The 144,179-nt window shown below is 40.1% G+C and overlaps 3 protein-coding genes across 3 annotated transcripts in view; 1 reads left to right on the top strand and 2 right to left on the bottom strand.

Moving 5' to 3' along the window:
• LOC129238526 (pancreatic triacylglycerol lipase) overlaps positions 1-766 on the bottom strand; it is a 16,059-nt gene extending 15,293 nt beyond the window's left edge. Inside the window, exon 1 of the mRNA XM_054873578.1 lies at positions 105-766. Coding sequence (XP_054729553.1) covers positions 105-222 — 118 coding nt within the window. The 5' untranslated portion in view covers positions 223-766. The remainder of the gene's footprint in view (positions 1-104) is intronic.
• A 25,194-nt stretch (positions 767-25,960) lies between these two features.
• On the bottom strand, positions 25,961-139,434 carry LOC129237246 (glutamate receptor-interacting protein 2). The gene is made up of 10 exons (XM_054871839.1): positions 139,299-139,434; positions 73,007-73,129; positions 54,224-54,511; positions 46,413-46,603; positions 45,942-46,231; positions 45,582-45,745; positions 31,187-32,510; positions 26,944-27,146; positions 26,426-26,889; positions 25,961-26,348 (listed from the first exon to the last, which is right to left on the bottom strand). Exons 1-10 carry the CDS (start codon positions 139,423-139,425, stop codon positions 26,247-26,249), a joined length of 3,276 nt encoding a protein of 1,091 aa, XP_054727814.1. The 5' UTR covers positions 139,426-139,434; the 3' UTR covers positions 25,961-26,246.
• On the top strand, positions 62,727-63,606 carry LOC129237247 (lectizyme-like). Its single transcript, XM_054871840.1, has one exon. It carries the CDS (start codon positions 62,738-62,740, stop codon positions 63,542-63,544), a length of 807 nt encoding a protein of 268 aa, XP_054727815.1. The 5' UTR covers positions 62,727-62,737; the 3' UTR covers positions 63,545-63,606.
• Positions 139,435-144,179: the final 4,745 nt, after the last annotated feature.

The following is a 144,179-nucleotide window of genomic DNA, read 5'->3' as shown; positions in this document are numbered from 1 at the left end:
ACATTTTTGGCTGTTCGCTATCTGTAGAATTTTCGTATGCCTGCTCTAAGCCATTCGCATGGCGTGCCTAGAGCCACACACCTAAATCATGATCATTCACTTACCACTCTTCTGCGCTGGCGGCAGGTCAACCAACGTATTCACCGCCGCTCTACTGGTCTGGTTGGCCAAATACAGCATCGTCTGCAGCATCAGGCCACCGGTGGAGTTTGATATATACATTTTGTTGTTGTTAATCGCTTTGTTATTTAGAAAAAATATTGCACCAGCAATTAAATTGTCTATATTTTTATTGTAATGTCTTTCTGCAACCTTAACAGTTTCTATTTAATTGTTTATATTTTAACAGTTCTTTCGATAGCAGCAAAGTAATGATGATCACTGCCCAAAAATAGCTTTCGAATTGATATTCAACTCAACGAACAGTTTGCATACATTTTTACTTTTTTTTTCATTTGAACTAAAACATATTGCAATTTAATATTAATGAGAATTCGATCGTTTTTCTTTTATTTGCCAGTAAAGCCAATTTTAGTTTTCACTTTTCTCAATCAGTCAACAAGCGGCAATTTCATTTATTCTCCGATTTTTGCTGCCTTGAATTAAGAAATTTTCAAATACTCAGCTACAATGCACAGTTTACGTTCTTTCAACTTTCGCTTAATTTGCTCTAACTTTTTCGTCCGTCGATCAGCTCAGCTCAGCTCAGCTCTTTAACTGTTCATTTATTATGTTTCATTTGAAAGACACCGCAATACTAAATCGAATCAGCTGCGTTGCGGTAATTTTAATGATATTTGCGTGTACCGTGACGTGCTCAATCTTCCGCAGCCAAGCCAATGCGAGCCGACCGCAGACGAACACAAAAATCAGCCCAGTCAGTTGCTGCTTGTGTTAAACAAAAAAAAAAACAACAAAAAAGGCAATTGTGATAATTGTCTACTCTTCATATTCGGCTTGTTCTTCGGCTTCGACTTTGACTGTGGTGTGGAGTGGTGCAACGAGCGAGGCATTCGTGCTTGATAGCAGCTCTAGCCGAATATGTTTGTTCGTGTGGATGTTGGAATTGCATTGATAGCTTGTGTTGTTGTGCTTGTAACTGATCTTGATTCTTGCGCGTAAAGTCAGATGGCAAGCGATGGAAGTAAAGGTATTGCACATACTTATGTATGTACGTATGTATGTACATATGTATGTATTTATTCATGTGTGTACATATGTATTTACATATGATTGCTGTGTTTACAGGAACTTACATGCTTCATTGCATGCATACAAAGATATTTACACACACTGTGTACATGTGTACATATGTAATATTTATTGAAAATACATCTTTGCGCATTTTATTTTGTTATTACTTTGCCAATATGAGAACATTCGAGAATACCGATGGAGATATCGGAAAACACAAATACATACATGTGTATGTTTGTATACATACATATATGTACATAAAAGCAGTTCCATCTATTTTTCTATATTTAACTACAAATTAGTTGGAAAACGAGCCTATTTCGTGCATTGATGCGAGTCAATAAGAGCCAAAAATTTACCACCAATGGATCTGAAATATTTTAATAATTTTTACTCGTATGAATATGAATGCATTCAAATATTTTGTACTCGCTCGACCGTTGATGAAGCAACGAGTTTTGTGCTCTTGGCCTCCAAGGCGAATTCATGCAAGGTGGTAGCAGAAACACAAATGTGAAATTAACATTTATTGGCATGGTGAAGATTTTTAGAGGCGTGCCCTTTAGCAGACCGTTATTCGGCTCTGAGCGAATTTAACAGAATAAGCTGATGAGCTGACGTCACTTGGGATGTGTTGTTGGGTGATATATGAAAAAAATCTGCCAATGGCACTTCGTTGCCGTCTGAACAACGACTAATTCGACGAGTATGTGAATAAAGGGTGGTAAACTTTCAAGGGCCGGAGTTGATTTAGAATAAAATACAATTTTTTAGGAAATTATTGTCATTCCTCTTCATTATTATAATATTGGTATGGCTCAATTACGTATGGAACAAAATATCGGCCAAATGGCCGCCGTGGTCTCGGTGGCACAACTCCATCCGATGGCCCAAATTTTCGATGACGCTGAGGCATGGTTGAGGTTCTATGACGTTAATGTGCCGAATTATCTCATCCTTTAGCTCTTGAATTGTTGCTGGCTTATCGACGTACACCTTTTCTTTCAAATAACCCCAAAGAAAGAAGTCCAATGGGGTCGTTGACGTTTAGGTGTGGTTCACATTCAACATCGGCCCTTGAAATTTAACCACCCTTTACATGTGAAATGATCGTGCAGAATTCGGCTGTCGAATCACCCCAGTGACGTGGCAGTCAAAATTCCCCTCACAATTTTCTTTTTCACCATAGTTAAAGAGCACACCTGGTAAATCCATTACCTTTGATTAATTGGTAAAATGGTGAAATTGGTAGAATAAGATGTTGAGCTGACGTTATAGTGAAGATTTTTTTCTTTGTATTCTCCTTTCCATTACCTTCCTTGGTCGTATGTATTAACCTAACCCAGCTTTTAATTTTTGTTTACTATTTTTAAGAGATGTACTTTGTTTCCGTGAAAGTATTTCCGGCTGTAATTTAGCAATTGAGCAAACAAGGAGGAGGACAACATAGTACAACAAAAGTAGAGCCCGTCTCATACCGCTATTTCGGTCTCAGTGAATTTGACAGAATAGCTATGCGTTTATTTACGAGGAGGACGCAGCGGAGTCCCAACTTCGTCATTATGGCTCTTTCTCACACGACTAACTTCAAGCATTTCCTCGAGAGGCGATCCGAGCACTGAACTCAGCGTGAGTTACTCCCCCGATGCCATACGTCAAAAGTGGCATCCATCTGTTGCTAGAACCATTGCAGGAGAGAATCTATACGTGGTAACGTGGGATTTAAATCTAGTATCGTCAGTTTTTACCGACATAGGTTTGCTGTTTATGAACTTCGGTGACTTATAAATAGCGAAAATGTTATACATTTTATCAAAGCGCGCCGGCTAAGATGGCTGGGCTGTAAGAATGGTAGGGAGGGCGCAAAAGAAAATTGCAGAAGCCACTTAACACTAAAGCAAGAAGAAGACCGAGAACAAAATGGGCCGACGAACTAGAGGAAGACATCAATAAACTTGGGATAAGGAATTGAAAAAAAGTAGCGAGCAGTCGAGATGTATAGAAGTCCCATGCGCAGCCGGCTAAAGCTCATAAAAAGCTGTAGTTGCAAAAGGTGATGTTGATGATGATGCATTTTTTAGCATTCGCGTCCACGCCTTGCCTGCTCGCTGTACCGGAGTTGCTGCATCATTTCGGCAGCCATATTCTATACCTCTTTCCATGCTCTTCAACATCAGTATAATCTAATAGTTCTCGGGCGTGATGCTGCAACCGAAGCGGGGGCATATTCAACGACTGCAGGTGTGCACTTTTCGCAATACGATGTCCCATCGAGCCCAAAGCTTTATAGATAGACTTATTGTCGAGCCAAGCTTCAAGTCCGGATATAAGGCGATGGGTCCACCTGCCTCTTATAGTACTATTCTATCGCACCTGCCACTGGTCTACATTGCGCTCGTGTGTACACTGATCGCTTTGGTTTTGGGCTGCGCTTCGTCGTTCTCACTTCACACATCTTCTGCACTACCAGACCGAGTGAACATAAGTCAGCTGTGATGGGCGCCACATCTTCTGAGATGCTTCTCGGCAGAATAGACTTTAAGAGCACACAAGCGGTACGTGGAGTTGCTTTGTACATACATATGTTTCGTGCTCGACCAAATTTTTGTGCCATAGAGGAGGAGAGATCTCACCACCCCAGCAGAACCGCGTTTACCTGCCACCTTGGTCCCCTATATTCGACATAATTCTGACAAGGGCTACATTCGCAATCGCTGCTTTGTTTTAGCGTACTCCAAATGATCTCGGAAACTACGCCGATGATCCACCACTACGTCTAAGCACTTCACGAATGGTTTTGATTCCATGATGCCCTCACTAATTCCTGAGCTCCACTTTTTCAACACGTTTACGACTGCTGATGGGTACGGCTTCCGTCTTATGAGTAGCCACCTTTAAACTTCTAGCGCCTAGTCATTCCTGAACCGCTTTTGTAGCTTGTTGCGCAATATTTACAACTTCCCTAAGCGTTTTCGCTGTCACGCTTGGTATATAATGTCACACAGTAATTTCTTCTTCTTCTTCTTCTCCTTGCACTCTTGTTCACATTTTCACATTTCTCTCACACAACTGCACCAGTGGGACGTAATGCCTCTCTGACAAGCGCAATCTTGTATTCTGAAATTCTTTTTCACTCTCTCTATTCTTTCTATCCAAGGATAATAGCTTTACAAGGTTTGACCAATAACTATGGTACAAAAATAAAATCGTGAGGGAGCTTGATTTCACATGTATTCTACCACTCGTCCAATCAGTCGTTGCTTAGTCATGCTCAGATTTTCCTAAACAAACCGCTTCATGATCCCAGTTAGGTCAACCTATCAGCTGATTCTTTCAAATTCGCGGAGAGCAGGATAACGGTATGTTATTGGCCACACCTTCTCAAATCTTTTCACCATACTTTCTACCGAGTATGACCGCCATCGCTTTGCTCACTATTCGCTCTTACTCTCACACATACATATTTGCTATGAGAGGCAAACAAGGCGAGTTCACATAAGGTGGGGTTTAGTGAGCAGAACAGCTTTATTGTTTGTTTTTATAACAATATAACTACTAATTGTAGTCTGCAACGGAAATTCTACAAAAATGTTTAATCCTTTTTTTTATATTGCAAGCATTTCTTCTTCTTGTAAACTAAGACACCCCTAACGAGTTAATGAAATGAAAGGGTTTTAAACAGAAAAAAAATTGTAAAAAAAAATATTTTCACTTGCTATAAAAGTTGCCTTTTTTGTTGTTTTTAGTACCAACAGAAGAAAAATTAGCTTGACTTCATTTAAATGCGCTCCAAAACCAGCCAGAGTTTTTTTTTTTTTTTTTGTTGGTACAACTAGCAAGTACAGCACTCAGACACAATTAAGTCCATTGCACTACCTTTTAATTTTCTTTAAATATACCCGACCTCCGAAGAAATCTGAGTAGATCTCGTGGTGCCAAGGAGCCAAAGTGGTCGCTTCTTAACACTTCAGTGCCAAAGACCTCAAGCCTGATTCGAGCGAAGGCGGAGCAGACGCACAGAAAGTGGTGCGCCGTCTCATTCTCCTCTCCACATGCTGGGAAGAGTGCACTGTCTGAGATGCCTACTTTTTCCATGTCTTTCGCCCATCATCAGTCCAATCAGCTGCCTATAGTCCCGTCTGCTTAATGACGGGAGGATTTGCGACGGTCGATCGGACACGACAGGTAACATCAGTTTTGTTTATCTGCAGCCTCTCTTAGCCTGCCAAGCTCGCTCGTGGGTTAGAGTAACCGTGGCTTTGATGGTTGCAGAAGGCAGTGGCAGAACGGGCTTCGGGCCAAAGAAGTTGGCCTTAGAGCTCATCCTAGCTAAGGAGTCAGAGGTCTTGTTACTCACGATACCCGGGACCCATGTTAGCATCAGGCTATTAGATCTAGCGACATAGTTCAGCCTGGATTTACAGGACTCGACTACCCCTGATGTGGTTGGCTGTCTAAGGCCATGAGTGCAGCCCAGTCAGATATTCGGGCATCAGGGTTATATCTGAAATTAGTCTATATAACATTCAGAACATATTCTCCCAAACTTAATGTAGAGACTTTATCAAAAACAAACTCGAATTGTTGGACCCCCTATTCTCTTTTAAGCAATTCGGCCGCCGTTGCCGAATAGGTTGATGAAGAAAATTAAGAAAAAGTTTTTTCTAATAGCGGTTGCCCCTCAACAGGCAATGACACACCACCGAGTATATTTCTGTCATGAAAAAACTCCTCATAAAAAAAAAACCGTTTGCCATTCGGAGTCGGCTAAATGCTGTTGGTCCATCCATTTGTGGAACAACATCATGACGCTCCCCACAAATAAGAGGAAGTGCTCGGCCAAATATACAAAAAAGGTATTATACTTGTCTTAATACTCTTTCGCCTAGTTTTCTGCTCCTTTGTTTCCTTGGATGTCAAGCAGGAATGTAAGGTACCAATATTTATATATTACATTGGACCAGCTCCTTAAAACTTGATTTCAATTCCGTTCCCTTTCGATTTTTCTTCCTTTTGCGTCAGTTCTTCTGTAGGCTGCCCACTAAATTTCATCTTATTGATTAGTTTTCATCGCTTATCTCTTCCCACTTTTGTCTACGGATTACAGTACACAGTTAGGAGTGATTTTTGCGTAGCTCGGATTTCTAATTTTAGTCGTGTTGGACATTGATCCTATAAAATATATTTCTACTTTGAGTGTCTAGATATGTATGTATGTCGTGTATGTATGTAAAATATATAATAAATGCAAGCCGGAAAAATCCATAGCATTCTACCTATTCATAAAAACATGCATACGTATGAATGTACATTAGGGCGGCTCAAACTCGTTTAAGTTTAGTTTGCAGTTTTGTTCAAACAGAAGGGAAAGAACCCAACAGATGAAAAAAAAGAAGAGGCCTTGGATTAGAGGATGATGACCAACAGTGCCTAATTAAGTTTGTGTTAGCCGCTTCAAGCTACTGATGAGATTCACCACTTAAACCCGCAATTTCCGTAGGTGTAGCAAAAAAGTGAGAGCCCAGATGTTGCCCGCCTAGGGCAGGGCAGCTGAGAAGAAGGTGCTGGGATGATTCCACCTCATCTTCCAGGCACCTTCTGTTGAAAAGACTTGAGGTAATCCCAAGTCTCTCCGCATGGAGACCTAACGGACAATGTGCGGTAAGGAGACCCACCAAATTTGAGAACTGCGGCCTTGTTAGCTTTAGAAGTTCCCTCGAACGCCCCGATCTACCCGTGGATAAAAGTAACTCGCGACGTTACACGTGGCAAGAAGGCAACTAAAAAATTTTATATCAAATTTCTGTAAACTGGGTACACGAACTTCGCTTGATCTATGCTGAGCATAATTTCAAATTTGATGAAATCAGCTGAAAAAACGATACGTTTCATCGATTTAATGGGCATTTTACCCCTGGATTTTTATGATCCGCCGAAGTGCTTTTTTTGTAGAAATGGTAAAGTAGCTTAATGCCGTTTTATCATATTTTGCATATTTTGATGATTGAAAAAAAAACTCTCTCGAATTCCATAAAGACCGTAACCGTTAACTGGCTGTCAGCGACTTTGAAGCAATCAGCTGATTTGCTGACGCAATCGGGGATGTGACAACTATTTGTTTCCAACAGACATCAGCAAAAACCATTGATTTTGTACGAAACTGTTGTGACTGTGTTAGTGATGTATGACAAAAACCAACAAAACCACTGCCCAGGGTACTTATGTGCCGTCTCAACAACGAATGATTTGAAGAGCGTGACTCCACATCTACTTACCACACAGAGGCGTACCTGGAGGACGTAGCGCCCATGACAGTGAAACACTCTCTGAAGGATCTCTCGCAGCTAGTAATGGAAACTGCTATTGTCAGTAGAATTTGAATTGCGACGCGAAGATTCGGGAACACGCTTTCATCTCCGAACTGAACAATGAATTCGAGGAGTGTTTCCAGAGTTGAAATGGTGTTTTTTCGGCTCGTGAGCAACATCCTGCAGTCAAGAAATTCTTCATAAAATTCATTTCCATCAATATCACTCACGTAGAATTGACCTAACTCGTTGCACTTTTTTTTGAGATCGTTTTCTTTTTCCTGATAAATAAGACCTTTGACTTCGAGAAGGAATCCAAATTTTTCATCGATTTCATTCCATACGGTTGAATTCTTGAAATAGTTCATTTCTTGCAATAGTTGATCAACTGTTTCTTTTAAGACCCTTTTCATTTCTTCACACCATCCATATTTTGTTATCTTCTTCGGCGTCTTTCAGTTGCAACGTCACATTTTTCACATAAAATTATCACTTCCTCGAGTGAACTATGAACGATGTCCGCTCTTTCATTTTCGAAATATTTTTGCAGAGCTTTCAAATCTTCAGCAGCATCGTGAAAATTCATCGTGGGATCTGCTAGCCTCTTTTGAACGCGGTCAATGCGGATTAGTACTTTATTCCAAAATCCCAGCAAAATCAAGAAATCAGACTTCAACATTCGGTTGTTTAGGTGCTGGGCATCACTTCTTGTTTCACTTGTTTGATTCTTGTCTTTAGTCATTTCTTCAAAAACTTCCAGAATTTGATCCAAATGATTGTTAACTGGCTTTATTGCTTCTACGCTTGCTCTCCATCTGGTTTTAGATTTGGATTTCATGCCAACTGGTATAGCTTCCTTAAGTTTTTCCCCCAACGTTGTGTTGAACGAGAAAAAAAACTTTGCCGAAGGAACCATACCTCTATAACGAATTCTGATGTCCCCCAATTTGGGTCGAACGAAAAATCCCACTTTGACCGATTTAGAGTGCTCCAATCGAGTGCAAATGTATGACCGACCCCCACTAACTTTGGACGGCCGATCCACCCACGCCAGTGGCATACCACCTGGAACTCCCCTGGGGGGTTCCCCATACAATCATTTCAAAATATCACCATTTTTGGCCTTTACGTGAGAAACGAAACTAAAAAGTTCGACGCAAATTGGGGGGCATCAGAATTCGTTTCAGAGGTATGGTTCCTTCGGCAAAGTTTCTTATTTTGATCCCTAGAAAATGATTTTCACAGAGCAATGAGCGATTTTTTTGCCTCCCCACAAATCGACACGGCCTAATGTACACCAACTAAGTTGAGCCACTTTGCACTCGGAGGTTTGCCATTGCCTGCTGAGGGGCGACCGGCCCCTTTTTTTATCATTTTTCTGTTTCATGCACGGAGATTCGAACCTACGCACTTCGGAATTATAGTGTCACACGAACTCATTCGGTTATGGCGTTGCAAATTTATGACAACAACCTCTATTTTGTCAATGAAACGAACGAACGACTCTCTGATGAAACATCTGTCAGTTGTTTATCTTTTAATTATCTTTCATTATATTCAAGTCATTGTTCGGGGCACTCCACTGTATGCATTGCTTATTGTATTTATGGGTGAAATTCGGAATTCCCAACAGTACTTACGGTGTATAAATAGATATTTAATTGTGCACTATCGCAAATGCAAACATCCGAGAGGTACAAGGAATAATGTGATTGATAGTTGGACTCGTTCCGATTGGCCGTCTACCTTTGCGACTATCGAAAATATTGAAAAGGTTGCGAAAATTCAAATTCTACATGAAGATCATCGTGTGATCGTTAGGGTGATAGCAACCGATATTAGAGTCTGACACGGAACGCTGTGGTCGGTTATGTGCGATATTTATGAGATGAGGCGAGTTGAAGCGCGACTTGTGCCTTGAATGCTGAATTCCATAAAAAAATAGTATGGCAAAGAAATGCTTTCTTTGAGCCAAAATACTATCAAAGACTTCAGTACCCGTGCCGAGACATGTGTCGATGAAATTTATATCGAAAAGAAACAAAGATACATCGGAATGGCGCTACTCAGACTTCAGAGACACACCGCAAAAAACCACGACAAACTCTATCCAAAGCCAATGTTTTAGGTAGACCATAATTGGTATGAAACAGGGAGATCCGCTTTCATCTCTGCTTTTCAACGTCGTTCTACACGCTGTTATAGCTGGTATATATTCCAGAGGCACAATTGTTTGCAAATCTACATAAATTTGTGTCTATGCGGATGACATCATAATTATCGCCGGAAACAAAGAGGCTTTGCAAGAAACATTTGTGCACCAATATTCATCTGCTAGGCTTGTAGGACTTCATCATCAACGAAGAAAAAACTAAATACATATATGGAAGGTGCAGCGCGAAACGCAACACATAACTTACAAGTCGGCAGCTATAGCTTTAAAATGGTCAATGAATTTAAGTATCTTGGAGTTATGCTGAGCGCACAGAGGTAGGATACAGGCGCATACAAAGTTGATGAAGTCGAGATTACTTTCAAGAAACCAGATCCTACGAATTTACAAAACTGTCATAAGACCTACACTCACATATGGGTGCGAAGTCTGGGTTCTTAAGTCCAATAAAACCGATCAGCTAAATTGTTTTCGTAGAGAGATTCTAAGAAAAATAATGTGGACCTGCACGACTTGAAGACGATACTTAGCGCATTCGGTACAACGACGAGTTAGACACATTTATCAGGGGCTTCAAATGTAATCAGGTACATTAAAGTGCAAAGGATTCGATGGTACGATCACATTTTACGAATGAGAAACAATAGAACTTTAAAAAATATCTTCGAAACAAATCCACAAGGCGACAGAAGAAGAGGCTGGCTGAGAAATCGATGGAGAGATGACATAGAAGAGGACTTTGGAGCGATGGGCATATCTGATATCAAACAAAACGCTGTTGACCGAGTGGCGTAGAGGCGAATTGTAACGGAAGCAACTACTAACACCAAACTGTAATGCTATGATAATCATGATGATGGGTATGATGTGGTGTTTGTCCAGTCCAAAGAGTAAGCGCATAAACTTTCTTCTAAAACTTGGAAGGAAAGACGATCGGTTAATGGTCGGTATTATTACAGGACACAGCCCATGGGGTCAGTATATGACCACCACTGGAATCATTGAGGACCCAATGCGCCTGTCTTGCTTGGAGGAGGCGATTAGCACTGAGCACTTTCTCTGTGAGTGTCCTGCCTTTGCTACAGGAAGGCTACGAGTTGTGGTTCCGATGTCGTGAGAATGAGTAATATTCGTTCTCTAAAATTGGAGGATATTTACAGATTTACCAAAGAATCTGGAAAATTCTCACAGGACTAACTATTTCTATCTCTCTCTCTATTCTTTCCTCTAATACTTTTCTCCTTCCCTCCTTGACTATCTACCCTCTTTCCGAAACTCTAAATACAATGGCCTTTTTAGCCTCAGTGTTTTAGGAGCCACCAAATCTCTTGGTGCTCCTTGACTCGACCAATTCAAATTTCAATTTCAAGCGCATAAAACATTTGAGGGAAAAGGTGCGCCGCAAGCGACGGGATTGTTGTGGAGAAACCACTCATGTTTTTTTCTCTACGACAATGCACCGGCGCACTCATCTCATCTTATTTGGCCAGAAGCAACTTCAAAACCATTCTGCAAGCTTCCTGACATAGGCAAGTATTTTCTTCGTACATTTTTTGGAAATATAAGAAACACGGCCGCTGGATACAGGACGACATAGGAATGTATTTCAATTTCGAAAAACTTAATTTTAAAATTCCCATTTATTACTTGAAACACTTATTGAGTATATTTTCAAGAGGTTGTTTGGTTGGGCGATCCATTTGAAGATTTTCGGAATCAATCGATGCGGCCATCGCCCGTTCATAGAGTTCTTCCACTCCTCCTGCCACGTACGAATGCTTCGCTGCTGTGTAGTCTTTCGGTTGGTCAGCTGAGCTGGATCCCTTCGTGTCTGTGAGCGTTATGTACGCTTAGCTGTGTGTGTTTTTGCCAATTTGATTCAGCATAAAAAAGTCAAACTTAAACAATAGAAAACGGAAAGGTATGTAGAGAAAATTTATATATTCATTGTTTTCTATCATCAAATCAAAAAACTACTTCGAAAAATAAACATAAAAAATAAAAAAAAGAGTAAGGTCCCTCTTAGGTGCCAAAAACAGTGGACACTGCTCAGATAGCGATCAGAGAAATAATCGTAGTTGAGCGGCATGTGAGTAGCCGTAGCTTCGCCCAGGAGCTCAAAATCGACCATAAACAGTTTTAAGCCATTTACGCAAAATAAAAAATAAAAAAAATGGATTGCTTTTTTGCCGAACTATATTTTAATGACCAAAATTTCCAAAAAATGAAAAGGTTAAAGTTGAATTTTGTATTTTTTTTGTGAAGCGCCTTAATGCGCACACATGCCATACAAGCCATTATCATCATTACTCGTCTTTTGTAGCGTAAATACTCCAAGAGTTCGGCTTATCATCTGTGGCGTACGCGCTACTGCAGCTCATTTGCCTCCGAAAAATTTCAACAGTCCAAAGTCCAACGAGGAGGACCTTGTTTGCTACCTTACGCTTGGTGGTTGTGTTTTTCAATGCATTGGCATGTAGATGTGTGTATTATTTTTACATGAAATTTTAACAGGATTATAATCGATTGACGTCAATCGACTCAAGTTGCGAGACACATTCTTGTTAACCGCCGTTTGGGCTTATCAGGAGGTAAACAACTGCTGCAACTGCCGCATGGCTTGGACTTTCAGACGGAGCAGAGACATCATTTAATTAATTGCTCAATTCCTCATTAGGGGGTCGCATAGCCCCCGATTAAAATATTTACTTAATTACTTTTGTACTTTTGTTTTTTTTTTTGTGCTTTGTTTATTTACGCACTTGACTTCAAGGCGATTTTGTTTGAAGATCAGCGCAGAGATTTATGCGCCTCGAATGCATAATACCTATTTTTGATAGTGGCGAACTCATTTGCTTGCAGTTGTTTTTGTGTGTAAATATATTTAAGAAATATATGTTGAAAGCATTTTTTTATTATTTTTTGCAACCTTTTCGATTTATTTAATAATTCATTTTTCAAAATCTGTTGAGTGGATTTGATTTCATCCAAAATTTTCAGATGAGAGAATATAAAAAAAACAAAATAAAAGTGTCGCGCTTGTGTTGAAAACCAACGGCCGGTTTGAGGTGCCATAAAATTACAGGGGCTGCCATTTTTAGCCGTGCAACACCAAATACAGGAGAGGCTAACCCTAAAGTTTTCCTGCCGAAAGCTGGTGATGCTGGTGCTGCGTTTCCTTTTAGTTTGTATGATAATTTTATTCGTATAAAGGGTGGTTAAGTTTCAAGGGCCGGTGTTGATTTTGAATAAAATACAATTTTTTTAGGAAATTATTGTCATTTCTCTTTATCATGATAATATTGGTACGGCTCAATTAAGTGTGGAACAAAATATTGGCCTAATGGCCGCCGCGGCCTCGGCGGCACAACTCCATTCGATGGTCAGACCTCCATTCGATGACGCTGAGGCATAATTGAGGATCTATGCCGTTAATGTGCCGAATTATCTCACCCTTTAGCTCTTGAATTGTTGCTGGCTTATCGACGTAAACCTTTTTTTTAAATAACCCCAAATAAAGAAGTCCAACGGTGTCGTTGACGTTTAGGTGTGGTTCACATTCAACATCGGCCCTTGAAATTTAACCACCCTTTATAAGAGCTTTCATAAAATAAAAAAAATAAAAAATAGTTTTATGTGAGGCACTTCATGTTTTTTTTTTAGCCTGACAGTCCCGGGTGGACCTCTGCCTCATATTCCCTGTTGAGAGTCTGTAATCATTGGCCTTTAACTTTTGCGTTGGTCTGCATCGTTGGGTTCGATTATCCATCCCAGGCTGTTGTTGCGGTGAAGCGACAATTACTTTCGCTTAGGAGGTTGTCGGTCTCGAGACCCTAGTCTGTCTCCGATGTTCACCTTGCTTTATTTGCTCCCTTACTCTCCACTGGGATTTTCCATGCGTTGATGGCCTACCCAGTATCGAGTAAAGCTTAAGGGGTTATATACATTTGTAAGGCTGAAAATCACGTTTTTTTTGAGATTTTTTACAAGGAACGATTTTATTTAACAAATACAATTTTTAATTATTCAAATAATGTCTAATTTAATGTTAATTGTAGCACGTAAAGTTAGTGAAAATATTGAAGTGTACGGTTGCTGCAGATGATCTCCCAAGCGTCCTCCAAAAAAAAGCGTTCGGCGGTGGACAATACCTCTATCTCCGGTTTGGATTATCTGAAATCGAAAAGCCAATTAGAATCTTTTTGTAGATGGATAAAGCTAGGTATTAATCGAGGAAAATGTCAAAATTTAAATTTTGGATAAAATGCCGGCTATAGGGGCAAAATCGAATTTTCTACAAAAATTTTCGCGAAAAATTGCGTAACATAAATTGAAAAAATCATCAGAATTCTTATTCCTTCGATTAATACCTAGGCGATTCGGTTTTAGCCGTTTTTGAGAAATCGTGTCCACCGACTTCGAAAACACGGTTTTGAGAAAACGCGTTTAAAGTTTGAAAAGCACTTTACATAGGGTAAAAATTCTCTGAAACGCCTTTTCGAATTTGCGTGTAACTTCGAAAATATTCACCGGAACGATATTAAATTTTCTGTGTACATTCTTGTATATATGTATATTATGAAAATAAAATAAAAACAAAATCGATTTTTTTCAAATTTTAACTGTATATGACCCCTTAACAGCACCACCAACGTGAAGGAAAAACAAGGGTGAGCTGATGGTGAGAGCTGAGCAGCATCATTTCGTAGGATCAGCTATCAAGTTTCACATCTCTACCCTTTCGTGTTGTCTTATGTGCCACACTATTTTCAGCTAATTAAAATCACAACTACTTAGCGTCACGGCTCAAGATCCCTTTGCGCAACCGCCATGTGCTCTCCCGCGTACTAACGCAAGAATTCGTCTTACATGCACACACCTACTCGTACATACATACATACGCGCATTATACTCTATTGAAATTATGTTCGAATAATAAATAATAATATTTTTTTAATTAACTACGTAGGCAGTATAATCCGGGTCAATTGGTTGTTCAACAAATCCAAAGTACACAAATATTGATTTTATTTCTTCACTTCGAAGTACTAATTTACCCATCGTTGACTATTTATGACTCGTGTTGGCTTCTGAAGGCAATGTTTGCTGGAATGGACAAAAACAAAAACATATTTCTTTATAAAAAATTTATTGATGTAAATCAGTTTCTTAAGAAACAACAATGTAAGCATCTTGTTTACACACTTCGTTAATTACTTTGTCGTCAGAGACACCTACATGCGTACATACAAGCACAAATACATATACATATACATACATATGTACATATGGATGCGCTTGCATTGACAGGGCGTAATCTGCTACATTGATTTGACACTATTATTTATAGATCAGTTTCAATATAAAACACAAATCTTTCATGATGGGCGCGAGAGAAACTCAATGCAAATCCCGATGAATTCGGTCCCGATTTCGATCGATGCCGACTTAAAAATGTCCGATCTCAAAACATTTTTTATTCAAAAAAAAAAACCAAATTTGTATTTCCGATCTCGACTTAGAAATTTTCAATTTAAATTTGATTTCTTAAAACCGAGTCAAGTTTTTTTTATTAATAAATTAATAAATTCTACATCAGATGGGGATCCCGATGATTCCGACAAAAAAAATCCAAATGTGTTTCTCCCATCTCGATTTATTTAAATTTTTTATTCAAAACAAACCAATTTTTTTTTGCTTATAAATTCTACCTCAGATATGGATCCCTATCCGATCCCGACTTAAAAATTTCCAATTCAAATGTTTTCTTAAAACCAAACCAAGTTTGTTTGTTAATAAATTCTAGATCAGATCGAGATCCCGATGATGCCAATCCCGATTCCGACTTAAAAATTTTCCAATCTCAAATATTTTTTATTTAAAACAAACCAAGTTTTTTGCTTCAATATAAAATACAAACCTTTTGTGATGGGCGCCGGAGAAATTCAATGCAAATTCCGATGAATCTGATCCCGATCCCGATCCGGTTTCGCCATCAAAAATGTTTAATCTTAAATATTTTTTATTCAGAATAAACCAATTTTTTTTGTTTTCTACATCAGATCTGGAACCCAATAATTCCAATCCCGATCCTGATTTAAAAATTGTCCAATCTTAAATAATTTTTATTCAAAACAAACCAAGTTTTTTTAGTTTTTGAATTCTGCGTCAGATCGGGAGCCCGATGATTCCGATCACAATCCCGATCTGATCCCGACTTAAAAATTACAACACATTAACCTTTTTTATTCAAAACGAACAAAGTTATTTTGTTTATAAATTGTATGAGAAATGAGGAGAAATTCAATCCAAGCCCCGATGTTTCTGATCCCAGTCCAGATCCGATTACGACTTAAAAATTTCTAATCTTAAATAGTTTTTCTGTTTATAAATTCCATATCAGATCGAGATCCCGATGATTTCAATACCGATCGCGATGATTCCGTTACCGACTTAAAATTTTTTTATTCAAAACAAACCAAATTTTTTATTTTTTGAATTTTGCATCAGATCGGGATCCCGATGTTTCTGAACACTGTCCTGATCCCGACTTGACCCTAGAATCATAAGATATGTAAATTTTACGTATATACATACATACAGGGAAGAACTTAAGTCTACTTATACATACAGTAGCATATTTCCTTATTTCCCGGAAGGTTTTCAATAATTGAAAAAACTGTCAGCAGGACACCATACAAAAAGTCTTTCATTTCAGTCACCTGCTTGCCTTTGGCTTAAGTTTGCACGGACACATATTGACAAGGGAAAGGATTTCTGGTCTAAACCTATATTTACTGATGAATCGAAATTGAAATTGTTTATATTTGGAAGTGTTGGCTGGACTAAAAAATGGAGGAGAAGCAATGCGGACATGAAAAAGAAAACTTGTATCCAACTCAAACATGGCGGTGGTAACGTAATGGTTTCGGGAGCTACAGCTGCATCTGGCGTTGGAGAGCTGATGGACAATGAAACTTGTTTATATTCGACAGGGTAATTTCAGAATTAAATTAAAATTTTCTGCAAAACCTCTGCCTCGATTGAATTAGAGTTGTAACTTGTACCATTCATCCCAGGCTCAGCAATTTCTACGAAAAAAGCTATAGAACCAATTGATGCTTTTGGCTTATTTTTGAACGAGGAATTATTGGATGAAGTGTTACTGAGAAGAATCGAAAAGATGGCATAGCTACGAGAAAGGACCGTACGACCAGTCTGATACGAAACTAAGTGAGCTGAAAGCGTTACTTGGATTTATCTTTGTATCTGCAACTTTAAAAAATAATCATCTCTATACAGAAGTTCTGTTTGACCCCCAATTACTTAGGCGGCAGGCACCGACGAGCAACGATGAGCAAACACAGGTTCAACTTCTTGCTTGGTGCTCTCAGAATTTATGCCTCCATAAAAAGAGCGGAACGCAAGAAAGAAACCGTTTTTTCTCCAATTTCTGCTCCTTGCTAGAATGCATCTCACTGGTGCATTGAAGGAAGAAACATCGAAGCCAGAAATTTGACACTGCTATAATTCGAACAAAAAGGCGCTATCGAAACTTTTTATCAAATGATGCAAAATCTATCGTGCAACAGGAAGACCAAACGATGGCTGCTTTGTACATATATTTTGTTTTTAAATATTGTAGCAGTATTATTTATAAATTATGCAGTGAATTAGTTTTTTAAATTTAATTTTCAAGCCTTTCTGTGGATTCACAAAAAGCCACATTAATGAATTCCTTAGGAAATGGGAAGAAAGGAAATTTGCCGCACACTGGCTAAACTGTGCCGGTCAGCGTCAAGCCAACCTATTTCTAAGTTCCAACAAGGGAATATCTGGCAAGCTACTCTCACCAAGCAGAGTAGATCTACGTCTTTTAACATGATATCTTACAGGTCACTGCAGCCTGAGGTATCATCTAAATAATATTGGTCTATCTGAGACCAATGTCTGCCGCTTTTGCGAAATGGACATGGAAAGCTCAGAACATGTGCTTTGTGAATGTCCTGCGTTGGGCAGACAGAGACTTCATCACCTTGGTGGTATCGTAGTATCTCCTTGCAATCTTTGGAGCAAAAAAAATTGTGCTAAAATTTTTAAAAAGCCTAAAACTCGAGGGTTACAAAAATAGGCCTTTCACAATAAATCAGCTCTGGTCGCAGTGCGTAATGGCCTTCTAATAATAATAGTTTTCAATTTCAATTTATATGTAGACTTAAATAAAGATAAAACGTAAAAGTAATTTCATTCCAGCTTTCATAAAAATAGAAATCTAGGAAGGGCGAAATCAGTATTGGCACTATTAAAAATTCTACTAATATCATGGGTGCCTGTAATTCAAATGGAAAGTAAAAATGCAAGACCCTTTGTGGAATATTGAAACTTATTTGCTCCAGTAGATCAGGGCTACTAATGAAACTACATACGATGCCATAGATAAACATCAGTGAGTGTACGGGTTGCCCATATTCGACGGACCCGACGGATTTCGATGACTCTTTGTGCCCATTCCAATCGACGAGGCTTGTCCGCAGGCAACATTCTTTGCGTCAATTGAATCTTATACGGGAATAAATGCAAATCAATGCGGATAAATCGTTGTAAAGTGGTCCGAGCAATGCCCAACTGCTGAGAACGGCGATTTTGGGATGTCCTTGGCAACGCCTTGGTCGGTTTTAATTTGGCCTCTTTGGATTAGAAAGAGCATCACCAGTCGAAAGCCTTTCGTACAAACGTTTAATGGTGTTCTTAGAAGGCGCACTTTTCACATTATTTAATTTTTTATATGCACGTTGAGTTTTCACAATTGACTTCTTTTATTGAATGTAAATTTCAACAATTTGGGAGCGCTCGCGTGGCGTGTAATGTACCATGGTAAAAATCTGCTTGGAGTGACGCTTCCAACGCGGTATGTCATTAAGCGATCTGATGTCTCTGTCAAAAGATACAGAGTTGCCAGATAGGTCCGTCGAATATTGGCAACCCTGTATTATACGCCTTGAGTAAAGTGATTTTAAATTTATTAACATACAACGGGCCCCAAAGACGGGCGTGGCTCGTTAAAAAGAAGAGATTGCAGAGGAAATCGCACAAAGCTGCGTTGAACTCATTTGGTCCTTTGAGAATAAACTGTTCAAATTAGATTACAAATTACTGAGGCATATTCCAGACAGCCGCCGTAGGCGAATGGGTTGGTGCGTGACTACCATTCGGAATTCACAGAGAGAACGTTGGTTCGAATCTCGGTGAAACACCAAAATTAAGAAAAACATTTTTCTAATAGCGGTCGCCCCTCGGCAGGCAATGACAAACTTCCGAGTGTATTTCTGCCATTAAAGCTCCTCATAAAAATATCTGCCGTTCGGAGTCGGCTTGTAGGTCCCTCCATTTGTGGAACAACATCAAGGCGCACACCACAAATACGAGGAGGAGGTCGGCCAAACACCCAAAAAGGGTGTACGCGCCAATTGTATATATATATATATGTATATACATATATATATTCTAACATTGACCTCTTTTGTGAATTATAAAGCGTTTCCCTAAGATAATGAAGATAAGATGTTTAGAATGCGAACAACCCGAAAGGCAGTTGAATTACGCCCTATTGGATGCCGAAGAAGAGGACGGCGCAAGGCGTGGAAGTTCGCCTTGAAAAGTTAAACGTGCGGCCGTGCGGCCGTGCGGCGGTGGAAGGAGGCATCCTTGGTCAAATACAGATGGCGCAAGGTTGTGAATGAATCAATGGTTCACGAAGGATTGTGATGCTAAGAAGAAGAAGAAGAATCGGATTTAGAACTTTAGCGAAGGTCAGGTGGAAACATTTATTGATATTAAACGAAAATGTGCTTCTGTTAGATTGTTTAAATCACTTTGTAGTAACGAAATATGTGTATGAGCTGCTGAAAATTTTCAAATCATCTGCATAGAGCAGAAATAACGCGTGGTTGAAACAGGTACGAATGTCATTGAAGGGGGCAGCTCCTCCAGAGTTTTTTAATAATTTTTTGCGAAAATCTGAGAGTATCTATTATCTTAAAATAAATTAAATATTAATATTCATGCTTAAGTGAATATACAACAATTTTTTTGAAATAAAAAAAACCAAATGGCGGTGCTACAGCAGCTGAAACGTGGTTTCTTTAATTTGCGTCGTGGAGTGTACAGCCTCTTGTAATCCACTGAAATCAGCCAGACACAAATTTTTCATTAAAATAAGTTATTCCGCTTTACACTTACCTATTTTTACGGAAAAAAGGGAAATTTTGAAGTGAAAAAGAAAAACAAAAAATGTTTAAAGCATTGAGAAGTTATTCTTTACATTGTAAATGATTTTTTAAAGCAACAAAGTAAAGAAAAATAAAAAATTTTAAAGATCTGGAGAAGTTGCCTCCCCACGCTTAATAAAAAGAGCAAATAATAACGAACCAAGAATGCTAAGCTGGACATCAGAGGTGGCAACGAAGCGATGTGATTTGATGTTATGAATTTCGACATATGAGATTCGCTTAGAGAGGTGGGATTTTAACCAAGAAAGGAAATTTGAATGGAAAACTGACTTTTCAAGCTTCAACAATAGTTGATGACCAATTTTAAATGAAGATGTGCAAAATTGGGAGAATTGCCACACAGACAAAGCCCTGTTGCGAATCAATTATTTCTTTCACCAAGAAGTACATTTTATCTTTCACCACCTTTCCCAAAAGCTTTGAGCCAGTGGTGATTTTAGGTATAGGTATAGACCTTAATTTCTTAAATCATTATTGGTACCTGAAATTGGAATCTCGTTGGAACAAGAGGGAGACTATACTGAATAATGAAGTGTATTTTAAACCATAAAATTGTGTTTTTCTTATCGAACCGTAAAACTTATTGAACAACCAGTATGTACATACATACATTAAGCCTTTTGAATTATTTGTTAGTGTCTATTTACTACTCCAAAAATGTCGTCTTAACTTTAATTCGTATTACTGATTTCATATTATTATTGATATTTCAAGTCAATTTCTTCACAGAAGGTTTTTCGGTAATTTTTAAATTTTTAATTATCTATGTGTGTATGTATTTTTTTAACTTATCTCAATTGATTGATTTTCGAGTGTATTTTAGGCGCTGTCCTACAGTGGCACTACAATGCGCACTGCATGGCTTTTAAAACTGTTAGTAGGGGTATGCACAATATTCTCTAATGGTGTTAACCTGCGCTGGCAGTCATTATAACAGTGGCTTCCAAACTGTGCTTCATATCCCCTATTAGATTTTATTCCTTAGGCTCTTGTAAATACAATAAAAACCATTGCAGATAACAAGAGTATGTATGTGCGCAACTAAGTTCTCGCTGTTTTTTTTGATGAAAATACAACTTTATTCTGAAAAAATGGTTACAAGTGAATCATTGAAAGTATTGTCTCAACATCCCTTGGTTTTAACTCATAAGGAACCCAAGTCCCCTGTTTCTTAATTTTGGTTCATTTCCAAAGCATGCAATCGCTTGGAAATGGATTGGCGGGTAACTCCTAATATTGAAGCAAGCTCTTCTTGCGTTTGACACGGATCCTCATTGAGCAATGCCTCCAATTCAGCGTCTTCGAAGGTTTTTGGCCTGCCTTCACGTGGACGGTCGTCAACACTAAAATCACCGTCTTTGAAGCGACGGAACGAGTCTCGGCATGTTGTTTCACTTAGAGCAGCATCTCCATAAACTTTTTGTAGCTCTCGATGCGCTTCAGCTGCCGTTTTTTTTTCGAATGAAAGAGAAAAATCAACACTTCCCGCAAATGACGATTATTCGCCACAAAATCAGACATTTTCACAAAACCAAAAGTATGTGACACCAAAACAAAATGACTAATGTGTCGACCAAATATTTCAATAGGCAAAAAGAATACTGTGCTCCGATTAAAATTGTTGAAAGGCATTCAGCCAAAACGAGTGAGCAAAAAGCGAAAATATTTGCTTAACATCTTGAGTAAACCTTTAGCTCAAATGACGGCTACGACGTAATTGAAGCAACAAAAAGTTTGCATGAATGCGATGTTCATATTACTCCTGCTATACGAAAAAAAGTTGGCCAAGAAATCAATAAAATAAAGTTGAAAAAGTCTCACTATTTAATAAATGCTTGAGCTATGCCAATATACTGGAGATTCACGGAAGTTATAGTGATACCCAAGGCTGGAAAATCTCCCAACGAAGTCTCCTCAGTTATGTCAAAATTATTTGAAAATTTACTATTGGCGCGGCTTATGCCACATATCGAAAACAACTACTTGATTCCCTTTCAACAACTTGCTTATAGAAAAAAAAAACACCCAACTATCGACCAAATTCACCGCGTTGTAAACGCCTTCGAAAACGCTTCGGAGGAGAAAAGAGTATATTCCGCCGCTTTTCTTAACGTGTCACAAGCATTTGACAAGGCACTATGTCACATAGAGCTACTCCAAAAGCTGAATTCGATGCTGCCAGCACAATTCTGCGAGATGCTGTCATCATATCTCGATGACAGGTACTTTTGCGTTAAATACGAAAATCCCTATTCTGCATTAAAAACAAAAAGCTGGCGTACCAAAAGGGATTCTTATGTCAAGGGAATCTTGGGTCCTCTGCTGTATCTCCTCTACACACAAGACGTACCATCGGCAAACCAATATGAACTGAAAGGCTGAGCATCAGTGCATCCTTTCGCTTGCCTAATCAGTGTAGTGGCTTTCAGGCCGAAGTTATTGCCATAAGAGAGGGTTCATTGCTCTTAAACTGGCTCTATACTTCTGTAGTTAGACCAATCTTAATGTATGGAAATCTGGTATGGTGGCTATCTGCTCAAAAAGCAACTTACGCTAAAATCATGAGTAAGGTCCAAAGAACAGCTTTTTTATGCATCTCTGACGCTTTAAGGACTACCACAAACAAAGCGCTGGAAGTGCTAATCAATTTACCTGCGCTAAATCAGGTAGGGAAACGCGTGGCCGCCACCTCGGCGCTCAGACTCAAAAATATGGCGCTATGGAAAGACCGGTGGTTTGGCCACGCTTCTATTTTGCACTCTCTGAATAGTCACAAATAAGAAATAGATTATTCTACTCCTAGACTCACCTTTGAAAGGCTCTTCAAGACGAGTATACCGTCAAGAAGGGAGTGGCAGACACCAAGGCCATGGAGAAGGGGGAAACATTTTTTTTATACAGATGGTTCCAAGCTATACGATGAGGTTGGCTATGGAGTTTTCTCGAAGGAATTAGGACTGGAACTATCCGTTCGACTACCAGACCACTGCAGCGTCTATCAGGCAGAGGTACTAGCTATAAAAGAAGTGGCTACATACATATCTAAATACGCCCGCCGTAACAAAAACGACTATAAATATACAGGGTGGCTGATGAAAGCCGCTACCAAAAAAAAATTGAATAACTTTTTTTCTTTTTAAGTTATCTGTTCCATTTTTGTTTTAATTTGCAGATTGATCTTTAAAATTTATTAAAATGGATAACTGGGACATGCAAACAAGAATTTGGATAGTCCGCCGCTATCACGCACTGGAGTCCGTAGTTTTGGTACAGAGAGAGTACAGGCGGATGTTTGGCGGCGATCCCCCGAGCAGATGGACCATAATGAGACTGGTGAATAATTTTGCTGAGCAAGGAACAGTCGCAAGAAGGCCTTATCATCGAAACCAACCAGTTCGGACGGAGGAAACGATCGCTGCTGTAGCTGCAGCTATACAAAGCAATCCAAGGGTTTCAACAAGAAGCTTATCTGCTCAACTTGGTGTCAGCCGACAGTCTTTGCAAACAATAATGCACAAAGATTTAGACTTATTTCCCTACAAAATTCAAATGGTTAACAAACTGAATGCAGCAGACTTGCCGATTCGCTTGGAATTTTGCCAGAAGATCCTGCAAATGGTGGAAGAAGACCAAAACATGTTAAACTGCCTTTTCATGTCTGATTAGACCCATTTCGATTTAAACGGCAATGTGAACAAACAAAATTGTCGAATATGGAGTACTTCTAACCCATAGATACTCCACGAGATGGAATTGCATCCTCTTTGCGAGACAATGTGGTGTCCGGTTTCTTCACGCTGTATTGTCAGGCCTTATTTTTTTGAAGAAAATGGTCACGCCGTTACGGTCACTGGAGACCGTTATTTGAAAATGCTGAAAGAATTTTTCTATCCAGAACTACACCGAAAGAGAATTCCTTTCAACTCTGTGTGGTTTCAACAAGATGGGGCAACGTCTCACATATCCCAGACTGTTATGACAGAGTTGCGACGAAAATTTCCCAATAAACTGATTTCAAGAAACTCCGAATTTCGTTGGCCCCCCAGGTCGCCTGACCTTACTGCACCTGACTTTTTCTTGTGGGGTTTATGTAAACAAGAAGTTTATAAAACAAAGCCAACAAATTTGGATGAACTAAAACAATCCATTCGGGCAACAATTGCGGCTATTTCTGTCGCAACTCTCAAAGCAGCAATGAACAACTTTTTACTAAGATGCCGCACTTGTGTCAACGAGCATGGGGGGCATTTAAATTCAATTATTTTTAAAACTAATTAAGCTACATTTAATAAAATTTAATGACCTTCAACTTGAAAAAAAATAAATGAATTCCATACACTAAAAAAAAAGTTATTTGAGTTTCTTAATGTTGATGTGGACGACCTTTGGTTCCAACAAGACGGCGCTACATGCCATACAGCCAACGCAACAATCGATTTATTGAAGGAAACTTTTGGTGAGCGCATTATCTCGCGCCGTGGACCTGTGGCGTGGCCTCCAAGATCGGGCGTTATAACACCGCTGGACTATTTCTTGTGGGGCTATGTGAAGTCGCTTGTCTACGCAGATAAGCCCGAGACGATTGACGTCTTGGAAGAGAATATTCGGCGCGTTATTGCTGACATACGGCCCCAATTGCTGCAAAAAGTGGTCGAAAATTGGGCCTATCGGCTGGAATTTATTCGAGCCAGCCGCGGCGGCCACTTGCCCGAAATCATTTTTAAAACATAATGGCAAACCCTTATCTTTATAATAAAGCTAAATTCTTGGCCATAACATTTTATTTCATCTTGAAAACCTAACCTCTAAAAAAACACCCTTTACATGCGTAACAGCTAGGCTACTATAGCCGCAAATAAACAAGAAAAGAACAAATGAAATGCTTAGTCTCTCAAGAGACAATATCTCGAAGATCGTGGCTTGTTTAACCGGTCATTGGTTATTTGGCACGCATTCCTCAAGACTAGGAGCTTACTCCCATGAATATTGCAGAAGTTGTAGAGATGCGGATGAAGAAGAAGCAGTTGAGCACTTCCTTTGCAATTGTCCAGCCCTAGCTAAAATCAGAGCAGGTTGTCTAGTTAAATACTTTTTTAATTCTCTTACAGAACTGTCTGACGTGAGGTTGACATCAATACTACGTTTCATAAGAGCCGCAAAATGGTTCCACGAAGGAAGATAATTGAGGTTCCCTTGTAGCAAGTGGTATCACAACGGACCTGTAAGGTTTAAGTGAGTTGGTCGTGCAGACCTAACCTAGTGTCGAGCATGCAGAGAGGGCTGTACGCTGTACTTCAGGCTGAATGTGTCGGATGACAGCCACTCAACCTAACCTAACCTACAAATTGTCGCTTCCTCGGTAATAAAAGTATTCGAGCATTGATCTTACATATAATAACGTTGTATATATTTATTGCATTCAAATGGCATACATACATACATACGCGGGTATGTACTTCGATATCATAGTTCTTAAGTTTATAAATAAATGGAAAATTTACAAAATAAAGTTTTGCAAAATCGTATGACAAACACTACATGCACTCCAGTGCGTATGTATATGTGTGTATGTATATATTGCATATGTATATGTGTGTATGTATGTATAGAGGCATATGTATATAGGTAGTTAAATATGTATGTATGTATGTATGCGTGCATTTAATTATGAAAGTACGTCTGTGTAAATGTAAGCTAATTTAAGTTCCACATACATACATACATGTGCATGTGTGTGTGTGTGTATTTGGGTCACTACAGTTGCATTATTGTCCATTTTTCATTTGTGGTTTTTAAAGCTGGAAGGAAATTCTCTTTTATATAAACATTAAAAAAATTTATATCAAAAGCTTTATTTGAATGTCAATGGCACTGTGGTTTATCGCTAACTTCTATTTTTAATATTTAATATTTAATATTTTTAATATTTTTTTTTAAATTAGTATTTTTGAAAAATTACGTTTTCAAGAAAACATTTTTTTTGTTCTGTTAAATCAGCGCTTAAAACTAAAACTTAACATAAATATTTGTGTTTTTTTTTATTTATTTAAATTAATTTATATTTGGCTTGGGTTCTGCGTTATTTGTTGGTGTGAATCTTGGCATTTACTTTTTTCGCAATTTGGTAAAGATTTAAATAGTTTTTGCGTAAATTTCTTATTCATCTCGAAACAAAAAAAATTGTGTAGAACAGTTAGTCATTTGAAAGAAAAGGAAAAAAAGGCACACGCATTGTCAGTATTTGTATTTGAAGACCAGCTGCTCTGGCAGGCGCCACGATCATTCCGTGCGTTGTATGATCAGCTCGATCTTGTCACCAGCGGCTGCTATCAAAGGCACTGTCAGGCAGCAATCGAAGTCTTGTGTTTTCATTTCATTCACCTGCGCAGAGAAAAAAAGAAATCAATATATAAAAACCCAATAACACAAAATAGGAGAAAAAAACCCTCCTCACTCACCTGCATAATTCTATCGAAAGGCTTTAGTACGCCACTCAAGTCCGCCGGTCCGCCCGAGCGTATGCGATTGATGAACACCCCCCTTTCGTATAGACCATCCGACACCGAAAATCCATAATCATCATAAACTTTATCCTTTTTCAGCGTCACATGGAAAATGCGATGTTTGCCATCTTTACCGCCGGCCGACGATGTACCATCAGCGTTCGAGGAGGGACTGCGTGGCCGACGCTGCACTTTGGCATAAATTGCTTGTGGCTGTGGCATATTGTCGCCATTCAAATGCCCACCCGCCATAATGCTGGATATCTCGTGAGCGCGCAATATCTTCAAGTCAACTGTGTCGCTGAGATTTTGCAAAATGTTTGTCGCATGCGAGAGTGGCATGCCCTGCACCGAATCCTCATTGATGGCCAGCAACTGGTCGCCAACCTGAATTTGGCCATGTTTGTGTGCAATGCCACCTAGAAGAAAAGTGTTTTAGTAGTGCGAGAGTTGCCTAATCGCGTTGCACTCACCTTCCACAAGTCCGCTAATCGATATGGGTTTGCTAATATCCTCGCTACCCGCCAGCGTAATGCCCAACAGACCGCCTTTGGGCTCCAGACGCACGGTGAAGATGATCTGGTGCAGACTGCTGCCGCTGCTTTTGCTACTGGAGCTGGCCGCCGAACCGTAGACCTTATTCTCCATGGGTGGCGGCAGGGCGCTGCAGTCGGCACTGTGTGGAGAAGAAATATATTTTATTAATTTAGTGCTGTCTTTGGTATAGCTCCCTGAATGCGTGGGAAACTAAGTTGAATGAATAAGAAACCGCTGCTCAGGTCACATTGAAATTAACCTAGATTGAACTGTTCGCTTATTGCATGGATATATAATAGTTAAAACAGAAAACCGACTATAGGTTAGGCTTTTTTGATTTTTTGTCGGGACAACTAGCAGGTACAGCACGCAGACAATATTTAATCCATTGTACTACTCTCGGTTTCCATTTTTAATTTTCTTTAAATCCAACCGACCTCCGAAGAAATCAGAGTAGACCTTGTGGTGCCAAGGAGCCAAGGTGGTCGCTTCTTAACACATCAGTGCCAAAAACCTCAAGCCTGTTTCGAGCGAAGGGCGGGCAGACGCACAGAAAGTGGTCCTCCGTCTCATCCTCCTCTCCAAATGCTTGGCAGAGTGCACTGTCTGAGACGCTTACCTTTTCCATGTGCTTTGCCATAGAAAGTGACCGTTATCAGTCCAAACAGCTGCCTGCAGTCTCTTCTGCTTAATGACAGCAGAATCCACGACAGTCGGTCGGAAATGACGGCTAACATCAGTTTTGTCCCTCTGCAGCCTCTGTCAGTCTGCCAAGCTCGGTTTGTGGGTTGAAATACCCGTTTCCCAACTGTGGCTTTAAAGGGAGAAGTCAGTGGCAGAATGTCCTGCGGGCCAAAGAAGTTGGTTTCAGAGTCCATCCTAACTAAAGAGTCAGAGATCTCGTTACCAACGATACCCCTGTGTTCCGGGACCCATGTCAGCATCAAGATATTATATCTACCGACATAGTTCAGCCTAGATTTACAGGATTCAACCACCCTTGAACCGGTTGAAGGGCTGTCTAAGGCCATGAGCGCAGCTTTGCTATCGCTGCAGACACATACAGATCTGCCTCTCCACTCCGCCTGAAACAAGAGTAAAAGGTAGTTTTGTCCTGCTGGATTCCACGTAGACACCAGAGCCGGAACCGTGCTCGTTCCTGGAGCCATCCGTGAAAATACGGAAACAGTGTTTGCCGTTCTCATTTTCAAAGTTTGCCACAACTGAGCCTCTGGCAGCACCACACTGTGTCTCTTGTCAAGCACGACTCCTGATGGCATGGAATCGAGAGGCATGGAGAGAATCGTTGGATCGAAGTCCATGCCTTCTGTATTGTCCAATGCCGGACAGGAGCCGTACCAATTTTCTTACTATGTGAGCCTGCAGATTGCCTTCAATGCCTCTCCTTGGATGAAAACATCAAGTGGTGGTAGATGAACCAGAGCATCTAATGCCGGGTCTGAAGTAGTCGGAATAGGTTAGGCCAGGTTTTTGTGGCAGTTGGTTTAGAATAGCCAACTCGTTTAGCCCATGCAGGTCCATTGTGGTACCACTGTGTCACACGGCAACTTCAGTGTTAATTCCTCATGGAAGCAGTTAGATTCTCTTATAAAGCGAAAGAATAGATTTTATCCCAACGCCGGATAGTTTCGTAAGAGAGTTAAAAGAGTATTTTCCTAACAACTTTGCTCTACCCCTAGCTAAGGCTGGACAATTACAGAGGAAGTGTTCTACTGTTTCTTCTTCTTCCTCGTCGCTACAACTTCTGCTGAATACTCATCAGAAAATACCCCTTCCTAGCTTAGAAGAGGGCCATTTACCGGTGACTTAAGCCACTACCTTCGAGATGTTCTATCTTAAGAGGTTGAGCAATTCTTGTGATTCTGAGCTTTTCTTCTCTTCTCTACCAAATTAGCCTGGTTGTATAAGTGTGCGTAAATCTCGCAGCTTATTCTACTTGAGATGTATGTTCTCTGAAATTCACAACGCATACACTATTTTTGAAATAAAGATCATGCCCACCGAGACTATGATTCGAGTGGATGCACCTGAACCACATTTCAGTCCCTTTATATGCGAGATCCTTGGCTCAAGTTTATATTTTTTGGAAATATTCTCTAACAACAAAGCTATGGAAGTGAGCTTCTGAATGGAGCGGGTTAGGTTATATGGTGGCCTATGAGTGGAGCCTCACTTGGACGAGAAACAAAAATCGTACCTTGCGATACCATTGCACGGCTGAAAGGGAGAAAAGATAAAGAGAGGAAGACAGGATAGAGTAAGTGGGGGTGCAACACCTGAGAATTATTAGTGCACAATATCAGCTCAAACTCATCATGATCGTCATCATCATATTGGCATTACAGTCCAGGGTGGACCATTGCCTCCTCTACAATACGTCTCCATTATTTTCGACATCCCGCTTTTGCTCTATGTTGTGAGATTCTCATCTTACGTATGTCGTCTTCTTCGTCTTGCAACCATCGTCACCTTGGTCGGCATCCCTGCTTACTCCATCAGAATTTGCTTCAAAAACTTTTTTGGTCGCTCTTTCGCTGCTCATTCTAAGGACGTATCCATACCACCGTAATCTTTGCGACTTTATAAACCGCGTTACATTTCGTCCCGCGATTAAATCACTGAGCTTGTGGTTATACCGTATACGGTATGTACCGTCTTCTAATCTTTTGGGCCGAATATTTTTCTGAGAATTTTTCTTTCAAATCGCATCAGTAAATTCACGTCATTAACTTTAAGGACCCATATTTCACAACTATAGATGAGGACCCGTCGTATTATAGTTTTGTAAATCTTTAGCTTTTGTTCCTTTGATAACAGTGAAGACTTCATAAGTTTGACATGGCCAAATTATGCGCTGTAATCTGCTTAAATACGGTCTTGTATCGGTAAGGACGGTCGGAAGTATTTAAACTCTTGAAAGAGCTAAACAATATAGCTTCACATTCAAAGGATCGTGTCATGTATTTCGCCTTCTCTTCATTTATCTGCTCAAACTCAGTACCAGAATTTTGGGCGGACGAAAGCTAACCGAAAAAATCTCAAGATCTACATTTGAAAGATAATGGCAAAGTGCCCAAGGACCACGCGCGAAAAGAGATAACAAATTATAGCAGTCGGTTGCACCTTATTCATACATTTAAACAAACCAAATAAACGCTGGATTGATGAGGTCACAGTCGACTTGTGGAAAATGAGGATCGCAAACTGGAAGTCGTAGCAGATGATCGATCAGAAAGAAGACCCGAAGTTGTGGAAATAATGGTCTGCATAAGTCTGTGCTATTGATGATGATGGTGACGATGACGATGCCTCCTATTCAAAAATCGTGTAGGCAAATCTATCAAATATTGGTTGGCGAAAGACACAACTATCCTCTTTTTCATTCAAGTTCTTTTCTTGATGCAGGCAAATCATACAAAACACTTCAGAAACGATGTATAAGCTATCTATCAGTCCTGAACCTGCTCTTTATGGCTCGCTTTGTACTCGCTGAGTCCTTGAAACGTATGCAACAGTTCTGGTAATGGGTAGCCGTACAAAATGAATATCTCTCTCTTTCAGATTTTTCTCATCCGATTGTGGAGGACGACTCAGTCTCCTAAGTTGTATGGCTCTAAAACCACTTCCTCGCCGTAAGTGTAGGCTTTTCCAATATAGATAGATCTACATCGCTTATAATATCAGCCAAATATCAGCCAACGGAGAATATTTCTCGCCAATACAATGCTACTTCAGACTGTGTAGACGATTGAACAGTTTACTCCGCGCTCGCCAAGCACAAAATGCATATAATCAGTCCCTTACCAAGCTCGTCCTAACATATGACACAGAGACTTGAAATATATTAATGAGAAATAGGCAGGAATCATTCCGCTTGGTAAGCAGTCGCTTCCTTCTATAACTAGAGCTGACCCCCGAGAACATCGAATATTTACTAAAAAGTATTTGAAGTATTTTTCTTTCCTAAACTAGGAAATAGTTGAATAGTTCGGGCGAGTTGACCACCTGGGATGGTGCTTAGGGGACTGATATTAGTCTCTGTTAAAACACGCGCATGTAGAGAACTACCAAAGTCAAAGTGCTTAATGTCAAATTTGCAAAGGAAACAGAAAAATAATGAGGAGAAATACAAGGGTATGCTTTTGTTAGCCAACTCACCTCGCATAACGATCCAGGTCATAGCTGGTGAAGTCTTGATAATTGTTGTCCTCATTGTCCGGCAGTTCGGTAGTCAGACTCTGTGTATTCTGCGCTGCGAACGAACGACCCATCGCGGACGTGTTGGCGCTCCAAGTATTGCAGGGATGTGGATGATGACGCATTTGCACCGACTGTAGGCTACAGCCATCGTCCGTACCGCCAGAGGTATGGAAGAAGTCTGGCTGTGGCGTCGTAGATTTTAACGACAAGCAATCATTGAACTTGGACGTAACATAGGCGGCTGTGCTGTACAAATCATGTTCACTCGGACTGGCCGGGCAATTACTATAGATGGGATTCGGCATTTTTTGCTGCGCATCGAACAGGAAATCCGGCAACATGACACGCTTCACTGTAAGCGTTGTAAAATCAATGGCTGCTGGACTCTCCTTCAGCAATGAGTCCACATTGTAGTGTTGCACCGGGTGATTGTCCACGGCCAATAGTATATCGCCGCCACGTAACGAACCGGTGCGATGTGCTGGACTGCCGGGTTTCACATCGGATATAACAAAACCACCATGACTAGAACCATTCACGCTAATACCCAGTCCCGATTTGCCGGCACGCAACAATTTCACATTATACACACCGCTTGATGGCACCACCGAGTCGGCCATATCGATTTCGATCTCCAACTCCAACCAATTGGCTGCTGGCGATTGTTGTGATTTCTGTGACTGCAGCGTGCGATTCTCACCCAACAACTGGCGCATCGTTTGCACATCCAAATTATACATTTTATTGATGGCCACAATGCGATCGCCCTTCTGTATGGAGCCACTACGATCGGCCACCGAATCGGGCAACACTTGCGCAATTGTGACGGCGCGTCCGCATACAGTCGACGGGCCGAGTACTATGCCGGAACCTTGACTGCAGTCCAGCAGCACCGGAAATGTTTCAGAGCGACAAATACCAATGGCGCTGGGATGATGTAGCGTCGTGCCAATCTGCGCTGCGCTGATGATGCCGCCAACTCCAGCCGAAGAAGCAGCACTGCTATTGACACCGGTGCTGCTGCCGCTGGCGCTACTACCGGCACTAGCACTGCTGGCTGTGCCACTGTTGCTGCCGGTGCTGCCACCGCCATTGCAGCTGTTACTGCCGACGCCGCAGCCTCCGGCGTTCGCACTACCCGCTCCGCCGCCAGCGCTGCCTCCAGCACCACCACCACCATCAAGTGGGAGCGAACTTTTTCGTACGAAACGTTGGCGCTGCCGTGACTTGCGTGACTCCAATGTGCTGAAACCATACTTCGGACTGCCGAGCGTGGTGTGACCTAAAAGCGCAAAAGTGTGGAAAATGTGTGGAGAATTAATACAAAAAAGAACAACAAACAAAAATTGGAAAATAGAAAATTGTTAAGTGAAGATAAGTGGGTGTGTGTGTATGTATTAGTGTGTGTGTGAGTGCGTATGATGGGGGGAGCTATGAATTGTGAGTTTTGTGGCGGTTGAGTGAAAGTTCTGTGCATTTCCAACCAAACTTGCCCCCGTCGCTATTTTTAGCGACCCCATCAATATTGTTTAATGGAAATTAAGTGCTCACTCGCACGCGCACACGTTTACGAGATTTCAAAGATTTGCAGGTCTTTTCATTGTATCTTAGCTTTTTATGCTTTTTTCACTTTCCAACATTTCATCCGTTTCTGATGCCCCATCAACGGGTGAACTGTGCGCGTGCAACAAACACATCGTTTAAGCAGATTCTGAAAGTGAAGCGTTCACTAAATTCGACAACCAATAAATATTTCAATAAAATTCCGAAACACGAAAAAACTATTTTTTTTTTAACATTTAACATTTTTTTCTTTGTGTGCACCAAAATATGTAATGCATTTATGTTCGATGTCGAAGTTGTTCCTACAACTCGATGCTGTTACCCAAAATCCCCACAAGTCAAAGAGTTACGCATGTTTGGTTGGGAGGTGAACGAAGGAGGAGGAGGAGGAGGAGGAGAGCTTTATCGAATGCATCTGCGTGACGCCGTTAAATCGCCCGATTTGTAGGATGTGACCTTTTAGGCAATTTTAAAATGTTTTCCAATATCTGTCTTCTAAACAATTTTTATGTTTGACTTAATTTATTGCTTTGTGAGTGAAAATATACTACCCATTCAAAATAGTTTACAGTGAGTGTCACTGAAAATCGTACAGTTGCGTTAGGCAATATTTACTTTTTTCGTAAATTTCTTTTAAAAATATGGTTTATATGCGCACAAAAACTGTGTGAATAAAACTCAGCAAATTTTTACGTACTGAAAATTCCACAAGTTAAATTTGGCAAAGATTTTAGCATCATACCATTCATCCAATTTCTCTACAGGTGGGTCCAAAATGGCAGAAGGAGCAGAAGCAGCCGTCTTTTGTCCGCAATTTGAACTCAAAAAGTCTTTCAGACTCCCTAATTACTATAGTATATTTCAAGCCAAAATCTATGCTGAAAAAAAGCAGTTCTCCAACCTCCATAGAAATTTGAGTAGATCTTGTGGTGCCAAGGAACCAAGCTGGCCGCTTCTTAACACACCAGTGCCACAGACCTCAAGCCTGATTCGAGCGAAAGCCAGGCAGACGCACAGAAAGTCGTCCGCTGCCTCATCCTCCTCTCCACATGCTGGGCAGAGTGCACTGTCTGAGATGCCCATCTTTTCCATGTGCTTTGCCCATAGAAAGTGGCCCGTCATCAGTCCAAACCGCCAAACTACCGACAGTCCCTTCTGGTTAATTACGGGAGGATTTGCGACAGTCGGTCGGGCATACCAGGTAACATCAGTTTTGCCCATCTGCAGCCTCTGTCAGCCTGCCAAACGCGCTTGTGAGTTGCAGTAACCCGTTTGCTGGCTTTAATGGCTGCAGAAGTCAGTGGCAGAACGTGCTGCGGGCCAAAGAAGTAGGCCTCAGAGCTCATTCTAGCTAAAGAGTCAGAGGTCTCGTTACCCGCAATACCCACGTGTCCCGCGACCCATGTTAGCATCAGGTTATTATGTCTACCGACATAGTTCAGCCCGGATGTACAGGACTCAACTAGACTTGAAGTGATTGGCGGGCTGTCTATGGCCATGAGCGCAGCTTTGCTATCGCTGCAGACACATACATATCTGCCTCTTCACCTGTTTTCCACAACAAAGTTCATTGCTTCTTGAACAGCATAACCACTCTTAATACTGGGACAAACATTTTCATTGCTAACCAAGTTGTTATTAAAGCAATTATGGCTCCTTGGACTAACTCGGAATGTGTTCAACAGTGCAGTTCCGAAATAGATGAACTCTATGGTAATGGGCAGGCTATTATTCACTGGATACCAGGACTTAAAAGAATAGAAAAAAATGAGAGAGCACGTCAGACATGTACCCATCAGTCCCCTTTCTGAAAACAGCACTATTAGATTGGGGAATAAGTTCATAACGTTTTTATATTTCCTTTTACTTTACAACGCTTTGTTTGCTGTTTAGCAAAGGGTAAGTATCCATTCAATAGAACTCTTTCTGCTCTACAAAACTATGTTAATTTTATTTTTGAGTTATTTAATTGTTTATTAGTTTTGAGTCTTAGAAATGAACACCCAGGAGGCAAAAATCAAAATTTTCGACACCTGCTTTACTCTGCTTTCCATCGAAATCAAAAGTAGCCGAAGCAGCACGGGACATTTGCGACGTGTATAGAGAAGGTGTCATAGGCGAGTCTGCAGCACGGAAATGGTTTGCAAAGTTCAAAAATGACGACTTTGACGACGATGATACGTCCCGCAGTGGAAGGTCTTCTGAATTCGATGAAGAACGTCTCAAATCACTTTTGTAGGTGAACTAACGCCAAACCAGTCGTGAATTGGCAGAAAAAAATGACCTACTATCGTAATACGATCCTCAATGTCCTTCATTCAATGGGATTTACCGAAAAATTGAAAAATCTCGAGCTCACCGAAAAAAACAAAGAAAGTCGCCTTCAAATTACTTCTCAGCATCACGCCCACCATCGAGCAACCTGCGGGGTGTAAGCAGCACTTTTTGTACCGAATCGTCACGGGAGATAAGGAATGGCGCAAAAAAGAAGTGGGTGACTCCAGAAGATACGCCAAAGCCGAGAGTCAAGCCGAATCTTCTTCCAAGGAAGGTCACGAAATGTGTTTGGTGGGACTGGGAGGGCATGGTGCACTGGAAAATGCTCAAAAAGAATGCCAAGGTCAACACGGAGGTCTACATTGCCCAGCTACACCACGTGAGTCTGAAAAAACCTGATCGACATAGTCAAACCATGCTCCTTCACGATAACGCCAAGGTCCATGTTGCACATGTCGTCAAAGTCGCACTCCAAGAGCTCTAATGGAAGGTTCTTCAGCGTCCGCTGTATTCTCCGATTACCATCTTTCCCGCTCCCTGTCAAACCATATGAAGGATGTTGCCTTCGATAACAAAGTGGTCTTTAAAAACTGGCTCAACAACTTCTTTGCCACCAGACCAGGCGATTTTTGGCAGAACAACATCAACAAATTGGTCGAGAGTGGGAAGAGGCTGTAAACAGCAACAGCGAATATATAATTTATTCCCTTATTGATGTAATTATGGTTTTTGTTTAAATAAAAGTCGTCGGTAAAAACGCTAAGCTGTTATACCCCAACCTAATACTTGGAATTAATAAATAAGTGTCTTATAAAAGGTGGTTAAGTTTCAAGGGCCGGTGTCGATTTTGAATAAAATACAATTGTTTTAAGAAATTATTGTCACTTCTCTTTATTATGATAATATTGGTACAGCTCAATTACGTATGGAATAATCTATCGGCCAAATGGCTGCCGCGGCCTCGGCGGCACACCTCCATCCGATGGTCAAAATTTTCGACGATGCTGAGGCATAAGTGAGGTTCTATGCCGTTAATGTGCCGAATTATCTCATCCTTTAGCTCTTAAATTGTTGTTGGCTTATCGACGTACACCTCTTCTTTCAAATAACCCCAAAAAAAGAAGTCCAACGGTGTCGTTGACGTTTAAGTGTGGTTCACATTCAACATCGGCCCTTGAAATTTAGCCACCCTTTATACATAAATGTAGTTTCTTGAAGGAAATAAGAATATTTTATGCCTCGAAATATCCATAAGTCGAACATTTCCACTGGTTGTTCAAGTTGTTTTTGCTGTGCGTTGACTTTTTTCTTTTAGATGTTAATTGAAGGGTCCGATTTTTTCTAATTTTGTGTTAATCTTCTTAACTGATTCGTCATAATCGTCAGTAAAATTATTACCAAGCGCTTGGCCGCTTTATACATTTTTGATTTTACGATTTTTCACTACTCCCGGTCAATAAAAAAAACATTTTATTAATGACTGGAAATGTTTTTAAAAAGTAGTGTGCCTTTTAGCTATTCAAAATGTTATACTTGTAATATTCTGAAATAATGTAATTGAATGGGCTCAGCGGGTAGTCCAACATAACGAAAAAGCGATTTCAAATTACCTGTTTAGCATCTGGTATAATTTAAATAATTGAGAAAGGACAGATAGCATTTTTTTGCGTTCGGGAGACCCTCTATGAGTCCTGCCTAAAATCAAATATTATACAACGTCTCTCTCATTACTTAATAGCCACACCTCGTATGTCTGCCAAATAAACATAATTTCCCTAACAAATAATTTTATCTCAAAATACGCAGCGGGTAGAGTTTCGGAAAACATTTGAAATTTCCCACAAACGAGCGGCTAACAAGTTAAAATAGCTTATCGAAATAATAACTATAAATTTTTTCCGCATTTGCATCTTAAATTGCACACGGACAAGTAATAAAACTCAATAAAGTCCCTCTATCCACTGCAACTACTTCGAATGATCAAAAGAAATTTGTGGAAATAAAAAATTAAAAATAGCAAATGACTTTATGCCGCAGTGCCTGCCACATTTGAAGTGTGTCTTCCCGATTTAATGGAGTTCTCGCAAAGAACCAACTTTGAAAACTTAATCTATGGGTTTTTGGCTGTCTGTGCAACCTCCCACACCTCGATAGTGCGTGACCAACCATTCACTTTACTTTCGTCATAAGGTAATTTTTTATACGCATCTTAAATGTATAAGTGTATGAGAATGTGCGTGTATGTGCGTGTGGTTGTATTATTTTATGATCAGCAAATGTCACAAACTTCTATTGACATAAGTCAAATTGTGCGGCTGACTGCGGCCTCGCCATGCCAACTCTTAAGTTTGCAGGCGATGATCGTTTTGATGTGGGCGCCGTTGCTGAGTTGTCTATTTTTTGTTCTAATGGGTGCGTGAATTGTGCTCTAAACCAGCGAAATAGTATTAGACTTTGTTTGTGCGCGGAATATTGAGAAATCATTGAGTTCGATCCGCACTACGGCCGGGTATGTAACATCAAAGTAGCAAAAATTGGCGATCGTCATGCAATTAAAAGCTTTTTTGTTTTGGTTTCGAAAAATTAAATGCTTACTAACTAACAATTGTTATTTGTGTTAATGGCTATGTATGACGGCATATGGCGTGCCCCAGCCTTTGATTTTCTAATACAAATCAATTTGAACTGGCAATTTTCAAAGCAGTTTTCTTGGCATGAAATTTCTCAGAATAATTCGCACTCACATTTTTTCCATTCCTTATTAATACCCTGCGCACTTAGCCGGCTCTATGCGGCCTAATCTCGATAATCTGTGGATTTGTCGTGGACGGTGACGACATTCTTCTAAATACAAATATTTTGAGGGAAAATAAAAATCGAGCCAAAATACTCGATACTAACCGCATGTAGACACTTTCTATATTGTAGATTGGGTAAAAAAATATTTTTTCTCAGAAACTTTTTATCTCCATTGAGTAAAAATTGAATAAATCATAGTAGTAATCAATAATTTATAGGGAGCTTCTTTTCTTCGCTAGCAGCATTTGTCACTATTTGTCATAAACTGTGTTTTTGATTTTGTTTTTTGGAATTAAACTACCATTATTATTTGAAAAAAGTTAATAGTGACTGAAAAATCTTAACTTAAGTAGTCAATTCTGAGTGATAAACAGCCATTCGCGGCCAGAAGTCTTCGGAAAATTGAGCAAAACCAACCGCCCAAGGCTAAGACAGTGCGAGCTGTTGTTGTTGTTGTAGCAGTAAGAGAAGTCCCGTCAGTGTAGAGTATACCACCGGTTGTCTTCGTCTCATCTAAAGGTAGGCCCATGAAACCTGCCGTTTCGACAGGTTGGGTCAGAGGGAGAGGGGTGTTAGATGAGTGGGTTTTAAAGGGCATGTGAAAAAGTGGTTAGTGTCGTGCGGGGGGCCTACACATGCCGGAGATAAGTTTGGTATGTCGGGGTCAATTCTGGATAAGTAGGAGTTTAACCTGCTACAGTACCCAGAACGTAATTGTGCCAGGGTTACACGTGTCTCACGAGGAAGCTGGAGCTCTTCATCTGCAATGGATGGTGGTTGGACGGCATTCACTGGACGGGAGCTTATGAAGATGGTAACAGTCTCCCGGTAAATGTCGTTTAATGTCTGTCTACACACTGTTTGGTCCAGTAGGTGTGTGTTTGTTTTGTCCAGGATCTCGTCGGCGTAGTGTAGTTGATGTCTCCTGACGTGCCGGGAGGCGGCTCAGGCTCAAGCAGGTGTCTGCAAGGGTGAAGCCTGCAGTAGCACCCTAGTAGAAACTTTCTGCTGAGCAGTTTGTTGTGCTATTTTACTGAAAGCAGCTGTACCTCGTTGTGAAGGTGTTGTATTGGAGGAGGCAGCCCGTCGCTGTCCGAATGGCAGTGTTTTGGCATGTCTGGAGGTTTATCCACTGCGTGTCACTAGTTCCAGGCGACCAGACAGGCGCAACATAGTTTAGAACTAGCCGGCCAATTGCCTTAAATGTCGATAGCAACATTTCTGTGTCATTTTGGACTTTAGTGGCAATTGCGGTTGTGTGCGCAGAGAAGGAGAGCAATTGTCGAAGGTTACAACCAAAATTTTGGGATTGTTAACAGTCGGAATTGGTGTGCCATCGACTTTTACCTTGAGTTGCAGTTTCACCTCTTTTGCCCAGGTGGTAAAGAGGGTCGCCGTGCATTTAGTGGGGGAAAGTTGTAGATTCCTCGCAGTGAAAACGCGAGAAAGGTCGGTGAGGTAGTTGTTCACTTTGGAGCACCAGCCATCGATGTCATTGCCCGATGCCATTATCGTGCAGTCGTCAGCGTATGTGACCAGGGAGACTCCCTCTGGTGGCTGGGGGAGTTTCGAAATGTAGAAGTTCCCATTGGCAGCCGGTTTTACGTTACCGGAATGACTCGGGTTTTTCCCGACCAAAGGCTGCCGCCTTAGTAAACTAGCCTTGTCCAGTGAACAGTCTATTTAAACAGTGCGAGCTCTCGCTTATCAGCTACCACAAGAGAGTTTTTGAACACTCAAAAGATCGAATTATTGGGTCATGTTCAAGTTTCAAACTTTTTGCTAATTAAAAAAAAATAAAAAAATTCAACAAATTTTCATAAAAATATTAAATCAGAATTTGTAGAAAAATTTCAAACTTAAAGGGGCTTAAAAACCGCGTTAACATGACATTTGTGTTTTTTTTTTGCAGACGGTGTTGAGTGTATTATTTCACATAAGAATTAAAAATTGTTAAAAAAATTAAATAAATTAAATTTCGAGCATTCATTGCCGTAATTGCACAATGGTAATGGACTAAAATTTCCACACTGTCACACACATTTTTTTTTTTTTTTTCAAAAAATGAAACATTAAAAATAAAATAAATAAAAATACGTGTTAAAGAGCGAAACACTGCAGAGAGCATTTGTTCGTTATGGCGCAAAATTAATTACTCTATCAGAAGATTTATAATTTTGACTACTTACGTCACTCATAGTCGACTTACGACTCTCGGAGGTTTGCCACTGCCTGTCAAGAGGCGGCCGGCATTGGAAAAAAAGGTTTTTTATCACTTATTTTATTTACATTTTTTTATTGCAATTTATTTATTATTTTTGCATATTTTTATATGAGTTGCAGTTTTGAAAGTATTCACCAAAAAGGGGAGGAAGATAATTGATTTTGAAGAACCGAAAAGCAAATTTCGTAATTTGCACAGGTTTTCCCTTAAATAATGATTTTAGAGTATAAATTTAGCAATCTTGGAAAAAAAAATAAAACTACCTGCCATGTACATCTTGTTTGAATGTGGCCCATAGCTGAGCTATTTGTTCATTAAATGAGGCTCGATGGAGACTTTGTTTTCACGAGCCTCCTTAGTTCGAATGAGTAATATTTTCATTGGCTATTCAAAAACAAACGAGAAACACAATTTTTAAAAAATGAAGCGGAGTGCGAAATGTAAATAAACGTCAGCTCGACAGCTGGTTCTGTCAATTTCACTTACAGCTCAGTAGCGGGCCGCATATACCCAATCTTCTGTATTCCTTCAACCATGGCAAATAATTAATAAATATTAAATGTTTCTAGTTTCGGCGCTTTCACACCGAAAGAACTGTTGGAAGTTTTATTTCCAAACAAACTGAGCAGCTGGTATCGAACCGGCCTTCGCCAAATTTTTTTGGCAAGACTGTCACTGTAAAAAAAGCTTCGAGCCATGTTATAGTCCTTCGATAAAATTTAAATTTTCATTATCACGATCAATAAGTTCGGGTTAGAATGTTTACACTCTGAGGAGCTGAGGAGAGAGGTGTGTTTGTGCGCTTTTATCTTTTAGTCCTATCCTGATTTATTTATTAAAAGCTGAGACTCCAGAATGTACCTATCTGGGCCTGACCCGAGATGCTGCTGAAAGGCAGTTTTAATTACCAAGGCTATCCACCGTCGCTTGGACTACCAGGTAGATCTCAGTAGGGCCCCCAGATAATATGCCAGCACACAGTAAGTCAAAAGCCAGCTGAGAGTTGTAAGTATTAAGACGGGCTTAATGGCAAAGTTAGGGGCTAAATGTCATTTAATGAACAAATATGTAGTAAGAAGAGTTGCTCAGGGCTCAAGCCGTCGTGAGTGTTATAGTTGCTATGGAGCTGACTTGAATGAGAAGCCGCAGCTACCATCGGTAAAAGGCTGACTGTAGTAAGCAAGCCGCGTGTGATTTCAGCTGTTGACGATGCAAAATCAGTTGAAAACTAGGATAGGTTAGGTTAGCCAGGTTACTTGTCTAAGATAAGACACTCGGTAGCCTTAAGGCCCATTGTGATACCTGCATTAACTAAGTTGCTTAAACCACTTAGATATTTTCACGAAGGTAACTAGTCCCTCCAAGGAGAGTTGAAAACTGAAGATGACATTTTAAATTTTATTATTTATACAATTTATTGAAAAAAATATTTGTAATATGAAGAAAATTTTCAATTTTGCTCTAAAATCTGAAAGGTTAAGCATGACATAAAATTAAAAAAAATATATTTATGAAAATAAACACCGCCGTTTAACTAACTTCCCTCCTCTTCTTGACAAAATAATGAATTCAATTTTACCCAATCTTTGAAAAAACTACGCATATTACAAAAACACACACATACTTATAAACATATGTTTTCCCTGATATGCCTGCCTTTAGGCGCCAAACAATGCCCGTTACCGCAAAATGTTGTTAGCAGTCGTGCAACATCGCGCCAGCAACATGACAACGCCATTGTTAAGTGCCACACAGCGCACAAATGTCGCATAAATCAAAAACTTGCAACTTTTTGGTTTTCAGAAAAGAGAGAACTGAGTGAAAATCGTATCGTATGTAAATTTTGGAATCATTTCCAGCCACAGAACTATGGTAGAATGCGACAGTATATACAGTGGCGGTCAAAATAATAGACGCGAGTCATGTTGCAGGATTTTGATTATTTATTTACTTTTTATAATTTGTTTTTTACTTTTTTATATATATTTATACTTTTTACCACAACATATTTCATGGCAAGAGTACTACGGGGGCACTGCAATTAATTGATACTCATAGTGTAGACCACGACCTGCGAAAAATTTCAAAAACTTAAAGGAAGAAAACCCATCTACAGCTATCCGGTGCTGTTGATGTAGTGGATAATAGAAACGAGATCTAGGTTGGAGAACTGTCTCAGGCTATACCCAAAAGGCACACTAAGAAACCTAAAGCGCCTAGTCGCCAAACCCGGACATTTGCAAAAAAAGTGTTCGACAGTCAATTTCTCAGCCGATTCCCTACAGCTTCTGCAGTGGAAGTTGTACGGAAGCTCAAGCTTCCCCGCATGAGTTCCGACCATCAATGACCCGTGACCACCACCGCTATGAGTTTGGAACGTGAATGGCGTAGGACCCCTAGCACTTTAAGCGTCCTAGTTCTGTCGTACTGAGGCCAAAGTGTTTTGAGATATGTAGTACACGATAAGATAGAACTCCAACTGTCTAGCGCTTTTTTAAGAAAGAAATTGTGCAGGTTCCCTTTAACAACGGTTAAGCGACAACGATTTCTGAGATGGGGAAAAATAAAACCGGTTCTGTTGACATCGACAATTTCATATGCCTATGCTCCTATGCCCTGGAACCCCGATAAGAAGAATTTTTCCTGCACATTCGAGGAGTTTGATTTCCTCCTTACAGGAGTTGACCAGAAGAGAGCTGCAACATGGCGACGACAGGCCTTGATCGCAACCGATAGTCAAGGAAAAGATACGAGGGCGGTTCAATAAGCACCCATCATGGATGACAGAGTGCGTACCTGACGGAAATTGAAGACAGCATCGTGTGCTGACATCTATCAAACGACAGCAAAACAAATTTCAAACTGATTGATGGGTTATTTTGGATTTGGCAGCTATTCGAGTAAGACGTGTTTCGTGGTTTTCACTAAGATGGAAAAAGAGCAGTATCGTTCTGTAATTCGCTTTTTGTTTTTGGATGGGAAAAAATGCGAGGAGATAAAAGCAAAGTTGGATGCTGTCTATAGGGACGCTGCACCATCTATGACCACAGTTAGATATAGTTCAACGAATTTAAATGTGGGTGAACATCCATTTTTGATGAGCAGCAACCAAGGCGGCCGGCAGACGTGGTTACCGAGGAAATCATTCAAAAAGTCCACGATATGATTCTCGCTGATCGACGAACGAAAGTGCGCGAAGTAACAAAGGCCATAGGTGTGTCGACCGAAACGGCGATTAATATTTTGCATGATAAGTGGACGATGGGAACATTGTCGGCCCGATAGGTGGCGCGATTGCTCATAAGAAACAACAAGCAAATGCGGTTGTTATCTTCGAATCAGTGTTTGAAGCAATTTAAGTGAGATCCGAAGGAATTTTGGCGTCGAGTTGACACAGTTGTTGAAACCTGCATTCATCATTACACACCAGAAACAATGAAATTCTCCCCGTGAATCTGCTCCAAAGAAGGCGAAGACAGTCCCATCGGCTGGAAAGGTCATGGCGACGATTGTTTAGGATGCGCACGTCGTCCTCCTCATGGATTTTTTTAGAAAAGGGAAGAACGATAACTGGACAATAATGCAGCGAGTTATTGAACCGCTTTAAGAAAAAATTGAAGAAGACTCGTCCGCATTTGGTGAAAAAGAAGGTGCTGTTTCGCCACGATAATGCACCAGCACATCCGTATGGAGTTATCGTCGCCAAACTGCATGAATTGCGTTATGAATTGTTGCCGCACCCCCCATATTCACCCCATGCTCTGGCTCCCTGCGACTTTTTCTTGTTACCTAACATGAAGAAATGGCTCGCGGAAAAAAATTTCGTTCAAACGAGGAAGTCATCGGCGAGTCAGACGAATGTATTTTGGAGAGTTCAACAAATCCTATTTTTTGGAGAGGTTAAAAAAATGGCCGGAGCGTTGGGAGTAGTGTATCTTTCTAAGAAGGGACTATGTTGAAAAAAAAAAAAAAAATTAAAAAATGTTGCCTTCATTTCTAACACGGGCACTTATTGAACCCCCCTCGTATGTCTCCCTCCCAACAGCGTTCCCTAAGTATTTTGCTGAAGAGTCGCGATGATCTCTGTTGAAAAACCTACTAGTGTTCAGCAGTTTAAAGGAGACTGAAATGTACAAACTTTGTACAAAATTCCCATTTCAGTGTTCCCAGGTAGGTATTAACGGGTTTGGCAATGTGAGGCCGAGCATGTCATGCAGTAAAATCACTTTTTCATGTCTTTTTGCGTATTGCGGCCACTTTTCGTGCAGTGCTCTGTTCAATCGCATCAATTGACGTCGATACCGATCCCCAGTGATGGTTTCGCTTGGTTTTAACAGTTCATAATAAATAACACGAACTTGGCCCCACCAAATACATAGCATACCCTTCGCAGCGTGAATATTCGGCCGAGCCGACGACGTAGAAGCATGACCGGGCAGTCCCCATGACTTTATTTTCTTTGGATTGCTGTAAAGAATCCATTTTTCAGCACCCGTCACGATGCGATGAAGAAAACCCTTCCTCCCTTCCTTTTTTGCCGCTGGAGCAGTTGTTCACAGGCGAAAAAACGACGTTCAACATCCCTTGGTTTTAACTCATAAAGACCCCAAGTCCCCTGTTTCTGAATCATTCCCAAAGTATGCAATCGCTTGGAAATGGATTGATGGATTGGCGGGTAACTTCTAATACTGAAGCAAGCTCGGATCCTCATTGAGCAATGCCTCCAATTCAGCGTCTTCGAAGGTTTTTGACCTTCCTTCACGCGGACGGGCGGACGGTCGTCAACATTAAAATCACCGTATTTGAAGCGACGGAATCAATCTCGTTACATTGTTTCACTTAAAGCAGCATCTCCATAAACTTTTTGTGTAGATGCGCTTCAGCTGCCGTTTTTCGTTTTTTTCGAATGAAAGAGGGAAATCAACACTTCCCGCAAATAACGATTATTCGGCACAAAATCAGACATTTTCACAAAACCAAATGTGTTTGATACCAAAAGAAAATCACTAATGTGTCGAAGAATTGGTTTACCATAGGGCTAAGCTTGGTTTATTACGTTTCGGTTATGTTAGCATCGATTAGCACACTCTGCTGGCGGCATCTATTGACAAACAGTGGGAACTTAGTTGCGCACCTAATAAATGATTGGTACTATGCATTTTCTTCCAAGCATTTAAAAAATATTTCACACATCCACTTAATAACCGAAAATTCATATAAAAAAAAATAAGTAGTCAAATCAATTATTTTGACCGCCACTGTATATATATGTATGAATAAATATAAAAAAAGCAACAACAACATAATCGTACATCAACAAATCGTCTGCACGCAGCTGTCAACGCAACGCTGACAAACAACAGCATAAAAAAAATCAAAAACTAAACTAAAGCGCCAAGTAAAAGTCAAATTGTAGACGAGAGAAATTACACAAGCAACAAATACATTGCGCTCGCCCTACACCCCACATCCGCCCCCAGCGAGACGTACCTCGTCGCGACAACGCGTGTGCCGGCATAATTTGCATTTGCGTGTAGCCGCGGCCTGTGTTCGCATCCAACATTGTCATCACTTCGTCCGGACTGTAGGCTGAGTTCTCGATTAGGGTGTCGTCGATGGAGAGCACTTGATCACCCACTGACAAGGCGCCACATCTACAATGAAGAAAATGAAGCACAAAATTTCATTTACACACACAAGAAAGACGTTAGAGAAAATGTTTTAAATTACATACATACACACACATGCACATACATATGTACATACATACGTACATATGCGCAAATGTACACGCGCAAAAACTGAAATGCTTATTCTATGGAACTTATTTTCGTCACGAGCATCTCTCACCTGTCTGCGATGCTGGCTGGCATTATGCTCGCTATGTAAATGCCCGCAGCGCTAACCTCGTCGATTTTCGTGTGATCCATATGACTGGCCGCCGGATAGTTGCACAACACCAAGCCCAATTTATCATTCATGGGTCGCTCGATTTCAATCAATAGTGGGCCCATTGAGAACTCAACACTCTGCACCACGGACACGTCATATTCGACAGTGAGATTTGTGTAACCGGAAACGTGTCCGCCGCATTTAATGATCTGTTGCGCCTCTGCCAAAGTTTTGCCAATGAGCGATAGCTTAAAATAAATTAAAAACAAAAACAACAAATCACAGAAAAACAAATATTTGTAAGTAGGAACTTTCATGAAACCAGCTGCGCATTGTCAAATGTGCCATTGAGGACACGCGCACATCCGCACATTCGCTTTCATTCTCTGTTGCTCACTCATCAACACTTTTTTTCTATGGAATACTCACATTATCCACACGCAGCAGCCGATCGCCCGGCTTGATGCGTCCGGTCTTGTAGACGGGTCCATGTGGCCGTACGTGCGTAACGATCAATGGGAAATCGCCACCGCCCCTTAAAGTTAAACCCAAGCAGCCGCTTTCGCGTTCCACGGTGATTTGCGCCAATTTCGATGTGACACACAAACTATTCTGGGAGACTGTAGCGAGTTGGCAGCGATGACGAAAGACAGCAGAGATATGCAGGAGTGTAGCGCATTTGCAATGCATTCCGTATTAAATCCATGTAAACAATGGATTATAGCCAGCGCAACAACAACAAGTGTGCGTTGAGATTCCATTCAATGGGCCAATCAGAAATGTTGGCACATCGATTGGCGTGCCGTTGATGTTTTTGTCGATGGATGGATCGACAGTTGGTAAGATGCATCGGAAATTCCATTTAGGTCAGGTGATGACGGGCAGACATAAAACCAAGTGGCGAAAAGTGTTGGCGTTAATTGTTGAGAAATTTGCGTAGAATCAAAGAACATAGACCGTGAAAGGAAAAAAAATTGTAAGTTAAAATATTTCCATATCGGATTTTATTGAACGATTATTCACTTGTGAAATATGTACGCACACCCAGCAACATAAGTCTGCGAACAGGGAGTGATTAGTGCTACAAAATTCACAATGATTTTTGTGTCAAAATTTTTTCGCAATTTTTTATAAAATATAAAATAATAGAATGTAAATCAAGGTTTAAAACTTTCAAAAAAATACCAGAAAATTCAACGAATTATTGGGTTGGGAATAAGTTCATAACGTTTTTATACGAGGTGTGTTCAAAAAGTGTCGAGAATTTTGTGTATTTTTTTAAATTATTTATTTATTCATTAATATCTAAAGGGTGATATTTTAAGAGCTATAGGAAAGTTTTTCAAAAAACACACGTAAAATTCAGAAAAATGCATGAAATTTTTATTTAAATCGATAGTAAAGTCCATATAATTTAATGTTTGAAGATAATTTCATGCAAATGTTGACCGCGACTGCGCTTCAAATGGTCCATCCGCTTAGTCAAATTTTGGCATACTCTTTCCAATGTTTCGGCCGGTATCTCACATATAAATGCTTTAATGTTGTCTTCCGATGCGTTAATTGAAGCAGGATTATCTGAATAGACATGAGCTTTAAGATAGCCCCACAAAAAATAATCTAAAGGCGTTATATCGCACGATCTGGGTGGCCAATTGATAGGTCTCGAACGTGAAATAAAATATTCACCGAACTCGCCTCTCAAAAAGTCCATTGTTACGCGTGCTGTGTGGCATGTGGCACCGTCTTGCTGAAACCACATGTCATGTTAGTCAAGCTCTTGCATTTTGGGCAAAAAAAAGTTGGATATCATTTCACGGTAGCGCTCACCATTCACAGTTACGTTACAATTCGCAGCATCTCTGAAAAAGTGCGGTCCAATGATACCTCCAGCCAATAAGCAGCACCAAGCTGTGACCTTTTCTGGATACATTGGTAGCTCTTGCAATTCTTCTGGCTGATCTTCACTCCAAAATCTACAATTCTGCTTATTTACGTACCCATTGATCCAAAAATGAGCTTCGTCGCTGAACACAAGTAATTCGATAAAAAAGTGGATCTTAAACTTTCTCAACAGAACACGCATTTTTATAATAAAATTCAATGATTTGCAAGCGTTGTTCGCTTGTAAGACGACTCATGGTTAAATTATAGACCAAACTGAAGATGTTTGACAGTGAAACAAAACACGAAAAGTGCGTCAGCTGTATAAACCAACTAAAGATAATAGCTAAAAAATCACCCTTTATTTGGTCCCCTTCAAAGTAATCCCCAGGAGATATTATGCACTTGTGCACTTGGAACGTTTTTTCCAATCTTCGAAGCACTTCAAAAAGTCATTTTTTTTATTCTGTTCAGCTCCTCCTTCAATGCCGTCTTTGTCTCGTCAATCGTAGCATAGCGTCGTCCTTTCATGGGCCTCTTCAGTTTCGGGAACAAGAAAAAGTCACAAGGGGCCAGATCTGTGGAATAAGGTGGCTGTGGCATCATTAGTGAGTTGCTTTTGGCCATAAAGTAGCGCACAAGCAACGATGTGTGAGCAGGGGTGTTATCGTGATGCAAGAGCTAATTTTTGTTCTTCCTGAAGTCCGGGCGTTTCTGGCGGGTTGCTTCGAGCAAATTGAGCAGGTAATATTCCTTATTGACCATTTCACCCTGTGGCAAGAACTCATGACGCACAACCCCCCTGCAATCGAAGAAAACGGCAAGCAAAACTTTTACATTCGACCGAACTTGACGCGCTTTTTTCGGTCTTGGTTCTTGCGTCAGCTTCCATTGAGATGACTGAGCTTTGGTTTCCACGTCATAACCACAAACCCACGATTCGTCACCAGTTATGATCCTCTGGAGCAGGGGACAGAGTCCAACATCTCATTAGCAATGTTCATGCGCTGCTGCTTTTAGTCGAAATTGAGCAGTTTTGGTACGAATTTTGCGGCGACCCGTCTCATGCCCAAATCATTGAAAAAATCGAATGGCACGAGCCAATCGATATGTCTAGGTCGTCAACAATTTCTCTAATGGTTATTCGACGATTGGCCAATACCCTTTTCTTCACTTCATCAATTTTTTCGTCTGTTGTTGAAGTGCTCGGGTGTTCGATCGCCTTTTCGTCGTTCACATCTTCTCGGCCTTCTGAGAACATTTTGCGTCGCTTTGGTCCAAAGTAGCTTCTCCGTATGATACCGCACTGAGTCGACATTCGGAATGCATCCGCGCACTTAATTTCGTTTTTCACACAAAATTTTATACAAGTTCTTTGGTCCATCTTTTTGAATAGGTAAAAATCAAAGACGAGCCGAAACACGTGCAAGCAAAGCAGCTATCAACAATTAACTAAACATTCAAAATGGTCGAACTGGTCGGCATGAGTGAGAGACATGAGTACCAACATATCGCCACAAAGAAAGCGAAATTCGAATATACGTAACCTGCGAAAATTTAAAATTAGCGATTCTTTTTGAACACATTTCGTATTTCCTTTTACTTTACAACGATTTGCTAGCTTGTTGGGCAAAGGGTAAGTTTTCATTCAATAGAACTCTTTCTGCTCTACAAAACTATGTTCTTTGTATTTTTGAGTTATTTAATTATTTATTAGTTTTGAGTCTTAGAAATGGAACACCCAGTAGGCAAAAATCAAAATTTTCGACACCTGCTCTTCTTTGCTTTTCATCGAAATCAAGAAGCTGCCGAAGCAGCACGAGACATTTGCGACGTGTATAGAGACGTGTCATAGGCGAGTCTGCAGTACGGAAATGGTTTGCAAAGTTCAAAAATGGCGAATGGCGACTTTGGCGTCGATGACACGTCCCGCAGCGGAAGGCCTTCCGAATTCGATGAAGAACGTAAACGGTCACTTTTGAAGGTAAACGGTCGCCAAACCAGTCGTAAATTGTCGAAAAAAATGAACTGCGATCATAAAACGATTCACAATCACCCTCAATCAATGGGATTCACCGAAAAATTGGAGACTGGGTGCCTCTCGAGCTCAACGAAAATAAACAAAGAAAGTCGCCTTCAAATTGCTTCTCAGCATCTCGCCCGCCATCGAGCAGTCCGCGGTCATAAACAGCGCTTTTTATACCGAATCGTCACGGGAGATGAGAAATGGTGCCTATACATTAATATGAAGCAAAGAAAGGAGTGGTGGCTCCAGGTGATATGCCAAAGCTGAGAGTCAAGCTGTATCTCCATCCAAAGAAAATCATGACATGTATTTGATGGGACCGGGAGGGCATGGAGCACTGGAAAATGCTCGAAAAGAATGCCAACACGAAGCTCTACATTGCCCAGCTACACCGCGTGAATGAGGCTGAAGAAACCTGATCGACATAGTTAAACCATACTCCTTCACGTGACCCATTCAACGCCAGGCCCACGTTAAACAAGTCGTCAAAGCCGCACTCCAAGAGCTTGAATGGGAGGTTTTTCAGCAGCCGCTGTATTCTCCGATTACCATCTTTTCCGCTCCCTGTCAAACCATATGAAGGGGGTGAATTGTTACCTTCGATAACAAAGAGGTCCTTAAAAACCAGCTCAACAATTTCTCTGACACCCCACCAGGGGATCTTTTGTGAAACGGCATCAACAAATTAGTTCAGATGTGAGAAGAGGTTGTAAACAGCAACGATGAATTAAAAAAAAAACGCTGCGAAGTTACTTCCGAACCCAATACAAAATTGTCTGCCAAAATTTTAAATTTTTTCATCCGAATTTTTAAAAGATCATTTAATTTCAATTAAATAAATTGCAAGAGTGAAGTGGCTCAAAATTCAAGATGATTTTTGGTATTTTTTTTCGCTAAATGTCTTGCCCATTTTTTCCCAACATACAAGGTGGCGCAAAATTAAACGTGAATTTTGTTTTTGAATAACTTTTTCACTAAATAAATAAAAACAAAATGTTTTTAAGTGATGGAAATCTTTATTTCGACCTTTACGCGCTCCTTTGCTGATCTGTTATTGTCTACTGCAGCTGTCGAGTTGACAAGTGTCAAATATGACTGACGTACGAAGCCATTTGCAAAAATAAAGAAAATCTTCCGAAAGGGTGATTAATTTTGCGCCACCTTGTGCATACATTAAAGGTGTCCAAATTTTTATTTGCTATTCGATTGACGTTAATTTTTTTATTCTTAAGCAATTTACACTGGGTGATTAATTTTGCGCCACCTTGTAAAAACCATTCCTTGTATGCGAAAAAAATCCACAAATCATAGGCTAACAACCATTACATCCTCCTAAACTGGCTGTTTGTGTAGTTTCCCATCAGATGGAATCATCGGCCTCTACTTCTTCAAAAATAAAGTAGGCGACACCATCTCTGCCAAAGGAGAGCTATGTATATAAGTGGATCGACAGATAAGCAACTTTTTATGGCCAAAATTTAGCGTAATTGATTTGAGCAACATCTGGTTTTAACTAGACGGATCTACGCGCCACATAGCAGACGAAACAATCAAAAAAAGTTGGCGGTTCCATTATTTAAAAAATTCGTGATATTAAATAGCCGCCAGTTGAGTTGTGATTTAATACCATTGGACTACTACTAGTAGAGCTTTTTGAATTCATTGGTCTATATGAATAAACCAATACTTTCTGGATGCCTTAAAAGTCGCTTTTAGGCGCGTTAAACAAACAAACGACCGGATTTAGTTTGAAAAAGTGCACGAAAATTGGTTTCATCGAACCTGTAATACGAGGGTCATCCTTGCAAAGTCAGAGGGATGGCACTACTGGCACGTATCGAGGTTATGTTTAGTTAGTAGCATCTTTTGGAAGAACACACAGCAAGCTTCAACCAGATCGGTAAATTTCTTTGTGTTTGGCATTCGTTTGAATCGAAGAAGTCGAGTGATTTTCAAGCAGAAGAAAAGCAGTAAGACAATAACCAAAAAAGTGGAAATAGGAAGAAGGGGATTTGTATTACAACGTGACGAATAACAGTAGCTAATTACGTTCCAATTAGCCGCTTCAAACTACTGATGAATTTCATCACGTGAGTGATATTTAAACTCGCAATAATATCAGCAGGTGTAGCAAAAAAGTGAGAGCCCAAATGTCTAAATCTTTGCCCTACGAGAGCAAGGCAGCTGAGATGATTCCACCTCCTCCTCCAGATAGCGTCTGCAAAAAGGACGTGAAGCAATCTCAAGTCTTACCTTATGGACACCTTGCGGACAATGTCCGGTAAGGATACCTACCAAATTCGAGAGCTGCAGCTTTGTTAGCCTTAGAAGTTCCCTCGAGCGCCTCCGATCTACCCGCGGCCAGAAGAATCTCGCGACTTTGCACTATTGCGCACTAGCCCAGCGCTCGCTCAGTTGACGCGAGGCCCATCTTATCAGGAGTAGACAACAGGTTCTCAACCGCACCCCAATCTTCTCGTTTTGCGATGAAACCATCTCCAGGAGACGAGATCATATTCCACCAATGATTGTTATAAAAGGAATATTTGCTCCTCCTATAAAGTCATAATACTACAATGAAATTCTGGGATCAACAAAGCTGCTTTCCAATTTGGTGGGCGTCTTTTCTAAACAACGCGCGTTAGGTATCCACGCTGTGAAACTTGGTTTATTTCGGTTCTTTCTGCAGCTTCAGTCTGAAGGATGAGGTGGAATCATCTCATCACCTGCTTCTCAGCTGTTCTGCTCCCGCTGGACTGAGCTTAAGGCATCTTAGCTCTCACTTGACTCGCTCCGCACTCACGGATTTAGTAGGCTTAGATATTGCCCAGCTAATGAATTTCATCAGCGGTATAAAGCAGTTAACACAGCTACAGAAGTAGTCGTTGTTCCGTCTTCTCCATAACCTTCGAAGCCAGCCTTCCTTCCTTCCTTCTCCAATCTTATCTTTTCTGTCATTCTACTTTCTATCTCTGAAATGGTTCCATAAGAGATGAATTTTTGTTTTTTCATCGAAGTGAGCCTTCTCATGGGCAGCCATGTAACCTAACCTAATGGTGATTACATTCTCAGGACAATATACCCTATTATCCGGTATCTGGCCAAGAACTATCACTTTAGCAGCTTTTTGAAAATTGTATAGCAAATAGTAAATGTTATTACAATAACACTACAGGGTTCCCAATATTCGACGGACCCATCTGGCAACCCTGTATCTTTTGACAGAGAAGTCAGATCGCTTAATGACATACCGCGTTGGAAGCGTCAGTCCAAGCAGATTTTTACCATGGAACAGTACACGCCACGTGAGCGCTCCCAAATTGTTGAAATTTACATTCAACAAAAGAAGTCAATTGTGAAAACTCAACGTGCGTATAAAAAATTAAATAATGTGAAAAGTGCGCCTTCTAAGAACACCATTAAACGTTTGTACGAAAGGTTTTCGATTGGTGATGCTCTTTCTAATCCAAAGAGGCCAAATCAAAACCGTCCAAAGTGTCACCAAGGACATCCCAAAATTGCCGTTCTCAGCAGTTGGGCATTGCTCGGACCACTTTACAACGAATTATCCGCATTGATTTGCATTTATTCCCGTATAAGATTCAATTGACGCAAAGATTGTTGCCTGCGGACAAGCCTCGTCGATTGGAACGGGCCCAAAGAGTCATCGAAATCCGTCGGGTCCGTCGAATATGGGCAACCACTATTTACGGCGATCAAAGTGAAAGATTATCTCTTTCGCCCCTTCAAACTAGTTTTCTCAGCCAAAACTAATTTATGAGGTCTTTTCGGTTGATTAGAGAACCAGAATTCACACGGAGCTAAATGAGGCGAATATTGAAGTACGTAGTAGCAATATGGGTCGAGATTTAGTCCGAATGGTAACCAAGAAGAAATGCATTTTAAGGCGTAGGATTATCGTGACGCAATATCGTATATAATTGCAGTATTAACGGCGCCAAAAAAAAGCACGAAAAACAATTTTCGAATAAATAAACATATGTACATATATATGGATTTACAAACTTCTAGTTGGAAAGAATTTAAAGTTAATCACAAAAAAATATTTTTCATTCCCTTATTTTACTTTTTTAAACCAAGCTTGTTTCCAGATCACCCTTTTCTTTTGTGAAATAGTAAGCCACCATCATTTCCCTAATCAATTTGTAACTACAAATACAGTGCATGCTAAACTGCTTACTAGCAACATTTGTGAAACACGCCAGCAGCATGCTGCCGAATGCGCGTATGTTTATAAACATTTTGTTGCTCACTTAAACAATTGAATTTAATATACGTGTGTATGTATGTATGTAGCTTGCATACTCACTGTATTCGGGCAATGAATATTCGATTTCTACAACAGCAGGCACACAGCGAGCATCGCCCGCATCAACACCACCACCACCACCAGTAGAGCCAGTCGAAGAGCCATTCCCAGCAGCTGCTGAGCCATCGCAGGCACCGCACAGCATGCTCATGACGTGTTGATTACTCAACCCAATTGTTGAGATGCCGTCAATTTGATGAATACGATCGCCAGGCGCTAGAAAATCCGCAGCATGACCCAGTGGACTCAGCGCGCCAATAACAGGTGGATACGATAGGTCGTTGCGTTCTATCGATATGTGAATGCAATTTATGTCGAGGCGGCGTCGGTGAATGGGTCGACATCATCGGCATCGTCGTAGTGGTTAAGCGTGCAATGAAAGAAAAAAAAAGAAGAAAAATAGAATAAATAAATAAATAAACAAAATTGCCAATTAGACGCTGAAGCCGTAAAGCAGCCTTAAAATTTGTGGTAGAATCATTAGAAGCGCACCGATTGAGGCGAATTGTGGGTTGTCGATTGCACTTAAGAGAAATGAACGAACATACTATACATGCATACATGCATACATACATACACACATATGCAAGTGCACATGTATGTATGTGTGTATGTATGCATGGGTGTATGCATAAATTGTTGCAAAGTTGGCTTGCATTGGATGTTTGAATTTCTGTTTATTTACTTAACAGACAAGTGTTGTTTGTAGTTTTATTATTACTTGTATGTTTGTATATATATATATGTATGTGTGTATAAGTACAACTGCATATGTTTCAAGCACAAAAAGCGCACGAAAAGTGGCTGCTGCAGCAGGAAAGTCCAAATGTTGTTAAAGCGAATTGTTGGCAATAAAATTGCTGTGTGCCTTGTTGTTGCTACGTTGGCCGCCTTTAATGAATGCATTGAAGTGTTCAATAAATGTGTAAAAGTTTCCTCCACCTTTATACAGACACACATACCAGTGTTAAGTACTATGTAAAGGGTGGTTAAATTTCAAGGGCCGATGTTGAATGTGAACCACACCTAAACGTCAACGACACCGTTGGACTTCTTTCTTTGGGGTTATTTGAAAGAAAAAGTGTACATCGATAAACCAGCAACAATTCAAGAGCTAAAGGATGAGATAATTCGGCACATTAACGGTATAGAACCTCAATTATGCCTCAGCGTCATCGAAAATTTGGACTATCGGATGGAGGTGTGACACCGAGGCCGCGGCGGCTATTTCGCCGATATTTTGTTCTATTTGTAATTGAACTATACCAATATTATCATAATAAAGAGAAATGACAATAACTTCCTACAAAAATTGCATTTTATTCAAAATCAACACCGGCCCTTAAAACTTAACCACCCTTTATATGCATACTATGTTCAAGTGTGTTAATATGCACGCAGGTAGGGCAAGTATGTCTGGTCCTCTAGCATATAATTCATGCATTTATGTGCCTAAAATGATGTTAAATATGTATGACACCTATGGCTGCGTGGCTGTGAAATTTGATTATGTTTGTACGTTGCCAAATAAATTTTCATTTCCTCCTGCCACCAATCAAGTCATTCATGCGACCGAGACGACGTAGCGAAATGGCCGAGTGCCAAAATGTCGGCCAGAAAAACACGTACGTACGTTTGAAAAAAAAGAAACGCACACATAAAAATGAGGAAAAAAACGGTGAAAATAAATTTGCATGCATACATTTTCGACAGTTTTTATAAATCCTCAGTCACAATTGCAATTGTTAAGAAAACATTTCATATGTATCCCGTGTCGCCTTTCAAATGTAATATTTTTCATACAAAAATTTGAAAAGCTGGTACCCAGAGTCTTTGAAAATAAAAACCACAATCAAGGTTATTCCGCTAAAGCGATTTATTGACCTACGGACTCAAGGCAACTGTTTAGCCACAAAATGGCAGGGTTGGGCATTTTACACTTTAACTAAATTGAACTACCCGTAAAATTTTTGTGGTACTTAAAATAAGGGTTTTATTATCACTCAACCTAAAAGGGATAAACGCTAGCGAAACGGTTCAAGTCAGTTTATTAAAAGTTGTTGCATATTATAAAGTAACATTTCAAGAATATTTGATAAAATTTTCATGTAAAAATATTGCAAAATGAGCGAATGAGAGCACATTTACGTAGACGTCTTTTCAAAAATACATTTTGCAGTAGTCAGCATATCTCAGCGTAGAATCATCTGAAATCAAAAAAATCGAATAATTTAGTTAAAGTATGAGTTAAACTTCCCCCAACGTTTATTTTGACGATTTATTTTCATTTTCAGCCATTTGGTAGTTGTTTGAAGTAAAAAGTGATTTTTGACGAAAAAATGCCGCCATTTTGTAGGTGTAAAACCACCTTAATATAAAAAAAATGGCGAAAAAAAAACGTTGGCGGGAGGTTTTTTATATGTAAAATATGTGTGCAAAATTTCAAAAGGATCGGTTGAGTAGTTTTCAAATGCCAATGACTACGCACTTTAAAAAAAAAGGTTCGAGAAAACCGCGTTTAAAGTTTTAAGTTATCTCGGCAGATGTTTGAGGCGGCTCGGCTTTATGCTCTATAACTTAAAAAGTTTTGCTCGGATTGACTTAAAATTTTAACACGGTATTTTTGAAATGTTTTACTACAATAACATGCAAAAAAAAAAAATCGATTTTTATCCCTTACCCCCCCTTAATTTTCTTTAAATCTTCCCGATCTCCGAAGAAATTTGAGTAGATCTTGTGGTGCCAAGGAGCCAAGGTGGTCGCTTCTTAACACATCAGTGCCAAGCCTGATTCGAGCGAAGGCGGGGCAGACACACAGGAAGTGGTCCGCCGTCTCATCCTCCTCTTCACAAGCTGGGCAGAGTACACTGTCTGAGATGCCCAACCTTTCCATGTGCTTCGCCCACAGAAAATGGGCCATCATCAGTCCAACCAGCCGTCTGCACTCCCCTCTGGTTAATGACAGAAGGGTTTGCGACAGTCGATCGGACATGACAGGTAGCATCAGTTTAGTCCATCTGCAGCCTCTCTCAGCCTGCCAAGCTCGCTTGTGGGTGGTAGTTACCCATTTGCTAACCGTGGCTGTGATGGCCGCAGAAGGGAGTGGCAAAACGGGCTCTGGGCCAAAGAAGTTGACCTCAGAACCCATCTTAGCAAAGGAGTCAGAGGTCTCGTTACCCACGATACCCACGTGTCCCGGGACCCATGTTAGCATCAAGCTATTATGTCTACCGACATAGATCAGCCTGGATTTTCAGGACTTGACTACCCCAGATGTGGTTGGAGGGCTATCTAAGGCCATAAGCGCAGCTTTACTGTCGCTGCAGACACATATATGTAGATCTGCCTCTTCATCGCTTTTCCACAACAAAGTTCATCGCTTCTTGAACTACATACATCTCCGCTTGAAACACAGATGCATGCATTCCAAGAGCAAAGTGCAGTTTTGTCCCTCTGGATTCCACGTAGACCCCAGACCCAGAGCCATGCTCGGTCCTGGAGCCATCCGTAAAAATGCGGAAACAGTGTTTTCCGGGCTCATTTTCTGAGTCTTCCCACAACTGAGCCTCTGGTAGCACTACACTGTATCTCTTTTCAAATACGACTCTTGATGGCATGGAGTCAAGGGGCATGGAGAGAATCGTTGGACCGACATCCATGCCTTCTCTGTGTTCCAATGCCGAACAGGGGCCGTACCAGTTCCCATTGTGTTTCAGCCTGCAGATGGCCTTCAAAGCCTCTCCTTCGATGAAAGCATCAAGTGGTGGTAAAAAAAAAAACAGTACAGCAACAACTTAACATAAAAAGCTTTACACAACATAACGCACCATAACATTTTATTTTCTTATAAAAACTTAACTTAATGTACCATATCATAACATAGCATAACTCGACTTAACATAACAAACATTACGTAACATAGCGTACCATAACATTTTATTTGATTACAAACACTTTACATAAAAAGCATAGCACAACTTAACTTAACAAACTTTACACCACATGTCGTACAATAGCACTTTATTTTATTATTGAAACTTAACATAATAAAGCTAACACAGCATAGCATAATAGAACTTAACATAACAAACTTTACACAACATAACATTCCATATTTTATTATAAAAACTTAACTTAATGTACCATAACATAGCATAGCATATCACAACTTAACATAACAAACTTGACGCAACATAACGGTGCATAGCATTTTATTTTATTATAAAAACTTAACATAATAAAGCATAACAGTACATAGCATAGCACAACTTAACACAAGAATCTTTACACAACACAACATAACATACCATAATATTTCATTTTATTATAAAAACGTAACTTAACAAAACATAACATAACATAACACAACTTAACATAACAAATTTTACGCAAAATTCCGGTCCATACGATTTTATTTTATTATATTATAAAAACTTAACATAATAAAGCACAACACAACACAACATAGCATAGCACAACTTAACATAAAAAACTTATAAGAACAAATACTCAAATGATGTGGCTTATGTGCATACATACATATATGTACATATATGTATACTTATACACGCATATACTTATATATACTTATATGTATGTATGTATGATTCATTTTCTACATATTATTTCTATGTAGTGGAACTTGCCGAATTTTTTAAATTTTTTCCAATTCGTACGCTTCGCCTTGCTGAATTATTTTTATTATCCTACTTTCTGGGGAAAAATAAAAAAATACAAAACGCCGCAGTGTTAGCCAAAATTTCAGTGGTTCGGTTGCGGCTGCTGCCGACTATTGCTGCCGCTACTGTTTCCCCGCCGTATCATTTACTTTTGTTAAAAAATCAACATACAAACATATGTTAATATGTGTATGTGTCGCAGCAATAATAATAATAACAATAAACAAAAAAAATAACAACAACATTTGAAACTAGTCCAAAGTTGTCATTGTCGCATGGCAGGAAATTTGGCTCTACGCCGCCTTCATTCTGGTGCACGCCGTGCCTTGTGGCCTTCTTCATTACATTTAGTCAAACATATGCAAATGGTCGCATTTTCCTCTTATTGTTGTTAATGTTATTTTTCGCTGTTTTGCCTTATTTCTTTCTGTTTTCTTTTGTTTTTGTTTCGCTTTATTTTAGTCCGTTTTGCCGGTGGCGACAGTGATTTCTCATCCAACTATCTGCCATGTGGCGATTTCAGCAATAATGTGGACATGCATGGATACGTCGCGTCGCGCTGTGAATGTCTAGACATGCGGTCAATAGCAAGAAGACAAACAGGCAGCAAAACAAAAACAATACACAAAAAACATTCAAATAACTAAATTTAACTTAAAAAAATATGCATACTCGTAGTTGTCAAATGGATTTCTCAGCGCCGCCCAACAGAATCTTCTGCACCCGGTTGATTCATGCCAACTGGGCATTGTCAGCGATTATCGGCAAAACCCTCGCCGCCTGCAAAGCCACAGTCAAAGCTGTGTGCGAGAGCAATGATGATGTTATGTATGTATGTGTAGGTACATGCTTATCGGTAACATACACAGTAGCAGCGGCGTCATATGGCGTCTGCCGTTGGGCGTTCAGTGGATATTCTCCTCAGCGCCTTTGCGAGATTAGAAATCTCTTTCAATATGATTTATTTAAGCATCCCGCTTAATTTATGATATTTCTTAATCAGTTATAAGCTAAATTGTATTTTATGTACGCGTCTTCGTCTTTAAAATTGTGGAGCGCATGCAGACAAAGGCAAAAGGAATTCAATTACATCATATGATTTGATCACTTCGAAAGATTTTGAATGGATTGGAGCATAATTTTATTAGTTATAGGGCATACATATAAATGCACAGTGGGTCACAGCTAAAATGATGCAGCAATCATTTATGGCAATATTAGGTTAACATCGTGGAAACAGATTTTGCCCAAAATTTTTGTTTGCTATTATTATAATATCGGTCAGTTCATAAGTTCGTGCGTATTTTACCGATAATTTCACTTTTGTACGATTTTTGCATACAAAAATTATTCGCGGAATATAAGGGAACTATTTATATTTTCTTTGATATATTGTGCATTCAACAAGTGATTTTAATCGCGGATGGAAGCACGTGTTGTTAAAAAATAAAATGGAATCTTCGAACGCGTATAAGAGGCATATTTTGTATTTTTTTATAAAAGTGGAGAGCATACCGTGAGTATAAGAACTGCGCAAAAGTGGTTTTCAAAATTCCGAAGTGGTAACTGCGACAGAGGATGCTCCGCGCGCTGGTCGTCCTGAAGTCTTTAACTGCGACGCCTTGCTCGAAGTCGTGGAGGCTGAGCCAAATTTGACAGTCGATATGATAGCTCAGAGGTTAAATTCATCGCATGGAACAGTTCACAGTTCACAGACACCTGGTTCAGTTGGGAAATCGACCGTCTTTAGTGAATGGGCGCAAAATTTTGTTTCACCACGACAACGCAAGGCCTCATACCACAAGGCAAACATTCGACAAGCTGAACAAGCGCGGATGGGAGCTAAGGCCGCATCCACCATACTCTCCGGCTATTGCACCTTGTGATTATCACCTTCTCCGTGGACTTCAATCCCATATGAGTAACAAGAACTGCTCCTCAAAAGAAGCAATAAAAAGGGATATCGGAGCGTATTTTGGCTCCAAGGACAACAAATTTTTTGAGCAGGGAATTAGAAATTTGCCTAAACGTTGGGAAGACATTGCAAATAATGAAGGAAAATATATTAATGATTAATAAATACTTTACACACCTTTTTATTAATTTTAAAACCACCTTTAAAAAACGCACGAACTTATGGACTGACCTGATATTTAATTTGATATACAGGGTTTCATTGAAAAGTAATGAGCCTTCCCGGGCGGAGCGTCTGCCAAGCGATCAACCGAATCGGCTGGTAGAGGAAAATGATCGTTGGACCTTCGCCTTCCACTAGAAACCGGTCCCAGTTCGCTGGCAACAGCGGTGCAGTCAACATCGCTCCGCGCGTGAAAAGTGTGTTAGGATTTTGCAGTGGCGAAAATGCAGCGATCGTTGGAGCAACGTTGCTCGATCAAATTTTGCGTAAAGTTAAACAAAACGAGTACATTTGTACCTCCAGGAAGAACTGTAAACGCGGCATTTTACAAAGAAGTGATCCCTCGGCTGATAAACCGCGTCGCCCGGGTTCGGTTCGACCTCGTCAACAATTGGACCTTTCATCACGACAATACGCCGGCGCACACCGCCTTCCTCTGCACCTCTGCATTGGCCAAGATGGGGGTTCCGAAACGCATCATACTTCTAAAACGTAAGGCTTACATAGTTTCCTATGTCAATTTCTCAAAAGAATGTGAAAAAGGGTTAAAACTTTCACTCTGCCTAAAACAAAATTCAATGACAAAAGTTTCTAATCGCTGATACATGTACATATGTATGTATTTTTTACTTTGTTTTTGCTCCTCTACCATATATCAGAATTCATTTGCGGAACTTTGATATTCTTTTTTTATTTTTGTGGTATATTTTGTGTAAATATTGTCCTTAGGTATGAACGAACGCTTTTCTAAGGAAAGTATCAACCGTGTAAAAAAATAGTTGGTTGTACATCTGTATGTATTTAAAAGCGAAAATATTTAATGCTCAAAAAGTCTGCAAGAAATTATATTTCAGAGACTTAACAAAATAAATATTAAATACAAATACACTTGCATTTCCTTGTATCGGCACATCTCCGTGTGCCTTGCATCTCCGGCCACGTCTTTCCTTTTCGTTAGTTAGAGGTTAATACTTGACAAAGTGCACACCTCATAACGAATCTAATACTTAACTCGATAAATTTGACTATAAAACTGTATCGTAATTGGCTGCCAAGGATATTTTATTCTATATTCTTCTCACACTATCACAGAAAACCATCCCAAAATAAATGTGATTGAGGGCAAATTTAAAATGTTTTTGCACTTCACTCTAATTCAACTCTTTTTTGTGAATACTCTGCTAATTTAAATTTTTTTTTTTTTCAAATATTTATTCCCCCGCCTGAGAAATGAAATCTCTCAGAGGTTTGCCATTACCTGCTCGAGGAGTGACCATCATTGAAAACAGTTTTTTTATATTTTTTTATTTGATTCGAATCGATCCACTCGATTTCGACTGAGCTGCTACTTGTTTAAAAAAAACAAAAGCAATAACTATGTTTATCAATAGCAAATGTTCTTAAGATTAACTTTGACAATGTAACTCATAACTTACTTACATTGATTTACTACTGGAAAAAACGTTATTCGCCAATGAGCCCCAGTGCAAATGTTCGAAAACTTGCAATGGCCTACTTATGCATGGCTGTCTGGCAGTTATTGGCTCATTAATCAATTATTATGATGGTGAGCACTTACTTCTGATAAGTAGATAAGACTGAATGATAGGTGCTTCATGTAAACCTAACGGCAAATCCGTATAAATACCGCAACAAACTCAGCCAGAGAACACACCAAAAACAAGCTTTCAATCAATAATGAAGACTTTCATTGTATTCGCTTTAGCAATTGCCACCGTGAGTGCGGCCAATCTGGACGTTGCCTTACAACCCGCTTTTGCCTCAGGACGTATCATCAACGGCTATGAGGCTCAAAAGGGTGAGGCCCCGTACATCGTTTCGCTAAAGTCGATTTCCCACTTCTGTGCTGGCTCCATCATCGATGAGAACTGGGTACTCACTGCTGCCCACTGTTTGATCTACGACAGTTTCAGCGTTGTCGCTGGTCTGCACTCCCGCAACGACGAATCGAATGTACAAATACGTAAGGTCACCAGTAAATCTCAGTACGTCGTACATGAGGACTATGGTGGTGGTGTTGGACCCAATGATGTGGGTCTTATCTACATTCCTGAAGGCTTCGACTTGAACGCTCTTAACCGTGATGGTGTGGCATCTGTTGGTAAGGTTTCATTGCCATCTGGCAAATACGAAAGTACTGGCGACGGCAAGCTTTTCGGCTGGGGACGTGACAATTCCGGTGCTTTGCCCAATGTGCTCCAAACATTAGATGCCAAAATCATCGGTTACTCCGAGTGCAAAGCTGCTCTACCCCTCTTCGCGCCCATCAAGGATGTAAACATATGCTCATACAATGCTGGTACGACCGATGGCGCCTGCAATGGAGATTCCGGCGGCCCACTGGTTATCAACACCGATGCTGGTGTCGAACAAGTTGGTATTGTGTCATGGGGCTACACTCCATGCGCCATCACCAAATACCCGTCGGTCTACACAAGTGTTAGCGCTTACCAAAAATGGATCACGGAGAAGATCCGTAACTGAATATTGTCTTTGAAGCATTACCAAAATATGTACTTTTTCAATAAAACTTAAATTCTTTCAAATGTTGGAGCAATAATTTCAGTGATTATTTAGAGAAGAGCGCCGAGTGATCGGTACTCATGCGGAGAAGCTGGAACTTCCGCACAACTCTCATTTCAGAAGCTGTGGGATCCGGCAGAGAAAGAAACTGTTGGCCAATTTCCCTGCAAATGTCCGGGTTTGGAGAATTGGCGCTTGAGGTTCCTTAGTGTATCTTTTGGAGCAGTTCTCCAACCTATACCCCTTTTCTTTCCTCCAGTACATCAACAGCACTGGATGGTTGTAGACGGGTTTTCCTCCTTTAAGTGTTGTATTTTTTCGCAAGTAGTGATTGACTTTCGAAATCTAGTGACTATCATTTGGAGTGCACAGATTCGAAACCCCAAACAAAGACAAAGTTTTGTCTAATAGCAGTCACCCCTTGACAGAGAATGTCAAATCTTCCATGAAAAAGCTCATCATAGAAGCCAGCTGCCGTTCAGAGGTGACATGAAACTGTAGATCCCTCCATTTGTGAAAGACATTTAGACGCACAGCACAAATAGGAGGAGGAGCTCGGCAAAATACTAAAGGTTACCAAGGTTACCATAGTGTATCTACTTTACCACTCTTCATTGGGGTGTAGAAGGGCCCACTTAGGTCTGGGCTTAGGCTCAGGTTTAATGTGGATGATTGCGGATTCTAGATCTGCCAGACATCCAAGGGAGTAGGTTAGGTTAGGTAAGGGTGGTAGTCGGTCTGTACGATCACCTCACTGAGGTCCGTTGTGATACCACTGTGTGACAAGAGAAGCTCATTTATTTTGTAAGGAGTAAGAGTTTAGAGAGCGATGTCGCATTCTGACAAGAGCGCGTCAACGACACATGAAGTGTTCAAAGCTGCAGTAGAAGTCATTTTTTTTTGTTGTTTTTTTGTTTTGGCGGTGAGGTTGGGTTAAAAATGTCTTCGCATCGTATAGAAATCGCCGCTACTATGTGTGGTTTGATTCGCAGAATCAGCGAAAATTTTTAATGGGCTCGACGAACTCGATTATTTTATACGAATGCGGGCAGATTCGCTAAGGGTGCAACGCCGGCGAAAAACTTTGCAATTTGTGCAACGCACCTGCGCTCTCAGAGTAGCTTCTTCAAACAGAACAGAATCTGACGCAGCGATTTTAGTTATAGATATCCTACTCATAGGTCCCAAATAGGCAGTGCCCGGTGATGATACCAAATACTGCACTAATGCAAGGCCGGTCTAGGAACATAGAACCTGTTTGGTATTCCTTCCTTCTAGGCCAGACCTATCTAGTTATCTCACAAGTATGCTCCGTGGTCCATCTACTATTGGCCTGGGCAATGTAAACGGACTTGAATCAGAGCTTGCTTGACAACAAAGATGCGATCAGTTCCCCTCATAACCAATTCCTTCACGATGCAATTTCCAGGAATGTCGTCGTGTCCAGCGACCAAGACAATGTTCGTGGTGCACCGCTTAGCCAGCTCATTTGGAATAGCTGTACATTCATTCAATAACTCCACTCTCAAGTAACTTTTCTGCCTCTAGCGAGCAGTCGCAGCAATGGCAGGGTAATTTTTATGATTTTTTCTTATTATTGTTGGGCTTGGTTGTCAAATACTGGCAATTCCTTCACGTTTTGCATGGCCACATCCGTAAAAGCCTCAGTTGCGTTATGTCGCCTCTTCTTGTTCAAGTTGACTCTTCAATAGTTGACACAATAGCGAGGTGGACTAACAGTAAACTTGTTTTTTTTTTCAAAATATTTTTTACCGCCTGAATTAGCTGTGGACGCTCTTAATGAAAACATTAACATATGGAATATGACACACAATTAACAGCGCGCGAGTGTGGCGAATTCAAAATATTTATGCGAACAATAAATCATTGCAGAGTTAAATGAAATTAATTTATTTATGTCAACGTTTTCTGTGGAAATCTTAAATTCTTCTGAGTACGCCTAATTAAGCGATATACTTTTCATTATTTTTTATATCATTTTTTACGCTATTTTGAGCTCAAAGATATTCAGTGAATGTTAATTATTTTGAGATGCAAAAAGATTTAGGAGAACGTCTTATGGAACCATTTTATTTAATGGCGTTGAATTTACGTGGTATGACTAGCAAGTTACAAGACTGGCGTTACTATATAAGAGACGGGACATAGCTATATACAGAAGCCAGCTGACGAGAAGCTTTCTCTTTTGATTGCAGGCCCTCTCGCTTCTGTAAATAGATTTGTACAGCCATAACCTCTAATGCGCCCACTTATTCCTCGTTGTATGCAAAGACATCATTCATAATACCACCCAACTCACATAGCGGAATTGTGCCTTTCGTTTTTTACCTGCTTCCCCAAATGAAACATTTCCTTACGCTAAAAGGAAGCAATTTGAGACGGTTGAGGCTGTGAGGAAGAGACACAACACAACCCAAATCCAGAAGCAGGGCAATATCTACAGCCAGCCAGAACTGTTGATGTAATGGAGAAGGTTGATGGGGTTAAGTTGGAGCATTGCCCCAGGCTACCGAAGAAAGAAGCAACCAGTGACCTTAATCATCTGGCTGCCAAGGCCGGACATTAACAGAAAAAGTGCTCAACAGTCTCCTTCTCATTCAACTTATAATCTCAAAGGATAAGATGGCTCGGACACGTGTTTAGAATGCCCAAGGAGAGAACAACTCGAAAGACAGACATCCTGTTGGATGCCGAAGAAGAGAACGGCCCAGAAAGAGATGGCACAAGGACATGGAATTTGAGCTTGAAAACCTAAACGTGTGGCGGTGGAAGGAGGTATCCTTAGTCAAAGGCAAATGGCATGAGGTTGTGAAATAAGCAATGGTTCACCAAGTACTGTGATTCTATAAAGAAGAAGAAGTCTACTTCTCTGAAAGATCCCCACAACTTCTGCAATGAGGATTAAATGGCAAACCTAGCCTTTCTGCGTGTGTGCCGATGAGTTCAATAACCGGTAAGCACAGCTACGAGATTGGAAATTTAATGGCGTGGAGTCCCCAGAACATTGCGGGAAACTGCGAAGCGGACGAGCTGGCCAGACAAGGGACCTGTGAGGTATTGTCCCCACGAAAGAGAGAATCGGATACCCTTCGCCGCAACTCAGCGAGCGTTGCGCAAGTGCACAAGCGTGTTAAGTCGCGAAAACCTTCTGGCCACGGGTGGATCGGAGGTGGTTGACAAAATCTCAGCTCTCAGATTTCGTGGGCGTCTTCATGGGGCACTACCCCCAGGGTATACATTTGGTTAGACCCGGAATTACTGCGAGTCCTTTTTGTGGCCGCTGTATGCAGAATGAGGTGAAATCCCCGCTCTCGTGGGACTAAGATTTACGCATCTTGACTCTCACTTTTTTCCTACGCCTGCTGACATAGATCTCACAAAAATCTGATGAACTTTATCAGCAGCATAAAGCGGCTAACACAACCACACATTAGTCACGGTTCATAATCCCCAAATACCTCCTCTCTAGAACTTTCTGAGTCCTCCTTATATTGTACTTGGACCACAGGGTTTTCGAAATAGCGCATGAAGAAGTGGAGCTCCATCTTTTCTGCTCTTTCTTGAGAAATAAGTTGTGCAACTCCCCTTTAACAATAGTCACGTTTATGCCAGGTAGGATGTCTCAGCGACCAATTCAGTGCCCTTCCTTATAAGCTCATCAGCAATTTCATTTCCGTCTATGTTCCTATGTCCTGGAACCCAGATCAGAGAAATGTTACCTGCACTTCCAAGATATTTGATATCCTGCTTACAGGAGTTGATCAGCTTGGATCTGCACCATGGCGTCGTCAAAGCCTTGATCGCAGCTTGACTATTGGAAAAAATGTTGATATCTCCCTTGGTCCCACATTTTTTAAACATTTTGCATGCCTGCAGAATTGCAAAGACTTCTGTCTGAAAAACACTAGCAGTATTCGGCAGTTTAAAGGAGATAGATAAATTGACTGATTTAGAGAAAACCCCTGCTCCGACTCCCAATTCCATCTTGGAGCCATCGGTGAAGACAGAGGTAACAGACTAGGTACAGATTTTCCCCTCGTTCCAATCCTGCCTACTTGAAAAGATTGCCCTCGCACAACCTTCAACCTGCAGTTTAAGGGTAGAGAGATCTGTACGAAGTTCAGAGAAATACAGTGTTAACTGCCTGAAAATGCTTCCATGTCCCTTGAGAGATTGCCTCCAGAGGCCAACCTCCTTTAATCTGATTGCAATTTGAGCAGCGATCGAAATAACGTGAAAGTCGTTGGGAAGTTAGTGCAAAATGACATTCAGGGCAGCACTGGACAGCAAGTTCTACTTGCTCCGGTGATGCCAATACAAGCAGTCCTTTACACCCTCCCCAGTTTAGTGATATTTTAGCCCTTCCGAAGAGCTTCCGACCAAACCGTTGTACATTCATAGAACAACCTGTAGTTTGAGTCCTAATTTTTTGCGAATATAGATTTGCTGAAGGAGAAAGCAATGCTGGCCTTCATTACTCGATTTTCAATGTGGAACTTCCAATGGAGTTTGGAGTCAAGTATCACTTCTAGATACTTAACTTGCTCTGAAAGCGGGAGAACATTTTATTTTATCTAGGAAGTTTAAAGTGTGAAGGTTTATATTTTCTGGTAAATAGCACCAACTCCGTTTTGTCAGAGTTGACCTTGACACCACAATTGGCAGCTCAGCGACTGAGGCAACCAATGACCTTTCCAAAATTTCAGCCATGGGTGAGGGAAGCGGTCCCGATACCATTAGGACCTAGTCATTGGTGTATGCTATTACCTTAACCCCACCCTTATTTAACTTAATCAGAACTTCGTCAATAGCAACTAGCCAAAGAAGAGGCGAAAGGACACTACGCTGGCGGCATCCTCCTGTACATAAATCTAGTGATTTTAGCCTCTCCTGCTACCCCATTAACTTCCCTACAGCCAGCAGGTACGAGATCCAGAGACAGATAGGTCTTTCCACCTCTAGTCTATCCAACGCAGAGACAATTGGCTCTCTCCTAACGTTATTAAAAGCACCATCTATATCGATAAAGGCCGCCAAAGTGAACTGTTTGCCCTCCAAAGATTTTTCGACAGTCACTACCATCTCATGTAAGGGTGGATTTCCCATTCAAGTAAGCATGACGAGCTGGAGATAATTTGGATTCAATGTGCCCCCAGATGTGAGAATCGATCAAGCTCTCAAATAGCTTTAGGATAAATGAGGTAAGTCTTATAGGCCTGAAGACTTTGGCCAAGGCGCGACCCCTACTCCTTGCCTTGGGTATGAAAACAACCTTCGTTTTCTTCCAGTTGGCGGGGACGTAATTAAGAGCGAGACGCGCGATGTACATTCCTTGCAGGACCGGAACCGCCAGAGTTCTTGTTTTCTGAAGCATGCCAGGCTTGATAGAGTCAAAACCAGGAGATTTGAAGGAGCAAAAACTATTGATTGCCCAGGTAATTCTGTCAACAGACAGGAAAGATTTCGGTGGATGGTGTCGACAATCTCACATGGAGTAATAGAATTTTCAGGAAAGTGAGTGTTTACATGGATGTTCAAGGATTCTTCCGCAGATTCAACCCACTCCCTATCTTCCCTCTTTACGGCTTAAATTTTTATAAAAAAAAATAAAAATTAAATAAATAGTCAAAATTTTGCGAAATGTTGCTATGCTATTGTTTTAATATTGAAATATGAAGCGAACTTTTTTCGTAGATGAGAACAAGTAAAAATGTATAAAGTCTATATAAAATATTTTAAAGCATCAGTCTCGATATTTTAGAGCCCTGCCGGGTAGAGATCACGCCATGTTACAAAAAGTGAAGGTATTTAGTTGGAGAACGCAGCACAACTTGTCGTTTCGGGAGGTTAAAAAAATATCAACCCCTAAATTCTTCTCAAATTATCACTACTTACTCAATTCTGAATCTGATTTAGGACTATCAGCTAGGCGTGGGAGAAGCGATAATGCATAGTTTAAAGAATCCTTTGCTTGTCAATGGAAAACCTCTCGAAATTGGTTAAGATTCTCGGACAAACAAACAGGAAGACAAATAACTGGAAACGCCCGTTTTAATTTAGGAAATGTACGGATTTCCACATTTCGATATGAATGTTGAATATATTAATTTTCTGAAAAAAAATTTCGTAATCAAATTTGTTTTCTTGGGCCAAAAAATGTGGGCATTCCTGTTGAAAGAATTTTATGGTTTGAGTTTTTTTTTAATTTTTCCTTCACATCCTCAATGTATTTGAATAATTACAGAAATACATGAAAAATGCGTGTTTCTTGTGTTTCAATATTCATATAAATACTCAGTAATTGCTTTCGAAAGTCGAAGAGCAACCGGAAATACATCAGCGGCTTTCAACATCAACGAATGGAAAGGAAAAAAAATGCTTCGAAGAATTTCGTTTCAAAAATAATTATTCAATTTTCTGTCGTTCTTTATATATCCAATGTTGCATTTTCACCAATGTATGTATGTACGAATGCACCCTGCAGGAAAATCCACTGTTGCCCAACTGGTGCACTTCTCGTGAATGCGAAACCAAACAAGCAACTAATGAATTTTAAAAGGCGATAAGCTGCCTGATCCGATTATACGAAACTGATACTAAATTTCACTTTTATAGTTCCGAATCGTGTGTATGCGAGACATAATGGGATTACTCAATACAGGAAATGAGCCGAAAAAGTTATCGGTACATTCCATTAGGCGCCGCCGTGGCTGAATGGGTTGGTGCGTGACTACCATTCGGAATGCAGAGGGAGAGAACGTCGGTTCGAATCTCGGTGAAAGATCAAAAATTAAGAAAAACATTTTTCTAATAGCGGTCGCCCCTCGGCAGACAATGGGAAACCTCCGAGTGTATTTCTGCCAGCTCTTTATAAAAATTATCTGCCGTTCGGAGTCGGCTTGAAACTGTAGGTCCCTCCATTTGTGGAACAACATCAAGACGCACGCCACAAATAGGAGGAGGAGCTCGGCCAAACACCCAAAAAGGGTGTACGCGCCAATTATATATACAATATATACATTACATATAATTCTCTCCGACTCCAAATTGGATATTCAACAATATTCGACATATTTTTCATGTTAAATTAAAATTTTAATAAATTTCAAAAAATTACTAAGAACTTTGACTTTCCTTTTGACATTTCCAAAAATCTTCTGGATTTACAGTTTTATAGCAAATTAGATTAGGTTAGGTTGATCTGGTTAGTGGAAAGCCATAACATAGACCTCAGGTCTACCAGGTGGAGCTTGACCCTTACGTTTCCTTGTAGTAGGTTTCCTGTAATAAGTCTGCGTCTTTTGCGAATCTAAGTAAGCTCTTAAGCTCTAACCCCGAGAGACATTCTAACCTCTCATTTTGTAGAGCTCCTAAACATTTCATTCGGGTTCTAGCTAATGCAAGGCATGAACATAGAAGGTGTTCAAGAGTTTCCCTCTCTTCTAGTTCATTGCGAAATATGCAGCTCTCATTGTTTGCGTTTCCCATCTTGTATGCGTGTGCCGCTAACAAATTGTGGCCTGTCAGCATACCTGCGATTGTTTTGATTTCCTTTCTAGACTGGGCTAGTACGAATTTGGCGTATTTGTCGGCATTCTGTGTACGCTTAATTTAGTGGTTTTGCAAGTGGCTGGATTATTCCACCTCCTATCGATCCGTGTTTTCATGTTCGCAGCGATGTCATTGTAGATCGTGCCTAAGGGTATTATCACCCGTTGTGTTAAGCTTTGCCTCAGATCTGGTTGCTAGGCCTTCTGCCGCAATGTCAATCGGTGGTTGGTTGAGTATTCTTTCTAGTGCTGCTGTAGGAGTAGTTTTGATTGCCTCTGTCGTGCAGAGTGCACTAAGACGTTGAATACCTTCCACAGGTGTTGTGTGTGTCGTTTATAGAAAATTAAATTTTAGTGTTTTAAAGTTAAAGTTTCTCCATCTGGTATCGCTAGGGACCAAAAGGTCTGTGCGCGGCTTATTGCCAACCAGGCTAACCTAACCTAACCTAAAGTTAAAGTTTAAAGTCATCCAAAAAATACGTAGATTTTTTACAAATTTCGTATGCAAAGGATGTTGATAATTTTGTTTGCATATAAAAGACTTCCGAACATTTGTTGAGTGATTGGCCAAGCTCCGGTTTTTATGAGGAGCTTCTTCTTGACAGACATCGGAGACTCTCAGGGGTTTGCTATTGCCTGCCGAAGGGCAACTGCTCTTAGAAAGAGATTTTATTTTTGTTTTTTTTTTCGTATATCACCAACACAATCTCACTTTTTTTTTGTAAACACATCCCAAGTGAAAGCAATCCATCAGCTGATTTTGTCAAACTTGCTCAGAGCCTAACTCGCTCAGAGCCACACCTCTAAAAATTATTCACCGCCATTGGTAAAATCGTTCTAGTTCTGCACTTGAAACTTGATTCACCAGCTCAAATTTTTCCTGCAGGGAACATTCGTATGAACAAATGTAAATTTACAGCAATTTTTCATTGTTAAAACTTCAACACGCGGGCCAAGAGCCTACGAATCTCAATCCACTTAAATGACTTATTTATTGAACTTAAACAAACTGTCATATTTGATAATTAAACGCACATCCATTTTGATGGAATAATTTGCAACCCCGCTTAGGCAGGAATCAAATAATCTGCTTGCCGATTATGTCGTCAGTCAATCAATCACACAACCAATCAATCAAATAAACTGAGGCAATGCATGTCGTGAATGTTTCGAGGACACGCGTTTGCTTTTAGAGATTTGAAATGTCAAATTTCTTAGAATGAAAATTGAAACTTGCGCGCATTGCAAAATTATTTAGCCGACCACGTATGCACATGTGTGTGTGTGTGTGTTGCGTGACAAGGCACACAAACATGCACGAAAATCGGCACGCAGGAAACCCTTCACTGCCGCACGGCAAAGTGGATGCCGAGGGAGATGAGATTTGGAAATCATTTCAAAACAAATTTGTATGTATGTATGTATGTTTGAGTGTATGTATGTTTGTGTGTATGTATGTACGAATGTTTGTATGTATGCCTGCCTGTACTTCAATCTTAATTTAGGAAATGTGGTACTAATTGTTGTGGGTTAAATAGGGGTAAAAGGGGTATTTAGTGAGCGCGCGACAGCACGAGTGCCCACAAGCAGACATGCATACATATACACACACAGATATACAGACATACATAAATAATTGGTAACAAACACATTTGATTTTATATAATTTGTGGCAAACAACTACAATTTGTTCTGCAGGAAGGGGAAATTTCGATTAAAAACACATTTGATTTTATATATATTAATTTGTGGCAAACAACAACAATTTGTTCTGCAGGAAGGGGAAATTTCGATTAAAAACAAAAAATCAAATGTGAAGGGTTACTCGCAAGGTTATTGCCTTCGGACTCACCTGCGAATGTGATGCCCATATTGAGAGCGCTGTCCCGTGGCAATGTTATTGTTGCATACGTGGTGCCGCGGTCGGGTGCCAAACCCGAATCCTCCGATTGTGCCGGACTCATGGCGCGATCCACTGTAAATATAAGAAGGGAAAACAAGATGAAAATTGGTAAATATTATTGTAGCTTCCGATTTTTTTATTTATAATTTTTTTAATTTTTTTTAATTTTTTTTTTAGTTTTTTTTTTATTTTATTGCTTTGTGCAATCATTTAATGTAAACACTTTGTCAGAACAATGAACACAACGAATGGGAAAAAGCCAAAAATTAAATAAACTTGAGTTCAATGGTTAAGCGAAAACACAAAAAAACACACACACACACACACACAGAGTATTCTATAATTTTGCTTACACGAAATTACATTTTTCGGCTGCTGATCGGACGTGCGCTCACTCCCAGCCTTATTTATTGCTTTACCAAAGCAGGAAATTGTAAATAATTTTTACAGTTATATGAAAAAAATTTAACAAAAACAAATTCACAAAAGAAAAATTTTACAAAAAAAAATTTACACAAAAAAGTTTTACAAAAAACAAAAGTTTGCAAAAAAAATATAATATGAAAGACCAAAAATGGTGAACTTAAGAGAAAGCAATTTTTACAGTAATATGAAAACAATTAAAAAAAAAAAAATTCCAAAAATCAAAAATTTACAAAAAAAATTTAAATATGCAAAACCAAAAATGGTGAACGAAAGAAAAAAATATATAATATGCAAAATGGTGGACGTAAGAGAAACCAATTTTACAGTAATATGAAAAAAATTTACAAAAAAAATTATAATATGCAAGACCAAAAATGGTGAACGTAAGAGAAAATAATTTTTACAGTAATATGAAAAAAATTTACAAAAAAAAATATTTTACAAAAAAAAAATTTACAAAAAAAATGGTGAACTTAAGAGAAAACAATTTTTACAGTAATATGAAAAAAATTTACAAAACAAAAGTTTACATAAAACAAAAATTTTCAAAAAAACATTTTACAAAAAAAAATTTACAAAAAAATTAAAATATGAAAGACCAAAAATGGTGAACTTAAGAGAAAACAATTTTTACAGTAATATGAAAAAAATTTACAAAAAAAAAATTTTACAAAAAAAAAATTTACAAAAAAAATTATAATATGCAAAACCAAAAATGGTGAACTTAAGAGAAAACAATTTTTACAGTAATATGAAAAAAATTTACAAAACAAAAGTTTACATAAAACAAAAATTTTCAAAAAAACATTTTACAAAAAAATTAAAATATGAAAGACCAAAAATGGTGAACTTAAGAGAAAACAATTTTTACAGTAATATGAAAACAATTTATAAAAAAAAATTAAAATATGAAAGACCAAAAATGGTGAACATAAGAGAAAGCAAGTTTTACAGTAATATGAAAAAAGTTTACAAACAAAAAGTTTACAAAAAAAAGTTTACAAAAAACAAAAGTTTGCAAAAAAAATATAATATGAAAGACCAAAAATGGTGAACTTAAGAGAAAGCAATTTTTACAGTAATATGAAAACAATTAATATAAAAAAAAAAATTTACAAAAAAAAATTTTACAAAACAAAAAATTTCCAAAAAAATTGTACAGAAAAAAAAATTACAAAAAAACATTATAAAACAAAAAGTTAACACAAAACAAAAAATTTACAAAAAAAAAAAATTCTGGAAAAATTAATATATGAAAGACCAAATATAGTGAACGTAAGAGAAACCAATTTTTACAATAAAAGGAAAAAATTTACAAAACAAAATTTTACAAAAACAAAAAATTACAAAAAAAACATCATAAAAGACAAAATTAACAAAAAAAAAAATTCCTGAAAAAAATTATAATATGAAAGACCAAAAATGCTGAACTTAAAAGACAACTGTAAAAACACACAGCACACAACAAGGGCAAAAAATTGCAAAAACGCAATTTTCTTTCTTTTCCTCACTTCACGTCCTTCCTGCCCTTTGCTACTCAAGCGAAATTGCTTACAGCTTCCTGGTGGTCCCATTGTTGCCCCGCTCGTTAACACATTTAACATTGCATTTTATGCTCTTTTTATCGATATTCCCCTTCCTTTTCCTTTTTGGTAATTTTCCTTCTTGCAGCGAGCAGTTTACGATCATCAGCATTGTTGTAAAATGTGTTAAAGCCATTTTATTGTGTGAAATTCAGACGTGCCGTGCAGTGTTGTTGTTATTGTTGTTGGCTGTTGTGTTTTTTTTTGTTTTCGCTGCTGCTGTGGCGTAAATCTCATCAATCATTGAAGTTGTTAATGGCTGCGTCAGTATTGCTGACCGCCTTCCCCGTGCTCGTTTTGCAAGTGATCTGGGTGATCATTACGATCGAGTAGCATTGCATCTTCTATGTATTTGTATACGTGCATATATATGTATGTAGGTATGCATGTATGTGTACATATGTAGGTGGTTCGTAAATGCATGAAGTTTGGTTTTAGTAAGATTCGCAATCTACGTGCATATGTACATACATACATACATATAAGAGTACAACTCTGATTGGACTCGTAGCTATTTTATTATGACATATCAAATGCGATCTGGTTCATTACTTTGGGTTTTGACAGCATTGATCGGCAAAAATAGCATCAATAAGTAAAGAAACTAAAGTTTGAATGTCAAAATACGAGGGAGGTTCAATAAGTACCCGTCGGCAGCAATTCATAACGCAGTTCATGCAGTTTGGCGGCGAAACCTCCGGTTGAATGTACTGGTGCGTTATCGTGATGAAGCAGCAACTTCTTCTTCGCCAAATGCGGCCATGTCTTCTTCAATTTATTGGGAAAGCGGTCCAATAACCAATTGTAGTATTCAGTCCAGTGACCGTTTCTCCTTTTTCTAAAAATTCCATGAGGCTGATGACATTTGCATCCAAAACCAAACCTTGCCCATAACCTTTGCGGCCGTTGGGACTGTCTTCGTCTTCTTTGGAGCAGTTTCACCGGGAGAAATCCATTGTTTTGATTGCTGCTTAGTTTCTGATGTGTAATGATGAATTCATGTTCCATCAACGGTAACAACTCGATGCAAAAATGTCTTCGGATCTTACTTAAACTGCTCCAAACACTGTTTAGTCCACTGTGAGCAATCGCGGCACCCATCGGCCCGACAATTTTTTCATCACCATCTTATCATCTCAAATATTAATTGCTCCTCCGGTCGACACACCTATGGGCTCTGTTACTTCGCGCACTTTCGTTCGTCGATCAGCGAGAATCATGTCGTGGACTTTTTGAATGATTTCCTCGGTAACCACGTCTGCCGGGCGTCTTGATCGCTCCTCATCAAAAACGGAAGATCGCCCACATTGAAATTCGTTGCACCAATAACTAACTGTGGTCATAGATGGCGAAGCATCCCCATAGACAACATCCAACTTTGTTTTTATCTCCTCTCATTATTTCCCATCCAAAAACAAAAAGCGAATTACCGAACGATGCTGCTCCTTTTCCATCTTAATGAAAATCACGAATCACGTATTACTCGAATTGCTGCCAAATCCAAACTAACCTATCCATCAGCCTAAAATTTGTTTTGCCGTCGTTTGATAGATGGCAGCACACGATGGTAATACCTACTTCCCTCACGAACGCTCTGTCATCAAACACGGATACTTATTGAACCACCCTCGAATACTCTTCCCCATGCGTTTATATTAGAGAACGCAGGTTAGGTTTGGCGGAGAACAGCAGATCAGATAATGTAGGTATGAGATGGATGTAGTCCTCTTTACTCTTTTCATACTCATTACACAATGGACCATTTACCTTCGGTCGACTTTTACTGCCCAGAAATCTGCTGGCCCACTATCTCGGTGGCTGATCGAAGCCAGTGGAACACCCAGATTACCAGAGGTGCTTAGAGGTGTGAACATATGGTTTTTAAGCACAGATTCAGACAGCAATTTGTTGGAGCACTTGGGGAAAGAACAAAGAAAGTTGTTGCCAACTTTTAAAACAATTGATCGGCTGATGCTGAATTACGCAGCGCCCATGTAGTCTCCTGGCACTAGTGAAACGCAGTGCAAGAAGCTCGAAACCTGCTAAAATACTGCAAACAGGGCAGCGACGTAATGTCTCCTGATTACTCCTTTACAGCATCTTCACAGCGAGGCTACTGCGCATAGTAAGCTGCTCAGCAAGCAACTCCTGCTGAGTTGCTACCGCAGGAGCTACCCCTGCGGACACTTGTTGGAGGCTGAGCCACCTCCCAGGCACATCAGGAGGCATCCCATTGACTACACTGACGAGATCTAAGACTATATTTACCTACTGGACCCAACAGTTTAAACTTCCACCCACCGAATGCCGTCCTCACAGTCCAGCCATCATCCATCTCAGACAAGAAATTCAGCTGCCTCGTGAGATCCGCGTCATCTTGGCACAATTGCGTGCTGGATATTGTAGTAGGTTAAACTCCTTCTCAAGATGCTTCGCATGACACTAACCACCTATTCGCTTATCCCCTAAAACTTTCTTACTAAATCCCTGAAGAAACAGCATATTTCTTAAGCCTCCCATTAGATGAGATTGACGATGTCGACCGATGACTACACCACAGCGGCAGTTTTAATGAACTGCTAGTCTAATGATAGTTATATTACGGTTAATTACCAACTATTAATTTAAAAAGTAAGCTCGGTGATTCCAGCTCTGCTTGGTTTTTAGTGGCTAAGGGGTTCATTTGAATGAAACAACCGAACTGATAATTCAACTTTCCAATTAATTATTTCATAAATCGGCTGAGAATCGCAGAATTGCTAGGCAAATGAAATAATAACAACTACATGCTGCTAAATGTTTATGGCGAATTGGTCTATGTTTTTATTTGGATGGTAGTAATTTCTTGCATGTCAAATTTCTCATGACAACTAGTGACTTGAGGCGGTCGCTGTAGCCGAATGAATTGGTGCGTGAGTACCATTCGGTTCAGCCCGGGTTCGAAATCCCGTGTATGAAACACCAAATGATGGAAAAAAGTATTTTTTTATAGTGGTCGCCCCTTGGAAGGCAATGACCAACTACTTAATGTATTTCTGCCAGGAAAAAGCTTCTCATAAAAACCATCGACGTCATCAATTTGTAGAAAAACATCAATACACACACCACGAGTAGGAGGAGGAGCTTCGGCCAAACCAAAAAAAAGAGGAACTCAGCGATAGACCTAATTCTTACTTTTATTCTTCCAGCGATTTGAGAATAAAATTCTTCTCTTCTTAATTGGCGCTATAACCGCTTACGCGATTTTGGCCGAGTTTAACAAAGCGCGCCAGTCGTTTCTTTCTCGTGCTAACCGGCGCCAGTTGGACACACCAAGTGAAGCCAAGTCCTTCTCCACCTGATCTTTCCAACGCAGTGGAGGCCGCCCTCTTCCTCTGCTACCACCAGCTGGTACCGCATCGAATACTTTCAAAGCCGGAGCGTTTGTATCCATTCGGACGACATGACCCAGCCAACGTAGCCGCTGGATCTTTATTCGCTGCGCTATGTCTATGTCGTCGTAAAGCTCATACAGCTCATCGTTCCATCGTCTGCGATATTCGCCGTTGCCAACGTGCAAAGGTCCAAAAATCTTACGCAGAATCTTTCTCTCGAACACTCCAAGCGTCGCTTCATCGGATGTTGTCATCGTCCAAGCTTCTGCGCCATACGTTAGGACGGGCATGATGAGAGTCTTGTAGAGTGTTAGTTTTGTTCGTCGAGAGAGGACTTTACAACTCAATTGCCTACTTAGTCCAAAGTAGCACTTGTTGGCAAGAGAGATTCTACGTTGGATTTCAAGGCTGACATTGTTATCGGTGTTAATGCTGGTTCCTAAATAGACGAAGTCTTTTACAACCTCGAAATTATAACTGTCTACAGTGACGTGGGTGCCGATACGCGAGTGCGCCGACTGTTTGTTTGAAGACAGGAGGTACTTCGTTTTGTCCTCGTTCACCACCAGACCCATTCGCTTTGCCTCTTTATCCAGTTTGGAGAAGGCAGAACTAACAGCGCGGTTGTTAAGGCCGATGATGTCAATATCATCGGCATACGCCAGCAATTGTACGCTCTTATAAAAAATTGTGCCCGAGCGATTAAGTTCTGCGGCTCGTACGATGCTCTCCAACATCAGGTTAAAGAAGTCACACGACAGCGAGTCACCCTGTCTGAAACCTCGTTTGGTATCAAACGGCTCGGAGAGGTCCTTCCCAATTCTGACGGCGCTACTGGTGTTGAGCAACGTCATCTTACATAGCCGTATTAGTTTTGCGGGGATACCAAATTCAGACATCGCGGCATACAGGTAACTCCTTTCCGTACTGTCGAATGCAGCTTTGAAGTCGACGAAAAGATGGTGTGTGTCGATTCTCCTTTCATGGGTCTTTTCCAAGATTTGGCGTATTGAGAATATTTGGTCGATGGTAGACTTTCCAGGTCTGAAGCCACACTGATAAGGTCCAATCAGTTGGTTGACGCTGGGCTTCAGCCTTTCACACAATACGCTCGCTAGAACCTTATAGGCGATATTTAGAAGACTAATCCCGCGGTAATTGGCACAAATTGCAGGATCGCCCTTCTTATGGATTGGGCAGAGCACACTTAAATTCCAATCGGCAGGCATGCTTTCATCCGACCATATTTTGCATAGGAGCTGATGCATGCACCTTACCAGCTCCTCGCCGCCATGTTTGAATAGCTCAGCCGGCAGTCCATCGGCGCCCGCGGCTTTGTTGTTCTTTAGCCGCGTTATCGCTATTCTCACCTCGTCATGATCGGGTAGCGGAACGACAATTCCGTCGTCAACGATTGGGGTATCGGGATCTTCACTTTCTCGGTGACATGCGCAGCTGTCACTGTTTAATAGGTTCGAGAAGTGTTCCCTCCATAATCTAAGATTGCTCTGTACGTCAGTCACCAGTTCGCCGTCTTTGTTCTTACAGGAAAACGCCCCGGTCTTGAAACCTTCTGTAAGCCGCCGAACTTTCTGGTAGAATTTTCGGGCGTTGTTCCTGTTGGCCAGCATCTCAAGCTCTTCGCACTCACGTATTTCGGCCTCTCGTTTCTTCTTTCGGATAATACGTCTCTCTTCCTTTTTCAGCTCTCTGTAGCGATCCCACATGGCTCGCGTTGCGCCCGATCGCAGCGTGGCTCTATAGGCGGCATCCTTTCTTTCTGCGGCAGCATGACATTCCTCGTCGTACCAGTTGTTTTTTCGGGCTCGCCGGAATCCGATTTCTTCTTCGGCGGCGGTACGTAGAGAACGAGAAATGTTGCTCCATTGTTCGTGGATGCCGGTTTGTTGGGCAGTACTCTCTGAGAGCAGGAGTGAGAGTCGAGTGGCGAATCTTCTGGCTGTCTGTTGTGATTGCAGCTTTTCGATGCCGAACATTCTTTGCGTAGGTAGATGCACGTTTTTTGCTGCACAGAGACGTATGCGCAGTTTGGCTGCAACAAGGTAGTGATCCGAGTCAATGTTGGGTCCTCGGATCGTACGTACATCTAATACACTAGAAGCGTGTCTTCCATCTATCACAACATGATCGATCTGGTTTCGTGTTTTTCGATCAGGAGACAGCCAGGTGGCTTGGTGAATCTTCTTATGCTGGAATCTGGTGCTGCAGACTACCATGTTTCGGGCCCCGGCGAAGTCGATCAGCCTCTGTCCGTACCGGATGTTTCGTTGTGCAGGCTGAATTTTCCGACTGTTGGACCAAAAATTCCCTCCTTGCCCACCCTGGCGTTGAAGTCGCCAAGCACGATTTTTATGTCGTGGCGGGGGCAGCGCTCATAGGAACGTTCTAGGCGCTCATAGAAGGAATCTTTGGTCGCATCGTCCTTCTCTTCCGTCGGGGCGTGGGCGCAAATTAGCGATATGTTGAAAAATCTGGCTTTGATGCGGATTGTTGCGAGACGCTCGTCCACCGGAGTGAACGACAGTACTTGGCGACGAAGTCTCTCTCCCACAACAAATCCGACACCGAATTTGCGCTCCTTTACATGGCAGCTGTAGTAGACGTCGCAAGGTCCTATGGTTTTCTTTCCTTGCCCCGTCCATCGCATCTCTTGGATGGCAGTGATGTCAGCCTTTACTCTCACGAGGACATCAACCAGCCGGGCAGAGGCACCTTCCCCATTAAGGGACCGGACATTCCAGGTGCATGCCCTCAAATCGTATTCCTTAGTTCGTTTGCAGGGGTCGTCATCAGTATAGGGAGGTCTCATCCGAGGCTTTTTTAAAGTTTTCATTGGGGGGGATTTTTAAGTGGCGGGTCCCAAACCCAACGCACAACCAGCTATCCTGGAGTGTTTCGCCTTCTCACTTTAGCTCACTCCCGAACGGGTGTTCGGAAGCTACCCAGAGGATACGTGGGCTAATCCCGGCCGTTGTGAGCTGCTTGAACCATATGCAGAAGAATCGTCCTGGCCATTCCCAAGTGAATGGCGATCAGTAACTTTCCCCACTTGCGTGGACTTCTACACATGGAACCATCCTCCAGAATAAAATTACAAATTAAATTTTTGTGTGTCAAAATCTTTAAAGAAAACTGTTGCCCATCAAGTTTTTTTGTGGTCTCTCTGAAAGTAGATCCCAAGATAGATTTTAAAAATCAACAATCAACAAATTTTATGCTCTTTTCATGTTGATCCTAAGCTTCGAGTTCAACAAATCCTTTCGATGTACTTTCCGTTTTGAGAGACTTGTCGCTCATTTAATTTGTTTGCTTATTTGGTGGCGCGCAAGTACTTGCATGAATTTATGTAGTTTTTTCGTTGAGTGTTTGGTAAAAAATGACAGCTCTGACAACATAACGTCCATTTTGCGAATTAATCGAAGCGTCGCTACCTTTATTATAAAGTTCGCTGTAGGTATTTAAATATAACTCGGAAAGCTAACCCACTATGAGACTTTCAAGGGTTATTTGGCATAGTCTCAGCTATGAATGAAAAAAAGTAAGAATATAATATGAAAAAAAAATTGTTTTCCCCAAAAAAAAATGTATACAAAAATTTAAAGAATTGTATCTTAAAAACTTAAAAACAGAAGCAAAATTAAAAAAAATGTTAAAAAGGACCGACGATATTAAATTAAAACTATATACCAAAATTTGCAAGACTGAATAAATCTAAAAATAATACACTTTTTTTTCAAAAATGCTTCTTATTATTTCTTCTCAAGCCTACAAATAAACCAGTTTTCAGAAAAATTTAAGACAATGTCCAAAATACTTTCATCACTAGATATGGAATCGCTCAAGTATTTCCTCAAAAGAGGTGACAGAAACCAATAGGATAAAAGGAGAGAGAGGAGAGGGCTGGGGGAAGGAGGAGCGGTTGAGTATTTGTGGATTACGAAAGGTGACTGACTAGCGGTTGTCTCAACCGCTTTAAGCTGATGAAGTTCATATCAAGTCCTGCTATATCAGCAGGCGTAGGAAAGAAGTGAGAACCAAGGTGCCCAAATGTTAGTCCTGCGAGAGCGGGCCAGCTAAGTAGAAGGAGCTCAGATAACTCGCCCTCATCGTCCATACAGCTGACGCAAAAAGGACTCGAACTAATTCCCAGTCTCACGGCATGCTTACCCCGCTCACAATGACCTGTGCGGACATCCACGAAGTTTGATAGCTGAGATGTCAGAAAATCCGCGACCTTTCAAGCTTGTGTACTTTTCCCGTGGTCGCTGAGTTAATACGAAGCCCATCATTCCAGGAGTAGAGCGCAGGTTTTCAAGATGATCCCATCCACTCCTTTCGCGAGGAAACTACCTCACAGGTCTCTTGTCTAGCCAACTCATCCGTTTCGCAGTTTCTCGCAATGTTGCTATGACCAGGTACCCAAATGCGTCTTATATCAAAGTGTTCAGATGCGATCGAAAGTGAAGCCAGGCATTCCCTGACCAGTTTCGAATGCACTGTAATTGAGCCCAGGGTCCTAATTACCGCTTGGCTATCGGAGTACATAAACATTTACTTTCGTAACAGTTACAACGCAAGCGAGTAGCCAATCAGCTGCTTCTTTGATTGCGGCTGCCTCTGATCCGGTAACCTGAATTCGAGTCTGATGGGGAGCTCTTCGCAGCATACTCCTCCGCCAACACTTTCGTCTAACTGCGAGCCATCCGTGAACAAGGCCACCAAGCCCTGTCTTCAAGCGTTGCACGTTGGTGAAATGTGAATTGAAAGCAATTCCTTGGTCCCTATTTGTATATCGCTCCAAAATTGTTGCGCGCTTGTGAAAGAGTGACATATACGAAATTCTTAGGTATTCACCTACTTTCAAGTGCTCATTTTGTAAAAGAATACTGCGCACTCTTATGTTTCCACGAATTTGAAAACATTAATAAAAAATCTAGAAAAAACGGTCCAGTTTACTACACTTTATGTCGAAGTGCACAAATTGAAAGCACATTTACTGCGTTTGTTAGCTTTTTGAACTCGCATACAAAGCATTCGACATTCGGCACACGGCATAAAAATATCAAAGACCTCGTTTGCCCATACCTAGAAAAAACATTGCAATATTTTCTTAATTTATTCGTCACCAGCAGCGTTAAGAGATCAAAGACGCACCCAATTTGCATGCAGAAGCGCAGAACCGTTGCGGTGAACGGCTGGTGGTTGGTTGGTCGGCTAGTCGAACGGTCGTTTTGATTGGCTTTTGGAAGAGTTGCAGTCACCCACCGGTCGTTATGACAACAAAAAATGCAACACAACGCATGACCAATGCAATAATTCACAGGAAGATAGCCAAATCGAATTGTAATGCTGCGGGTGGATGAATGGCGCGCGATCGACGCTTGCCACTTGGCTGTTGAAAGTATCTGGGCTTCTGCGCATTCGGTTGCTTTGAAGCTGCCAGTGGCTGCCGTTGGCGAACTATTAGTGGAATAATTTGTGGTGCAGGCTAAGTTTGCTCAAAGAAAATATGGAGCACTCACTGCAGAACTATTTAAACCATGACTTATAATGCGCCTGCTTTGGCCGTATGAGTCAAATGCAAAATGCCAGCGACTGCCAAACGAAATAAGGCGGCAACTAAACTGTGATTCTTAAATTCCGTGGCATTTTAAGAAATTCTCAACTTTGATATTTCTGGTGATTGCCTATCGATGGTGACTATTATCGATTTTTGAGAATTTTTTTTTCTTGATTTCTTAAATTCCGTAGGATTTTAAGAAATTCTCAACTTTGATATTTGTGGTGATTGCCTATCGTTGGTGACCAATATCGATTTTTGAGAATTTTTTTTTCTTGATGTGCATTTTTTTCCATGTAACGAACCTCGACTTTTTTTTAATTTTTGTCTTGAAGAGCAGAGGGCTCACTTGCACGAGAATGTAATAATTCTAATTTTTCCTCTTTAGACAGATTTGAGAATAGGCAGCGATAAAATTAGTATTTACTTATTTTCTTAACTTCGAAACAAAAGCAGCAGAAAATAACCGAAGTCGGATTTTCAGAAATTTGTTGTATCATCGAGTTCTGGCTTCGACGGTATAGAAGTGATAATTTTAAGACCGCCGACAGGGAATGTACTAGGTTTGGTAGTGCTGGCTGATCTGCAAAAAAGATCTCACTTAGACCCTAAGGTCCATTGTGTCGCCAGTGCTTTGTATCTGTAGTGGAAGATATAAATGGGAAAGGAATGGCCGAACTAAGCAAGAAAGTTCGCAAAGTTCACGAAGTTTTGGAGGCATTACACAGTTCAGATTATTATGAAAGGAGGGAAAAGCTTAACTGAAATATGACTCAGCATTACGAAAAGGTTTCTATAGCCCTTTATGTGTGTGAAAGACCCAGTTAGCAAAATATTAAAACTAAATTTCAGCATCTGGCGCTGGTCTTCTAAGCAATTGTGAGGCCTGTTTATATCGCCTAATATTAATTCGAAGACAGTAAAAGAATGTATCGACGTTTTGACAGAAGTATCACAGTACTTTGTCATAAACTTGCTCTCGGTACCGGGTCATAGAGACATAGCAGGCAACAGCAAAGCAGATGAACTGGCGAGATTGGGTACCACATTACCGATCCAATCAGGCAAACCGAACATATCTAGACCTTTAGCAACTTGTAAGATACTTATTGACAAACACACTATCAGAGCTGTCAACAAGTAGAATGAAACATGGAAAAACATGAGAAATCTTCTCGGGGTCCTAGCAGAGCATTGTCTGATTGGCAGGCATGCCAGTAGACTCGGATCACCCTATAACGACTATTACAGAAGCTGTAACGGCATCGAAGAAGAAGAGACTATAGAACACTTTCTATGCGGGTGCATTGCTCTGGATAAAAGAAGGTTCAATATTTTAGGAAAAAGCTCCCTGAGTAACTTGGCACAAGTAGCCAATATAAAAATAACAAGTCTTGTTAGATATATTAAAGCCACAGGTTGGTTCAATGAGGACAATGTAGAGTGAGCAGAGAGAACAGCCCTGGTGCTATCACAATGGGCCTACAGCAGGCTTAGGTGTGTCAACCGGCTACCACTATTCCTACCTACCTAGTACTTTCAGGGCGTCAGATGATAACATTCCCCATTCTCCGTTTCTTAGGTTAAAGGCTGGGGTTAGGTTGAAATTGAAATTTGAAATAGACGACCCAAGAAGCAACGAGAGAATGGTAACTCAGGCTAAAAACTCCATTGTATTCGAAGCTCTGAAAAGTAAAAAGGTTAATGGTCAAGGAGGAAAGGAGAGAAGTAACAGAAAGAAAAAGATAGGATGGAATAGAGAAATAGAGGTAGCTAGGCCTGTGAGAATTGTCCATATTCTTTGGTAAATCTGAATATATCCTCCAATTTGAGAACATGAATTTTACTCTTTCTCCTGACATCGGAACTTAAAATTCATAGCCTTAATCTAGCAAAGGCAGGACACTCACAGAGAATAGAGTAAGGTTACGCTAGTTGCCGCTCTCTATGAGGATGTAGATGGCCCACTTATGCCTGGAGACCAATTGTGCTACCACTTGTTTGGATTTAAGTTTCAGCATCTAATTCCCAATGTAGTGAAACTGCTATTTTCATCTATTCTGGACCAGACTTGTCTAGTTATCTTGCAAGTAGACTCCGTGGTCCCATGTCGGTAGTTGTCAAATAAAGACGGAGGTGCGCTTTCTATGGAATTTAAGAATTGCAAGATGTGGAAAGCTCATACAGAATATTGGTAATGAACTAATAAGCGCTGCTGCAAGAGATTTACGAATTGTATATGTACAATTTTCGATCGATACCGTTGGTCCTAGGACTAGAATGATGACAATGAATGTTAAAGAATAATTTCCAGAGTTTACAAACTGCGATCACCTGCTGAGCCTAAGCAAGCAAAAGTTGTTTCTAAAGAAAAAACACGTAAAATGATATCAGAAAACAGCGAGAAGCTATTCAATCCCAATAAATTGAGTTCTCAATATTTCTAAATTCTACTTTAAATTAAGAATGAGTTTAAAAAATGTATTTTCTCGTTCCTAAGATCCTAAGATTCGGATACGCAGAGGAGCGAGATGTAGTATTAGAAAAGGACGAATGGCGGAAGGGACAACTTTCAACACGGCACAACTTTAACATATATACAGACGGTTCGAAAATGGGAGAGAGTATTGGAGTCACAGTATTCTGTTCGAAATTAAGCTATAAACAGTCATAATAATTACCAAACTACTGCAGTGTGTGCCAAGCTGAGATCTAAGCAGCAACGAAAGCAGCAAGCTTAACCATAGGGAACTCTCCTCCGAACTCTCAAAGAAACTTTTACATTCACAGCCAAGTAGCCCTCAAAACAATAGCAGCTGTAAAGGCAAACTCACACTGTGTACAGCAATGACGGAACAGGATGGATGAGCTAAGAACTGAGAAACAAGTCACCATCTAATGAGTTTCAGGACAAAAGGGAATTGAAGGAAAGGAGATAGTGCATATACCAGCCAAAGCAGGTGCAAAACTTTCTGTAACTAGCCGGTATACAACCACCTCCCTGCAAACAACGACTGGATATAGATGAAGGATGGATTCAAAAAGCGAACTCAAGGAAATAAGGAGCTCATGCAGGGTCGCGAAAATCATGCTACGTAGACACAATGTCAGGTCTACAAACTATTTCTTATCTCTTCCCTGGAAAGAGTGTAAACTTGTAGTGGGCATACTGGCGGGGCACTGCTCACTTCATAGTACGCGGCCAAATTAAAGCTGGAGTAGAAAGATACTTGCACAATTTGTAACGAAGTCAACGCGAGAGGAACTCGGGAGCACCTACTCTGCCACTGCCCTGCACTTAGCAAAACACGAATAAACTGCTTAGGTTCTGCATCATTTTCAACATTAAAGATTGATGTTGTTCCACAAATGAAGGATCCTACAGTTTTATATAGTCTCCGAACGGCAGATGGTTTTTTATGAGAAGCTTTTTCATGGCAGAAATACACTCGCAGGTTTGCCATTGTCTGCCGAGGGACGATCTCTATTAGAAACCAGACTTACTTACTTCAAATGTCATGGCTGTGCAGGTAACATTTCTTTGATCGAGGTTCCAGGACATAAGAACATAGACGAAAATGAAATTGTTGATGAGTTGTCGAATAGGGGACTGAATTGATCTCAGATAGCTCTTACCCGATTATCGACATCGCTCTGACTGTTGTTAAAGGAGAATAGCACAACTTTGTATTTCTCAGGAAAGCGCAGAAGAGATAGAACTCCATTTTTTCATGTGCTATTTCGAGAACTCATTGGTCGCGATATAATAAATAGGAAACTCTCAAAGTGCCGGGGACTTCACGCCATTCAACTTCCAAACTCGTAGCGGTGTTTACTGTTCATTGGAACAATGAATGCCCTATTGCAAAAGTTATGGGGGCTTTTCAGAGAAGAAGACTGAGCACTTTCTCTATAAATGTCCGGGTTGGGCAACCAAACGATTAAGGTCACTGGGTGTTCCCTCCTTCGGCAGCCTGGGGCAGTGCGCCCACCTAAATCCCATCAATATTCTCCATTATATCAACAGGTCTGGTTGGCTGTAGATATCGGCCTGTTGGAAGTCTCAAAATAGTTTAAAAACAGCGCTTTAGTGCTACTTGGGGAGTGTCAGACTGGTACTTCAACCATTTCACCTACCTACCTTAAATATCCAATAAATTTTGTTCTCAATATTTCTAAATTTTACTCTAAATCAAAGAATAAGTTCAATAACTTTATTTTCCGGTGTGCGTCTTGATGTTAATCTACAAATGGAGGGACCTACAGATTTACGCAGCCTTCGATCGCCAGATGGTTTTTTTGAGCACTTTTTTCGTGACAGGAATACTTGCATACTCGGAGGCTTGCCATTGCCTGCTGAAGGGCGACCACTATTAAAAACAAGCCTTTTTCCATCATTTCGGGGTCCATGCCCGGCGGCTTCGAGTCTGGACAGTACCGAATGGTAGTTACGGATCGCCCAGTTCGGCTACGGTGGCCGCCCAGATTTATTTACGTAGTTTTTTTTATATATCAATAGAAGTTCAAGCTTAGTTCTTTTGTCCATACACTCGCCCAACTTTTTTCCAAAGTGGTTAAGTATCCACTTTACATTTATCCGGAGCCTCTTCACTGAAACGGAAACGATACGGAGTACAAAGTGCTCGCACTCCAAGTGATAATGAACTTTGGGATTATTTCCGCACACCTTAGCACTTGGAAAAGTAATTAAAGAAAGTAAAATTTCGCTATAACATTTACTGTTAAGTCTTCTCGTATCGGGTACTTTATAGTTTTGGGGAAATGAATGATGGAACATTGCAACTCAAGTGGTTACCGATAAGTGGGAAATCTAGGGGAGAAATACACAACCACAACATCAAACATCCCAATCCAAAGTAAGAGCAAATGGGGAATGGAGGTAGGGAGATACAAATGCATATATGCACACTTGCACACATACATATGCTCGTATGAATGCCGGCACTTTTGTTGCCGCTGCGAGAGCGTGGAAAAAAAGAGCGGATGTGCAAATGATGCGCAACGTACGCAATTTGGTGGTCGCACGTAATTATTTCTGTTTTTGCTGTTGTTACTTGCAGTTATGTAGTGAAGATGAGTATTACACAGAGTACAACACCGACCGCCTGCAATCACATGCGCAGGCATTTGTGCATGCAAACTATTGCGCGCTCGTTTGCGGGAAGAACGGCATAACTAAAAAAACCCCTTTTAAACATAAAAATATTTTGGTGTGCAGCAAAGGCTTGAAGTTCTGCTTTTATGCTGTGTAAAATATTCTTGATCATAGAAACTCTTTTAATGAAAATCTGCCTTTTCTTTTGATTGAAAAGACATAGTAAATCGAAAATCGGAGCCGCTTTTCTGGAATTTTTGACTTTTTGCGTTACGACGTTCTTCTAGCAAAAAGAGCGTTGTGTATGTATGTTTGTGCTGAAGTCTATGAAGAAGTTACATTTCGTGCTTAGAAGTGCAGAAGTACCTATGTAGGTGGCATACTTGTGTGTATGTATGTATGTATACTTTCACGCTACATTAGGTGCATAGACGTGTGTACATACAGTTATAGTTAGAAAAATACGTATAAGTGTATATATAAGTAAATATGTATATTTTTCAAGAATGGAAAAGAATTAAAAATTTACTTAACCACAAAAATAACAAAAAATGTAATAAAAATAAAAATTAAATAAAACAAAACAAATACAGAAGTGTGTGTGGGTGAAATCGAACTTTGTATACCCGACACATACTTACATACGAGGTGGGTTCAAAAAGTAAGGTGACCTTTTATTTTTCACGAAAAATGTTTGTTTCATAAATTTCTATTTTGTTCTCTTCAAAGTAGTCCCTCTTCAGATGTTAAGGGTGGTTAAACTTTAAGGGCCGATGTTCAATGTGAACCACACCTAAACGTCAAGCTTTTTTCTGCATTTCATTTGACATTTTTCAATTTCAGACTAACTCAATTCGAATCATGGAAAGATACATAATCGAGCAACGTGTTAAAGTTATTCAGGCTAATTATGAAAACGGGCGTTCAAATCAAAATGCACATCGCGCACTTCGTGATTTTTTTCGGTCAATATAATCGTTCAAATGTGCGTACAATCGGAAAAATTGTGCAAAAGTTTGAGCAAACCGGGTCTGCAGGAGATGTGAAAACACCAGTGCATGCTCGTACAGCTCGTACTGCAGAAAATATTGCTGCTGTTCGCGATAGTGTGGTTGAAGAGCCGTCCACCTCAACTCGTCGTGCCCAACAATTGCATCTCTCACGCTCGTCGTTGATGAACATTATGCATAAAGAATTGCATTTACACGCTTACAAGGTGCAATTGACTCGAGAACTAAAGCCTCTTGACCATTTCAAGCGTCGTCAATGGTCAGAATGGTGGCAGAAAATGGCAACAGTGAATGACCAATTTTCGAAGAAAATCATCTTCAGTGATGAGGCACATTTTCACCTCAGTGGATTCGTCAGTAAGCAGAATTGCCGCATTTGGGTGAATTATAATCCAAGAGTGATTGCCGAAAAACCAATGCACCCACAAAGAGTGACTGTTTGGTGCCGTTTATGGGCCGGTGGCATCATTGGGCCGTATTTTCCCCCAAAATGAGGCCGGTCAGGCAGTTACTGTGAATAGTGTTCGCTATCGTGAGATGATAACGAACTTTTTATCGCCCGAATTGGAAGATATGGATGTGGACGATATGTGGTTTCAAGAGGACGGTGCCATTTGTCACACAGCTAACGAAACAATGGCTCTTTTGCGCGAAAAATTTGATGGCCGAATAATCTCACGTCGCGGCGATGTCAATTGGCCGCCAAGATCATGTGATTTGACACCATTGGACTTCTTTCTTTGGGGTTATTTGAAAGAAAAGGTGTAGCAGCAATAATTCAAGAGCTAAAGGATGAGATAATTCGGCACATTAACGGCATAGAACCTCAGTTATGCCCCAGCGTCATCGAAAATTTGGACGATCAAATGGAGGTGTGCCTCCGAGGCCGGCATTTGGCCGATAATTTGTTCTATACGTAATTGAGCTATACCAATATTATCATAATAAAGAGAAATTACAATAATTTCTTAAAAAATTTTGATTTGACTCAAAATCAACACTGGCCCTTGAAACTTAACCACCCTTTATTACACTTGCGCCAATGCTTTTTTCAATCTTTAAACCACATTTGATCTAATACAATCAAGAAACCATGGACGAGATTTCCTGAAGAAATAATTATCATCAAAAATTCTTGGAGCTCCAGTGTGGAACATAGACCCCAACAAATTTCTTCTATTTGGGTCTATTTTTCGGCAATCTCTTAACTTCATTCCAGGTCAAATGTAGACGAAGGTCAGAGAAGGATCGTTTACTTTGCCCTGCCTGCCGTTTAAGCTTAACAGGAGATCCCCGAAAAGACAACCTCGAAGCTCCCGGAAAACTAAGGGAGGACTCCATACTGGTACTGGCTACTTTATTCAGTACCACTAAATTAGGTACCGCAGAAGGTTCCACCTGCGGACCGCTACTTAACATAAGCGGGTTCCCGCTTGTAACCCGCAGGTTCGTGCTGGAAGTCGATTCCACCCTTGTGTACAACCTTTCTAGTCGATTCCGAAACTTTGCTGCTACTAAGAACTTCAGCCCTCGGGGCTAGCCCCTTTTATCACAGGAGTCTTCTTAACCGCACCTACAACGCCAACCCAATGGCGACGTACTCCGACGCCTGCTAAAGTTTTAACGGGATGGGGGCGGTCGCGGCATCAGCCCACCATTGAGAAATTTTGCATATTTCCGGTGCTTACACGCATGACTTTGGTTTTCTGGATATTGATCTCCAGCCCGGCTTTCGCACCTGCTTCTCGCACTGCTTGAATTTTCGCTGCCATGTCAAGATAGTTGTGGGGCAGAAGGCAGATGTTATCTGCATAGTCAAGAACCGCTAGGCGCCCTTGTAGTCCCAGATGACGAAGTTTTTTCATGTCATCGTCCAACACGATACCTGATAATATTTTGATTGTGTCACCCGCTTCCGTCCGTGTAAAGCGCCTCGACAAGTTAAATCAATTTCGATAGGACCGCTTTGCACTCGAGGGCGTTATGAATAGCGCCGTGATTAAAGTATCGAACACTTTTTGGAAGTCTATAAAGATGAGATAGACTGATTGTTCAACGATAACTCAGAGACTGTTGATGTGGTCGATGCCTGAACGGTTCGCTCTGTAGCACACCTGTTCCTGTCTGAGTTCTGGTTGCAGCACCGCTGAAAATTTTTTGTTTATGATGAAGAAGTTTAAGAAATAAGGTTACTTTCTATTTTTCTCACAAAAAAAAATAATCAATACCTATTTTGCTCATTTTTTTGTCGCATGGAGTTAAGTTCAGTGAATGTGGTGTCTGAGACGATATTGTTTTTGCCCAAAAAGTCGCAATTCTTTGATCTCTTTTCTTCGATAGTAAAAAGCGAAGAACATATCACAACTCTCCAAATCTTTGTGTCTGTCAAAAATAGTCAAAATATGCCAAAAAGTTGAAACTATAAATGATTTCTCGAAATGCGCAATGTGGCATTTTGTTTCTTGACAAGTCCATCCAGTGCGAAAGGGGCTTTATCGCTAAAGATGATGCGTGAAAACCCAACATCATTTTCAAGGAACCAATTACCGAAATTGTTGCGTTGTTGATGATCTCTTGGCTTCAATTCTGGTTTTAGTTGAATTTTTTAAGGATCCAAATAGAAATTCTTTCGTAAAATCCGTCAAAGAGTCGATTTCTCAATGCCTAATTGTTAAGAACGTCGAGAAGGCTGTTCAGCAGCACTTTGCGCTAAGGCGGCAATACTCTCAATAGAATGTCCAGTTTTTGCTCTGCCAGTCCATTTTCTACCCTCGACAGAACCAGTTTCTTCAAATTTGTTCGCCTACTTTTGAATTGTCAACTCATCCGGACGATGCTTCTTTTTAATGGCGCGATAACCGCTTACGCGTCTTTGGCCGTGTATAACCAAGCGCGTCAGTCGTTACTTTCTCGTCAGTTTTCTTTCTCGGGCAAGGAGGATGATTCCATGTGTAGAAGTCCACGCAAGTGGGGAAAGTCCCTTATTGCCATCAATTTGGAAGTGGAAAGGACGATTCTTCTGCATATGGCTCAAGCAGCTCACAGCTTCCGGGCCTCGTCCAAGTATCCTCTGGGTAACTTTCGCACATCCGTTTAATAGCAAGCGAATGGGAGAAGGCGAAACAATCCAGGATATCTGGTTGTGCGCTGGACTTAAGATCCGCTACGTAAAAATCTTCTCCAAAGAAAAACATACGGACGATTATTTTCATAAAAAATATCACAAATTTTGCGATATGTTGTTCTTCAATGTCGACCGATTTCATAATAAGTTTTAATAATTTTAAGGCGTTGTTCTTTCGAGTAAAATTGCACATCTGTCTACTTAACAAATGCCAAAGATGACAGAGAAAAAAGTACCGTATAGGAATCATTCACTACTGATATCTTGGCGTCACTTCTGAGAGAGCCTTTATATATTGGTCTCAATTCCTTTGAGTTTGTAACAAAGAACCGTTATGTGCGCCAAGTTTTAGTACCCTAGTGCCAACTATAAAATAGTATAGTCATAAAAAATAGATTTACAAAACAACAACACCAAAAAACACTACCAAAATATGGAAGACGCTTTGCATCATCGTAATGCTGCTTCTCCACTTAAGTATCCATCCCATAGGCACCATCGATTTGGGCACGCCAAAAACCAAAAATAACCTTCGCCCCTTCCGTGGTTGCCTCAACAAGGCTGGCAAATTTAGATCGTTTCAATGCTGTTCTCTGCTCCATATGCCGCTACTTTGGCATTCCCTCTTTACCGCTTCGTATCGCACCTCTGCTTTGTCTTGTCTGTTTTTTTTTTCTTTCAGAAGGTAAATATTTAAGTGGCTGCGTCTATGCTCCATTGTTGTTGTTATGTACACATATGTTCTTATGTATGTTTCGGTGCTTGCTTCCGCACGCCTGTTTTTATGCTTCATCGAACGAATAAATTTGTTTGTTTACATTTTGTTGGGTGCGTGGCGTAAGCACGCAAGTTCTGCTGATAAATACCCTGGCTCGCTGGCTGACCAGGCGTAACGTATGCAGAGTACAAAGGTATTTAAGAAATATCCGCCTACTAGAAATTTACGTATTTACATACAAACTTTGAGTGCTTTTAAAAACATATTTCTGCAGAATATTCACTTAAGTTTCTTTTTTTTGGTTGTTTTTTTCTGGTTCTTTGTGTGGCTTTTTAGCCCAAATGAACTCACTGAATATTGACTTGGGAAATCGCTGGCCATTGACTTTTCAATTAGCGCAAATTTATGATGTTTCTCTTTATTTTATAGCCAAAATAATAAGTATTTCCAGTTTGGCCATGCAAATACGTGCAGATGATTGCTTTTCGTAATATCTTTGGTTTTGTCCGAGTATCTGTTTATTTTTACTTTATTTACTCTTAAGGAGGACAAGCGAAATGTACTGAAATGTTTGATAGAGATTAGTGGCTGATTTTCTGGTTGGCTGCTTCTGTTTTTGAGAAAAATTTATTGATAAATGAAGGTCAAATTTTGGGAAGGAATATTAGAAGTTTTGCGCATTTAGATTACTTAATTAGAGGCGCATTTATTTAATGCATACTGTACATAAATACACTCATACATCGCATGTACATACAAATATGAATATTTGATTATTTTTAGTTCATCCGAATGCAATGAAAGTTTGGTGAATTTTTGCAAGCACTCCTGGCAACCCAGCCAGCGTTGGCGTCGTTATACTTATATAAAAGGTCTTTCAGAAGTGACACCCAGATATCGGTAGAACTGTTTTGCAAACCGAAATTTTTGCCATCCTGAAAGAAGCTGAATGGATAATCGAGAGGAGATGGAGGAGCGCGAAACAGATTGGAGTTTTCAGTGACCGTCAGACGACCCTTAAGGCCCTGGAGAACGCGAAGCAAACCTCAAAGATTGTTCAAGAATATAAGAAGAAGCTTGAATCTGTCGCAAGACGGTACAGGCTTGTACTTATATGGGTTCCAGGACACTCCGGTGTTCAAGGAAACAAAATTGCCGATGAATTGGCCAACCGTGGAACAGCGGTTCCCCCACAAGGACCAGAGCCAGTAATCGGAATCAGTTCCGCAGAAATCATAAATTGGATCAGCGATTATATAGGCAATCTACATACAGGGTTTAATTGAAAAGTAATGAGCCTTCCTGCGTGGAGCGTCTGCCAAGAAAATGATCGTTGGACCTTCCCCTTCCACTAGAAACCGGTCCCAGTTCGCTGGGAACAGCGGTGCAGTCAACATCGCTCCGCGTGTGAAAGCTGCTTTAAAAGTGTGTTAGGATTTTGCAGGTGCGAAAATGCAGTGATCGTTGGAGCAACGTTACTCGATCAAATTTTGCGTAAAGCCAAACAAGACGAGTACCGAAACCATTGGGCTACTCAAGGAGGCTTACGGGGACCAATCTCTGTCCAGTGCCCAGGTAAAACAGTGGCACAAGTCGTTCAAGGAAGGCCGGGAGGACGTCGAAGACGAACAGCGATCTGGAAGGCCTTCGACGACAGACGAAGATGTGAACCGGGTTCGAGAATTTTTGAACATTGACCGTCGTGCTAGTCTACGTGAGATCAGTGAAGAGTTAAATTTAACTTACTACAATGTACGGGAAATCGTGACCGGAAAACTTGAAATGCGCAAAGTGTGTGCCAAGTTGGACCTTTCATCACGACAATGCGCTGGCGCACATCGCCTTCCTCTGCACCTCTGCATTGGCCAAGATGGGAGTTCCGGTGCTTCCCCATCCTACAGCCCAGACCTGTCCCCTCCGGACTTCTTCATGTTTCGGCGCCTGAAAAGAAAGCTGAAGGGGAGGCGTTTCGACTCCATCGAGGCGATCCAAAAAACTGTGACAGTCGAATTGAACGCGATTCCGGCGGATGAGTTTAAAAAATGTTTCCTGCAGTGGAAGGACCGCTACCAGCGGTGTATTGACGCTCAAGGGTCCTATTTTGAAGAATATTAGTTGTATAAGCCAAAAGGTTTTATAAAACTGCTTAAAAAAATAAGGCTCATTACTTTTCAATCAAACCCTGTAAAGAGCGATGGTCCGGTCTAGAACGCTGCAGAACTGCAAAGTGTTCTGTACCAAGTCCGAACAGAAAACTGTCAAACTTTCTACTAAAATTTGGAAGGAAAGACGTTCGGTTGATGGTCGGTATCATTACAGAACACAATCCATGGGGCCAGCATATAACCACCATTAGAACTCAATGACTCCGATTTGCCTGTCTTGCTTAGAGGAGGTGGATAGCACTGAGCACTTTTTCTGTGAGTGTCTTGCCTTTACTAGAGGAAGGCTACAAGTTTTGGGTTCCTATGTCATGAGAATGAGTAATATTCGTTCTCTAAAACTGGAGGATATTTAGAGATTTACCAAAGAATCTGGAAAGTTCTCACAGGACTAACTACCATTGTCTCTGTCTCTGTTCTGTCCTATCTCTTTCTATGATACTTTTCTCTTTCCTCCTTGACTATCTACCCTTTTTCCAGAGCTTTAAATACAATAGGCTTTTTAGCCTGAGTGTTTTAGGAGCCACCAAATCTCTTGGTGCTCATTGGCTCGACCTATTCAAATTGAATAAATCCTAGCTGGTTCATTTTTTTAGACTGAGACTTTTCCAGGCTGGAGAAAAAAGCAACAAAAGCAAAAGAATAGGTCTGTTGGTGAACGAGGACAAAACGAAGTACCTCCTGTCATCAAACAAACAGTCGGCGCTCTCGTCCTATCTCGACGAACAAAACTTACACTCTAAACTACAAGGCTCTCGTCATGCCCGTCCTATCGTATGACAATATCCGATGAAGCGTCCTTTAGAGTGTTTGAGAGAAAGATTCTGCGGAAGATTTTTGAAACTTTGCACGTTGGCAACGACGAATTTGTAGGCGAAGGAACAATGAGAGCAGTGAATAAAGTCCAGCTGCTACGTTGGCTGGTCCGAATGGCACGAAGTATTTGATGCGATACCAGCTGGTGGTAGCAGAGGAAGAGGAAGTCCTTCTTTGCGTTGGAAAGATCAGGTAGATAAGGACTTGACTTCAATTGGTATGTCCAACTAGCTGGTTAGCACTAGAAAGATATGACTGACGCACTTTGTTCAACTCGGTCAGAATCGCGTATGCGGTTATCGCGCTAATCAAGAAAAAGAATCTAGCACTATAAGAAGTCCAGTACTGGTAATTTCAAAGTGTCGGTAAGTCGAGAGTAGAATGAAATAGAAATGTTTAAAAAGGAAATTTAAAAAAGTTCAGTCCATTTGTTTTTTTTTTTTTGAACATATCAAAGCGCTGGGCAATCATCATTGAGCGACAATCTTGTTTATCCCACAAATACACTCTTCACACACAAACACTTCCCATAAACCGAAAACATGCAAACAAACTTCCATTAACTTTCTCAACATTAAAGATGCCAAAACAACTTGAAAATCTAAACATGTCACGTCGCGATTTGATGAGTGGGGGGAAAAAATGACAATGAGGTGCACTTTTTGATACCATCCAGACTAAGGCATTAAGAAGCCAATGTGGCTGAAAGCATCAATCGACCGCAGCATTCGTGCGGCATAACTCAGAATAAGTGAAACATAAAAGGCGTAACAACTCACAGCTTCAACGCTGCGAAATTCAAATGTTTATACCAGCAGATCAGGGCATAGGTGGGACCCTAGGCTAGGATGAGGAGGGCGAAGAGGGCGGAGAGATGTGTAAGACCTTTTTAAAATTTCTCGTAAAAATGGAAGGGGGAAAATCACAAAGCAATCAGGGGCTTTTAGCGCATTTTGCCTTTTCGAGTGCGAAAATTTGTTAGACTCAGACGTTTGTTAGTCTCCATGAAAGTGATCTTCCACCGTATATGTTTACATAAATACTTATGTACATATTTACAGATGTATGTGTAACCGTTTGAGTGCGTGCGTCTGCGACAAGTGATCTGTTTAATTACAACAAACGAGTCAAGTGAAGTGTAGGCACAGGAAGCGCGAATCTGGTTGATCCGTCTTTGTGTTTTGTTGCACTTTCACTCAGCATTTCGAAGCAGATATTTGTATATGTACACTCACAGGCACACATGCACACACATACATAAAAAACACACACACATACACATGCATGTAGATCCGCCTAATGCACTCCGTTTATTGTAAAACATTTCCGAATTCAAAATAAAATTCAAATAGAATTTGCCGCTGTGAAATGCGCAACTGTTGCAGATAAATTAGCGGCAAATGGCATTGCAATTTCAATGAAACGCAGCGAACGATGCCTACCCGAACGACTTTGGTGCAATTGAGCCCTGCAAATGGAAAAAGGCACGCGATGTTGCTTATGGAATGGTGATATGGCATGTGATAAATGCACATTTCCATGCTTGTATGTATGTAAGCATATGTTAATGTGTGTGTGTGTGTGTGTAGAAGCTCCTACAATATGCCAGCTCCCATGAATTAGTAAAAGAAGCGAAGATTGCATAGAAAAACGCAAAGCAAAGAAAGATAGATCTGAAATTCTTTTGTTGCTCAATTGCCGCTTTTTTATTGTATCTCGTTAAGTATTGCTGCCAAATTTTGATGAGCTGTCATCAATTAATGTTGCTAATCAAAATTAATTTGTGGTAAATTGAGCCCTCACGCGATTCCTAAAGAAAATTATTAAATCTGCAAAAGCTGTGGTTCGGTTAGGCTGCCTCGCTTTTAATAAAAAATAGTTCGGAGAAGTATCTAATATGTATTAAATAGGTATCGGGTGTTTTTAAGAGTTTCAGAACTTAAAATGATAAAAAACGAAATATTGCTGGAATGATTTTTTTTTATTAAAATCTGGTAGACAATTTCATGGCATTTATTTTTTGAAAATGATATACACACAAGCAACAAAACCATTGATCCTTTACGGGAAAAGTTTCCGGACCGTGTTATCTCTCGAAGAGGTGTTCACAATTGGCCACCGGGATCTTGTGATTTAACACCTTGTGACTTTTTTCTTTGGGGCCACGTCGATTGGGGTCGATTCAAGACCTCAAAGATGGAATTCGTGAGCCTATCGAGGACATAAGGCAGCCACTTTGCAATTCGGTTATGGAAAATTTCATGAAAAGGATATTGTCCTGTGATCATTTGCCTGATGTTATTTTCCACTATTAACGGCATACCTTCCACTTTATAATGAAATAAACATCCGATCATTTATATTAAAAAATAGCATTTTTCTTAGAATATCAAAACAACACCTCGTATTGGAAAATCCTTTAGTTGGAAAACAGTCAATTCTTAGTGGTACGCAACCATTTGTTTGACGTTTTCGGAAAATTAAGGAAACTCATGCACCGAAGACGAATTAACCTTCACAAAGGCAATGCGAGCTCTCACGTTTCAGCTCACACCAGAGAGTTTTTGAGCGCTCAAAAGAGGGGATTAAATGGCCATCCGCCTTTCAGCACTGATTTAAAACCGGATTATTTTTGTTTTTGTTCTCGAACATTAAAAATAAAATGCGAGGTTAACGTTTTTCAACGCCTGAAGAAGCTGTTGAGTTCATTAAACGGCTCGTTTTGTACGCGTCCACTTCTGAGTCGCAAAAGTGCTGTGAAAATGGATTCAAGAAGAGTATTCACTGCCAAGGAGCATATTTTGAAAAAACAATAAAGCCAGTTTTATTATTATTTTACTGTGTTTTTATTATTTGGTGGCAGATATTGACCGTCCTAACGCACGACGCAGAAGCCTGGACGATGGTAACATCCGATAAAGCGACGCTTGGAGTGTTTGAGGGAAACATTCTGCGGAAGTTTTTTGGACCTCTGCACGTTGGCAATGGCGAATATCGCAGGCGATGAAACGATGAGCTGTATGAGCTTTACGACGACACAGACATAGCACAGGGAATAAAGATCCAGCGGCTACGTAGGCTGGGTCATGTCGTCCGAATGGATAGAAACGCTCCGGCTCTGAAAGTATTCCGAATTCGATGTGGTACCAGCTGATGGTAGCAGTGAAAGAGGAAGACCTCCTCTTCGTTGGAAATATAATATCAGGTGGAGAAGGACTTGACTTCACTTGGTGTGTCCAACTGGCGCCGGTTAGTACGAGAAAGAAACTCTGCCTAAATCGCGTAAGCGGTTATCGCGCCAATTAAGAAGAAGAAGATTTTAAAGGCAACCCTTGTAAATGAAAGTTGTTGCATTAAGTCGTCATAGCCACTCGAGTAAGACGTGTTTTTGCGGTACTCAAATATTTGCAGTTTTCCTCGTAAATATTTCGAAATAACAATGCAATGCAAGAAAGAGAAAAAAGAAGTTATTGGAAAATCCATAACACTGCGAGAGCTCCAGACTTGGAGATAAGCACACACGCCTCCCTGTTCTCTTTGTTACTGCAGCTACAATCTTAAAAGGGTATGAGTTAATGACAATGAATGACATGAATTGAAACCAAATCTAACTATTGCGGGGATGTAAGAAATATTTTTCTGGATGTAAATTTTCCCTACTGATTTTTGGTGGGAATCTTGATAATATTGACGCAATGAATAGCCAATTTAATAATTTTTCCCAAAGAACCGTTGTAAAAATCCAGTTTTTTCGAAGACATATTTCAGTCAAAACCTAATAAAGTTCATATTTGAATGATTGTTTTCAAAAAACTGACTGCAGCAACGCCCTTAATGTGATTGTTTGACAAATTAAAAGGGTCATCAACATTTTGTTACACTGAACCCTTACACATCGCCAGCGATTTGCATTGTAATTTCTAGTAAATGAGTGCAATTGACTGATTGTAATGAGAGAATATTCAAAATAAGAGGACGTGAAACATTTGGGGGAGTTGCACATACACATGCCCATACTCGTATGTATATGTGTGTCCGTATGTTTGCATCTTTCATATCAGCAAATTATAGACATTTGTCTGTTCCCTCTTTCGTTTACTGCTCAGGACTGATGTGAGAAATTATTGATGGGGGGTAAAATACGATATCAATGAAATGAAAAATTTGTAAGTCAAAATCCCAGTGTTTGCTATGCGTAGGTACGCGGTAGCCGATGCAATTAGGGTGTGACAAAGTGGTTTTGAATTTCTCGCCTCACCGCGATTTTGTGTGGAAGAATTTGAATTTTTCTTCTTTTTTTAATGAGAAGGTTACGCAGCATTGCACAGTTCATTGCAACTCTATGCTTGATTACACTTTGTGGATTGATTTTTTTGTTTTCTGTTGTTTTCATGCCTGCATTTCTGCTGCTGGTTTTAATGCCCGCGCGCACTTGTTCCCAAGGGTATTATAACTAATTTTTTTTTTCAGATAAAGTTTTTAAAAATGTAACTGCATAAAGGAGTCGGGATAGACGTGTATATAAGTACATAGGAAGGTAAAATAGGTTGGTGAAATGGTTGAAGTGCTAATCTGACACTCCCCAAGTAACTTTAAAGCGTCGTTTTGTAACCATTTTGAAACCTCCAATGGCAGATACCTACAGCCAACCAGAGTTATTGATGTAATGGAGAAGACTGATGGGATGCCGAAGAAAGGAGCACCCAGTAACCTTAAACGTCTAGCTGTTAAGCCCGTATATTTGCTCAACAGTTCCTTTCTCCTTCAACTTATAAAATCTCAGAGGTTTAGATGGCTCGGACACGAGATAGATGGCGCAAAGTTGAGAATGAAGCAAGAACTGTAAGGCTAAGAAGAAGAAGAAGAAATCTCCTTCTCTGAAAGGTCCCACAGCTTCTGCAATGACGATAAAATGGTAAACCTAGCTTTCCCCGCGTATGCCGATCATCCAATGACTGGTAAACACAGCTACGAGTTTGGAAATTGAATGGCGTGAGTCTCCAGAAATATCTGAGTCCTCCATCTATTGTACGGGGGCCAGAGGATTTTCAAAATAGCATATGCAGATATATAGCTCCTCCTCTCCTGCGCTTTCCTGAGATATAAGTTATACAATTCTTCCTTAACAAGAGTCAAGAGAATGCCGATGTCTGGGTAGGAGACCTCTGAGACCAGTCGACCCCTTCCTGGCAAGCTCATCAGCCATCTTGTTTCCCTCTATATTCCTATGTTCTGTAACTCAGATCAGAGAAATACTTTCTGTATGTATCAAAATTCCCAGAATACTGTGAGGAATCGATTTAGTAATGTTCTTCTGTCCATCTGTGCGCACGAAACCTTGGTCGAAATTAAATATATTTTAATGAAACTTGGCACCCTCCCGCGTACCTGAACCGTGACGATGTTGGTTGGGGTTGCGTGCATCTGCGAAAGGCTGGGCTATGCCAACGGAGTGCTTAGGTAGTCCAGAAGGGTCACCCATGTTGGAGATACTCGCCTAAAGATGTCACACAAAGACAGGTCCGTCTGTGTTTTTAAACCAGAAGTTTTGTTTCAATCGCTGAGCAACTTACTTAGAAATGTTTGTCTCATAGTGAGCCGCTCCCTGGTCTGCGTCTGATCCCAGCTGGGCGGAAGTTTTATCGACAACTAGCAGTAAGTATAAAATGCAACCTATCATGCACCAAGGCCCCCTTCCTTGTCTAGTGATGGATCAGCCCGGCCCTCCGTACTCGGTTAGAGAGGGTTCTAAAATCTCCGGAGATCCAGTCGTTCGTGTTCAGGAATCAGGCATGAGCAATGGTCATGCTACTGAAGCTCCAGTTCTTCAGATGGTTACCACGGGCCTGGACATCGGCAAACTACTGGGGAAAAACAACCTGTCCTAAGGCGGGCCAAAATTACGAGTGGTTCCGCAAGCAATCGATCGGGCCGAACAGTGGTCGGCAAAGTGGTCTATACTACGGACGAAGTGGACATCTCTTGGGTATCCGTAACGTTCAAGGCCCAAACTTCAAGGTCTCTCACTAAACTAAAAACCAAATCGGATGATAATCCATCAAAGAGGCCTGCGGTGAACAAATCCCGGAAACAAAAGATGAACCCGATTACAAAAGCTGGTTCAAGTTTCTTGAGAAGCTGAGCCTACGTGACCCAAATTCTCTTTCCACACGAAATAAAGCGCTGAGGAAGAAGCACGCGTACTACGTCCGAAAATATGAGAAACAGCATGCTTTGAGTACGACGGTAGCTGAACGCGAGGTTTCCAATCACGCCATCATTGAAGACCTGGGAAATTTGCAAAGTGTCTAACTGGAGAGGGTTTCACTCTTCTTAAAAAGATCTAAGTGGTTCAAACAACTCAGTTAGGGGATGGAAATCAAAGCCGAAAAAGTCGTTGAAAGTAAACTTTTAAAAATGTTAGGTACCACTGCCACTTGTGAGAAAATCTAATGAGATGTAACTCAAGAGCTATAGCGACTTAATAGAACACGCCCAAGCTTGGTCAAAGTATTGCTTCCCAACTCTTTTCGATCCGACATACATACATCCCTATGATCAGAAAGTATCGGGAATATTTAAATTAAACAAAACAGAGTTAAATTTCAGGCAAATTTATTTTATCTCCTTCAAAATATGACCCGTCTGAAATAACACACATGTGCCAACGTTTAACCCAGTCCTCCATGCAGGCCGACGAAGAGATGGCCTTTAGCTCCTTCATCGGATTCTCTTTGATCTCCTCTATCAACTGAAATCTCATTCCACGAAGTGGTAACTTCAACTTGGGAAACAAAACGAAGTCGAACGGGGCCATATCAGGTGAATACGGAGCTTGCACGATGGTATTTACTTGGTGTTTGGTCAAATAATCCAGCACAATTTGGGCTCGGTGCGATGGCGCGTTATCATCATGCAAAATCCAAGAAATGTTTGCCCACATTTCCGGCCGATTACGACGTACAGCATCCCTCAAACGCTTCAAAACGGATAAATAATATTCTTTATTGACTGTCTGGGCCGATGGAAGGAACTCATGGTGCACTACTAGATCGGATAAAATTGAAATACACGCCCACTCTTTGTATGTTAGATATAAATTTTCGTCTATTACCCTGATGTTACATGCCATAATTTTCATTGTCTGTGAGTTTGTTTGATTCAAAAATTTTAACAGCCACCCAGAATTGAATTTTATTAAAATCTGCGCGGGATACAAAGTTCGATTCGGGCCGAATTTACTCTTTTCTTTTGATTTCTGCCCATCTTATTTGGTAAATTTTTTCGTTTTCTAATGCCCCCAGCTCACATTCCTCTAAGAAATGCGTCATTCCCGTTTCCACGCTTGCATTGACGTCATCGTTTCATAGCTTTGAAGGCAGCCAAACTCTTTGCTTTTAAGACTTTTTTTCATTGTTGGCTGCTTTAATTTTCCTCTGACTTTGTACTCCTTATCTTGCACTGCGATATACTTATTATCGCCCCTCTTTATATTCTAAGTAAGCCGCCACTCAAACACACAAACATTGCAGCATTCATTGCCGCCTTTGTCGCTCAGTGAGTTTTTTTACAGGCACTGCTGGTTGCTTCCTTGGTTTAGTGCGGCAATTCACTTCGAGTCGCTTGGCCTTCCAGCAAACAGCTTTTTTGTCTTGTAAGTGTCCATCCTCTTGCTCCGCTTCTTCTTCTGCTTGCGCTCGCCTCATTGCCACCGCGCAGCGTTCGCTTACAATTCTGCTCAACTAAAATTGCAATAAATCAATTTCACAAAGAGCTTCAGTGAGTTTCCTCCCAGTACGCCGCGCTGTGCGCGCCGCAGGATGAGCTGGCAGCGCGAGTTGAGCGCATTTCTGAATGAGGGAAAATTGTGACGATTCGCCGCAAGCGCACACAATAAAAACAACCACATTTCTTGGATCACCCGCTCGTCTGCTCGTCTACTTTGTCGTAAAAAATTGGCGCTGCCGTCGTTGACGCGCCTCTTCTGCTTTTTTATTTGCTTTTCTGATGTTTCGAATTTTTGCGCTTTTCACGTTCGACTTTTTAACTTAAGTCCAACTTCGTTGTTTGTTTTTCTTTGTGATGCTTTTTTCGTTTTGCATTGCAACATCAACAAAAATGTGTGCCTCAACTTTTGTGGTCGCATGCGGCGGTGCCGCGTAACACGAGGAGCAGTAGCCGCATTCACCAGTGGCTTGACTTGGTTGAGTGTCGGCATCGGCTTTCGCCAAAACACTTTCGACTTGCCTTCATAATTCATTATTGCGTTTTGCGCACTTCTGACACTCTTCCCCCACTCCCACTCCCACTCCTTTGCACTGCGCATTCTTTGCTACTGGATGAATGACTTTGTTCGGTTCTTTTTAGAAGTTGTGTGTTGCATTGCAAATTGCACTTACACTTATGCAGACACATTTGAGTGCGTGTGTGTGTGTGTGTTTTGCCCTTTATCAGATGATGACATTTTTGCGGAACCACACTTGAATTAATTTAATTGGTTTTTCTTGTAATGGGCTGGTTTTGGTTGGTGTCCTGGGTTTTACGCTGTCGATGCTTCTGTGTGTGTGTGTTCCTTTCATATGCGACGGTTGGTTGTGTTTAGCGTCACTTAGAACCACCGCCAACGCTCAGCTGTTGTGTGTGCGATCTGACCTAAAGGCTCAGGCCATCTCGTGCAATCTACGATACTCCAAATTGAAGTGCTTCTCTGACATATTTTCACATAATGTCTTACAATTAAATTCCTCTTGATGAAATGAATGAATGAATGAAGACTACGTGAGAATGCAGTTGGTTGGCTTTTAATTTAGAAATTGCAGTTTTATGTTCATAAACCGCAACACAATGAAAAGAAGTAAGCAGGGAGAGAGAGCGAGAAAGTGAGAGAGAGACGATTTTTTGAAAGAGCATGAAAAACGTGAAGATACTTGAAGTTCTATATTAATAATCATCGATTTAAGGCATCAAAGTGGCACTCAATTTGCATTCACTGAGAGGCGGAATGTTGACCCATTAACTAAAACCGAAAACATAATTAGATTTCTCTTGCTATTAATTTCTAACCCTTTTAGCTATTCTTTCAGTCTATAAGCAAACCCGATTGACTACTAAGAAAGAAATCAGAATCCTGGTAACGGACGTACAGAGCATGCTGCCGATATGGAGGAGTCACTTCTCAAAACTACTAAATGGTGATGACGTGAACACCTCCACCAATGGAGAAGTTGATCCGTGTAGTGCAGTTCCTGATGACGGCGTCGACGCTTCACCGCCCGACTAAGACGAGGTCTTGAGAAGTATTCTTCTTCTTCTTAATTGGCGCGATAATCGCTTACCCGATTTTAGGCAAGTTTAACAAAGCGCCACATTCGTTTCTTTCTCATGCTAACCAGCGCCAGTTGGACAAACCAAGTGAAGCCAAGTCCTTCTCCACCTGACCTTTCCAACGAAGAGGAGGCCGTCCTCATCCTTTACTACCACCAGCTGGTACCTCATCAAATACTTTCAGAGCCGGAGCGTTTGTATCCATTCGGACGACATGACCCAGCCAGGTTAGCCGCTGGATGTTTATTCGCTGCGCTGGTCTATGTCGTCGTAATGCTCATACAGCTCATCATACAGCACTCATCTTACGCAGAATCTTTCTCTCAATCACTCCAAGCGCCGCTTCATCGGATATTGTCATCGTCCACGCTTCTGCGCCATACGTTATAGTGTTAGAGTGTTGGTTTTGTTCGTCGAGAGAGGACTTTACTACTCGTACATTCTCAGTACGAGAAACCACACAATACTTCTGTATTGCACGGTTTAAGAACAACACAGCTGCGGGTGCGGATGACCTGCTGGCAGAACTCTTCAAGGCCGGAGGTGATGAGCTAACGACAAGCTTGCAAGAACTCATAGGCAAAATATGGTCGGATGAAAGCATGCCCAACGATTGGCACCTCAGCGTTCTCCGTCCAATCCACAAGAATGCTGACCCCACAAACTACGCCCACTACCGTGGGAGAAGCCGTCTCCGTATCGCATGCAAGGTCATATCAAGCGTACTTTGTGAAAGGCTGAAACCCCTCTTCAACAAACTGATTGGGCCTTATCAGTGTGGTTTCAGACCTGATGGTAAATCTACCATCGAACAGATTTTCACATTATGCTAAATCCTGGAGAAGACCGAAGAGAAGCAGATCGACACCCACCATCTTTTCGTCGATTACAAAGCTGCATTCGACAGTACGATATCTGAATTACTCTTTCTCGCAAAGCTCATGCGGCTTTCCAGGAAGACTAAGCAACTTTCTCCAGTCTTGAAAAATAATCCCTTCGAATGGGTCTTGCGGTAAACGAGGGCACGACAAAGTACCTTGTGTCAACAACCAAAAAGTCTATGTGTATCGGACAGCATTTTGCGATTGACAATTACGATTTCGGCGTAGTGAAGAACTTTGTCTACCTATAATTCAGCATTAACACCAACTACAGCGTGAGCCAAGAGATCCGGCAAAGAATAACTCTTACCAATAGGTGCTACTCTGGGCTGGGTTATCAATTGAAAAGTAGAGCCCTCTCTCGATGCACGAACAAAAAACTCTATCAATGAATCATCCTCCCGGTCTTACTGTATGGCGTTGACTCCTGGACATTGACGAACACCGATGGGCGGTTATTAGGAGCTTTCGAGAGAAAAACTCTTCGCAAGATCTATGACCCGATTTGCGTGAATGATGCATATCTTATAAGATGGAACCACGAGCTGTACCCCGCCATCGTCGTAGTGAAGCGCATTAAAATTCAGCGGCTGCGCTGGCTAGGTGACATTGAGCGAGTGGGCAATAACGCTCCAGCAATGAAGGTGCTCTTTTCGAAATGCACTAGTGGAACTCGCAAAAAAGGATGTCCCCATCTACATTGAAAAGATCACGTCGACGACGGCCTGATGCCCTTGGAGTTTCTAACTGGCGATAACGCGCGAAATGCACCGGCGATTGGCGCAGCATTTTTGTAGCGACCAGTACCGACCATCGGTTTAAGCTGCCAGCTAAGAAGAATAATATTATTCAATGGGGTTTCGTGCAACTATAAGGAAATTAAGAGGTCACCTTCATCGAAATATTTCCCACTCAAATCTGTGTATATTAACTATGAATAGCACTCTATGAACGAAGGACGCGGAAACTAATGAAGTCTCAGAAGCGAGTCTTCTGACTTCTCAGGGGAACTGAAGCTTTGATTATACGATCACCCGGCTTAACCTTTTCATGGGCATTTTTTGGTAACTGAGAGATTTGATTTATACTTCGACTCATGAGGAATCCCAAATCGGAAATGGAAGCTACATTTATTTAAATGAAGAATGGCAAACGCGCTACAGATGTCCAAGGTACTGTATCTTGGAGGACTTTTAAAGCTGATCAGATTAGAAGCAGTTTTTCCAATAGGGTTTTTTTAACAGATCACGCGTGACTAATGTTAAACTAAATACATACATAATTTTATTCAGTATTCATAGACATTTCTTCATGTAAAGATCTACGCCTCAACATTTGCAAATCGCAAAATTATATTACAAAAATCGACGCTCTCCGAAAAGTGTTCATCGCGCGCTCAGGCCAACTTATGGTGTTTAGCGAGAGGCCCATTTTTGGCTTAATGGCTACGTCAATAAGCAAAAATGCCATATTTAGACTGAAGATCAACCCGATGCCATTCGAGAACAGCCATTACATCCATTGAAAACAACCGTTTGGAGCGGCCTTTGAGATGGTGGAGTCATCGGCCCATATTTCTGCCAAGTCGAAGCTGTTGCCAATGTAACAGGGAATGGAATGAATGAAATGCTATCACGCCATGATAAACGACTTTTTGATGCCGGAAATTGAAGCTCGTGATCTCCACAACATTTGGTTCGAACAAGACAGCGCTACTTGTCTTACAGCCCTTGAAACGATTTACCTCTCGTCTCAGACCAGTGGATTGGCCACCAAAATCATGTGATATCACATCTTTGGAGTTTTATTTGTGGAGCTATGTAAAGTGTAAGTGCTTTGTGGATAAACGAGCTTCGCTTGAGGTGTTGGAAGACAACATTACTAAAGTTATTCGCCAGACCGAAGGACGAAGTCCTCCAGCGAGTCATTCGAAATTGGTGTTTACGCAAAGGCGAATTATACGCAGTTGCGGCCCATATTTGAAAGGGGATGCTTTCCATTTCAATTCAACCGGGCTATTCGGGTCATGTTCTTCGATTTCGATGTAACTCAAATATGTTGCTCTCTGGTCAAAATAATGAGACACGTATTTTTTTGTTCGCCCCTGACAGTCAACCACCATAGTTAATGGTTAGGGCCGCTGTAACCGCAGATGAACGCTCTCTAATCGTTTTCATCGAGCCTGGCGTGAAGGTAAATCCGAAAAATTATCGGAAAGAATTCTGGAGGTTACTTTGAAGCCGTGGCCAGACAAACATTTCGATGGCAGACCATGGACGTTTCAACAGGACTCGGCACCGTGTCACGAAGCTCGAGTAAACGAAGAATGGCTTAAAAACAACGCTTCGAGCTTGATAACGTCCACACAATGGCTCTCAAATTCACCAGCCGCGAATCCAATGGATTATTCTCTTTGGGCCATTTTGGAGAGCAAGGTCCGAAGGTGCTGAAAAAAGCCATTCATTGTACGCGAGTGGGCCAAAATACCTGCAAGTCACATTTAGGTAGCTTGCGATTCGTTTCTGGACCGTCTCAAGGCCATAGTCAAGGCAAAAGGTGGTCATATCGAGCAAAAGTAAATTGATTCTGAATTTTGTATTATTTTCACACATTTTTTACTTGCAATTGAAAAAAAGTAATTTTCCAAACTAGATTTATGACATTTTTATTGGTTACACTTCGATTGCCGGACCATGTAAATGCGTGTATATTTCCTTTAGTACAAAACATCAGCTGTTTGCCTCAGCTCTGTCCTGGTAGAAACGCTTGATTTTTCTGAAATTTAACAGAGCTTTTGAATGTCGTTGGCAGAAAGAGGCTGTACAACTAATTGAATTTTATATATTCCAATAATCTCAAGAGATTTCTCGAATTAGCACACTCAGAGTAGCTGATACAAGCATAAACACATATGTTTGCACACACACACACATATATACGTATAAACCTTGCAACCTTCAAATTATTGTCTACGCAACACTCGTAAACTTTGGAATATGTCAACATTCAGCACAAAAATCTACAAAAATCCACTAATGAAGCGCATCGGACATGTTGAAATGCCTTTGCACCGGATTTGTGACAATCTGCCAGTTTGTCTGTTCGCCATTCATTAGTTGATTTGGTGGCGACGATAACTACCACATAAATTTTTATTAGAATCCCTTAAGCGAACATTTTAACGCTCCAATATAGCAACGCAGATTTAGAAATCGTCTACGCATTGCAACAAAAAAACAAACAAAAACAAAAAAAAAAAACAAGAGTGGATGCCAAGAGCAGTTGGAGTTGGAGTCTAAACGACAATCTTGGCAGAAGTAAGTACTCTTGGCGGCCAAAGACATTGAGTAAGAGAAATCGCTAATAGCGGTTAACCCGCGCCTCAACTACAATTTATCTGGCAGCAAATCCATTCAATTGCGCCAGTCGCAGAGCATCGGGCGCAAGTAGGTGCGGTGCACATTGAATGAAAGGGCGGCCAAGAGTACGCAGTCTATAGTCAGCAGCCACGCTTTGCAATTTGGTTGAGCTGCAATCGGCTGCGCAGTAGCGGCGTCGGCGTCGTCGTTCTACTCGTATGTCTGCTTCCTCAATCGCAAATGCATTACTTTTCGGATGGCAGCAGTGCAGCGTCTGCTGAGTGCACTTGGATGAATACATCACATACACATACATATCCATATGTATCTAGTAGCTGCATGTAAGTGCGTGTGTGCCTGTGTGCAAAGTGCATTTGATGAATTTATGGTATTGCACGCGTAATTTAGAATTTAATTAAATTTCATTTCAATTATTTTGCTACTTCCATGTATGTATATGTGTGTGTATGTATGTGTGTATGTGTGTGTAATTAAATATGAAATTATGTACATTTGTATGCACTATTCAGAGGACAGTGGTGGGTCAGCTTAGCTGGATTGTCTGCTGGAGGTCAGAAGAGATTCTCACGCATGGAAGATAATCGCTGGCATTGCTGCAGCTTACGAACTCACGTCAGTTTGCCAATTCTTGTAATTATTATTACTTTAAGGGTTATTTCAGAAGGGTTGAAATTTGCATTGATATTCAAGTATATTCCTGCTCTTTATACTCAGTTGCATTTTTATATTCAGTTGCATGCTGACTTAATAAATTAATTGTGAAATGGTTATACCTACATAGCTTTCTTGTGGGATAGGTCAAAATTTTAATCGTTCGATACTCAGCCGCTAAAGCCGAATGTGTTTGTGCGTAACTATAATTCGGTGGAGCTCTGATTCGGAACTCACTGTGTGCATGAAACATATGAAATGATAGAAAAGGTTTTCTCTGATAGCAATCATCCCTCGGCAGGTAAATGCGAATCTGCGATTTTACTACGTTGTTCAATAAGTTTTGTGGTTCCATAAGAAAACACACAATTTTATGATTTAAAGTACACTTTATTACTCAGTATAGTCTCCCTGCCGTAGCCGAATGCGTTGGTATGTGACTACCATTCGGAATTCACAGAGAGAACATAGGTTCGAATCTCGGTGAAACACCAAAATTAAGAAAAACATTTTTCTAATAGCGGTTGCCCCTCGGCAGGCAATGGCAAACCTCTGAGTGTATTTCTGCCATGAAAAAGCTCCTCATAAAAATATCTGCCGTTCGGAGTCGGCTTGAAACTGTAGGTCCCTCCATTTGTGGAACAACATCAAGGCGCCCACCACAAATAGGAGGAGGAGCTCGGCCAAACACCCAAAAAGGGTGTACGCGCCAATTGTATATATACCTAAATACATATTCTTAGACTCACTTTCGACAGACTCTTCAAGACGAGCATAGGTCAAGAAGAGAGTAGCAAACACCAAGAGTACGGAGAAGGCGGAATTAAATTTCTATACAGAGGGTCCCAAGCTAGACAATAGTGTTGGCTATGGAGTATTTTCGAAAGAATTATGACTGGAACTATACGTTCCACTACCATACTACTGAAGCGTTTATCAGGCAAAAGCTCTAACTATAAAAAAAGTGGCTACGTGGCTACGTAAATACGCTTGACGTAACAAAAAGTACAATGAATATACAAAGTGATGTCCAAAATAAACAAGACTAGCGTCATAAAAATATTTTTGATGGCGCCATCTTTTTAATGAGAGTGCGTTCGGAGTTACATCGCTAGTTGGCTTCCAGTGAAAGTTTGGTGGCGTTTGGTTCAGTGAAAGCGAAGTTATTGCGTCTAAAGTGTCAGTATGTTTGTGCAATCGGTACAAAAATGAGTTTCGAACAAAGAGCTAATATCAAATTTTGTTTCGAAATCGGTAAAACGTTTACCGAAACATTTGAATTGATGAAAAAACTTTATGACGATGATTGTCTATCTCGTGCCAGAGTTCATGAGTGGTTTACACGTACAATGAACGTACGGGCCGCCCAAAAACAGTAATCACCGAAAACTCCATCGAAATTGTTCGTAAATTTATCAATAATGAACCGAAATCATCGTAGAAATTCATGGAATCGGTGTTGGATATCTTCAAAACATCGATTTATCGCATTTTAACTGATTATTTGGGCTTACGAAAGGTCTGTGCTCGTTTCATTCCGCACGAGTTGACTGAGGACCAAAAATTGCTCAGAGGCGAGAAAAGACATGAACTTCCAAGACTGTAACTGGTGATGAAACGTTATATTTCTAAGATGAACCTGAAGCTAAGCGTCAAAGTGCCGAATGGAAGGCCCCAGACGCGCCACCACCCAAAAAATCGCGTTTGGGGAAATCAAAAATCAAGTCTATGCTCATTTGTTTTTACGATTCCAAGGGAATTGTCCACAAGGAGTTCGCGCCAACGGGCCAAACCATCACTGCAATTTTCTATCTTGGCATTTTGAAGCATTTGTTGCGTCGCATTCGTCGAATTCGCCCTGAATACCGCGAAGGCGGAAGCTGGCGTTTATTGTATGATAAGGCGCCAACTCATCGATCCACTCTTGTGACTGATTTTTCGACTGGAAATCGCATTTTAACCATCAATCACTCACCGTATTCGCCTGACATGGCTCCCTGTGACTTCAACCTATTCGGAAAATTGCATTTGGCCATGAAAGTAAAACGTTTTGCGTCCGTAAAGGCCATCCAAACGGTTTGTACCGATATCCTGAGGAACAATCCGGTCATTGACCTGAAACACTCTTTCGAAAAGCTTTAAGATCGCGCAAAACAGTGTATCGAGACCAGAGGCGACTATTTTGAATAAATAAACTCGAAATTATCAGAACAAATCTCCTGTCGTTTCTATTTTAGCTCAGTCTTGTTTATTTTGGACTTCACCTTGTATTTTAATATTCAGTGACTTAAGGCATCAAAGAAGCACTCAATTGCCATTCGCCGAAAGCAAGAATGTTGACCGATTAACTAAAATTGCAAACATAGTTAAATTTCTCTTATTCAATTGCTTTTAATTTCTAACCCTTTAGTTATTCTTTCAGTCTATAACCAAACCCGACTTGAGTACTAAGACAGCGACTAATTATATTATTATCATCCTCAGAGACGAAATACGAAGAAGTCACTCCGCAAAACTACTAAAGAGTTTTCCGGTTTTCCAATAACAGGTGTTATTTGGATTTGGATTGCGCTAGCGAGAGATGATTAACGATTTTTTATGGCCGGAATTGGATGGTATTGATCTAGACAACATTTATTTTCAACAAGACGGCGCTACGTGCCCCACAAGTAACGAGACCATTGATCTTTTACGGGAAAAGCTTCCGGATCTCTCGAAGAGGTGATCACAATTGGCCACCGAAATCTTGTGATTTAAGACCTTGTGACTTTTTTCTTTGGGGCCACGTGAAAGAGAAGGTCTACGCTAACAGTCCAGGGTCGATTCAAGACCTTAAAGATGAAATTCGTGAGGCTAACGAGGACATACCACAGCCACTTTGCAATTCGGTTATGGAAAATTTCATGGAAAGGTTATTGTCCTGTAAGCCTGGTCGTGGTGATCATTTGCCTGATGTTATTTTCCACTATTAATGGCATACCTTCCTCTTTATAATGAAACAAACATCCGATCATTTATACAGGGTGGGCCATATAGCGTTTGCTTTTTGAACCACCCATTTTTTTTGAGAATGGTAACACAAATGACATGTCAAATGTGTTCATAATTTACTTAAAGGTTTGACATTTATGAAATGGGACGCTATACGCTTGAAAAAAATTGGGAAATATTGAAAACCTATTTCCAAAGTGGCAAGTCTTCTTCTTCTTTTCTGATGAAGCTCATTTTCACATTGGTGGCTACGCCAGTAAGCAAAATTGTCGGATTTGGGGCTCAGAAAATCCGCACGTTACTGTAGAGAAGCAAATGCATCCACAACGAATCACCGTTTGGTGCGGTTTTTGGTCTGGCGGCATCATCGGGCCATTTTTTTTCGAAAATGAGCGAGGAGCCGCGGTTACAGTAAATGGCGAGCGTTACCGTGACATGCTCAACGAGTTGTTTCCAAAAATTGAAGAGAATGACATGGACGACATTTGGTTTCAACAGGGCGGTCCAATTTGTCACACTGCCAAAGTTACTCTCGAACTTTTGGCTACCGTTTTTGAAAACTGAATAATCAGCCGAAATTCCGATATCAATTGGCCGCCTCGGAGCTGTGATATAAGCCCGTTGGACTATTTTTTGTGGGGAGCCGTTAAGGACAAATGCTATGCGAACCATCCAGAGACGATTGATGCTTTAACACGAAATCGAAGTTGCCATTCATGAAATAGGAGCCCAAACAATCGAAAATGTGCTTAAAAATTGGGTTGATCGAATGGCCCACTGTAAAGCCAGTCGTGGCAGTCATTTGAACGATATTATTTTTCATTCATAAATGGCTATGTTCAATCTTCAAAATAAAAAAAAAAAGTTTTAAAAAATATTGATTAGTTTTTTTTATAGCCGATTCAAAAAGCAAATTTTACATGGCCCACCCTATATTAAAAAACAGCATTTTTCTTTGAATATCAAAATAACACCTCTTATTGGAAAACCCTTTAGTTCTTCAGCCGCCATAGCAGCTTCCAAAATATCGATTTGGGCCCTTTGTTAATTGTTGAATAACTCGAAAAGTATTTTTCGGATTCACTTCAAATTTTCACATAATATTTCTAAGATTTTATACTTTAAGAAAATGTAACTATCGAAAATTCTGACTACCCCTAACCCTTTAGGCTGGCATAATGAAATTTGAGTAAAGTTTCGCTGATTCAAACAAATATTGGATATTACGAGGCTTATCAGAACTCTTAAATGTTTTCTATCGAATGTAATTCGCAACATAAAAACCTAGTTTAATTTCTTATTTTATTTACTCAATATGGCATTTACCACATTACAACGACGAAAGGCGATAAAAATCCTTACACCTTTTATTATTTGGCCACATTTTACATTACGAGCCTAGAGATTTATACAAACCTTTGCTGACAATTTCACACATCATAAAAATAAATGTAAATGAAGACTCGTTTTTGTTGTTTTAAACATCAGGGTTTAAGCTATAGTTTTCACAAACACACACACACAAATGAAATCAAACGGGAGAAATATTGTATGCTTTGGCATGCGGGTGAGAAAAAGTCCTTTGGGAAGAAATAATATAAGTACACCAACAACAACAAACAAACAACACTCTCAGACTCATATCAAATTCATCAACACGAGAAAACAATAATGATTGTAGGAGCAACGACAACAACAAGGCAAACAAAAACAATAACAACAAACAATGAAAGTGGCATTAACAACAACGATGATATACTTATAGATTTGTGTACACGCACACATATCAACACATGCGTTGTATGTATGTATGTATGCATGAAATTGAAAAAGGGGGTCTGCCTGAATGCTTGAAACGAGTTGGCAACATGCGGCGGCTGCAACAAACAATAAAAATCAAATAAACACTTTGCGCCCCTAGTGCACAAACACGCATACAAACCGACTACTAGTGCGTGTGTATACAGTGCACACATACACATATCGAGCAGCAACAAAACATCAGCACGGCAGCAACAACTGCAACTGCAACTGCAGCAGCAACTTCAACTAGAAGAGCTGCAATAACAACAACTTGAGTGTCATAACAAGCAGCAGTGAAATGACATTCGACGGCGGCTGTTCCTGTGTGTGTGTGTGTGTGGCAATCATTACGACGCTGTGGCATATGGTTGCATGCGGGACTTTGTTCACTCCTAAACAGCAGCCCTTGTGGGAAATCCTGATGGACTTGCACTTTTTTTGGCGAAGTTTAACGCTTTATTCATTCGATTCTTTGGCTGGTTGCTTAACATTTTTGATTTCCTTCCTTATGTTGTTGTTATTTTTGTAGGAGCAATACTAAACCCTGTTAGTGTAGTGTAAATCTCCGGTCGTCTTCGTCTAACTGATCTAGGAGGTCCAGGAAATCTGCTGTTTCGACAGGTTGGGTCCAGAGGGAAAGGGGTATTAGATGAGTAGGTTTGATGGGCATGTGAAAAGGTGGTTAGTGTCGTGCGAAGTGCCTTCACATGCCGGACATACGTTTAGTATGCCGGGGTCAATTCTGGATAAGTAGAAGTTTAACCTGCTACAGTATTCAGAACGTAATTGTGCCAAGATTACGCGGGTCTCTTGGGGTAGCTGAAACTCTCCATTGCTGTAGGTAGGCTTCGATTACGGCATTCGGGGGTCGGGATCTTAAGAAGATGGTAAGTGCCCCCCGATGAATGTCGTTTATTGTCTGTCTAAACACTATCCGGTTCAGTAGTTTTCTGTTCGTTTTGTCCTGGATCTCGGCGGCGTAATTGAAGAAGTGCCTCCTGACGTGCCTGGGACGCGGCTCGGGGCTCAAGCAGGTGTTTGCATGGCTGAAACCTGCGGTAGAAACCTAGCAGAAACTGTTTGCTGTGCAGTTTGTTGTGCTCCTTTACTAAAAGCAGCTGTGCGTCGTTGTGAAGGTGTTGAAGAGGGGGCATCAGGAGGCAACCCATCGCTGTCTGCATTGCAGCTTTATCTACTGCGTTCACTAGTTCCAGGCGACCAGACAAGTGCAGCGTAGTTTAGAAACAGCCAGCTAATTGCCTTACATGTCGATATCAATAGTGGAATAGCGTGGAATGACTGAAAGTATCGAAAGTATTATTCAAGCCCAACGCTACTAGGACAGTCCTCTCGCACGAGCAGTTTTGGTTAAGCAGTTTATCTGGGTGCTTATGACGGTGAGTGCTGTGATGGTCCTTCTTTACCTCCTTATCAGATTCGTTTGTAATTATGGGCGCTCCTAAAGGCTCCGCATGTCTTCTATCTCGAGGTCTCTGTTTCTACATAGTTTGTTTTTAGAAATTTTTTGCGGTCAAGGGAACCTTTCGGGTAGTTCGATAACCTTAAAATAATCTTTAATGCATTCGAGTTGCAGGCCGGCTATTCTTTCACTAATATTGGCAAGGCAACCTTCAGAAAATCCATATATTTGTGGTGCAAAATTAAATATCCAATTTTGTTTTTTGATTACCTTTTGTACTAAATAAAACAGATGTTTTTCAGTGATGGAAATCTTTCCTTTGACCTTTACACGCTCCATTACTCTTCCGATTTTATGGTTTAGCTCTCTGCTTAAAATTTTTGCAAAAAAAAATCGTTAACGTTATATGTAAATTTTCCGATAGGGTGATTAATTTTTCTCCTCCACAAATGGAGGGATCTACAGTTTTAAGCCGACTCCGAACGACAAATGGTTTTTTGTGAGGAGCTTTTTCCTTTCCGGAGGCTTGTCATTGCCTGCCGAGGGGCGTCGCTCTTAGAAAAAACTTATGATGGCCGTTTCATGCACGAAGATTCGTGTTATTATCTTGCATGAAAAGCCACCGAAGTGGCATATTTTCCTCAGCAAACAATAGCATCACTTCTTGAAATATCCTTATAAATAAATTCACTCATTTTATTAGTTGTGAGTTGAATAAGACCTACTCTGTACCAAAAGAAGCATCCCTAAATCATTTTGTTGCCGCCACCGTTCTTGACTGACATTTTGCGCAGCATCATTTCCAAATAAAATTTAATTTTGTTTCATCGCTCCGAGATATCTTATACCATTCTTTCATACCCTCTGGTCCACACCACAACTTGCCCTCTTGAGCAAAACTTTTCATCTTCCTTAAATTAGCTTGTTTCAACATAGGAACTTTACGAGCTATGTTGCCTGGGAGGTTCACGCTGTACAATCGATGCCGTACAGTTGTCCCTGATACTACGTTGTTGATTTCAGCTGAAATGGGCTTTGATGGTTTAAAAGAATTCCTCTTGGAAAGAGTCACAATTAAACTATCAGTAGTCGAAGACGTTTTCAACAAGCATGCAATCGCTTGGAAATGGATTGGCGGGTAACTCCTAATACTGAAGCAAGCTCTTTTTGCGTTTGACGTGGATCCTCATTGAGCAATGCCTCCAATTCAGTGTCTTCGAAGGTTTTTGGCCTTCCTTCATGCGGACGGTCGTCAACATTAAAATCACCGTCTTTGAAGCGACGGAACCAATCTCGGCACGTTGTTTCACTTAAAGCAGCATCTCCATAAACTTTTTGTAGCTCTCGATGCGCATCAGCCCCCGTTTTTGCGAATGAAAGAGGAAAATCAACACTTCCCGCAAATGACGATTATTCGGCACAAAATGAGACATTTTCACAAAACCAAAAATATTTGACACCAAAACAAAATCACTAATGTGTCGAAGCAGTTTGTTTACCAGATGTCTAAGCTTGGTTTATGACGTTTAGGTTATGTTAGAATAACCTAGCACAAACTGCTGGCGGCATCTATTGACAAACAGCGTGAACTTAGTTGCACACCTAATAGTTTAAAGAAAACTACCGAGCAGTATGATTTCAACAATTTCGTGGGCTTTTTATGAAGAGAGTTTTAAAATCTCTTCTTTACATTAACTACCAATAAGATCATATGTTTTTTTTTCGCTGGAGTCGTCGGGTTAGGCCTGCGGTGCATTAGAGCTCAGGTCATTGACCGGAAACTAATAAAAATTTAACATTTTTTTCATCTCCGTATACGGGTTAGTATTTTTAAAGGTAATGGGCAAAAAATATAGTGTTGAGAAAATTGTTATTCGCGGTTGTCAAGGCGAAGTAAAAAATTAACGCGACTTTGCTGAAAACAGTTTTACAAGCGAAAATTTGTTGGCTTCCCACGTAAACCGGCGTGCCTTAATAGCTGTGTTCACCTACACATTTAAATTCTCCTTGATTTACTACGGGGCCCAGCTGCACCTACAGCGACAGCAATGAAAATGCTAGACTACTCCCAAGCGCACAGCAAAGAAAGGAAAAACGTCAAAAGTCTCACCGCCTGTGAATTGCCCGTAAATACTCTCTTTGCAAGAAAGAAAAAGTTATGGCATTTTTGATGGTGATGATGAGTCTGCTGATGCTGCTGATAGGGTGGCTCAAACGGCGAATTCCATAATTTCAATATTCGCTAAAAATAACGTCAAGCTCCAAGCAGCTAACAGTTGAATGTGCCACATAAAATATATAGATGTGGACGTATATACTTGCATGTATATTAGGTACAGGGTGGTTCATCTAGTAGATATTTGAATTAAATTTTTTTTATTTGAAATTTAGTTTAAATTAGATATTTACGAAATTAGTCGATTCTTGCTGGATAAAGTTTGACCACTGGACCAAAGAACGTCTGATTGAAGGTCTGCATTTTTACCAAAACGAAAATTTTTCAGATGAAACTCATTTTAACCTCAGCGTAATGAGGAAGAAGACGTTGCATTCAAAACGAGTGACGATTTGGAGCAGATTTTGCACAGGCGGCATCAATCAACCTTGTTTTTCGCTTGTTTTTTGTTTTTTTGGGAATGAAAAAGAGGCCACCGCTTCTCAAAATTGAAGATGACTTCTACCACATTTGGTTTCAAGAGGAAGACGCAACGTCCAGCACTTCCAACCTCACATTCAATAACTTAACATTTAACCTACAATTCAACTAGCATCGGAAACCGAATAATCAGCCGAAATGGCGATGCCAACTGAGCACCTAAAAGGTGCGATTTAACTTCATTAGACAATTTTTTGTGCGGCGTCGTTAAGGATAAATGTTTATGCGAATATTCCGAGATAATTGAAGAATTCAAACGTGAAATCGAAGTTGCCGAAACTCGTAAGGAAGTACTCTAAAATAGATTAAATAGGCTACCCCAGAGACAGCCGTGAAAGAAATTTGAATGAAGCTGTGCGCCAAGGTGCACTCCTTCTGGTTGGTTGGTTAGTTAAAGTGGTGATTCTTCCAGAATCCAACTAGCGCTTCCGCACCATTTTGTTGCCACATCCTCGTTACCAATTTGTTTAACAGTTATTTACAGCATGGCTATATCCAGTCTGTGCGGTTTAAGAACCTTATTAGGTTGTTGACGTCTAAGCCGGACAGTTGTTCGAGATTCTCGAATGGCGGGTGGTCCAGGGTTAACATTCGGTCCTTCCATAGGGCAGGGCATTCACAGAGGAAATGGAACATTGTTTCCTTTTTTTCTCCGGTTGTTTACAACTGTGACAGTAAGTATTGCGAGGGATACCCATTTTGGCTGCCTGTTCTCCGATAGAGGAAAAACCAATTATGGCTACCGTGAATCTTCAGACGCCTCGTCGTTTCATGTTTATCAATATCGACGTTTGTTTGAGGTGGTAGCTGAGCCATAACGTTTTGCTATTTTTGCAAGTCGTCTTCATCTACGATCCGCGATTCGAAGATATTTTAAGAAAATTTTATTATTGATTCCACCCACCGATTCTGCAAGAATATTATTCATGACAGATCCTCCTCTTGCCAGTTTATCTGCTTTTTCGTTACCTTCAATGTTCCGATGCCCCGGGACCCAGCTTAAGGTAACTTTATGGTTTTCACTCAAGGTGGTGAGGCTATTCCTACTTTCTCCCACCACTTTAGAGGTTGTAATAAGGAATATTTATTTTATCCATTCTTTTTTTTCTTCTCTGTTCTATTTTTTTATGTTATTTTCTTTATTTTTTTAATCCTTTTTATCTTTTCTTTTCTTTTATTTTATATTCTATTCTATTCTATTCTATTCTATTCTATTCTATTCTATTCTATTCTATTCTATTCTATTCTATTCTATTCTATTCTATTCTATTCTATTCTATTCTATTCTATTCTATTCTATTCTATTCTATTCTATTCTATTCTATTCTATTCTATTCTATTCTATTCTATTCTATTCTATTCTATTCTATTCTATTCTATTCTATTCTATTCTATTCTATTCTATTCTATTCTATTCTATTCTATTCTATTCTATTCTATTCTATTCTATTCTATTCTATTCTATTCTATTCTATTCTATTCTATTCTATTCTATTCTATTCTATTCTATTCTATTCTATTCTATTCTATTCTATTCTATTCTATTCTATTCTATTCTATTCTATTCTATTCTATTCTATTCTATTCTATTCTATTCTATTCTATTCTATTCTATTCTATTCTATTCTATTCTATTCTATTCTATTCTATTCTATTCTATTCTATTCTATTCTATTCTATTCTATTCTATTCTATTCTATTCTATTCTATTCTATTCTATTCTATTCTATTCTATTCTATTCTATTCTATTCTATTCTATTCTATTCTATTCTATTCTATTCTATTCTATTCTATTCTATTCTATTCTATTCTATTCTATTCTATTCTATTCTATTCTATTCTATTCTTTCTTCTTGTTTTTCCGTTATTGTTTTTCTAAAGAACTAAAGCTATTTCCAAAGTTTAGATGGGCCACCCTGTATATGTAAATATATGTATATAAATATACTTATAAAGGAATGCTGAATTTATACATAATTTGTTGGATTAATTTGCGATGTAACGCATCGTCACACACAACAACAGCGCCATTCCCTTCTCTTCGCATACCTCAGCAGTGTAATCGAGTGCGATTAAATTAGAAAAAAAAAATATTTTACAGATAACATGAAATTCAAATGCTAGAACATAGATATGCTCTTCCTAACATACAATACATATGTACATACACACATATTTTATACTACATACACACACATGCATGTATGTTTTCTTTCTGACGCGCCTATAATGCACTTTTAGGAGCATTCAAATCTCAGCACAGTTAGCTGCATTCATATGCTTATATGTATGTACGTAGCAACAAAAAGCATCCCGACACTCTCTCTTTGGCACAACCACCCCACCTCCTCACCACCGCCCAGACCTTGTTGGCCCACCATAGCGCCTTCGCGTCAAATTGTTTTGTTTTGTTTTGTCTTTATGATTCCTTCGAACAAATTTGAATTGTGGACACGTGTTAATTAACGCGAATGCAGACGATGATGGCGAAGACTGCGACAGCGCCACGCCACGAGCAACGAACGATCACAACGACGATGACACGATTGTGCATTGAACCCGCGAAGTGCATTGCGATGCGCGTTGACAGTGGCAGTGGTAACAGCGGCGACGGCTGCGGCGACAACGACAACTGTAACAACAAAAACGACTACAGGAGCAGCAGCAACAAGCGAGTGTACTTGCATTGCGTCTTCAATTGTGGCATCCCCAGTGCCATAAATTGTAAATTGTGCCGTTGTGCCAGAATTTCACCTCGATACTAAATGACAAGCCTAATTAGTTGAGTTTTAATTGCAAATCGAATTTTAATAAATTGCAACATAACTGTGGAATGGAATAAGCGAATGAATAATTGAATAGAGAATTAATGGAGGTATGAATGCCTTCACAACCACATATTTAACTATGCATGCATATGTATGTATGAGTATGTGTGTGTGTATGAATATTGTACGAACATGCAGTCATCGTCATTGCAGGGAAAATATTTTTACATGCTTTGCTTGCACAGGCAAAATAAGAGAAACAAATTTATTGTATTAAATTCATTGAAATTATTTGTATATATTAGGCAAAAAGAGAGTAAACAAATATAACTGTTGCAAAATTATAAACGCCCTTTGGTATTATTTTTAAATACTTAGTCCTGCCATACGTTCTGTTACAAGTTACGCCCGTTATAGATATGAAATTAAAATTTTTTTTAGATGATGTTAGTTTTATTTAGTCTCGTAAATATTAAAGAAAAAAATTTTTAATTTTCAATCGAAGTGGTCACCATTTGGTTTTACACCAGCCTTCAAACGATTAGGTCATTCAGCTCTTGCACCACGCACAGTTTCCATGGATATTGACGTCGCTACTCGAACAAAAGATTGTTTGAGACTCTCCAAATTTCTGTGAGGTCTTGGACAGGCTATATTTTTTTGCCTTACGGACTGGAGCGGTATCTTGCTGGAAGCTCCAACACTCTCCATTGAAGCGAGTACTGCTCTACTGTCTCACCATGCCTTCTAAGGCATCCTACTCATCCTCTTGGTACACTTTTGTCCCGCTCTTAATTTCTTTTTCGCAGAAATGAAGAGATGTAACGCCTTTATGAGACACTTCCAACCAAGCCATTACGGAGGCTGGATGGTGACAACACCAAACTACGCTTGGAACAACATTTTTTGCGTCTTTAGAAGTTTCAGAATAGATTTTGTCGTTCTTCAACAGTGAACACTTTCTCACCTGCGAAAAGAATATTTTCATAGCCGTTGACGGCATGCCACCGATGAAGCTGCTTGCATCTGTCGAGTCTAGTTTTCTTCAAGTGCGTTGTCAAAAGATCACCAGTTGAGCGACGCGAAAGGCGAAGGCTTTCATCATCTCTAATTAGTCTTGACATGGATCTGGTGGGTACATTCATTTCCCTGGGCATGATTTTCTGCTTTCTAAGTGGACTTTTGCGAATTCTTTCTCGAACGGCTTTTATGGCTGCATTGGTTCGAATCACGCGAGGACGAGCACTTGTTTTTCTGTCTGTCATTTCAGAGGTTTGGGAAAAAGGAAAAGCAAACACTCTCGAAATATTAAGATTTTTCAGCATTTCGTAAATCTCGCTTACGCTTTTGCCACACTTTTGTAATGCAATCACTGCAATGCGATTTTCCTTAGCTCCCCACTCCATTTTTTACAAGCGAAATTTGCCACGAAACCCAGTTTAATTTATGAGTGGACAATTTCTTACGAACCAAAGCAAAAATAACACAACATTTTCTGTGAATTTTTCTCGCCGTATGCTTTGTAAAATTTGTCACAGAATTTATGGCAAGACTAAGTAATACCCATTCTGACGTATGGTGCAGAGCCACGAGCTCAAAACGAAAACTCGTTTAATTTGCGTTCGAAATGAAGCAATGAGGAAGGAACAGAAGGCTACTGACATTGATAAACTTGTGAGGACTACAAGACGAGCTTGGAATGGCCCTATAACAATGGCACCCAGTGATCGCATAATAAGGATTGCTGGAGATTAAATTTGCATCAGGTCGAAGTGCAAACATCATAAGGAATCTAGAGATTCTAAACCCCTTCCCGTTACAAGGAAGACCTCTAAAACCGTGAAAGGAGAGCTGAATATCTACGTCAATTGAAGACACAGCGGAAAGAAAAAAAACAAATCAGCTGATTTGCCGATACCACCTTTAATAGATTCACTTTGATTGGATTTTATGTTTACTGGTGAATGAAATGTAATTTAAAATATATTTCGTGAAGAAAACAGGAATGACGCCTATAATAAAAGACAAAGAAGAAGAAAATGAAATCGTCGTTGAAAATCTTTGAAATGGTACTGGTACTAAGGAATCGTCATATCGGCCATACTTTAACCGATTCTTTAAACACGAATCCATATTCAGATCTAGTTTTCGTAAGCAGAAGTTCAGATTCGTGCTACTCGACCTGACAGGTGTATATCATCGGTCAGGAGTTGTGAAATAATTTCTGATAAAAAGGGAAATATTCAATTCTAACTTCTTAAGTGAATTGTGAAAGAATTTCTGACAAAAGGGGAAATATTCACTTCTAAGTTTTAATTTTTTTGGTATTACAACGGACGAATTTTGAATATTTGTCCAAGTGCGAGGAGGGGAAGAGCAGCCATTTACCCTAACTTAAGTTCTTATTTCGCTAAAGAATAACAAAGCCGCGGGCGCCGACGCACTGCCGGCTGAGCTTTTCAAACATTCCGGCGAGGAGCAAAATATGGTCGGATGAAAGCATGCCTGCCGATTGGAATTTAAGTGTACTCTGCCCAATCCCTAAGAAGGGTTACCCTACAATCTGTGCCAATTGCCGCGGGATTAGTCTTCTAAATATCGCCTATAAGGTTCTAGCGAGCGTATTGTGTGAAAGGCTGAAGCCCACCATCAACCAACAGCATTAACCCCACTGACAATGTCAGTCTTGAAATCCAACGTAGAATCTCTCTTGCCAACAAGTGATACTCTTGAATAACTAGGCAACTGAGTAGTAAAGTCTTCTCTCGACAAGCAAAACAGACACTTAATTAGGCTCTCAGCATATCCGTCCTAACGTATGGCGCAGAAGCGTGGACGATGATAATATCCAATGAGAAGTGTTTGAGAGAGAGATTCTTCTTGGCGACGGCGAACATCGCAGACGATGGAACAATGAACTGTGTGAGCTTTACGGCGACATAGACCTAGTCTAGCGATTAAAGATCCAGCGGCTTATCGTTCGAATGGGTACAAACGCTCCGGCTTTGAAAGTGTTCAGTATTCAATACGGTACCAGCTGGTAGTAGCAGAGGAAGAGGAACGCCTCCTCTATGTTAAAAGGATCAGGTGGAGAAGGACTTGGCTTCACTTGATGTGTCTAAATGACGTCGGTTAGCACGAAAAAGAAACGACTGGTGCGCTCTGTTAAACTCTGTTAAAAGAAGAAGTTCTTATTTCCTGGTCAGCTACTTCTTAATCATATTCCATGATTGCCTTCATACGTCTTTTTAGTACTGAATTCAGTGACTCGTATAAAATTACTTTTGCTTCAATCGCTCGCTCTGAACTTAAATATGCAATATTTGTGGTAAATGGAAGCCTTATTACGATTACGATAGATTTAACTTTAGCGCAGGGACTTACTGACAAGTCTTTACAATTTATTTGCTTCCTATTTAATTTTACCAATCTTTCCATGAAAATATAGTTTATTTTTTTACACAATCTATTGTTTATAAATCCAAATTTCAAACTTTAATCGAATTTAGAAAAAATCATGAAATTTTCATTGGATTGTGAATAAGCCTATTTTTTTCCTCAAATAAATAAATAAAATATTTCAGTCATAGAGATCATCTTCCATATAAATATCGCCGTAGTAATAAAACACATGACCGAATAAAAGTTCTTGGAAAAAGAGTTGTACAGCCATTCAAGTATTTCCCACAATTATTTCATAAAATTTGTTTTATTCGCTTTTAAATGGGCGACAATCGCAGATAACCGCATAGCCAAATGGAAGCAACCATAGAACGAAATTGACGACATTTACCAGATACAAATCGAAGGCGTAGGCGGCAAACCATTTGCAATTAAGCTACTGCCATCATCAATGGCAAAACGGAATGACTGGCTCAGCGGGCGGCGTATTGGAAGAGCAGGGAGACATACAGACGATCGCCTCATATGCCGGCCATAAGTTATTGGGGAAAATCGAATATTAGCTCAATCGAACGGAACAGAAAGAACGATGCGATCACTCCAATCTGACTTTCAATGTTTCAATTTTTTAGCAGAACAATGGAAAACAAAAACAAAAAAGGGTTGATAAAAAAGCTTTCGAAAAATACGACGCAGTTACATAAGTGACTAAATAATGGGGCATACATAAATTACATACACATAACTGTGTACAAAGATATGTATATATATTTATATAAAATAAATGTGTATTAGGGTGCTTCACTCTCCATTAAAAAAAAAAGTGCGTGTAGCGTATTACACATAACAGAAGTGAAACTTTCAAGGCAGCCACAGAAAGAGGGAGAGCCGAGAGAGAGAAAGAAAGAGAGAGAGAGAGAGAGAGAAATAATATATATCTAAATAAATTCACAACATTTGCAGAGAGTACAAATAGACAAAATTTACAAAAAACTGAGAAGGGTCGTCCGGTGTAGGTAAACGCCAGAGGCAAACCGTGCCAACAGCGCACCCTACTCCGAGCATTTATCATCCGCACAAACGCAGCGATTCCAGGACCGCAGCAACGGCACAAATTACCGCAAGGCAATACCAATAAATGCGATGCCGGAATGGATAGCACTTAAAAGGAGCACAAGCACTAGCCAGGAAAAGGAAATAAGCACGAAAAAGTAGACACCAAAAAAAGGCCAAAAAAATTGGGACCGAAAAATGCCCCAAACAGTAGGCACCAACAAAAAACCCAAAAAAATTGGGACCAAAAACAAAAACGCCAAAAACATTGGGACCAAAAAACGCCCCAAGCAGTAGGCACCAAGGAAATATAACGTCAAAAAGTAGGCACCAAAAATATATTTCCTACAAGTTTGCACCAACAAACAAGCGCCAAAAAGTAGGCTGTGTTATTTCTCACTAGAAATTAGCAACCACAAGGAAAAACTCAGGAAAAATAGCCAAAGTGTATCTCAGATATAGATAAGGTATAGTTCTCTCTCTCCTTTTCCTCTACGTTATATCTTTTTTCTCTCTCGCGGAACGAAAATGCCCAAAACGTTGCGTGGCCTTTAAATTTTACTCTCCATTCTCGCTCGTCCATCGACGCCTAAGAAGTTTCACTTAAAAAAATTGGTTTCCCTTTTTTTAGAAAAATATTAAAATTTACGTGAGCTGGACTGATTTGAAAGTAGTTTTTTTTATAATTAAAATTAGTTTTAAAAAAGAGGTTGTCTGTAAAGTCGGTTTACTGACGATAGTTTAACGTGATAACGTCATAAGAAAATACTGATTGAATGGTTGCATTTTTCAAAAGAAAATTTTAATTTTATTTGTTTGATAGATATTTTGTATGGATATAGAGAATGAGTTAACATTAACATAACATAATATACTTTAACATAACATAACATAACATAACACAACATAACATAACATAACACAACATAACATAACATAACATAACATAACATAACATAACATAACATAACATAACATAACATAACATAACTTAACATAACATAACATAACATAACATAACATAACATAACATAACATAACATAACATAACATAACATAACATAACATAACATAACATAACATAACATAACATAACATAACATAACATAACATAACATAACATAACATAACATAACATAACATAACATAACATAACATAACATAACATAACATAACATAACATAACATAACATAACATAACATAACATAACATAACATAACATAACATAACATAACATAACATAACATAACATAACATAACATAACATAACATAACATAACATAACATAACATAACATAACATAACATAACATAACATAACATAACATAACATAACATAACATAACATAACATAACATAACATAACATTACATAACATAACATAACATAACATAACATAACATAACATAACATAACATAACATAACACAACATAACATAACAAATTACCCCGTATTAAAGCACTTATCAACAGCTTTCATTTGATACCCATATTGTACATACACAACCAAAGGTTACCCGGGTCCACGTTTTGACCTATATCTCGAGACCCCAGTCACGGAGCGGCATGAAAAATATTCTGTACTAAAGCATTCACCAACAGCTTTCATTTGATACCCATATTGTACATACACGTCCGAAGGTTACACGGGTCCACGTTTTGACCTATATCTTGAGACCCTATCTACCAATAGGTATTCAAACTATACGGAAATCATCTTCAATACCTACTTAACAATGTGTGTAAGTTTGGTTTAATTCGGTTCAAAGTCACGGTGGGTCCACGTTTTGGCATATATTTCGAGACCCTAGTCATCAATAGGTATGAAAATTACCCCGTATTAAAGCACTTATCAACAGCTTTCATTTGATATCCATATTGTACAAACACATTCTAGGGTCCACGTTTTGGTCTCTATCTCGAGACCATAGTCACGGAGCGGATGGAAATACTCTGAACTAAAGCATTCACCAACAGCTTCCATTTGATACCCATATTGTACATACACATCCGAAGGTTACCCGGGTCCACGTTTTGACCTATATCTCGAGACCCTATCTACCAATAGGTACCCAAACTATACGGAAACCATCTTCAATACCTCCTTAACAATGTGTGGAAGTTTGGTTTAATTCGGTGCAAAGACACGGCGGGTCCACGTTTTGGCATATATTTCCAGACCCTAGTCATCAATAGGTATGAAAATTACCCCGTATTAAAGCACTTATCAACAGCTTTCATTTGATACCCATATTGTACATACACATCCGAAGGTTACCCGGGTCCACGCTTTGACCTATATCTCGAGCCCTATTTCCAAAATAAAATATAATCCATGTTACTCGTGATGTAGCTTTCGAATGGTGAAAGAATTTTTAAAATCGGTCCAGTAGTTTTTGAGCCTATTCATTACAACCAAACAAACAAAGTTTTCCTCTTTATATATTAATTAGTATAGATATGGTAAATATTACCATACATTTTTCCTTCATATATAATAAAAAAATTGATAATAATAACATTAAAACAACAGGTATTATTAACAAACTTGGTTTTATTTTAAATTCTTCAAGTAAATCAAATTAATAATAATCAATAAGAAGGCATATGCAAATACAAATACGTGAATTTATATATGTACATATGCGCATATACATACATATATACGCTCACTTAAGTAGGGGAGAGCAAGATGTCGAACGTTGCCGTTCGTTTGCTTTGTTTGCTTTGTCGTTCCTTCCGCGCTTTCGCTTGCAGTTCATTCAATGCAATGAGCAAGGTAACTACATATGAGCAAGGTAACACTAAAATGAGCAAGGTAACACTAATATGAGCAAGGTAACACTAATATGAGCAAGGTAACACTAATGAGCAAGGTAACACTAATGAGCAAGGTAATACTAAAGAGCAAGGTAACACTAATATGAGCAAGGTAACACTAATATGAGCAAGGTAACACAAATATGAGCAAGGTAACACTAATATGAGCAAGGTAACACTAATATGAGCAAGGTAACACTAATATGAGCAAGGTAACACTAATGAGCAAGGTAATACTAAAGAGCAAGGTAACACTAATATGAGCAAGGTAACACTAATATGAGCAAGGTAACACTAATATGAGCAAGGTAACACTAATATGAGCAAGGTAACACTAATGAGCAAGGTAACACTAATGAGCAAGGTAATACTAAAGAGCAAGGTAACACTAATATGAGCAAGGTAACACTAATATGAGCAAGGTAACACTAATGAGCAAGGTAACACTAATGAGCAAGGTAATACTAAAGAGCAAGGTAACACTAATATGAGCAAGGTAACACTAATATGAGCAAGGTAACTACATATGAACAGTAATGAGCAAGGTAACGACACATTTTTTCGTGCGTGCAGCCTGTTAAATCGAATTATAAGACGTTATCACGTCAAAACTATTTTTTTCCAAAAAATCACCTCAAATGTTAGGAAAGTTTAAGTCTTTTAAGCTTAAACATTAAAATGTGTACAAAATTTAACTACAGAATGATGATAATATTTTAGCCAAATGATTGGGAGATTGGGAGGTAAATGGAAGTAATAAAAGGGATGAGAAAATACTTTCTCAGCGATGCCTTAGAAGTGTAAATCGGTTAAGATTCATCTGAGCTATTCAGGTTTTCTTTAAACCTATTTTTCAAAATGCAAAAAAATCAAAAATAAAATCGAGAATCTCCTTATTTTGATTACTTTCAAAAATACAGGGTGCGCCATCTTTCATGTCGAAAATAGTCCTTCTATTGTTCTAACTCAACGCGCATATCGCAAAAAGTATCGCGGCAAACAGGCACCGTCTGACAATATTATTCGTCGTTTGGTGTCGAATGTTTTTAAGCACGAGACAGTAGGGTATCGTCAACATGCCGTTCATCAACGACCAAGACGATCCAAAGAACTTGTTGAAGCAGTGAGGGGGAGCGTTGCCCCGGAGCCAATAGTGTCGTATTTTCGTCGCGCCCAGCATTTTGGCGTCGGTGAAACCACAATGCGGCGCATTTTAAAGATGATTTAAATTTGGTTTCATATAAAATGCAATTGACACAAAGAATATTGCCGACAGACCATTCACGTCGCTTAGAATACGGCCAAACAGTCGCTCGAATGGTTGACACTGAACCGAATTTTTGGAAGTAAATTTTACTAACTGACGAGGCACATTTTAACCTCTCTGACATCGTGAATAAAGAAAATTGCCGCATTTGGGGAACTGAGAATCCACACGAGATCCATGAAAGGTCATTGCATGACCGGAAAGTAACTGTTTGGGCCGGCATTTGCAACGAAACCATCATTGGGTCATTCGAAAAAACGAAACAGTCGATGGAAACCGATATCGATGGATGTTGGCTCATTATGTCTGCCCGCAAATGCGTGAGAAAGGTTTAGACGGTTACTGGTTTCAACAAGATGCAGCACTGGGAATGCAACAATTGAATTTCTGCAACGAAAATTCCCGGAACGTTTAGTGTCAAAAAGAAGCGACATCGACTGGCCCCCCAGATAACCTGACTTAACCCCCCGGACTTCTTTTTGTGGGGTTATCTGAAAAGTAAGATTTACGCCAACAAGCCGCTGACGATTGACCAGCTTAAGGTAGACATTCGTGCCGAAAGCGACGCTGTAAAACCTGAAATGCTTGACAAGGTGATGACAAACGCAGAAAAAAGATCGCAGTTTGTAATTGCTAATAAAGGTGGCCACTTGATTGATATTGGATTCAAAAAATAGTTTTGACAAATTGTAAATAACCAAACCAAATGCCTCACTGACACAAATAAGTTTTTTTTTTCAAAGTTATTCAATGTTTTCATACCGACATAAAAGATGGCGCACCCTGTATGTAAATATTTTTATATAGGCATTTTAGGCTTAAACTCTTTTTTTATTTCATGTTATTTTTTTTGGAAAATATTTTGACGCAAATCTAAATGTATAATAAATTTTACAATTCCTCAACTGTTTTTGGTCAAGCGCCCTAATGCGTATGCACACACACACACACAGGCACGCAATGAAATCGCAACTGAAGCGGAAAGCATCATAGTGCACTCAAAGTAAGCGATCGATTTAACTTCTAAGTACAATAAATAGCAACAATGCAGAGTCAAAGCCGAATGCGATCTCGTTTACAGCGGAAAATATCGCATGCGATAAAAAAGTATATTCGGGCACATAACTGGTAGATAAGGACGCAGAAGAGAGCAAATGAGCGCGTGAGTGATAATAGTTATTGAAATGGTTAGTGGAAAAGGCCAGATGTCACTTGTTTACATATGCCACTCGATGAATGACAACTGTGAACTCAAATAAGCGACAACTATGGCAAGGACAGGCACACATAGTTACATAGCGGGAAGTGGCATAATTTGAAGTGCAACAAAAATGCATAATTACATTACACACGCGCGCACTTTCTCCCGTGTGTGTGTGTGCCTGTACGTACATATGTAAATACACATGCCACTCAAAACTATGCTTCTGGGGGCGTCAGTGAAATTTTACCCGCTCGCAGTCAAATCAAAACAAATAAACGAAAGCCGTTGAAAGGTGTGTGATGTGTGTGCGTGTATTAGGCTGGGTGGATTTTGATTTATGATTACATTCTACGCTCACTATTGACAAAGGGTTTTTGAGTTGTGCACTTCCACACATATGTACGTGTGTATGTGTGTTGTACATATTGCGATCAATGTGCATTTAGTTTCTGGTATTGGATTACAAACTGACTTGTTGAGGGGGAGTAAAATTCAAAAAAAAAAAAAAAACAATTTTTTTTAAAGGCGCTAGAGCGTGAATTTGTTCTGACCAGGTTCAATGTACTTTAAAAAGAGGCAGTTACACATTTGTCATTTTCGCCGACTTAACAAAACATTGTATTTGTAATTACAAGATAAATTAAATCTCTACACCATTCACCATTGCGATTGAAAATCGCTGAAGTCACAATGGCACGAAAAGGTTATCTTAAGTTGAAGAGTTGCTTATATCGATTTAAATGCCCCTTGTGAGTGCAAACTTTGTGAGTACAAAAGACTCTCTAATCGATTAGGAACACTGGCGGCGAAGGTGCAGGTGTGCATTTACCATGTCAAGGGATCCAAGTATTTTGCACGTTGTCGTACATTTTTATGAAAATTTGTTTATTTGTAAACTTGAGCATAATAAAAAGGAAACTGAAGGATTTGGGAAAAAATGTTATATTATAATTTTGAGATTTATTCAATGGGAGAGAGAGTTTTGGTAATTTTTTTTTTTTTTATGAAATATCTTCGGTTCTTTACAACACATTAATGATCACTTTTTTTGTTTTGGTTTTTTAACAAAAGCATAAAATTTAAGGAATTTTTTTTTCTGAAAAATAAAATTTTGGAAAATTTTTTTTTTCTGAAAAATGAAATTCTTTTGGAAAAAATTTTTTTTCTGAAAAATTTAATTTTTTTTTTGGAAAAATTTTTTTTCTGAAAAATTAAATTCTTTTGGAAAAATTTTACAGGCAAAAAAATTGGATAAAACTTATAATTTTCTTAAGGGGGGAGCCTGGTTTATAAGGTCAAAAAAGTAAATTTTTTTTTCGTTTTAAGCGATTCATAATATATTTCAGAATATTCACACAAAGTTACAGAGCCTAATTCTCAATATTTCCGTAGATACAAGGCCAAAGATAGGCGAGCGTTAGGTAGTTACGCTGTGACCGGACAGCTATAGCACAAACTTTATCTTCTTTTCTCGACTTTTCGTTTTTATGATTTCTTTGAATTGGCGTACATGAATGAAAAAAAACTTGCTTGTTGCCTTCAGTATTAAATTCTCTTCTATTTGAACTAACAAAATAGATATATTAAAAAAAAATTTTCAAGATTTTTATACTAAGTTGAAGTGAATTTTTTTTTATAGAAAGGCATTTTTTTCTTTAAAACCTCCAAAAAGTTGAAATTTTGGAATTTCTCTCAGTTTTCTTAGTTCATCTAGAATAATAAATCATGATAATTAGAAATCCATTTGAATTTTTTGCTTTAGATAATAATTACGAGCTGTATCTTGTACGCCAGTTGGAAACTCCAGCGTTGCAGCGCTCTACTAATTTCTATGTTAAACATTTTTTTCAACTTATTTTAACCAGTACACAAATTTTTTGTACTTTTTAAATGTTCATTAAAAGATAGAAAAAACTTTGCAGTGCTAAATTAATTTTTTCCTTAAAAAAAAATCGCAAAGAGATGCAATTTTTAGACCTCATAAACCAGGCTCCCCCCTAAAAATTGTTTTTTAAAACATAAAATTTATATTTTTCTTAAAAAACTAAAAAAAAATGAATTACCATAAAAATGTTATAAAGAGCTGAAGATATTTCATTTTAAAAACAAATTTTTTAAAAATTAAATTTTTCAATTCAAAATTTATAGGTAAAACATTTCTTTCTGTCATTTGTGAAAAACGCCTCTCTCTCAGAGTTTTTTATTTTTCAGTGCAAAATGGTGCTCTAATCAAGCGCCAGCATCCGCACTCGGCTATTATGACATTTTGCAAATTGGTCGAAGCGTCGCTATACTTAGTCCTGCCACAAGTTCTGTTACAAGTTAAGTCCGTTATAGGTATGAAATTATAATACTTTTTGTAATGAAGTCAGTTTTATTTAATGGTAAATATTAAAGAAAAATTTTTTTGAAGAATTCGAAATGGTCATCATTTGCTTCTACACCACTCTTCAAACGATTAGGCCATTCAGTTATTGCGCTACGCACGGTTTCCATGGATATTAACGTCGCTGCTCGAACCAAAGATTGTTTGAGGCTCTCCAAATTTCTGTGAGCTCTTCGACTGTTCCTGGTCTCCACTTCTGACCCCAAATGGTAGTCCAATGGATTCCGATCTGGACTTCCAGTCGTCCAATCTTCTACGGCTAAGAAGCCAGGAATATTGTTTTTTAGTTACTGCTATGTGGTTTTTGCTTTAGGGGCTGGAGCGGAATCTTGCTGGAAGATCCAACGCTCTCCATTGAAGAGAATACTACTCAACCTCTTCACCACGCCTTCTAAGACATCCTACTCATCCTCGTTGTAAATTTTTCTCCCGATCTTACCCCTATTTCGCGTGAAATGAAGGGATGTAACGCCTTTTTGAGACACTCTCCACCAAATCATTACGGAGGTTGGATGAAACAACATTTTTTGCATCCTTAGAAGTTTTAGCATATATTTTGTCGTTTTGCTTATTAAAAACTTCTTTAACTGTGAAAATTTTCTCATCTGTGAAAAGAATATTTTCATGGCCACTGACCGCGTGCCAACGATGAAGCTGCTTGCATCTGTCAAGTCTAGTTTTCTTCAAGCGCGTTGTCGAAAGATGACCAGTTGAGCGACGGGAGGCTTTAGTGTGGACATCATCTCTAATTAGTTTTGACATGGATCTGGCCGATACATTAATTTCCCTAAACATGATCTAAATCCATTGGACTACTACAATTTGGGGTCAGAATTGGAGAACAAGGACCGCCGAAGAGCTCACAGAGAGTCTCAAACGATCTTTGGTTCGAGCAACGACGTTAGGTTAGGTTGACCTGGTTGGCTGAAAGCCATCACATAGATATTTTTCTCACCACATTAGAGCACCATAGACATTGGCTTTACTACAGCTGAGTAGCACCAATACATTATTGAAGGAGATAGACTCCATGTAACTCCCAGCATTCTTTTACATGCATATAGTGTGTTATTGGCCATTTTCTTTCTCTCCAATATATTGTGCTTCTATGATAGTTGCAATCCAAAATTACTCCAAGGTACTTTGCGTGGTATTTAAGAGCCAGTTCTATGCCGTTTAGCTCCGGGGGATGCGAATTCGGGATCTTGTACCCTCTAGTAAAAAATGTCATATCCGTTTTATCGCCGTTTATCCCCAAGCCTGTCTCAGTTGCCCATTGATGGACTGCTGCGAGTGTATTATTCATTATGTCGCTCCCGGTATCTAGGTATTTGCATGTTACCACTATGGCTATGTAATCTGCACATGCTATTAGTTTAGATGCCGTGCCTTCAGATTTCGTTAATAGCTCATTAGCTGCGAGTAACCCGAGAAGTGGCGAGAGAACGCCACCTTGTGGCGTACCGTCACATGCTAGTTTAGTGAGTTTAGCTTCGTTCCATTCCGCACGTATTATTCTACAAACAAACAGGTTCTTTATCCATAAGTAAACAGCGGGTTCTGTATTCATTGTATTTACGCCCCTTAAAATGGCTTCTCTCGATACATTGTTGAATACGCCACTAATGTCTATAAATACTCCTAAAACGTATTCATTGTACTCTAGAACTTTCTCTATAACTTACACTAGTGAGTGTAACGCAATCTCTGTGGATCTGCCTTTAGTATATACGTCTTGTGCCTTAGACATGAAGCCTGACATCCTATTTTCTCTGATGTGGGTGGCGAGGATTTTCTCAAGTGCTTTTAGAAGAACTGAGGTCAAACTGATTGGCATATATTCCTTTGAGAGAATAGGGCTGCTTTTACCTGCTTCGGTATAAACACACCCTTGCTTCTCTCCAGAGTACTGGCACATAGTTAAACCTCAGGCATCCTGTGTATATCGCTTTTAGCTATAGTACCAACAGATTGCCCACCCTTTGGAGCATGGCTGGAAAACTTCCGTCTAAACCCGGTAATTTAAATGGGTCAAAAGTGCTTATTGCCCCCTCTATTTTTTGCGTTGTGATAATGTCTTAATGTTATTTCTAACAGGCTCCGGTCCTAGGTAGTCTTGGCATCCTGGAAAATGCGTACTAACTAGATCTTGTTGTGGTATTAAGTTGGGCATAGTCGGGTGTTTTGATAACAGTTTCCTGAGCTTAGCCGCTTCGTTTGTGCTTCCTATATTGCCACAGAAGTCTTTCCATGACTCTCCTGCACCTATTTCTTGCATGTTCGTTGTAGATCATTATAATCGTACTCTTCCCAGCAGGACTCATTATCTGCTACTCGAGCCAGTTTATAGAATTCTATTACGCAGCGTCTTTTTGAACCCAGCTCCACCCAATTGTTTGAAGGCTTGTATAGAATGATGACCATTTCGAATGAAAACTAATTTTTTTTTTTAATATTTACATGATTACATAAAACTAACTTCATTGAAAAAGTATTATAATTTCATATCTATAACGGACTTAACTTGTAACAGAACCTATGACAGGACTATAATTTGGTCCTCTCTATAACTCGTACTTTTTCACACCGGATGACTTCATTAATTCATTTCTAGTCGTTCCTGTCTGACAAAAATGCTTTTTAATTCGTAATTGACGAAATATTAAAAAAATCGTAAATCATTTTTAATAGTGATTTTTGCTTTTGGTTTTCTGGTTTTGAAAGAAAAAGCACTTTATAACTCGGAATTCCGCTGCCACGAAAATCGCGAAGGCTCGTAATATTTTGGAGATCCCTTGGACTACGAGTTAACGCCATTGCATTCAAGGGTGCGGTTAGATAAGTTGCTTGGTGTACTTTAACAAGGTGAAGTCCAAAATAAACAACACTGGCGTCATATGAACGTTTTTTGATAGCGCCATCTTTTTAGTAAGTTAGTGCGTTCGGAGTTACATCCCTAGCTGACTTCCAGTGAAAGCTTAGTGACATTCGGTTCAGTGGAAGCGAAGTTATTACGTCTACAGTGTTAGTATGTTTGTGTCATAGGCACAAAAATGAGTTTCGAACGAAGAACTAATATCGAATTTTGTTTTTAAGTGCCAGTATGTTTGTGCCATTGGTATGAAATTGAGTTTCGAACAAAGAGCTAATATCAAATTTTGTTTTAAAATCGGTAAAACGTTTACCGAAACATTTGAATTGATGAAAAAAGTTTATGGCGATGATTGTCTATCTCGTACCAGGATTCATGAATGATTAAACGTTTCAGAGATGGTTGTGAGGACATAAATGACAATGAAAGGCCCGTATGTTTGCCCAAAATCAGTAATCACCGAAAACTCCATCGAAATTGTTCGTACATTTATCAAAAATAAACCGAAATCATCGTTGAAGTTCATGGAATCGGAGTTGAATATCTCCAAAACATCGATTTATCGCATTTTAACTGATTATTTGGGCTTACGAAAGTTCTATGCACGTTTCATTCCGCACAAGTTAACTGAGGACCAAAAATTGCTCAGAATTCAACATTCGAAAGACTTCATTAAAGAGGCGCGAAAAGACGCGTGATTGTAACTGGTGATGAAACGTGGTGTCTCCAACATGAACCTGAAACTAAGCGTCAAAGTGCCGAATGGAAGGCCCCAGACGAGCCACCAACCAAAAAATCGCGTTTTGAGAAGTCAAAACGCAAGTCGATGCTCATTTGTCTTTGCGATTCCAAGGGAATCAGCCGCAAGGAGTTCGCGCCAATGGAACAAACCGGCAATGCGATTTTCTATCTTGGCATTTTGAAGCGTTTGTTGCATCGCATTCGTCGAATTCGCTCTGAATACCGCGACGGAGGAAGCTGGCGCTTATTGCATGACAATGTACCATCTCATCGATCCTCTCTTGTGACTGATTTTTTGACTAGAAATCGCATTTTAACCATCAATCACTCACCGTATTCACCTGATATGGCTCCCTGTGACTTCTACCTATTCGGAAAATTGCCTTTGGCCATGAAAGGAAAACATTTTGCGTCGGTGGAGACCATCCAAAAGATTCCGGTTAATGGCCTGAAACACTCTTTCGAAAAGCTTTTAGATCGCGCAAAATAGTGTCAGAGGAGGCCAGAGGGGACTATTTTGAATAAATAAACTCGAAGTTATCAGAACAAAGCTCTTGTCGTTTCTATTTTAGCTCAGTATTGTTTACTTTGGATTTCCTCTTGTACTTAAATTCAAGACTTTTTGTGCACCCTGGGTTTTAAGAGGTTGAGAAATTAAATAAAATCTTACATAAATCTTAATTAGGACTATAGACTACATTAGGAACTCACCTGAAACAATTGGAGTTAACGGTATGCCACCAGCGTTATTGCCGTTATCTACTTTATCCTCATTTTTCAGTGCCGCCGATTTGCCGGGCACGCAGCTAATCGGTTTTTTCGCCTTCCAAAGCTTCATTTTGTTTGTGTTTTATTTTTTTTTTTTTTTTGTTTCGCGCAAATCCAATCCAGCAAAAACAACAACACTCAATGCACTACGAACATTGCGCTTCGGGTATCACTGAGCACACAAATTCAAAAAACTTTGTTTTCAGACGTGCTTTTTTGTTAAAATATTATTTCGGAATTGATTTGAAATTTCACAGTTGTGCGAACACGCAGAGGGGGAAATCTAAAAACCAACAAAAACAAATCAAACACAAGACGAAGAAAATGAACAAACAAAAAAATTGTTTTTGCCGTGCGCCTCAAAGACGCCAAGACACGTACCCGTTGACAAAATTTAACAGTAAAAAAATAAAGAAAAAAAATGTGTAGAAACCAAGTTGAAGAATCGAAAAATTTGAAGGCATAAAGTACTTTTCTCGTTTCGTGTTCTTCTTCTTCATGCGACTTTTCACCAGATTTTCCCCTTGGCTCGTGCCTATTCGACTGAGTATTCGAAAACTATTTTTAAACTTAAACGGCGAAAAGTCTGCTTGGCAGTTGGGTGAATGCGCGAATGGGCGGTGGGGCGCGGCAGGAACGCGGCACGAACGCGGCGATAAAGCGCGCACGCAGACCTCTAAATTGAAATCACTCCAACAGAAACAACATCACTACTTTATAAGCATACCTGCATACGTACACACGCACACATACACACACACACAAGTATGTATGTATGTATGTGTGTGTAAGTAAAATAAATGTAGTGGAGAATTGCGTAGCCAAAACAGCAATTATAGAAGAAAACACAGCAATAACGTTGACAGCAGGAGCAACATAGTTGAAAGTGGAAAACTGAATACTGAAAACTCAAAACTCAAAAATGAAAAATGAAAAATGAACGCGCGGCGCACAGTTTCCTCAAATGCGAAAACACTCGAACGTAGACACTTCACGATTATTTACTTTGCATTTATGTATGTTTGTATGTATTTATGTATTTCGACGATTTACTATTTTGGACGTTAAATGAGATTCGAATATTGCCAAGTTTTGTGGCAATTTTATAATACGCACACTCGCACACACACATGCACGCAGCACGTAATGTCAATCTATGAGAAATGGTGCTGCAAAATTGCAATTCTTAAACAAAATCATGAAACGCACACACACTTGCGCTTAACAATTTTCGGCCATATGTACATAAGTAAGTATATTTCTCTTCTTTATTCTCCAATGTATTCAAATATTCACAAAGTACACAAATCTCATTGCACTGCACTTCAAATTGACCATCAACTCACGCGTTGAATAAGAAACAAAAAATTATCGCAACCACAAACTCGACCGTTCAACAAGAGACGCAACTTCAGAATGAATCTGTGCTGCAGCGCTTACCGTCGTAGAGCTGTAGCGACGCAGCCACACGTCCATGCGGCACACGCACCCACCACCCGTTGCCAAAGCGCTCTCGCGCTGCGCCGCAATTTCCCAACTGTTGCTGCGTTATATTGTACTCGCATGGCGTTGCAGTAAGCTTTAGCTGCGACGTCAACGTCAGCTGCGCTGTGCATTGCAAGTTATGTGAGAGAAAAAAGTCCTCTGCTTTCATCATCTGTTGTTGATGAATGCCGGCAACTGTTCACATTGTTGTCTGCTTGTGTTCGGCAGTTTCTCATGGCATGCTGCCAGCATCGCAGCGCTTTTGTAGCTGCCTTTGCTTCTATATGGTGCTCAAGAGAGAGGAGTGAGAGCAATTGCGATGTGCGTGTGTGTTGCGCAGGAAATGCCCAACAGCTGTACTCATCAGCAACATTTCTCCGCAACATGTTGAGTGTGGCTGAATAAGTTTATGTAAACAATGTGAACACTGCCGTTGGGTGTATACATATAAACCATGTGAACAATGGTGTATATCGTTTAGTATCTCAAGGCCAGTGCTGGACTAGTCTATTTGTAAACAGTAAATGGTCTTCATTTAATTGACATTGTCATTGGTTGGAGCGATTGCAATGAATTTCCTCTGTTTTAATTAATTCCGGCTACTCTCTATGAATACCACATTGACTTATAGAGATTAAACGAAATGTAACCCAACACAACTAGTTTAACGCAATTCACTCACATTCTGCATTTTTACTTTCACCACTTAGAAAACAGCTGAGAGATATTAAAAAAATTGCAAATTGCAAATTATGAGCTCTTTTTGACCAGCTCATTTTTACAAATCTTTTTTAAAGCCATTTCGTTACCCTCTCTGAGATCTAGCATCATGTGGACTATACGTTGAATGCGTTATAACCTCCCACGCAAACTCTCGCAGTTCTTGGTGCGCCTTTAAAGATGTGTTCGTAGCATTGTCTCGATGGAACCTAATACTCTTCCTATTCCTCTTCAATTTTAATCGATAGCTCACTTCAAATCGGGCATTTTTTGCTAGTAGAGGTTCAAATTGCGTATTTCGTCCGATAAAAGGTGTTAATAGTGCAAGATTCCTTTACGAGTCCACTAAAAACGCAGCAAATCCCTTTTCAGATAGTTTGGACTTCCTCCGAATTCCCACTTTGGTTGTAGAGGTATTGAAGAATGTATCAAATTTTACAATTTTAGCTCTACGGTTCCATTATAAGACTATACTTAAACAAGTAAAATTTGCTGGATGATAAATAAAATTTCTGAAGGACTCAAATGATGACTTGGCAAATACTATAATTCCCGCTATCACGATCATACCCCCACATAGTGAAAATCGTATCCCCAATGCACCTTCAGATTTTCTAGTGCAGGCTAAGAGGCACTTAAAGATGCTAGTCTTACCTTATCTCTAAGCCGTTACCGCACTACTAAGTAGAAGACTTACCCAGCTACACACATTACCCAGCATAACAACAGCGCAAGAACCCTGGGGTTTCAGGGGCCGCCTCTGTGGCTTTAGCACGTTGAAAGGGGCCACGGTATTATATGACAGGAGTTCGAATAGACCTAGGAGCGGTCTTATAGTATCATCTCATCTCACTGTGACGGGTCTTGAGCAATTCTGTTGTCAGCACCTGGTATCGGCTGAGGTGTGTTATAGGGGTAGACGCGGATGGTCAAAGTTTGTGATTGCATCTGCTTATTTTCCTTACGATGCTCTGGAAGAGCCACCACCTGGGAAGGGTACCAGTTCCGTAAGATTCTGTGAGCGGCGCAATCTGGGCCTTGTTCTATATTGCCATGCTAATGTCCAGCATACAATCTGGGGCAGCTTCAAATGCAATGGACGGGGTACTTGCTGGGTACTGGAAGCGATACCATGATATTCAGAAGAGATACAAGAGGCTTATTCGGGAATCGAAAAGAGATTCTTATAGGGAATTCTGCAGCGGTATTGAATCTCTGAGTGACACGACGAAATTGGTAAGGATTTTGCAAAGGGACCCAACTGCAAAGCTGGGGTCACTTCGAAAATCTGATGGCTCCTTCACGGTGAGGCAAAGTGAGACACTCAGCTTGCTGACGGAATCCTACTTTCCAGGTAATCAGATAAACGCCGGCCGGCAACAGCCCTTATGCAAAGGTACGTTGCTAAATCTGTGGTGAATGAGGCCGGAATTCGATTTGCCATCAAATCTTTTGGCGGCTACAAGTCACCCGGACCAGATGGCATATATCCTGACATGCTGAAGAAAGTCGCAGAGACCGTGACAGCAGCCTTGAAGAAAATCTTTACTGCATGAATGGCACGGCCTCTATACTATGCTCTTAGAGGATGGTGAGGGTCGCCTTCGTCCTTAAGATTGGAAGAGATGATGACACCAGCCCCAAAAGCTTTAGACCCATCAGCATGACTTCTTTCATGCTGAAAAGTCTCAATCGACTGGTGGAATTGCGAGTGCGTCAGAAGCCGCTGAAGTCTCATCCTCTGTCTGCATTTCAGCATGCCTATCAAAGTGGAAAATCCTGCGAGTTGGCACTGAAAAACCTTGTTGCTAGGGTAGAGCTGGCCATCGACAGTAGGGACTACGCTATGGGCATATTTTTAGACATAGAGGGGGCGTTTAATAATGCCACTTTTGATAGTATGTGAAGCTTTGCGTAGACCGGGTGCTAGTGAATTGTATTCGTTCGATGCTGGCCCAAAGAATCGTCTTGGTGCGAGCAGAGGAAGATCTGCTGGTGTCATTCGGGGTTAATAGAGGTTGCCCCCAAGGCGCGGTGTGCTGTCTCCACTACTTTGGTGCATGGTAATCGATCCTCTGCTCACCACCTTAAGCGATTCGGGAGTCTTTGCACAAGCATATGCGGACGACGTTGCCTGTTTGGTAACAGGCCTCTCGCTATGTAATAAAGGGCAGAAAACTCTGGATATGATTGACACTTAGTACTGTGCGAATAGGCTATCCGCAAACCCCAGCAAGACTGGTAATGTCCTCTTCACGAGAAGCAGGAAGCCTGATGGACTCGTTCTACCTTGTGAAATCAAATATCTTGGGGTAATACTCGATAGTAAACTTCTTTAGAAGTCACACGTTGAAACAAAGGCATCTAAAGCACTGACAGCCTTCTGGTAGTGCAAGGGTGTCTTTGAGATAACGTGGGGTCTTTCTCCTAGCAAGGTCCTATGGATCTACACGGCTATGATAATACCTATTATCACCTATGCCTCAGTGGTATGGATGAGTAGACTCTCTCTCGTGGGAGTCATGAGGACCTTATCGAGACTACAACGCACTGTGGCCATCTGTTGCACTAGAGCTTTCCGATTACTCAGGCCTGGCATTAGATGCTTCAGTTAGTCTG

The sequence above is a fragment of the Anastrepha obliqua genome, chromosome 2 (assembly GCF_027943255.1).
Source record: "Anastrepha obliqua isolate idAnaObli1 chromosome 2, idAnaObli1_1.0, whole genome shotgun sequence".
In the NCBI taxonomy this organism is placed as follows: domain Eukaryota; kingdom Metazoa; phylum Arthropoda; class Insecta; order Diptera; family Tephritidae; genus Anastrepha; species Anastrepha obliqua.
The sequence above is the reverse complement of the archived record's forward strand: the minus strand, read 5'-3'. Positions and strand labels throughout refer to the sequence as shown.

Excerpts from the sequence above, each read along its gene's own strand:
- LOC129237247 (XM_054871840.1), top strand. The coding sequence starts at position 62,738 with ATGAAGACTTTCATTGTATTCGCTTTAGCAATTGCCACCGTGAGTGCG.
- LOC129237246 (XM_054871839.1), bottom strand. The coding sequence starts at position 139,425 with ATGAAGCTTTGGAAGGCGAAAAAACCGATTAGCTGCGTGCCCGGCAAA. Across the intron at positions 54,512-73,006 it reads TATGGGCATCACATTCGCAG|AACGCAACGACCTATCGTAT; the intron begins GTGAGTCCGAAG and ends ACATATCGATAG. Across the intron at positions 26,890-26,943 it reads GATTAGCGGACTTGTGGAAG|GTGGCATTGCACACAAACAT; the intron begins GTGAGTGCAACG and ends CTTTTCTTCTAG.